The sequence below is a fragment of the Vipera ursinii genome (genome assembly GCF_947247035.1).
Source record: "Vipera ursinii genome assembly, chromosome: 2".
NCBI lineage: Eukaryota > Metazoa > Chordata > Lepidosauria > Squamata > Viperidae > Vipera > Vipera ursinii.
This window is the reverse complement of record NC_139513.1, coordinates 230561367-230705545: the sequence shown is the minus strand read 5'-3', so window position 1 is coordinate 230705545 and position 144179 is coordinate 230561367. Positions and strand designations below refer to the sequence as shown.

The 144179-nt window shown below is 38.5% G+C and overlaps 1 protein-coding gene across 5 annotated transcripts; it reads left to right on the top strand.

Annotated features, from left to right (window-relative positions):
• The first annotated feature begins 30641 nt into the window (after nucleotides 1-30641).
• Nucleotides 30642-105772, top strand: LOC310633964 (transducin-like enhancer protein 1). 5 transcript variants are annotated; one of them, XM_083351978.1, is made up of 22 exons: nucleotides 30642-31095; nucleotides 31181-31934; nucleotides 32833-32933; nucleotides 34588-34651; nucleotides 35020-35064; nucleotides 52270-52332; nucleotides 53411-53485; nucleotides 65453-65527; nucleotides 66755-66959; nucleotides 67739-67755; nucleotides 78953-79069; nucleotides 80618-80671; nucleotides 81697-81849; nucleotides 83675-83819; nucleotides 84632-84822; nucleotides 85266-85342; nucleotides 96145-96394; nucleotides 96876-97123; nucleotides 102769-102916; nucleotides 103547-103697; nucleotides 104863-104939; nucleotides 105211-105772. In XM_083351978.1, exons 2-22 carry the CDS (start codon nucleotides 31911-31913, stop codon nucleotides 105316-105318), a joined length of 2388 nt encoding a protein of 795 aa, XP_083208104.1. In that variant the 5' UTR covers nucleotides 30642-31095; nucleotides 31181-31910; the 3' UTR covers nucleotides 105319-105772. The 5 variants fall into 5 exon arrangements, with proteins under 5 accessions (XP_083208104.1, XP_083208103.1, XP_083208105.1 ...); XM_083351977.1 differs by having other exon boundaries at nucleotides 53411-53515; XM_083351979.1 differs by lacking the exon at nucleotides 65453-65527 and having other exon boundaries at nucleotides 53411-53515.
• The last annotated feature ends 38407 nt before the right edge of the window (nucleotides 105773-144179 follow it).

Below are 144179 nucleotides of genomic sequence, written 5' to 3'. Positions count from 1 at the left end.
ACAAGACGGAGCTACAAGCCTTCTTGGGGCTCCTCAATTTTTACCATGCCTTCCTTCTCCAGAAGGCAACCATCACAGAGCCCCTACATAGGTTGCTCGACAAAGGAGCCCCTTGGCAGTGGACCCAGGTCCACAACGACAGTTTCCAGAAATTAAAACAACTCCTATCCAGCAAGTCCACCGTCACCCATTACAGGGAAAAAATACCCCTGTGTATAGCTTGCGACGCCTCTCCTTATAGAATAGGGGCAGTTCTGAGCCACTTACACATGGACAGGACTCAATCTCCTGTCACGTACTATTCTAGGACTCTTTCCAGGGCAGAGCGGAATTACGCTCAAATTGACAAAGAAGCCCTAGCAATCGTAGGAAGCGTGAAAAAATTTCATGACTATCTATACGGCCACCCCTTTACGATCTTCACAGATCACAAACCCTTGCTAGGGCTCTAGACGTGGGACAGGCTAACACCCCAAATCCTATCCCCAAGAATGCTGCGCTGGACCACATTCTTGGCAGCATATTCTTTCAGGCTTGAACACAAGCCCGGAAAGCAAATGGGCCATGCAGACGGGCTAAGCAGGCTGCCCCTGCCCACCCTGGACTCAAACCCAGCACCAGCCGGCCACATCCTGGCAATCCAAGAATTGACAGACTGCCCCCTGTCAGCTAAAGACATTGCCTCAGCGACTAGCAAGGACAAGGTCCTGGGCAGAGTACATACCTGGGTCATGACAGGTTGGCAATCCAGCTGTCCCGGGCCAGAATTCCAAGCTTTCTATGTCAGACGGCATGAACTGTTTGCACACCTGGGCTGCGTCCTTTGGGGTAGTCGGGTCATCATTCCGGACCACCACAGATCCCAAGCACTGCACTCGCTCCATGACGGCCACCCTGGTGTCATTAAAATGAAGGCACTTGCCCGCAGCTACGTCTGGTGGATGGGCCTGGATAAGGACATTGAGAAACATGTAGCCAGCTGCTACATGTGCCAACAAATGAGACCCCCCCCTGCCACAGGCCCCCGTCCATAAGTGGGAGGTGACTAGAAACCCCTGGTCCAGGGTACACATCGACTATGCCGGGCCCTTTCAGGGGCAGAATTTCCTTATCATAGTCGACAGTTTTTCTAAATGGCTGGAGGTCATCCCCGTCTCCAGCACAACCTCTGCTGCTACAATCAGGGGTTTGAGGAGGGTTTTTGCCACTCACGGGTTACCCAACGTCTTAGTCTCCGACAATGGGCCCCAATTTACCTCTTGTGACTTCCAGATTTTCACCAGGCACAACTCAATTAGGCACACCACGTCTGCTCCCTTCCATCCATCCTCGAACGGCCTTGCAGAAGTTATGGTGAAGGCCACCAAGGACTCCCTAAGAAAAATAATCTCCGGAGACTGGCACTGCTGGCTGGCCCAATTTCTCCTGGCTCAACATTCCACCCCTTGCTCCACCACAGGAAAATCACCAGCCGAACTCTGCTGGGGCCACCGACTGGTTACAAAGCTGGACAGACTACACCTGGACAGGGCAGCTGCAGAAGCCAAACACCACTTTCAGCCAAAGACCTTCCCTCATGGGCAACTCATCTGGGCCAGGAACTATGGGACAGGGGAAAAATGGCTTCAAGGCGTTGTGTTGGAGAAAACAGGCCCTGTATCCTACTTGATTGACTTGGGGGGAGGAATGCACATCAGACGTCATGCAGACCAGCTAAGGACCAGTGGCCCCCAAAATCTTCCCTTTCACCCACCCCCAACTCCACTACAAAGCCAGACACCAGCGCAGCAGAGTCCGAGCCCACCGGCTCTCAGCCACACACCCTCTGATAACCTCGAAGCTCCAGACCCTCCACTTCTCCCCGATGGGGGAAAGGGGGACCAGCCCGAAGGAAACCTCTGCCACTCCACCAGACCGAAAAAAGCTCCTGCGTACCTGGCTGACTACAAATGGGCATGGAACAGGTCAAAAGACAAGCAGGGAGGAACCGCCGAGATCCAGCAGAGCCAAAATGTTACAAACCAAGCAAGGGGGGGAAGGGGTGTTGTGTATTAAACAGTTACTGTTGTGTGCTTAAACAAGTTCCCATCTCTCACAAGTTTTTGAGGAGAAAACGTGGCAGCCGCTGACAGCTGTCAAACGGGCTGCCGCTCACCACCACGCAGGCGCGGCGACCAGCTGACTATGACCGCTGTCAAAGCGGCCGCGCAGGCACAGCTCAATGACAGCTGTCAGGTTACCAGGGGCTGCGCATGCACAGTAGCAACCAAGCTGTCAAATGTTACCAGCTGGTCGAAGGCGCAGCTCGTTGACAGCTCGCGGCTCTCAACAGCTAGCCGTGCCTGATTGGCAGCTGCCACGCGGTGGGAGAACGGCGCACTGTTATTGGATATCGCTTGTACAAGTTTGTGTATAAATAGCAGGGAGTCCCGGCGGTGTTTTTAAGCCAGTGCTTCCCCTTAATAAACATCTGAGAACTGTGCCTGCTGTCTCCTGGTCTTGCCTCACGCTAATTCATCTCCCATTTAACTTTCCTAACCATCATTCTCATTATCTGCTCACAGCTACTTCTGCCAGTCTACCTATTAAATAGTGTAACTGACAACAGTACAATAGGGGTGAGTCATTGCCTTCTGGATGCTTATTTCTGACTTCCTAATCCAGTTTACAGCCCTCAGATTTCCTAGTAGTCTCTTTTTTCAAATTCAGTTAAGGTTAGCTGGATGATTTTAGTCTCACACTGGCATTTGTTCAATCATCTCAGCACCTGCAGTGAAGGCTGTTAGGCACCAAAAGGATCATGAGAAAAAACTTCAACCATAAAGTAAAAACATATACAATATATTTTATCTGACTAGGTTAAACAAGCTTTGAGGTTCTTCTTTATTCAAGGATTCCCCCCATTTTATACAAATTAATGAAACTCTGTGAAATTATAATCAGAAATCAAGGGAACAATCCATGTGAGGTATTCTTGAAGTGGGTTGTAGTTTATATGTGGCCTCATAAAGTCTGTGACAATTCCACAGAATTAATTAGAAAGAAGGATGTATTTTCTACTGTATTTTTCATCATCACATATTTGTTGATTTTTTTAAATACCACAACCTCATAAGAAGAATATTGGAATGTATATTATAACCAAATTGTAAACTTGGCTTTCAGATTCTTAGCTACTTAAAATATACATTTTATAAACATTGCTCTATAGCATATGTTAACTCATAACAAAATCATAAACTCATTGAAGACACTTCCTGATGATCAAGCTAAATTACTGTCCTCCAGTCCTTAAACTACCAGATTACTCAATTTACAAATGTGTTGCTCCCATTGGTGAGCCCTATCCTGCTATGGGCAAGATGCTGGAAATTTGTATTATAATTGTTATTGTTATTTTGTTACTGTTACTGTTACTGTTATTTTTTATTTTTAGAGATGGACTCTAAAAATATCTTGGTTCCAACTAGAACTCCATAATAAAAGTTGAAATTACAGCTTTTGATATCAACATTGTTACAATGTAAGATAGGAAGAAGAAGAAGAAGAAGAAGAAGAAGAAGAAGAAGAAGAAGAAGAAGAAGAAGAAGAAGAAGAAAAAGAAGAAGAAGAAGAAGAAGAAGAAGAAGAAGAAGAAGAAGAAGAAGAAGAAGAAGAAGAAGAAGAAGAAGAAGAAGAAGAAGAAGAACCTTTCTAGTCAGACACACCAAATGATTGCCGAGGCATAACATTTTGTAAGTTTCATAAAACTGTCTCTAGACTGTTTGCTTACCAGCACAACGTCTGATTGACACTAGCCTGAGCATCTCCTCATAAATGGGAAGATTGTAACAGGCATGAGGTGTTATCCAGGGACATCTCAAAAGAACATCTGAGAATGACTCAACCTCTATGTCTAAACATAGGCAGAAGTATTCTTGATAATGAATTCTGTAAAATCTCCATCACCTTCAGGGATAGGCTATCAAATCACAACTAAGTGAATGTCCTTTGGTGTGTGGTTGACAAAGTATTGTAAGGATATCTGGTAATAACATAAGGAGCACTTATAAGGGTGTGATAGCGATGAAATGATGGTTTGGCCCTAACATTTCAAAAACAATAAAATAATTTTGCTTATTTTACCTGCAGATTTTCTAAACACAGCACGAGTAAGTCATGGATGGAGAGTCTACAACAGACATGTCAAACCTGCAACATCACGTGACATCGTGCAATGTATTGGAGCTTTTTCCCCATTGCCAGCAATGGGGTGGGTGCAGTTTCGTTGTGACGTGTCCAGCCCATGGGCCGGCAGTTTGACACCCCTGGTCTACAATATTTGTGTTTTTTTTCCAGTTAGGGTGAACTGACCTAGGAACTTGCCTTCAAATATTTGTTTTAGCCAGTATTTCAGCCATCTGTCTGCTTCAGGTATCTAGCAAAATATTAGCCAAAGAGAGGGAGTAATGCTGAATTTTAGAAATTTCAACAATTCTACTGAAGCTGGGTCCTTGTAGGTAAAAAGAGAAAGTCATTACATTACCTTTGCATAAATTATGGGGAATGATGGATTCTCCAAGCATTATTTTCTCCCTCCCTTCTCCACCTCCAAATATCAGCCAATAATCCCCTGTTTAAGATCAAGTGGCATTGAGACTGAGGAAAGAAAAAGATGAGTTTTGGTGGATGGCTGGATCAGCAGGTTTAGCTATTTGACAAAATATACTTTGATTTGACAGAGGTATGCTGCAGAGCTGCATGAAAGAGAGACTGTCAGCTGATAATTCAGCTGCTTTGCAACACAGGTTAATATTATTCTGAAAGAGGACTAGACCTGGAAATCGCTTCTGAACTTTGTGCCTGGGGTGGGAAAAAAATGAAACTTTGATTTTGGGTTTTGCTGATTATATAAGTTTGTTGTTATAGAAATGGCTAGCATATATTACTATGTAAAAGTAAAAAGTTGAAGTTGTGTGTTATTATCTTATTCTACTGTGCTCAGAAGATTGGAAGTCAATTCTTCCCCCTACACTTTTTCCTCTTCTTTTCTTTGTCCCCTAGATCCATGGACAGCTCAAAAGGCAGTTGACAGGCCGAAGGAAAATTATACTGTGAAGAAGCAAAAGAGAGGTTTTCCTCTCTCCTGCTTTGCAGTGTGGACCCATCCATTTTTCCCTGCTGAGATATGGCTGGTGTTAAATGATGAGTGCACATACCCGTGTTTCCCCAAAAATAAGACCAGGGTTGTTGTTTTTTTTGTCTCCAAAAGAGGCTCCAGGTCTTATTTTCAGCATGGTGTCTTTTATACTCACCTCCGGCACCAACAGCCCCACCCAGCCGGTCCACTTCTTCTGCGACTGAAGGAGTAGCTTCATTCTGCAGCTGCATTCTGGTCTGCATTTTGCAGTCAGGCCTTTCCGGAAAGGCCCGTGACTGAGAAATGCAGGCCTGGCTGCCAAAGACATTGCAGAAGTGGGCCAGCGAGGAGGGCCTGGCTGCAAGTGGGTGCGGGGTGCATGGGGCAGCTCCACACCGACACCCCCGCCCTAGCTTGTGTGCCTCGCCCCAAAACTAGAGCTTATTTTGGGGGTAGGACTTATATTAGGCCCACCCCAAAAAATCAAGCTAGGGCTTATTTTCGGAGTATGCCTTACTTTCAGGCAAACACGGTAGTGTTTCTTCTACAATTAGTATATTCCCCTAGCAAAAAACAAAAACAAACTTCCATTGCTTCTATCAGAGTTTTCTTTAAAGTTTCTTTCCCATCTAACAATGTAAATAACAGTCAGTATGGACTGCCCCTCCCTGTTAATTTAATGAACATAAGGTATAGAATATGGGACAAGGTACTTCATAATAAAATGCAATTGTTTCCTAGGGTTGGAACACGTGAAATAGTTTTTTCTACAGATTAAGCTTGACACAAAAGAGGTTTTCATTTTTTTGTATATTTTATTTATTTATTTTATTTTATTAAATTTATATACCGCCCTATTCCCGGAGGACTCAGTGCGGTGTACAGGGAAGATTAAAACAAACATACAAAAATTAAAATCAGATTAAAACAATTACTTAAATAAAGTCCCCGAAATTTAAAACTAAAGCCTAGTAAAAATTAAAACCCCTCAGCCTGGGCCAGACAGCTCAAAGAGCCAAGTTTTCAGGTCCCTGCGGAATGAGCGAAGGTCGGGGGCAGTCCTAAGTTCCATGGGCAGATGGTTCCATAGGGCCGGCGCGCCCACAGAGAACGCTCTTCCCCTGGGAATAACCCGCCGGCATTCCCTAACCGGCGGTATCCTGAGAAGGCCCTCCCTGTGGGAGCGCACGGGACGAAGGGAGTTTGATGCCGGCAGCAGGTGTTCCCTCAGATAACCCGGACCCAAGCCATTTAGGGCTTTATAGGTCATCACCAGCATATTTTATTCTGTTGGACTTTAATAAAGTTACTTCAGCTGAAAAATAAGGCTTACTTCAATTTCTTCCTTTTCTTTCATTAGAAAAAATATTTCCTAATTAACAGGGGCAAATTACAAGAAAAGAACTGCTTAGCTTCCTCATTATGTTTCTCAGGTATGAATTCTAACCCACTCATTTTTTTCAAAGTGGGCCACTGCCTAAATTCATAGACTGCATAAAATGCAAATAAAAATGAGCTTGTATTTACTTTTTGAAGCACAAACAAAAAAGTGTCTTTATAGTTTTATTGTTAAAATTCAGATGATACTTCAGTGATAATTAATTCCAAAAACCTGACCTAGAAGTGAACTCTACTGAATTCAATATGACTTCTTTAAGAATAGATACTGTAGATATAAGATTACACAAATAAACCTATATAGGACTCATATTTCTAATGTATTCAGAAACTACCTGTAACTTTTTAAATTAAAAGTACTGTATGGTTGGTATGTCTTTCAAATCCAATGGCTCAGTGGGTTAGGACGCTGAGCTTGTTGATCAGAAGGTCGGCAGTTTGGCGGGTTGAATCCCGAGTGCCGCGTAACAGAGTGAGTGCCTGTTACTCGTCCCAGCTTCTGCCAACCTAGCAGTTTGAAAGCACGTAAAAATTCAAGTAGAAAAATAGGGACCACTACGGTGGGAAGGTAACAGTGTTCCGTGCGCCTTTGGCGTGTAGTCATGCCGGCCACATGACCACGGAGACGACCTCGGACAAGCGCTGGCTCTTCGGCTTTGAAACGGAGATGAATACCAGCCCCTAGAGTTGGAAACGACTAGCACGCATGTGCGGGGGAACCTTTACCTTTACCTTTACCTTAAGATTTATTTTATTTAATTTTATTTTAATCCCATTTATATCCCGCCCTTCTCCGAAGACTCAGGGCGGCTTACAATCTAAAGCACAACTCAATGTGCTTAGCAATAGCCTTCATCCTATGTATATGCCTGCTTATTAGGGCTTTTGTCCCCCCCCCAAGCGGCATTATTACAAAGTCAGCTTATTGCCCCCAACAATCTGTAATAAATGCAACACTTCATTAAGGATCTGAGTGCACACACCAGTAACTAACATTGTAAATGGAGAAAATGTAGCATCTCAGGAAAGTCATGTGACTTTTCTTAAATATTGCATACTTATATTGGTAGCCTTCATTTAGCATCTGCCTCGTTTAGTGTCTATCTACAGTTGCAATGGTGATAAAAAATACCTTTGTGACAAATTTTCACATTTATGTTTGCAGGTCTATAAAGCAAAGGAAAGCTGAAGTAAGATCATAAGCACAATTGGGGTTTAACTTAGTGACTTAACAACTGAGTTGACAGTCACAGTTGTAGTCACTGAAAGGGGATTATCTGTATAATGTTGCAGTTGTAGATCCCAATTGCTACCATATTTGGTTTATTTAAAGTCAGCTGTCTCTTAATGTTTAGGTCTTTTTAAAAGAAGGATAAATCATTAGTTTTCTGCCAGAAATTCATCCATTTAAAACCATTTGAATAAGTAACAGCTATAATGCGACATTTGAATTAGTAATGCAGAAGACCAGTGGTGGTCCACCAGAGCCATCATAAAAGGAGTCTGGGAAATACAGAATATTGAAGGAAAATGCAATATATGCCATATGTAGTTTCTGAGTATGTCAGAGATCATAATTATGGGATAAAATGCTTGTGCAAATTAGCTTGTTTTAAGCAGCAGCCTGATTAGAGGGGACAGATGAAAGCAGAATTAATGCTTGAATAGGGCAGATTAGTTGATCCAAATCTGATGGAAGTAATATTTTAACTCTGTTTCGGTTAGCAAAATTACTTGGCAGGCCAGGGCTGTTGGCCTATCTCATGCAGTACAGTATTAATACTACAATTGTGTCATTTACCATTACATTTTAAATTCAATTGACTCGTTCTGGATTTAGCCTAGCTTAAAGTCTTCATAATGAAACCGGCTCCAAAATGTTATTTCTAGCCAAACATTATTTCATGAAACAGGTACATATACACACGTATATGTATGAAAATTTTGCCATTAGTGTGTATTTATGTGGAACATAAATTGTGTGGAAAATAAATACCGTATGTCTATGGAACACCCTATCAGGGCAGTTCTAATACCAATTGCACTTAGACTTATATACTGTTCCATAGTGGTTTACAAATGAAACCACTGAATGGTTTACAAATGTCAGCCTATTGCCCCCAATCTGCATCCTCATTTTACCGACCTCGGAAGGATGGAAGGCTGAGTCAACCTTGAGCTGGTCAGGATTGAACTCCCGGCTGAGGGCAAAGTTAGCCTGTAATACTGCATTCTAACCACGGCTCCCTACTGTGCCACCACAGAAGGCTAATGATCTAAAATATGAATGCAGGTAGTCCTCAACACATGACCACAATTGGGACCAGAATTTCCTTTACTAAGCAAGGTGGTTGTTAAGTGAGATGCAATCAATTTTACAAGCTTTTTTGCTTTGATTGTTAAGTGAATTACTCCAGTTAAGTGAATTGTGTGGTCACTAAGCAAATTTGGCTTCTCCCATTGACTTTGCTTATTGGAAGTTGCCTGGGTTTAAAAAAAAAGGTTTCTGCTTTGTGGAAACCCCTTAGTAAAGTCCTACATAAAAATAGATTCTATCGGCCTAATGGATCTTACTCCCATGTGAGTGTATTTTGAATTACAGCTTGAACCTAATTTTCAAAAGTGGTGTTTTTTTATCAAGAAGAACATGTAACATTACTAGCAAGAAAAAAAGCGCTTTCCATTAGATCAGGGGTCCCCAACCCCTGGTCCGCGGACTGGTACCGGTTGGCGGTATGCCAGCAACCAGTCCACACAAACAAGCAAAGCCCCATCTGTGAGATGCAGGCAACATGGTTCGTGGAAAAACCTCTCTCCATGGAACCGGTCCCTGGTGCCCAAAAGGTTGGGTACCTGTGTATTAGATCATGCATTGGTTTTGGGATTTATCAAAAAAAATCAATGCCGTAACTTCTCATTTCTATTTCATATTGTTCCCATGCAGCTTAAAATTAAAACTAAACATAGAAGGCTTGCATGTTTCACATGCCTGTCTAATATCACTGAGACAAAAGTGAGCATCTAACACAGTTAGAGTAACACAACATATATTTTTTCTATGCTCTTTCTATAGACATTTCCGCTTCGAAAGGAGTAGGTGAATGATGGCAATCTAGGAACCACTGCCAGTATGAGTCAACAGGCTATACCAGGTCAGATGGATGCGTTTCTTTGGAAAGACAATTTCTATGTTCTAAGATAATGGTTTTAAAATACGTAAATAATGGGTTTTTTTAAAATGATCTTTCCCATAACCTTAGGCCTTTTGATCTCTAGACCTACCTGGTGGTGGCTGAATTGGTTCATCTAACACATGTTTGTGATTCATTTTCTAAATTTGCTTCATAAAAGATGTGTGCTGACATCTGCAATGAGAGGCAGTAAATGAAAATTTCAATCTTCTTTTGATGTGTACTATTCAGATTCTTGGGCCACACCCATGGTAATTATATGTTGAGCACTCCTCAGCAGCATATTAAAGTGTGACAACTTCTTCTCCATAAAGTAAACGTGCATGTAGATAGTTGAAAGCATTATTGTACATTTTGTTTGTGTATAAAAGCATTACATTAATCTACCCAGGTAGTAACCAAGATATGTGAAATGTAGATGGTAATTGCCTTCTTCATTATTAAAAGCAGCATCTATAACCCTGGGCTTTAATATCTCAAGGTTCTACACCACGAAAAAAGATTCAGGAATGTGAGAAGAGAATATGAGAAAAAATTAAGTTCTGTTCAGACTTGGGCAACTGTGCACATAGATGACCTTATTTGGCTGATGGACTATGAGGAGAAGGTTAGGGATGAGGGAGGGAATCTTTTGTCACATTTAACTTTCAAACATGACAAACAGGATGTATCAATTTAGGGTAATGAGTGGCAAAGGATTTCCTCCCTCACCACTGTTTGATCCTGTAATTCCTGAGGAAGTGGGCAGAATTCTCTTTACTATTAGTCCAGCCACCTGTTTATTAGACTGAAACAGGAGAAATTTCCTGACAGTTAGAACAATGAATCAGTGGAACAACCTGCCTCCAGAAACTGTGAATGCTCCAACACAGGACGTTTTTAAGAAGAGACTGGACAGCCATTTGTCTGAAATGGTATAGGGTTTCCTGCCTTAGCAGGGGTTGGACTAGATGACCTCCAAGGTGCCTTCCAACTTTTTAATAATAATAATAACAACAGCAATAACAACAACAACAACAACAACAACAACAACAACAACAACAACAATAATAATAATAATAATAATAATAATAATAATAATAATAATAATAATAAGTTAGGGCCACTTGAAATTAACATGTGGTTGGATGAACGAGATAGTGAAGTCATCCATGGAGAGTGGGTAATTCTATCTGTTCAAGAAGTCATCATTAATATAATGATTATGGACATATTTATCCAATATTTCACTTTATCTTTTTGGGTGAGATTGTAAAGAAGATTGTCTAGAAAGACAATCTGGAGAAAATGGATTGACCCACTTCAGTCATGTTTTAGGCTGAGACACACTATGGAGACAGCACTGATCATATTTGTTAATGTCTCTGGTAGAGTCAAGAGGGTGTGGTGTGGCTATCCTGGTTCTTTTTTATCTCTGCAGATTTGGCTGGTTTATGCAGCCCGGGAGAAGACACAAGGCTGGTTCCAGGCAGTAATAATTGCTTCTTTGAGCAAGGGTGTTTTCCCTTCTGCCTTGAAAGAGGCAGTGGTGAGGCCCCTCCTCAAGAAGCCCACCCTGGACTCAGCGATTTTGAATAACTATCGTCCAGTCTCCAACCTTCGCTTTTTGGCAAAGGTTGTTGAGAGTGTGGTAGCACATCAGCTCCCTCTGTTCCTGGAGGAAACTGATTATCTTGACCCGTACCAATTGGGTTTCAGACCTGGGCATAGCACAGAGACGGCATTGGTCGCACTGGTGAATGATCTCTGGTGGGCTTGGGACAGGGGTTGTTCCTCTGTCCTGGTCCTATTAGACCTTTCAGCAGCTTTTGATACCACCGACCATGGTATCCTAGTGCGGCGTCTCAGGGGGCTGGGAGTGGGAGGCACTGTTTTACAGTGGTTCTCCTCCTACCTCCTGGGCCGCTCACAGTCAGTGTTGATGGGAGGACAGAGGTCCACCCCGAGATCTCTCGTTTGTGGAGTCCCTCAGGGGTCAGTCCTCTCTCCCCTCCTGTTCAACATCTACATGAATCCACTGGGTGAGCTCATTTGTGGTTTTGGGGTGGGGTATCACCAGTACACTGATGATACCCAACTTTTTCTTTCCACCCCAACCCAACCCAGTGATGCCCTCACCATGATGTCCCATTGCCTGGAGGCTGTCCGGGTTTGGATGGGGAGAAACAGGCTTCGTCTCAATCCTGACAAGACTGAGTGGCTGTTCATACTGGCATCTCGGGCTGACCAGCCTTCTCCATCATTAACAATAGGGGATGAGGTATTACCCCCCGTTGATAGGGCTCACAACTTGGGCATCCTCCTGGATTCACGGCTCCGTTTGGAAGATCATATAGAAGCCGTGACCAGGGGGGCTTTTGCCCAGATTTGCCTGGTGCGCCAGTTGCGTCCCTATCTGGACTGAGATGCTCTACGTACAGTCACTCATGCGCTCGTGACCTCCCGGTTAGACTACTGCAATGCCCTCTACATGAGGCTGCTCTTGAGGACCACCCAAAGGCTTCAACTGGTGCAGAATTCAGCCGCGCGAGTTTTGATGGGAGCTTCCCGATACTCCCGTGTAACACCTCTTCTCCGTGAGCTACATTGGCTTCCGGTTGCCCTCCGGGTGAGATTCAAGGTGCTGGTAATGACCTATAAAGCCCTAAATGGCTTGGGTCCGGACTATCTAAGGGAACACCTGCTGCCGGCATGATCTTCCAATCGTCCTGTGCGCCCCCACAGGGAGGGCCTTCTCAGAGTACCGCCGGTTAATGAATGCCGGCAGGTTATTCCCAGGGCAAGGGCGTTCTCTGTGGGTGCGCCTGCCCTATGGAACCAACTACCCACAGAACTTAGGACTGCCCCCAACCTTTGCTCATTTCGCCGGGACCTGAAAACCTGGCTCGTCGATCTGTTTGGTCCAGACTGTGGGGTTGTTAATTTAACTGGGTTTTAGATTTACTCTTGGGGCTTGAATTTAATTTAATTGTTTTAATTGTTTTTTAATTTTTTGTATTCATGGTTTTAACTGCCCTGTAAACTGCCCTGAGTCCTACGGGAATAGGGCGGTATACAAATCCAATAAAATAAAATAAAATAAATAAATAAATAAAATATAATTGAACATGGTATTTTTCTGGACCGTGGGAAGCATGGTTATCTCCTTTCTGCATAGCCTATTTCAATCAATGTTGACAGGTGAGAAAGAGTTGAAGCCAAAGCTCCTGGCTTGCAGGATGCCTCAGAACTTGATGGGCTTGCTTCTCCTGTTTAAAATCTACTGAAACTACTGGATGAGGTCATTCTTTGACATTGGGTCAGATACAGTAATGATACTCAGCTGTATTTCTGGATCTCTAGTTGACAAGTGATATTGCTGAGGTCACGTTCCACTGCCTGGAGGCTGTTCAGATCCAGATGGAAGGAACAGACTTAAACCTGACAAAATTGAGTGACCATAGGTTCATGGTTTTTCTGGTCTTGGTGATTTTCCATGATTGATGTGTCACTTTCCTAGGTAGAACTGGTGAACAGTTTAGGGGTAATAATACTGATCTCAAAGCTCCTGTTAGGAAGGAGGTGGCAGCTGGGCCAGGATGGTCTTTACTCAGATTCATCTAGTGTGGGAAATGATCCCTTTCTTGGATCAAGTCTTACTCGTGGTCACCTTATATATGGACTATTGAAATGTACCTGAATGAAATTATTCCTAAGGATATTTGGAAGTTCGAGAAGTTTGGGGCTGAGCTCAGTACCTTTGCTACCCAAATTGCACTGGTTATCCATGAGCTTCCAGGTTGAAGATGCAGGTTATCACCAATTACACAACGGCTTCCCCTAAGATCAGAAAAAAGCAGGCATATTTTAGATCCCTTGTTATGAACTGGATGGAGATATTGCACCCCACTTGGTCTTTTTAGGTCTTGCAGGAGACTTTGATTCATCTGACCATGGTATCCTTTTGGACCACTGATGAGGGTTGGAGACTAGAATAACTGTTTTGCAATGGTTCTGCTCTTTCCTTAGTGGTTGTAGGACAAGATGGGTCAGTCCTGTGATAGCAGTTGATTCTCTCCCCAGTGTTAAACTTTTGGATGAAGTCATTGTCGTCGCTTGTCTGTTGACTTTGGATATAATGCTATCAGTATATTGATGACACTCAATGCTAGCCTGGGTCATACAAGATGTTTTATTCTAGTGCAGCAGTCCTCAACCATGAGAGTGGCAGGCCGGCACACACTATTACTGTTAGGAGGAGGATCATCATCACATTTATGTATTATTTTGTGTTCTGCGCTCCAGTGAGTTAAACAACAGGTGTTGACCTTCTTCTATTTGATTTTTTTTCATGTATTTGAAAGATGCTATTTATATGCTTCTCAGTTTTTTCTATTCAAGGCTGAACACTCCCAAATCCTTCAATTTTTTTTTCTTCATGGAAATTAATTTCAAACTCAACAGTCATTCATAGAGTTTCCTGAACTTGTTCCAGGTTATTTGAATTTTACTTAAAGTGTGGAACCCTGAACTATTGTTTTGATAGACTGGTTCCTCTCCAGTCTATATTTGTATTTATGTGTATACACACATAGATACACACAGACACAATTTTCCAGAAAAAAACCCAACCAGGATTAAAAACTAATACTAAGTAATATAAAGTAAGAGAAGAAAAAGAAATATTAAAGAGAAAGCAAAAAGTGCAAAAAAGTAAAAAAAAAGTAAAAGAAAAATAGAAAACAAAGAAAAAAGATGCAAAGAAATAACATCCAATATTTATGGCAGTTGTAAGTACGATTATAAAATTACCTTTTACTCTATAGTTATCACACAATCTTCTTTCTATAATCTATCCTGTCTACTGCAAAAAATAATACATTTTTTTTTGTTTTCTGCAGGTTGTTCTAGGGATCCCTTCCTTCACTTTACTATTTTTTTGCTTTTGTTTTTCTGGTGGTTGCCATTACAATATCATAATTCAAAAATAAAAAAATCTGAACAAGATAAAGAGGAAAGGCAAGCTTCCTCCCTTTTCAGTTTCATCTTCCTGTGCCCTTAATACTTTCATCTTAAATGGCATTCCATAGTTACAGTCAGCACCACAGTCAGTATCATTCTAGCTCAAATTACCTTTATCTTTTGTTTTGTAAAATCCATCAAATGTCTGCACACTTTAATGTAAACCATTTCCATGAAGTCCTGGTTCATTATCTATTTTAATTCCAATTTGTTCAAAAGCTTTCCCCCCCAAAATAATAAACTTTCTTGCATTAGCTCCATATTAAGTATTTACCAAAAGTTTTTAAATCTTTAAAACCTTTTCTTTCTTTTGTAATCAAGAAGAGAATGTTAACTCTTCAAGTGGAATATTCTTATGCTGTTGCTCAAAAAATTGCTTTAGCTGTACATTACTTACATTTCAATGTGCTTAAGAAATGAGGTTCTCATGAACCTTATGTCTATATAAGCTGGATTATGACTGTGAGCTTGATTGAAATCCCTCAACTTCCAGCAGTTCAATTTATGAACCTACTGCAAAAACCTCCGGTTCCTGCAATCTATTCATAAATAATAGCTGTGTGGAGTAAAGTGGGCAATCTCACAATCTCTCCTTTTCACAGAGAGATTGCACAGGCCAGAATTCGCTGTCTGGTGGCTAATCTCCACTGCAATGCCATCCACACTGTTTCATCTAATTCACCATGAATCATCAGAAAAAGCCAAGTTTCTCTCCAATCTTAAATCAATTACTACTATTAATATAGGCTATATTGCTAAATCAAGTATATCTCACATTCTTCATTCTGATATTGTTAGATCAATTTTATTTTGTTTTTTATTTACAAAATGTATATGGCACCCATCTAACTATCCAAAGTGACTCTTTTTATTTTCATTTTTGTCATTTTTTCTAATAATCTATCAAGACTGTTCTTAATTTCATGTCTGTCTTTCAGGATATTACTATCCCATTCATTTTGTTTACTTTTAAATAATACTAAATAATGTTAAACATATTGAGTAATAATGTACATACTTTCCAATTGTGCAGATGTTTATCCAGGCTGGATATTAGGCATAAAATCAGAATTAAAAAGGGGAAAAAATAGAACAAATGGTGGCATAGAAAAGTAAATGTTGCTTGTTTGACATGAATAGACAGCCACTGGGGGAAAAAATCCTGTATTGACAGGTGCCCTTTGTTATTACAAGTGATTTATCAAGTCAAGCAGCCTAGACATGGCACAATAAAAGGTTATCAGTTTAATGCCACAGGGTATAAAACAATCTCTTTTACAAAATTATTCTGTCAACTTTCCCAGTTTAATTTCATGTTCAAGCATTAAAACTTGCTTTATTACAGCAAACGTCTGTGTGGTATGAGGCACTCTGAAAATAGTTACACCAACTTCATTTCCAGATTCTCTGTAAACCTCAGTTTTTTTCTTCGATCTGTAAAATCACTTCCAATAATAAATGCTTTTCTCTTTTAAGTACTCTGCAAAGGTACTGAAGTTTTAAAAGAGCTCATTTAATTAGAAGCACTACTGTGATGAATTCAAGTGCACTAATTTATCTTAAATGACTTCTCCATCTGTCTCTGAAGTATGCTCCAAAAATTATTGAGAATGTGATAATATTATGGTTCAAAGTTTACCGTATTTGCCACAATTTTTTTTGCCATGCAAGGAGCATGTTAGCTTTTTATATTTTTGCTAAAAAGGCTCTCTTTCTCTCTCGGTATGTGTGGTCTAAATTTATTTTCACTTCAACCTATTAGGATCAAGTATTAATCCCTGTAAGCAAAGGAAGATTGGAAAACATTTGCCCAGTAACAGAAAGGAAAGCAACATCTCAGGCATTACAACTTCTTCCTTGAATCCTTGAATATAAGTTGCTCACTAGCATGGAGGGCTTCCACTTGCCTAATTAGCAACTCCTCGCAAACATTTTTTGTATTAGCTAATGATCCAGATACACTTGTAAGTAAACAACAGCAACATACCTAATCAATGCAAAGAGAAAAGGAGAAAGGGGGGGAGCTAAAAAGGGAAAAAAGAAAGAAAGAAACCCCCAACAGAATGCCTATTAAACATCTGGATGCAATTTTCCAGTTTGGCTTAGAACAAAATGAAAACATATGCAGGTTCTTTTGATCTATGCCTCAACAAAGAAATTATTGGTATATATATGTGTGTGTGTGTGTGTGTGTGTATGTATGTGTGTGTATGTATATGTATGTGTGTGTATGTATATGTATATGTATGTGTATATGTATGTCTTCCTAAAACCTGGTCATTTTTCTTCAGTTTAATTTCAGTTTTGTTCTCAGTTTAATTCAGCTAGTTTCCTGAAATCTTTAATTTATCTCTATTGTGTGAAACCAGAAGACATTCTTTGGAATCAATATTATTTATGTTTTAAATACTCACCAGTTCTGCTACTGATTTTTGTTTGTTCTTTCCCATTTAAAACATTGGACTGCATTTAGAAAGCATTTTCCCCAGTGGATGATCTAACACAGTACTTTATAATAGGAATGGAGAAAGATTCTTAAGGAATGCTACCATTTGGCTTTCTAAAACAGTTATTTCTAGGGACTGTGTAGCATTATGTATTCCTCCTTCATCTTGGTCTGCTTTTCAGAATAGCCAAGAGCACAACAGAATCTAGAACTATTATATATGGTTAAAACAAAAAATCAAGCAGATAAACAAGTAATACATTACCACCACCTATGGTGTTCTGGAACTGGGTTGCACTGACTTGCCAGAGTAGATTGTTAAATTTTCTAGAAGTTTGAAAACTGTAGCAATGGAGCTAGCAGAGCCGGTTTTTAAACATTTAGCAGCAACCACTGACCACTATCAATATCACAAAGCCTAAACAAATATCCTAGAATTAGTCATACATTCCTATGAACAAGGCCAGCTTTTATTAAGCTGTTTGGTTTAGTAGTTGATTATCTATCCATTCAATCTTAGTATTAAATATTAGTGGATAGGAACTTCAGAGCTGAGAGTGTTTTTTTAAAAAAAATATTCCTAGAACTCCAATTTTTGAAATGTAGGCAGTTCTTATGATCACAATTGGGACCAGGACTTTCATTGCTAAATGAGGCAGTTTTTAAGTGAATCATGTCCAATTTTAAGACTTTTTTTGCCACGGTTGTTCAGTGAATCACATGATCACTAAGTAAATCCAACTTTTGACTTTGCTGGGGGTGAGGTTGGGGGAGCCAGTTAGGAAGATTGCAAATGGAAATGACATGACCCCAGGATGCTGAAACTGTCATAAATATATGTCAAGCACCCAAATTTTGATCATGTGTCTGTGGGGATGCTGCAACGATTATGTGAGGACCAACTGTCACTTTTTTCAATACCATCTTAACATTGAACAGTTGCTAAACAACCATTTGTTTAGCAACTATTTAATGTTGAGACAGTAATGAAAAAAGTGACAGTCAGTCCTCACATAACTGTTGTTAAGTCAAGGAATATACTTGTATATTATAGCATACTCCATAGGCTGCCATCTAATCTGAGATAAAGTGGTGCAAGACTCAGATACCTAGAGTCATATTGATGTTTTGCATAGGGACTTGCAAATGTGGATGCACAGGGCTGATGACTACCTGAAAGTGGTTGGATAATGCTGGGCAGTCTAATCTACTTTACAGATTAGTGTAAGGATAAAATGGAAGGGAAATTAATAATATGGATGAATGGAAGATTTTAGGTAAGGCCCTGAAGAAAACCATCAAAAGTACCACTGGGCTTGCAGGTATGATGATGTTGTGAAGCACTATATTAAAACCGGTAACTTAAAACTCACATTATATTCTTTATTAGCTTACATCCAAGCACCACAAAATCATCAGGAGCGAGATTATAGTTTTGTCACTGTAAATTTTGTATGCAATAATACTAGTAACTTTTAATTTATGCTTAAAAGGTCACTCTAGATCAGGAGTGTCTAACCTTTGCAATTTTAAGACTTGTAGACTTCAATTCCTAGAATTTCCCAGCCAGCATGGCTGGTTGAGGAATTCTGGGAGTTGAAGTTCACAGGTCTTAAAGTTACCAAAGTTGGAAGTAGTTGACCAACATCAAAAAGCAAGCAGTTTTACTTGAACATAAAAGAATCTACATAAAGGATTTTTTTTGCTTATTTATGAATACAGGGCTTTTTCAATAAAAAAAATTGCATGTGAGACCCTAAAAATAGGATTTTATTCATAATGAATTAATGGATATATATTTTTCTATTGCTGGAAACAAATAACGACTAAAGATTCTTAGAGAAACTTTGAACCAGGATTAAAAATTACATCTTACTGCAATAAGAATTATACAAAATAGATGATTGCTTAAAAAAGTTGGTACTACGGTATATTTGCATTCTCACAAGGTAGCATTTTTTTCTGAAATATTTCCAAAGACTGCATGACTCATTTGCCCATATATCTATGCCACATGTTTTGCTATTAGTCAAATACTTTATATACTTTAAAGTCTAAATTACTCTATTTGAATATAAACTTTTCATGGCCCTTTTAATTAGTAAGAAAGCTTAGTAACAATAAGGCACTAAATGCATTTTAAGTGGAAAATACTGATGAAAATATGTTAATTAATTAAATATAGATTAAATGGATTGCTCCTATAGAAATGTAGCTATAAATTTCAGCATATGGAAAACATGTAAACCTCATATAGTATTCAAAACTGTTAACATATAGTGCTGTCCTTTGAAGATATACCTATGAATATTTTTTCTTTTGCTTAATGAAACTCACTTCTTATTGGGCCTACTTGTCATTATTAATATTGTAGTATAAATAGATGATGTAATGAATTATATTGTTACAATGGTGGCAATTTCTGGTCATGCATACTTCAAGATCTTAATTATGCTAATTCAATGCTAATCATTGATTTGCTCACAAAAAGCTCATCTTCATTGTCATAGTCTTATTTCCATAATATCAAAGACAATATTAATTTAAGCTTTAATATTAGTTGCTGTCATAATTGTTCAACCTACATGACAATGTTTGTTGGGGATGGAAATACAAACCAGCAAGATGGCAGGCACAGCTTTATCATGAAAACCTCACTCCTTTTTTACATACATAAAAAAGATATGGGCCTCTGAACATGACTCTGTTCCTCCACCTGGAAAATCTTATGGACATCTTATGGACATCTTAGAACCTGCAAATTTATACAGTATGTAACTGCTAAACTGTTGAAAATATTTCAGTTGTTCTCCTATGCCTACCCCTCCCCAGTTAGAAAGCAATAGAATTCTTCTAGAAGTGGGGTGTGACTGGGCTTAGTTTGAAATAGACTCCATGGTCAGATGTATGTGGAATAATATGAACAGTCTAGTTCCACAAGTTGTTCCACATTTGCATGTAGGAAAATTGCAAGCCACACAGAAAATTATTTAAATCTTCTCAGAAGGAATACTTTTTAAAAGGTCTCCAGTACACGTATTTAAGCAATTGCAAAGATGAACTCTTCAATTTAAGTTGTAAATCAGCATACCAAAGAATAGATTTTTATCAACCAACCATCAAATGAAAAAAAATAATTGTTAAATATGGAAATATGCCAGCAGTTTTTTTTGCCTTAAATAGTATTTACCAGCATCATTTCAAAAGCAGAGATTAGGGGGAAAATGTTTCCTGGTATCAAAAGTAAAATCTCAGCTGGCTTAATGATAATTGCTTGTTCAGTAAAATATAAATAACAAAGTGTACCTTCAGCATATGTCAAAGCATGCTTTCAAAAAATTAAATTTGATCAATGTTCTGAGCATGGGTAAGTGTCTATAGCAGGAAAGCAACAAAGCTCTTGCTTATTTTACAAAATATACGGCTTCAGTTCGATTGAGCTATATTACCAGTTTCTATCAGTGTGTAAATCATAAAGTTTAACCTGGAGTTTCATAACTCCAATGGTTCTAGTATCATGTATAGATACTTATACATGTCCTCTTAGAAGTAAGTCTCATTGACATCTACGATCTCAGATAGCCCTAGAGAAACCTTCTCTAATCTAACATCATGCTCGTGTATTTGGACAGCACCTCTTACAATCCTCAGGCAGATTGGAAATACGTAGCACTGCTGCTCAGAGCTGTGGGTTGAAGTGAAATAGAGAAAAAAAAAATCTATATGTTGTAGAGTTCCAGCCAAAGTGTATTTTCCACCAAGAAAGAACATCAGCTACTTCCACTTTGGCTAGAATGTGATTGATTAGCACGATCACTTTCTGATACTTTAGCAGTTTCTAATTCTTTCATTCTTCATATCTTTTACCATAAGCAATGGTTTATTTAAGGCAGAATTGGGGAACTATGGCCTCTTTTATGACTTGTGGACTTCAACTCCCAGAATTCTAAATATATTTTTTTTAAAAAGGGAAAGACATCTATAAAACAATTACATCTTACCACAAACTCTTATAAAAAAAATAAGATTGCCAACTAAGATGTATTCTGATATATATACATATACACTTAGCTTGGTTTTGGATTTTTGGATTTCTTAAAACAATTAGAAGCAGGTAGGAACAGCTGAAACTGAATTCCAACAAAATAGTTTAATGTTGTCAGATGTTGCAAAGGACAATTGCTTGCTGAGATTTATGGAATTGATATTAACACTTCTTGTGTGGGTTTTTTTGTAAACATTTTATTAATTTTCTAATTTTACAATCATAAATACTTAATAATGTGTTGTCTGGTTCTATTGGTAATTTAGTGGTACATATTAATTTTCTCAGTCTACTTCCAATACTAAACCATACAGTGTTTCTTTGATCCTCTCTTCTTATAGTGGTATGCATTTTTCCACACTGGGAAAATACAATTCTTGTTGCTGTTAATACATATACAATGAAATAGATACATCTACATCACATTTTTCTGGTATTATACATAATATTAATAATGTCAGTTTATAATATCTTTTCTAACCAAAACATATCTCAATTGCATTTGCACTTAAAATCCATTTGTTCCATTTGTTCTTCCCGATTTTTTTAAAAAAATTTCCCATCAATGTTCAAAATATCTCTATTGCTTATAATTTTCTCATAATATATTATATTTGGGTAACCAAAAGCTTCCCTTATTCAAACCCTTTTAGAATTTTCATATTTTCCATCTCATAACAAAATATAATATTCTAGTTAAAAATCCTATCCTTCTAGTTACAATAATACTTTTATTTCTAACAGTTATCTATTTTCTTAACCGCATTCAAGCATCTGTTTAATAATATATTATCCCAGCTCTATAGTTTTCTTGTGGTAAATTATACTTGGGTAACCAAAAGTTTCCCTTATTCAGACCCTCTCGGCATTTTCAGATTTTCCTTCTCATACCAAAATATAGTATTCTAGTTGCATATCCTATCTTTCTAGTTATAGTAATACTTTTATTTCTAACAATTATCTATTCTCTTAACCATGTTCAAACTTCTATTTAATAACATAATGTCCCATCTAATGGGTCAAAACCTCTATTTTCTTCAGTCTTACTCTGGCTTTCTTCCTTTGCCAACTAACTTTCCAAGTCAATGCATTTGAGTCCTCAAATAGTTCATCCCATATTTTTGTGTATATTGTTTGAATTAAAAAAGACAATTTGATTAAAGTACTTTTGGAAGAACAGCCAGCCCATTATATTAAACAGCTTCCCTCCCTCTCCAATTTTCCACAATTCTCCTGACAGCTTTATCTTCCATTCAATCAGCTCTTCTTCCTTATCCTCAAATGTATTCTGAGATCTTGACAAGTAAGATGTCCTTTCCATTTCTGGTACTATCGCTGCATCTTCTAATTCTTCATTTGTCTGAGTCTGTCTGTTAATTCCTTCCTTTAGGTCCTCCATCTTTGGATCTGCTTCCTCTATTTTTTTTTATTTTCTAGCTTACTGGTTCCTTCTTTGTAGTCATTTTCTGAATTTGTAAGTTTAGATTAGAAAGTTGTTCTTTTATCTCCTTTGCATTATTTCTAGTCTCATCATGAGCTAAGACAATTGTCTCTTCTATTGATTTCAACATAGAATTTCTTTCTGAGATTCATCAACATTTTCTTGTTGACATGTGAAGCTGGGGGTTTTGGAGACAAATGTTAGAGATGTTTTTTTACCATTTAAGATTAAGTGTGGAACATCCATTTTGTTTTTGTATGTGGTCTTTATAGCCCAATCTATTTTGAGATTTAAAATGTTTCAGTCAATTGTCATTTGAATTCCAAATTATCCAACCAGTCTGTCAGTCCACCCTTAGGCCTCCTCTAAACAAATATAAGCAAAGTCCAGGTTTTTCTGTCCAATGAAAAACATATCCTTTCTGTCCCGTTGCCTGGAGGCGGTTCGGGTCTGGATGGGGAGGAACAGACTTCAGCTCAACCCTGACAAGACTGAGTGGCTGTGCATTCCGGCATCCCGGGACATTCAAAATGTTCCACCTCTTTCTATGGGGGGTGAGCTCTTACCCCCCGTGGATAGGGCTCGCAACTTGGGAGTCCTCCTAGATTCACGGCTTACCCTAGAAGATCATGTAGTGGCCGTGACTAGGGGGGCTTTTGCCCAGGTTCGCCTGGTGCGCCAGTTGCGGCCCTATCTGGACCGGGATGCCCTGTGCACGGTCACTCATGCGCTCGTGACCTCTCGCCTTGACTACTGTAATGCTCTCTACATGGGGCTTCCCTTGAAGACCACTCGGAGGCTCCAACTGGTACAGAATGCGGCCGCGAGAGTTGTCTTGGGAGTTTCCCGGTACTCCCATGTTACACCTTTGCTCCGCGAGCTGCATTGGTTACCAGTTGTCTTCCGGGTGAGGTTCAAGGTCTTAGTTATGATCTTTAAGTCCCTACATGGCATGGGTCCGGGGTACCTCGGGGACCACCTGCTGCCGGCTTCAACTCCCCTCCGCCCTGTGCGTTCCCACAGAGAGGGCCTCCTCAGGGTGCCTCCGGTCAGGGAATGCCGACTGGCGGCCCCCAGGGGGAGAGCCTTCTCTGTGGGTGCCCCGGCTTTGTGGAACCAACTGCCGGTGGAGCTCCGGACGGCATCGGACCTCCGAACTTTCCGTCGTGGTCTGAAGACCCATTTGTTTGAATTGGCCGGTCTGGCCTGATGGGGGAGTTGGGTTTTAAATTGTCTTTTTAGATTGTATTATTGTTTTTAATTGGGCACTGATTTAATCTTTGTTTTAACTTTTGTATAGTATTGTATTTTTATTTATATGCCCTGTGAACCGCCCTGAGTCCCCAGGGAGAAGGGCGGTATATAAATTAAATAAAACAAACAAATAAAACAAACAAACAAACAGTGAGAAAAGAAACAAAAGTTATTCAGCAATCAAAAGTTTATAATCCAAAGTGTTCCATCATCTTGATCAGTCATGCCTGTTTCTTCTACAGGTGAATAGTGCCACAATTGGTATTTATATTCATAATCCAAGCAGGCCAATTTCAAAATAGTTTATCATCTCTGCCACATAGATAAGTAGCCCAAGAATTTTTTTTTCCTTTTTCAACTGCAGTCTTCAAAAGTGAAAGTTTCCAAGGACACCCAAAGTCTTAGCTGAGTCTGGGCTTCAGGCCAAATTTCCTTTAAGCATAATAAATTGTAGTGCCATGGTTCACCACTAGATGTCGTTAACACATTCTTCCAGCTTCAAACTTATATCGCAAGCTTTTCAAGCCTTGTTTCTAAAAAAAATATCTCAAAATCACTTTGTCTCCAAATTTCAAGGCTATATATTTATATTGATTCTAGATTAATCTTATAATTTTCTCTGTTTCCCCCCAAGCAGTTAGTTCATTGTTGTTGTTGTTTTCCTGAGGGAATGGGGCAGAAATTCCCTTTCCCTCCCTCATTGGGGAGGATCTTTGCTTTGAGAGGTTTTTTCCAGGAAAAACGTTGCTCAAAAGTTGCTTGTTAGTGCTTCTTTTCTTCGGTTGTCAGCAGCTTCTGACTGGCTACACAAATGTAGCCAGTCTTTCCCCACCAGTTTGGAGGGCTTCCTTAGATCAAACAGAAGGGCCGCCACCATTCCGTTTGATCTAAGGAGGGGGACCCTTGTGATCAACAAGGGTCCCCCTCCTTTGTCACCTCTCCGGGGCGACTTTCGATCCTTTTTAGGGTCCCCAGTGGAGCGAAATCAAATGCAGAAGACGGAGTCCCACCTTCCAACATCCAATACGCTACAACGTCAAACCAGAACTGAACTTCTTGTGTGTTTTAACAAGACACAGCATAACTATTGGGTCCTTAAGGCCATTCTGGAGACAGCAAGTTCCAAATTCACCTGGTTGGTAGAATTTGGCTATTGTTTTTTAACAGCTAACATTAATCCATAGAACTTTCTCTCCAGTGCTGTCACTAACAAGATGTTAGTTAATAAGGTGTCTTATTAAAAGTTGTTACCATTCCCATCCCTGCTTCTCCCACATTGTAAATGGAAGTCAACATCTAAGCAAAAATGTATGAAAAGATTTCATTCAAGATCTTTGCCTACACTATACAGAATCTCTAGTCTTCAGAACACAGTCCCATTTAAAGTAAACTAATTGTATCTCAAAGCAATAAAACCTTGGGTTCCACAGATATAATGTCCAAAATGCCCCCCAACAGGGTTAAGGATTGCTAACATCTCATTATCAAACACTGTCACTATTGAAAGTGCTTTTTCTATATTAAACAAGGTTCAAAATTTCAGTCCAGCATATTTTATGCTCCTGAAAAGAACTCCCCCCCCCCTTTTGCTAACATGATGTTTCACTGCAGTTCTCACCCATTCTTCTGAAGAAAGAGTCTATTATGGTAATTTCTGACTCTAAATGGGGCAGAGTCAGAAGTGGCTAATTGGGATAAATCAGTGCCATCAGCTGAAGGATGAATGTAGGCTCTGGCCTTACTCAGCAGACCTATTAGGGGGTGCAATGAATTTTATTCAGAACGGCTCTGTCTTACTTTCTCCTTCTCAGGGTCTTGTACTGATTGTTCTCTCTACTATTAGAGGTTGAGGATGAGCTTCTGGAACTTGGGTGCCTGCCATTCTGAGTGAAAGGAAATCAATGGGGTGGCATCTATGTAGGCAAATCCCCTATGTGGATGAATGCCAGCCAGAGATCCAGTTACATTTTCTATGCCTGTTGCTAGTATTTCTCTGAGATACCAACTTGGTTCTTTAACTGCTGAATGCAGGTGGCTTCCTGATAACTTGTCAAATTTATGCTGACCTGCCAAAAATATAGCTATCATTGGAGTCATCTAAACAGCATCCTTGAAGTTGCAGCTCATTTTTTGCAGATTCGGCACTTTGCCTATTTTGATCTTTGGCTATTTAGGTTTCTCCTAACAAAGCTGCCCACCTGTGCTTTTCTGAAATAAGATCACCACTCTATTGCTTCTTCCATGGCTCTACCTCCAACATACTTTTTCCTATTCTTGTAATTATTTTTTTTTACATTTCTCTCATTTTCTTTACATTTCTTCACCTATTTCCTCTTACCTTTCAGTTCTTTGTACTTGACATGTAACAAATCTCTAGAGTCTGCTAGAGCACTCTGAGGTATCTATGAGATACTGTTTGTTTTCATTCTTACCAAGCTTAAAATTCGTTAGAGGTTTGAATATAGTGTTCTTTTGCAGTGGTTATAGCATCAGAGTGATCCCAGGGACAGTTTCCTTGTTTTATTACAAATTTCTCAAGTTTGGGAAGTCTGTCCTTTGGTTTTGAAGTAGATTCAGTTTAAACAATTTCAGAAAATGTTTCTGTTCTTTTGAAAGAAGAAAGTTAACTTTAACTTTCAGTTCAAAAATGAAGCCTCGTTTTAGTGGATTTTGATACAATGGGCTTTGCCTACAGTGGACCCAATTTCTATTGCAATTTGAATCATTGTAGAAATATTGTCATAAAAATGCAATTTACTTCAATTTGTTATTTGTAGATATTATCTAAGCACAGTATGCAAATCCCCTCCCCAATATCCTATTCTCTGGTTCAAAGGATTTTTGTCAATAACACACACCTCCACACCCCCCCACACCCCAATCAGCCTGTTAAGAATTGGTTTCGAAGTGCTTAGCATTACTATCTTATCACCAGTAGAAAAGCTAGGTTTACTCAAAACAAATATGAGGGATGAAACAGGAACTCTTTTGCCTCTCGCCAGATTTATTTGGAAAGCGGGGAAAGAGAGACAGACAGTGAAAGTAATAACAAAAGTTATCTCTTCTTGATAAATGAAGTATAAATTCACATGGAATGCACATGCACAGACAAAACAAACATTGGATTTCCCCCCCCCCCAAGGACACCGACAAAGGAACAATATCAACAACTGAAAATACACTGTGAAGAATGAGATGTATTAGTACTGTTTTTCCTGTGCAACACCCAAATGCCACTTAAACCAAAACGATGTCCTGCTGGTCTGCTTTAAAGCAAGCAAAACTGAGCAGCAAAGCAGAAAAATCCTAAGGTTGCTTTCTCAGTTTGCTTCTTCCAAAAACAGGTAAGGGGAAGAGTGCTGCTCAGGAGGCCCACTGACAATCTGAGGGCAAGCTTCTATGCAGCCACAATGTTCCAGATTCTTTATACTCGGAGATGCCCAATATGGTTTAACAGCGAAGCCAGAACTTTGGAAGCCATCTGTGGGGGTCAAAAAGGACATTTCACGCTACTACTTTCCAACTCAAATCCAGGGATACTAAACTAACCCTAGATGCAGATTCCTGCCCTGGAATAACCTTTTAATGCTACCCAGTGCAGTTCAATTAACATCAGAGTAACAGAAAGGGAGGAAGTGAGCAATGCTCTCAGAAGGGAATAGCTTACCAAATTTCCCAAAGCCCATAAGAGTGAGGAAGGGGAAGGTGTGTTGCTTAAGGCTGCTTACCTTGTTTCTAGATAAACCCTTTTGTGCCTCTTCGATCTCAACCCCCCACCTAATTAACCCGCTTTGGTGCTTCTGATAATATAGGGGCACTTAAGCTCCGATTTCAAAATTGACAAAGGGCTCCGATAAAAGACCTTCTCCTCTCCCTATGTAACCAAGGTGAGACCAAGGGGCACTTTGTCCAGCTGTTAATCCGACACAACTATGGTAAATTTGTCTAGTGCAGCTTAAGTGAATCTCAGGAAAGTCAGAGGTGAGATAAAAGCAGGCATTGTGTTCAGGGAATGCTGACCGTATTTTCCATTAAGCAAATAGCAAGCATTGGAGCATTCTCTGTCAAACAAAATAAACAACTTCCCAACTGCCCTGTTAGCCTCAAGTACAAAAATCACATTCAGGAATATTTTCAATAATCAACACTTCAATCTCTCCCCACCAAGAGCACAAACAATGAGACAAGAGCATCACAGAACATACACAGCAAACTTGCAAAGAACAAAAGAAAGTGGGAGATATTGATTTTCCAGAGCTACTCAGGTTTAACGACACAGGTTTACCTTGATTTTTTTGAGATGTCTGCCTGGCATTCCCCATCAGTCTGTAAATACTTTCATTTACCAGCATGGATGCTCACTATGTATAATATATGTAAATTAAGCCCACATATAAAGTATCTTGTGGCTTGGTGAACCCTGATAAAAGCCTAAAGCCCAAAAAAAAAAAGTAGAAAAAACCACCCATGAACTTCAGAAAAAATAAAATAAATTCAGGGGGATTAGATCTGAACATAAACTGAGAATGTTTCTAAATCAGGGGATTTAGAATCATACAATAAGCATAAAGAGTAGGATTTGTAAGTTTGATTGAGGAATATGGGGAAAAGGAAGCCTAGCAACTAATCTAATCCCAGAAATGGAAACAACTCATACAAGAAGGAGTTAAAAGACCTGTCAGCTGCAAACTTTAAAGAGAGTATGCAGAGGTTAGTTTCATAGTGAAAATTTAAGAAAAAAGTGAAAGCAATTAGATGTTAGATGGTTCAGGGAACACAATGAAGAATGTACAAAAGTAAACTTGTCCTTGTCTGCTGGCTTGGGTGCACTAGAGGATTGGATTGGCCAAGCTTCTTCTGAAGAAACGGCAGCAGGAGTCCTTGTTCTCAGTGGCGTAGTGTGGGTTGTCAGCACCCGGGGCAATTTGCGCCCCCTAACCCGGTGACGTCATGGCACCGCCGAAAAGACGCGCCCCGCAGCGGCGTAGACTTTCCAAGAAGAGTCGCGCGCATGTGGGATGCTTCCGGGTCCCTCTCGAGCGCGGCTGGGCGGGGCTCCGACCTGCAAGAGCCGCTGCATTCAAGCTCGCACGTGAGCCCCGCTAAATAAAGCCACGCATGCGCACGAAGCTAGGCCAGCCGGCCGGCGGGTCCGTCTTCGCTCGGCCAAGCCTGCCGGGGCACCTGCGGGGCGCTTGCGGTTGGCCTGAGCCTGGGCGGAGAGTTGGGCGCTTCTATTTATTTTATTCAGTTTATGTGGCCGCCCATCTCACCTGCCGGACTCGTTTCGCTTTGCAAGAAAGAGCAGCTCGAGAGCGGAGCCAAGCCGACTCTGTGCAGCCCTTGGGGCTCCCTGAGCAGCTCAGTGCGAGCGCGCCCCCCCAGATGTTGCGCCCGGTGCGGCCGGCCCCCCCTGCACCCCCCACGCTACGCCACTGCTTGTTCTGCTCCCCATTTTGAACCAATGAGGGTCTTTTCAAGCCTTTACCAGGAAATTTAGCAAAGTAAAAGAAAACAAAATCCTCACTTCAGGATGTCCCAAGTAGACTTGAGGAACCATCAAAATAAGGTATCAGAAAGAAAGTATTCTGCTTCTTCTTTCTCCTTCCTCAACTGAAGGGACAGGAATGAATAAGGACATTCCTTAGCATGATAATCATGGGTTGAAACCCTAAAAAAAAAAAAGACAATAGAGCCCACCAAAGATGTTTGCAAAAGCTCAAGTACTTTGCCGGGGACCTGCCTTGCCAAAGTTTCAGTAATGGAGGGATTTCTTTGCCAAACTGGAATGGAGCCTCAGCCTCTTGTTACGGGCTATCTTTAACAAAACACGCTAGAGTTTCCTAAGAGGAGTTATCACAATAGCTGTCACTCGGAAACTTTCAAAGAACTGGGCATCAGCCTGAGTTGAAATAGCAGTTTAAAATCACCCGATAAGAAGACCTCCAACAGGCCGTAGGAAACAAGCCGGCCACTTCACATCTGCGATATTTGCTGAATATATTTAAATCTATGGAATTACCAACCTGCCTCCTAGTCTTTATGGCTACCTGGGGCACTTCAGCCTACACTCTCCCCGATCTGACAAAATTACAAGAGAAAACTGTTGTGAGAAGAGGCTACATTTCCGGAAGCACTACAGAAGACTTGTTCCTAGGAAACTTTGATACAGATCGCTGTGAACACTTCATCCTCCAAGGCGACACCGTGGCCCCCTCCCAACCTCCCATTAGCTTAAAACAGGGAAGCATCCATCTGACTGTAGGTACTGCCCGTCCCGAATGAGGAATGCATTATTTATCTCTCTACGTTATTTTCACAGATTTCTGGAAAGAGTGGGGCAAGATAAAGGAAGAATAAAAGACAGAGAGGGGGGGGGAGGAAGCGAGCGCCTAGCAGTCATTTCTTTCTCTCTCTCTCTCTCTCTCTCTTTCGCATATTCTACCCCACGTTACTTTGATTGACAGCCCAGCCTTTCCACTCTCCTTCTCCCCGACCTTCCCATTCTCCCTGCCTGCCTGAACGTTCCGCTGCCTCCCATTGGCTCGCTCAGAGGGGTCCTGCAGCTCAACTAGAAAGGCTTCCTAGGAAAGGGGGAGCGAGGCAGAAGGGGAGGCGACGCTCGGCCAGAGCCAGCTGCCATTGGCCTGATGTCATTGCCCCACGTTGGTTCCCAAGCAGACGATTGGCCCGACGCGGAGGCGGAGCCAAGAGGCTGGTTAGCTCGAGGAGTGTGAAACCGCGTGTTAATGTAACCAGCGCGGGCGGATACATTGTGTCCCGTTTATTGAGATCCTGCCGCCGCCGCCGCCGCCGAGCCGAGCCGGGCTGTGTATCCTGCGGAGTTTTCTTATTACGTGCCGGTCTCGCCTCCATGGAAGAAAAAGCCTTACGATAATTTTGGGGAGGGGGGAGGAGAAGGTCTCGCCTTCTCCCCACCCCCGCCTGGATGGTTCCTCGAGGGATCTTCTCGCAAAGAAGAACTTTGGCCCGGGATTGAGCAAGAGAGAAAGAAAAGCAGCGGAAGGGAAAGCGGAGGCCGCCTCAAGAAGAAGTCTGCCCGGGATGCTTCTGCTCCAAATAGGAGGTTTCGTTTCGGGTTTCTAACGCGTGTGAGGATCCTCGGTCGTCGATGCGCTGCGGGGCACGACTCCGTGGGGGAAGCGGTTCTTGAGTTGGAGACCGACTGCGCTGGGAAGAGTGGGTACCAGGAAGGAGAAGAAGGGGGGGTGGGGTGGTTTTTTTTCCCCCCGTGTAACTCAGGACTCTCTTTTTTTTCCCCCAGTCCGGCTCCTGCCCTCGTAAGCCTCCCTCTTCTCCTTCCCCTCCCTCCCCTTTCGATTTTCTTCCTCGCGTCCCGCGCCCGATCTGGCCTTGACTCGATCTCCCGAGGCGGGTAAGAAGAAGAGCGCGGCCTTTCGGCAGGGGGTGACTTCCGCGGCTCTAGCCCCGCAGCCGACCGTCGGAAAAGAGCCCTTGACTTGTTTGGATTTTCTCCTCCGCTCGACTCGAAAGCCATCGATCTTTCGGGCGGTTGTTTTGTTGGTTGGGTCTTTTCTAAGTGCGTTTGGCGGCCGAGGAAAGGAAGGCTGTTTCCTGGAGGGAAAAAAAGAAAAGAAAAGAAAAGAAAAAGACGGGGGAAAGAAACAGAAAAACCCAAGAAACGACAGCGGCAGCGACAAGAAGAAGAACGGCGCGGCGAGGAAGGAGGACCCATCCCGGACTGTCCATCGCTTGTGCTTGCTCGGGCAGATCCCCGGCGACTTTTTTTTTTCCCCTTCCCTCGCTCTCTCCAGCTAACAACAAAGGAAGCGGCTGGGCTGGGGCTGGAGGGAAGCCGCGTGTGTGTGTGTGTCGGGGGGAGAGGATGAGCCTGCAGCTGAGCCAAGAAGCGGAGTAGCGCCCTCCCCGCTTGCCTCCCACCTGGCGTTTGCTCTGGAGCTTCCGCGGAATCGCAAAGTTCAGGGGTCGAGGCGAGGCCAGACCTGCGAAAGAGGAAAGCGGCGGCCAGAGCCATGTTTCCTCAGAGCCGGCATCCCGTAAGTGAGCCCTTGGCTTCCTCACCCTCCCCAACAACAAAACCCCCCTTCCCACGACCCCTTTTCCCGGGCACACACACACACACACACAAAAGTAACGCGCGGTGGGTTCTGGGGCTAACGCAGGAGTCGGAAAGTGGAAGCGGCTGCTTCTGTCGACCGTCTGCCTGACTCTTCCGGGGCCGGAAAAAAACAACACAACAACAACACACGAGCTTTGGGGGGAAGCGGGGGTGTGGGCGGGCGAGGGAAAGGCCTGGGAAACTTCTGCCTCGTCAGCTGGCCTGGCCGAGGCTGGTTTGAAAAGCCTCCCGTTGGCTTTTGGGGAGCGACGGGCGGGGAAAGGGAGGGGAAGAAGTGTGTGTGTGTGTGTGTGTTGGGGGGGGAGGGACGCGTGCGGCTTCCCCTTTTGTTTACTCGCGGCCGTCTAAACCGGGCCGGGCCGCTTGGGTTGCCTTTCCTTGTTCTCAGGACCCAGCCTGTGAGGCGGAGAGCCTCACCCTCCCCTCCCTCCCTCCCCCCCACCCAGACCGAATGCGAGACACCGCTGCTTCCATTTCCTGGAAGGGCAAGGACGGAGGGAGCGCTCTCTTTGCACGCCAGTGGCGTTTGCGGTGGTTTTTAAATGAATAATAGCGAGTCCTAGATGGGGCATCCCTTGTAAATGCGGTTTCGTGGGGATTTTGCCTTTGCTTGCCACGTGCTCTTTCTGGACCAGGTGGCATTGTTCCCTCAGCTACAACTTTGCCTGTTATCTTAACAGTTCTCTCACAACTCCCTTTTCCTCCTTTTCTTTCCTTCCTTCCTTCCTTCCTTCCTTCCTTCCTTCCTTCCTTCCTTCCTTCCTTCCTTCCTTCCTTCCTTCCTTCCTTCCTTCCTTCCCTTCTGTCCCCTTCAGACGCCACACCAAGCTGCAGGACAGCCCTTTAAGTTCACCATCCCAGAGTCTCTAGACCGAATCAAAGAAGAGTTCCAGTTTCTCCAAGCTCAGTATCACAGGTGAGAATGGCTCAGGTCAGCTTTGAAACATCATCGCTTTTTTTCCCCTCCCCCCCCCCTGCTCATGGGAAGGAAGACTTTTCTTCTGGGCTGAGAATTTCAAGGCGCTCCATAATGTGCCCCTTAGTACGTAGGGTGTGTTTTGCTTCTTCCAAATGTATTTAGTAGTTATGCCCAGGTGGTGGCGTGAGGAGGCAGGGAAAAGTCTTGTCACTCACACACTGAAGGTGTGAGTGTGCAGCAGGCTGGTGGACCCAGCTATTGTTTTTATTTGTGTAAGTTAATACAGTTTAGGTGTATGAGCTGCTCTCTTGCTACCTCCATCTCCCTATGTGCTTTCAGAGCTTTACAAGAACTGTCAATATTTTTGCTCTGGAAAGTTTTAAGAGACTTGAGATGACATTTGGTCAACCAGGGTTCCTCTCCTCATATTCCAGCAATCCATCATTAAATAAAATAATAAAAAGCCTATTTAACAGCTCCCAAGAGAATAGAAATTATTTGCATGCTAAGTGAAAGGGTTTTAAAAAAACATTTTTACAAACAAAAATAGTGTTTGCATGCTTATTTTGGCCATTATTTGATTCTGTGTGTGTCTGCCTAGAATTATGTTTTTTGAAAAATATTCCAAAGATAGCATGCCTAAAAGTTCTCAAATGCGTAATTTGCAAACAAGAAATAAAGTTAGGATGATTTATTGAAACATTAACGTGTATGTACATGTAAGTAAAATACACGTCTAATAAAAATCTGAGCAATACATCTTTAAAGTAAACATGTTCCAGGGCCAGACGGTTAGTATATTATCTTGATTTGGTTTGTACAAACAAACATATATAAAATTGAGCTCAGCTGTTCTATAGCTCAAGCACACTGTGTACACAGTCATAACTGCAAAGATCAAGCCTGTTCAAATAAGTAGTATTCAAACAGTAGAATTTTTACAATATTGTGAGAGTCTGGGGAATTAATGCTACACACCTACAAATACCCTTTAATCATAGCAGCCAAACTGAAAAGCTTTAATTATCTAAAGGATTTGGCTTGATGACCTTCAGGCTTTTATATTGAATTAATAGAATTACAACCCCAATCCTAGAAGTAAATTTCCATTGGAGATAATTTGTAAATGAATTTGAAGCTTGGCAGCTTGATTTAAGTTATTTTACTTCAACTGAAAGCCATAAATAATTTATGTTTGGGTCTAATTAAAAGTATATGTGTGCTGCCATAAATTACAGTTTTCATTATTACTGAGTAGGGCCATGATGGGCCAGAGCCTTTAGTTTGGTTATATTTGACAAATTGATTTTGTGAAAAGACAAACTGAAGTGTTATTTGTTAATAATTCACATGGATTTCTATAGAAATGTCCTTCCTGAATCTTTCATAGGAATGCTGGAATTCTATGTTGGTACCTTTTAAACAACATACTTTCCCACTATATTAAATTATTTCTACATGTTAGGAATCCTTTATCTGTTCTGATCTCCTGTTCAAATGTCCTCATCTATTAAAGTGGGTTGCTAAACATCTCTGTTTTTTTACTTTGAGATCCCAGGACAGTTTCCATAACTAGCATCTTTTCAGAATGGAAATAAAAGCATATCTTAAATTCATATATTTAAAACAAATATAAACTTTATCTTTATAGCCTTAAGTTGGAATGTGAGAAGTTGGCAAGTGAAAAGACAGAAATGCAAAGGCACTATGTTATGGTAAGTACAATCTTGTTTATCTATATGCTTTATTAAAATGTAAAATCAGAATTGGAAGAAACCAGGGAGAATAGTCTAACCTGTTAAGAGCAGGATACACTCCAGTGTCCCTGACAGATGGTAGTCCAGCTTCTGTTTAACTTCCTCCAGTAAAAGACTCAGGATCTCCCTTAGCAGCTTGCTCCACTGCTGAATACACTTTAGGACATACCCTGTTGTTCATTAAAATCAGCTTTACCGCAGTTTTAATGTGTTGGTTTACTTCTGCTTGTTTGGAACAAGAGAAAATGAAATTCTGGACATGACAGAACTGCTGTTTGTGTGTTTGTATCTGTGTTTAATTAAACTTTTCTCTGCTTTATTCACAGTACTATGAAATGTCATATGGATTAAATATCGAAATGCACAAACAGGTAAGAAATTGTTATTATTGAATTCTGTGTTGTTCAAAATGCAAGCAATTTTGCTATATTACATTAGACAAATATCTAAAAGGTTGGAGAAATATAGGAAAAATTTTCCTATCAATTTCCATTTAGTTTTATAAATACTATCTTGGCCTTCACCGTTATATATGAGAGATGCTTAAAATTAAATATTTTCAAGGAAATAGTTTTCTAGAAGGATATTTGGGGTGGCACATCCTTGAATCTGCCTAACCAGTATTTTATGTCTAGGCAGCATATGTTGATGGTTGCTCAAATCCAAGCCATTTAAAAGCATCAAAAGATTAGTGTCTTGGAAAGCATTCCTTATGACTGAGTTTGCAAGTTCCCATAAAATTCACACTTATGGCTACTATAATGGTGAATAAAAAGAGTATTGAACTGGAACAAGGCACTAAGGACCTCATAAGAGAAAGAAAGCTAAATGATTGCTCAGCCCAAAGGACCTTCAATTGAGTAGTTATTGTCTGCCAGAGAAAGCATTAATGGCAGGGTGTAAATATTCTATAGATATGCTGACATCCACTTTTTCATCAAGATGCTGGTACAATAAGTCTTTCAGAAATCGATGGCCTCTTAAAAAAATTATCATTAGATGAAGTTGCACAGTTGGATACATTTCAAAGTGCAACAATACAATTCTTTCTTGATGTATATGGGCTATTTCATCTGAAACTCTTGTTTCATTAAATTAAGGAGCATGGCTGACCAGCTAAGGCAAAGTGAAGAAATTGATTCGTTCAGGTTTCACATCTTCAGTGTATTCAAAGGCTCCCATTAAGCAAGTGTGCTTGAATGCTGAATTCTGCTTTTGTAGTTCTGAACTCTTTTATTTGGGGGGAGTATGTGTAAAATCCATCAGATGCAAGAACATTTGGTAATCCAGAATTATGATTCTCTCAAAAATGGATGCTTTTTAGATATAGGTAGTTTATTTGAAATTTACATATTAAACATTTGGTCACATAAATAATGGCAGCTTTCAGGCCTTAACTAAATTGTTGAAATTTAGCTATTGAGAATTCTCATTTTTCCTTTCATAATTTTCTTTATTTGCTTTGAAAATTGTATTATTACATTGTACTAAATACTAATGTTTTTCCCAAAAAAACCCACCCCAAAATGTGTAGGCTGCCATTTGCTTAAAACTTACTAATAGCTTGTTACAGATCACAGGTTTTATGAGCTTAATTGGTCATACTTTCATCTAATATTGTGACTAGCTTTAAAAATTTCTTCTTTAACAGGAAACCAAATGTGCAAATTGGAAACTAGAATTGAAAACTGGATTTATTTAAAGATTAAACAAAGAAAACAGAAAGAGCTTTGGAACTGGGAATGTTATTTTAGCCTGTGCATTACTGTACCAAATTTTATTTAGTCTGAATATGAAATTTATAAATAACATTTTCAGATACAACAAGCATGGCCTATATTATTTCTGTAAAAAGGAAATTGCCAAAATAATATATTTGGTAGAGGTTTGCCATGGTTTTTATAGTATGCAACAGAGGTAGTATTGATTTTGCCATATACTTTTCATGTACGACAGAGTTAACTATTTCTCTATCTTAACCATCTTGTTGAAAAAAAGAAAATGAATTCATCCTGGAAAAGAGGATGCGTGTATGTGAGAATTTCATGATTTAAACATGAACAGTATGTTCTTAGGCATTTGCTGGAGAGTAATCATAATTCTTATTAAAACTGTTGATGTGTATCCCCTAGGGAGTAGCTAGGCTCCAATTGATGCTTTTTGCTGGCTGATCACTAGCCTGGCCTAAGTGCTCATTATGTTGTAGAGAGGGCCTTCAGAGCTCTCATTACATTTGACAGGAATTCTCTCTAGGGGGAAACTGGGCATTAGCTAGACTCCTGACAGGCTGAAAATTATTCCTGTTTTATGGCTTATAACCAAATGCTTAGCAAGGCACCATCAGGAGAAATAAAAGAAGTCACAACTGACAACATTTTTTAAATACAAAATGTAGTGATGGGAATTTTTTTCCCATCGATTGAAATGTTACCGATGTATGCATCTAATGTTATAAACGTGAATAGATGCCTTCAGAGATCTATGTCCCTGAACTCCAAACTTTAGGAAAGGAAATTGCAGTAGCATGGCAAAACAACAACCACAGAAAGTCATGTTAATCTTGAGGATTATTTTGTGTGTCCTTGTTTCCATAGCTGTTATTTCATGTTGGCAGTATTTTCCAAAAGTGAAAATTAACATTGCTTGAACAGGCTTCTACCTGCATGGTAGGAACATAATTTGATGTAGGCAAGCTTTTTCTATTCCCTCTTTGCATGTCTTTTGCCTTTAAGCAAAGTGGATGGTATCCAGGAAACTGTTTCAGATTCTGGCCATCTTTTGTAAATTAAGATTATTTTCCACTCATATTACTCACTTATTTAATATGCCATTACTTATTTCCATTTATATGGTGTAATGGACTGGGCAAGACCCCACTCAACCTCAAAGTTAGTGGATAGCTTTGAATCAATCATTGTCATGTCACCTGCCTCAAAGGATTGTTGTGGGCATAAAATAAGCTGGATGTCCAAGTTAGCAGGATTTCCAGAAACATTGTGATTTTTTTTGTATTTAGACTTGTTATGAGAGCAATGAGCTAAGGGCCAACATAATAACTCAGACAAAAACCTGGTACTTGTAAACGAGTTTCTACTGATTACAGTTATTTATTGGGCTGACTAATGCACGGTTTTCTTTGGCCTTTGATACATGGTAGAAATTTTGTTTGCAGGATCCATCAAGGAGAAGAGCAAATTTCAGTGATCTTCTATTGTAGTTAGTCTTATGTGTGGGAAATGTTCTTCTCCAACCTTTTGGAATGGATTATTTAGGGCATGAGACAAATGCACCTAAACAGGTGTCAACATGTAACTACCTTTATCTGATTTCAACCTAAACAGGGTCAGCCCTGGTTAGTACTTGGATAAGCGAGTGGTGTAATTCCAAATCTCTTTGAATACATTGGGAAGTTAAAATAAAATAATGGAAGAGAGTGCCTATAGCTCAGGGTTGAGCTATGGAGTCCTTGATGCTCTCACGGTTCTTAAAAACTCATTCCACTTGCAAACCACTTCTGTACTGTGTGAATATAGCCATCAAGAGTTGAGTGCCATGCAAGGATACCTTTGCTTTGGTAAGACTATGGAAGCAGGCAAAAATTCCTCTATCCTCCTCATCACAGTGGATGGCCATGGGAATTCTTTACTGCTTGTGGGATCTCTGGATCCACGTTTCCTTTTATTCAGGACAAAAGTAGAACAGGGGAATAGTGCAGGAAATGAAGTTTTGCTTTAATTTAACCAGTAGTAAGCTTCATCCTTGATCTGACACAGAGTTGCAGCATGTGTTTTTCCCCTTTAGATTGCATGTTTTGCTTATGTATATATGATTTTAAACCATGCCAGTTTATAGTAGTACTTTCTTGCTTTCTTTTGCTTCTCTATTAGCATTTCAGAAACTATGCTGGTAGTCAGTCTAGGGCTGATATGGATCTTTCTAGGGAATTGCTTAAAGGTTGTGAGTTTCATTTTTTTTAAAAAAATACTCATTATGGCAGTTGGGGTTAGCAATGATTACTGTGGTAAATTTGCTGCCAAGATACAGGGTTTCTTGGATATATTAGTAGCTGCCTGGGAAATGTTTTCTCTGTGTCATTCTCATCATTCCTGTCTGATGGCCTTCAGAGTAAACCAGAAAGTAAACCTTCTTATGTGTTAAAACCTCAATTGTTTAGGGGTAAGGTTAGCCTTAGTTCAGTGGCAGTCAGCCAAATAAAGATTGATCACTACTGAACCCACAGACAGACTATATAAACTACTATACAGTGTTTGAGTTCCTGTCATTCTGAAAGTGACAGGTGGGCCTTTGTCTCCTCTGAGGGGACAGCACTGATCTCTCTGACCTGCCTTCAGGCAAGCTTGTCACTCTGCCCTGCTGAGGTTTTCTGTTTGGCTTGCTGCCTTCTCACTTCCAAATAATTATAACTTCGAAAATGGAGCATAGTGGTGCTAACAGTGCCAGTCTTTTCTTTTAAGGAGCCACTCACAAAGCTGTCTGTGTTCAACAGCCGTATCTCCTGATGGTTGCTCTTGACATCATAGGTAGTAAATGATGCTTAGAGGTTTTCTTGATTTCACACAGTTCTTTGAATAGGAATGGTCACAATGTTGGACTAGTCTTCATCCATGTACATTCATTAATTTAGATTGCAAACAGGAACCCAAATGAATTTGTGAAACTAATAACTTCTTTATAGCAAGTTAATGTCAGGCACATATTAATTTTAAATATTGCCTTTTTAATGAATGGAAATAGTTTTGTGTGGAGTAGCATAAATCAAGGTATCTTTCTGAATTGTGATGTAATATATTCTCAGACCCAGAATAAGCATCTCAGCAAAAGATTGGCTTTCTAAAAAACAGATTTCCTTTTGCTTGGCTGCTTGCATTTCAGTTATTGACATGACTTGCTTTCTGACTTTTCTTGGTATCTTGATTTTCTGTCATCAAGATATTTGGTGAACACATTTGAGCACTAATGAATCTTGTCATTTTTCCACACCCCAAAGGTCATATCAGAAGCCTAGTGTTGGAGAACAGGTTGCAGTAAATACAATTTCACCTCTTCAGTTCTAGTTTTTCTTCGCATTTTGATCTTAAACTCCTGTTTTTTAGATGTTTAATTCTTTATAGTATTTTGTGTAATTTTTAGCAAATAAGACAACCCTTTGCACTATTAATTCATCACTGGCATTTGTTATATTCATAGCAGAGGTTTCTATCAGTACCCCTTAACAAAAGTTTAAATAAACGTCTAAATGAAATGAACCACATCTTTGTTTGAAAAGAGGAAATTTTTGTAGTTCGCTATGCTTCTTGAAACCACAGTTTGGAATGCAGTTATTACATACTGGTCAGTATGTTTACAGCATAGTTATCTTAGTCTTATCTTGGTTAATCAGAATAGCTCCCAAATTAAACTGATTAAAAGCGATTCCAGTTAGGATATGCCTGATCTCTTGTGTAGCATGCTCCTTTTGGACTGGTGACAGAAATTGTTGGACAGAAAATCAAGGAAAATCCCCTGCCTTGTTTTCAGTCTTTTGTTATCTCAGGTAAACAATTGGTCAAAGTAGCTTATGGAATAAGGTGACCAGTCAGTGTATTGACAAGAACATACACAATAGGAAGAAAACTGCATTAAGAGACAAGCCATTGGGATTTGGAGTAAATATATTACTGAACACAAGTGAATTGCCAATACTGCTTGTTTAGCAGTTTGCAAGGGCAATGGCAGTATGGATTTTTGCATTAGAAGGGAAGGACTGTTCTTTCTCTGTGCTGGAACATCTAGTGGGTGGTTAAGAAGAGAAAATGGATTTAAAGAACATACTGCTGCAGCTTCTGTTTTGAGCCATTTTAAAACTTCTGTGGATTACTGAATGAAAACAAAAGGTAGATTTCCATTTTGTGGAAGAACAGAGCAAAAAGGATTTTGTTTGCTGTCTGGCTAGGATGCTAAGCTTAAAAATGTATGAAGACTATCCCCAATCTATTATAAGGCATTCTTTGGATTATTCTACTTAGATTAAATAGAGCTAGCCTAAATTAACAAATTCATTTTCACTTTGTGTTAAGAAAATCTACATAAACAAATCAAAGCTGCACATGATATTGCCCCTTCCCTCCCCCCTGCCCTTTCAACCTGGTCATGTGTGTGTGTTTTCTCAAAACCTAAGTTAATTGAGTTCCTATTTAACACTTGATAAAAAATACTTAAGGTCCTTTCATAGATCTATATTTAATATTTGAAATCTTACAGCATAAAAGGTATGGTTCATATATAGCCATAAAATGACTTGGCAGTAAATGTGCTTTATTAGAATTCAATATAGAATTATCACTATCACTTTTGTGCAGCCAAAATAACATGACCTGCAAATCACCTTTGTAGTTTTCAAACTTGTTTACACATGTAGGAAATGGATGTCCCTAACAAGATGATGGTGATGATTTATTCAATTTTGATATTCTAACCAACTCTGTAACTAATATTACAATTGGCTTAATTGAAAACCAGAGCTATTACCCATGGTTGTGGCACATCAGTTTAGGATTAAGCTATAATATACTTGATGTAGTGTCATTCTAAATTTGGATTCCCCACTTAACTGGTTTTCAAACCACAGTGATAACTTTCAAGCAACTCCGCCTTTGCTGTTAATGGGAGGAGACAGATGTTGTACATGGGGTGAGTTCCCCATTTAATCATTTCATTCTTAGAAGCTTGTGCAATCAAAGCCAAAGAGATAGTCTCATGCTGCTTTTATTAATCTCAAGTGCTGCACCTTTAAGGGGGTGAGGCAGTTCACACATTCTGCTCTAAAAATGGGGGATAAAATATTTTATATTTAAATATGTAATCAGACTCTGCATGAAACAATAGTGGTTATTTGTTTATGCAAAAGTTTATATATTGGCCTACTTTCAAGAATGATATCAGTAGAGCAAAATGCTTAACAATTCAGTAGGTTTTTTTCCATTAAAAATTGTTGTAAAGCTGTGTGTACACACACACGCGCACACACAAACACTCCAGAAAACAGAAGTAGCAACCCATTTCAATATACTTCCATGGATTTGCTCATGTAGTCATCTGCAGTTGATCTGAACTGAAGAGTATATTTAATTACATGCATAATATAATTAATTTTAATTATATGCATAATACTTTGAAATAGATGAACTCATAGAATGGATCTGGGTAGAAAACCCATTATAGTTGTCTTTAACAGCAGTAGCAATATCTCATATAAAACGTGTATGAAGTTGCTTAGTAAAAGATTGGAAAAGATACTACGTACCATATGCTAAGAATAGAGAAACTAGTTCTCTTAATTGTTTCCCATGCTTGTCAAGAAAAGACATGCCAGCATATATGCAGTTATTTATAATATATACGGAAATATATATGATTTCCCCCCCCAAAAAAAAATTCCCATGTTCCTCTTACTTTAAGGATTTGGAAGGCATTGGCATGTGACTTGACCCACAATTCACTGAATCAGTGAAGCTGTTCTGATAAAGAACAGAATGTGCAGAACTCATAGTATGGTATGAAGTAAAAAGGTATCAATTAACAGTCAAATTACATGTCAACTTCTTTTGAATTCAAAATATGAATGAATTACTCAAAGATGTGGATGGCTTTTTGAATTTAGTACTCACTTGCATTGGTGCTGCCCAGAACATGTAGGTTTTCTTTCTGACATATCAAGATCTGTATTGTATGCATATTTGATTTTGTTTTAACATGGAGTCATGATATATAATTACAGCGCAGCAACCATTTTTAAAGTGCATGCACAGTTCTATTGGATATAAGATTGCTGAAGTGATGCACCATTTTTCTAATATTTGTAGACAGTCATTGATCAAACTCATCTAGTTTATGTGTACACACACATCTCTATCTGAATTTAATCTGTTTGATTATGGCTTCACAACTTTTTCTGTTGATTGCAATATTAATGGTGACAATACTGATAACATGAAATATACTGGGAGGCCACTTTCACAACTTCTTTGTGTAATGGTTAATATGGCTGTAAATAGGAGATGAATGTGGCTACTTTTTAAAGTCTATTACTCAGGAGGCCTGTAAACATGATTGGCTGTTACAATTCTAGCAGAATCATTCGATTTGAGAGCAATAGAGAGATAAGGTATCCAATTACCCAAATGATTTGCAGGGCTAGCCGGTGTTGCCATGGAGATGTGAGTTGGAACAAATTAAATTTTAAGCAATAAAAATAATCTTAAAGCACGTCTGGGAACAAGAACATTTGGCAATGGCACTTACCTGAATTGAATCTTAGCTTGACATGCTGTTGCTTGACATTGATATACTGTGGGGGCTTAAACCTCCAGATATGGCATGGAGCCTCTTAATACGTTGCTCTCATGGCCAAAATAAGAAAATAATACTGCCTTTTTCCAACTGGCACCTTCCAGAGGTGAAGGATTTCCGTTCCCATCATCCTAGCCAGCATATTAGCTTTAAAAATAAGGTGGTTAATAAAGGCACCGTGAGGTAGGTAATACAGCAATAGTTGTGCAGGTAGTCCTCAATCTGTGACCACAGTTGAGCCCAAAATTCCTGATGCTAAGCAAGACAGTTGTTAAGTGAGTTTTGCTCTATTTTATGACCTTTCTTGCCACAGTTATTAGTAACACAGTTGCTGCAGTTGTGAAGTTACTGGTTGTTATGTGAATCATTGCTTCCCCCATTGGCTTTGCTTGTCAGAAAGTCTCAAGAGGTGATCCCATGACCTTGGGATGCTGCAACTGTCATAAATATGAGCCACTTGTCAAACATCCAAATTTTGATCACATGACTATGGGGATACTGCAATAAGTGAAAAATAGTCGTAAGTCACCTTTTTCATTGCCATTGTAACTTTGAATGGTCACTAAATGAATGGTTGTAAGTCGAAGACTATCTGTATATCTTTGAATAAGTGAAATTGCAGTGACTTTGTATGCCTGGTGACTATTGAACATCTCAATTTTAAATGTATGACAACTTTTCTTGCAGCTCTTTAAAGGCAAACAAGTTATGATGGCCATTACCCTGATCATGTCCTTTGGACTGGGTTTATGTTGGCTCTTTCAGGTTATCCTGAAAACCATTTTTTTCCCCCAGAGCAAATGAAACCTTTTTTTTTTTAAAAAAAGTTTTTATGTTGTACAAAAGCAACTTCCACTGTCGGTTCCGCTTACTGTCTTTCTGGAAGACTCTTTTGTCCTGCAAGTCAGTCTTGTGGAAGGCTGCAAATTGGATGCTTTCTGCCCTTCCTGGCAAAGTGAAGGTATCTCTAAGCCATTTTAGTAACTTCTGAGAGGAGGGCATACTTCATGTGATAAAGAATAACAATCTAAATGTGTTTCTGTGTCAGAGAAGCCTACTTTCCCCCTTATTAACGCTGTATCAAGCCGATTCATGCCTTACAACGTGGATTTAAAAAGAACCCTGCAGAAGGCTTTCATCCTCATATCGGTTAGACAGATGGAGACAAAAATTGGACTGAGGTCAAGCCATTTGCAGCATACTCACAGCCTTCGATTTTCCTTACCACAGATCATCTCAAATGATTCGGTAATGACCAAAAGGGCAGCCTTGACCTTTTATTCCCTGGTGGATTACTGTTACACTGTATAAATGGCAAGAACATTTTGCTCATTCAGATGGAGTTTTCAGCTCTATTTTGTTGAAATCTCTATAGCACCAGTGCAGGGAGCAGTTGGCTGCTTGTTTTGTGGAAAAGATAAATATATAGTTTCAGTTTCAGTTAGGTGATCATACTGTTCTGAAAGGGTTTTTTTTTCCCCCTGCCTTGGGACTTTGAGTCATGATCCTTTTTCAAAAAACTGTTTGTTTTTTTTTTAAAAATGCTGATAGTAAATAAAGTTGGCAGAAGTTTGTATTTTAATTCTTACTACTAATGCTTTAAATATTTCCTTTCTTATGTTTGTGTCATGTATGTATGTGCCTGCCCTAATATGTATGTGCCTGCCCTAATAAGCAGGCATATACATAGAATGAAGGCTACTGCTAAGCTTGTAAGCCGCCCTGAGTCTTCGGAGAAGGGCGGGATATAAATGGAATTAAAATAAATAAATAAAAATTAATTTTTCCGTAAAGTTTTTCTTCCCTTATTTTGGCAAACGGTTTGCTATGGATTTTTTTTTTAAAAAAATATCCTTTATGACATATCATGTTTCAAGATTATAATGCATAGATTATTAGAGATTAAAGGATGTTCATTATTTGGTAATCTAGGTTGTAGGGTGATCTTTTTAAAAAAATAAGAATGTTACGTTCACTGTGAATAATAGTGAGCTGGATAACTAGCTAAGCTCAATAGATTGTTTTTGGCCAATTTATATAATAAATGAGAGCTAATAGTTGCTCATCATAAATAAGAACAACTATAAGGCCAGAATAGATTACAATTGCATCTATGGTTGAAATTCTATTGCTCTGATAGCCAGAAAAAAGATTGTAAAAAGAGTCTAGGTTTGCTTTGAATTTGAATGATACAGGAAATAGAAGTAATGTAGATATGATTTGTTTTTTCCTCTCTGTGGTTGCTTTTCCACAGTTTCCATACCATACAAAAATCCACTCAAACAATGCAGTATATTGTATAGGAATTATTCAACCTAGGGTTGGTCAGTACAAAATGTACTTTGTTTCTAGAATCAGAATTGTAATACTCTGTTGAAAAATTACAAGTTGTCTGTTATTCCATTGGAGCAAAATTATTCAATGTGTTGAGTATTCTACCATTACCACTTGAGGACAGCTGTTGCTGCTTTGCTCTTCTACTCCAGTTGCAGGGGCTACGTGGTGCTTGTTCATGATCAATGCTATCTGCCATTTGGATTGCAGGAAGCTAAAGATACTATTTTTTAAACCATTTTGAACACATCAATATAATGAAAAAGAGAGAGAACACAGTTGAAATACAAAATATATTGGAAAAAATAAATGCAAGTTAGTGTGTTAAAGAAAAAAACAAATCCTTCCTACAAGGACAGGTATTTTTCCCCCCACTGTTTATCTTAATAAGCCTCTTCTGTCCTTTCGCCATGGGAAATTGAGATCAGCTAATTTCTGATGAAGAGTTTTGATGAGCGCCAGTTTGGTGTAGTGATTAGGGCATCAAGATGGAAACTGGGAGACCAACTTCTAGTCCCATCTGAGGCACAAATGCAGCTGGGCTTCTCATTCTCGTGTCTCTCAGACCTTGGAAGAAGGCAGTGGCAAACCACTTCAGAAAAACCTTGTCAAGAAAATTGCAGGGACTTGTCTGGGCCTTCTCTAACAACTGGACATGATTGAAGAGGAGGAAAAATAATTCCGATGTGCCTTAAATTATCTCAGTTTTTTCTTTAGGCACTGTTACTTGTTTTTGTAGCTTTCTACTTGCTAGCTGTTGGCCAAACAAAAAAAAATCTTCATTGTTCTTTCTGTAAATTTTTGCCTGCACATAGGGGTGGAAGCTATGGAAAAAAGGCCTGCTGATATTGCTTAATTGTGTGAATATTATTAGCCAGTTTAAGGCACAAAGCTAGAAACCAGGCGACTGAGTTCTAGTCCTGCCTTAGACATGAAAGCCTGCTGGGTGACTTTGGGCTAATCATTGTCTCCCAGCTGAACTCATCTCACAGGGTTGCTGTTGTGGGGAAAACAGGAACATTAGGCATGTGTGGCACCTTGAACTATAAAAATAATGAAGGGTGAAAAAATTAAAATAAAAATCATTACTGTAAGACATAAGAACATATATGTAGGGTGAACACATACACAAAAGTTCAATCAGCTTACCAAATCCTCCTTGCACTAATAATCTACATTTATACAACCTCAGCAACATTTATATGTGAAGCAAAGTAATGTGTGCACAAAATGTGCATGATATTTTACATTACTTGCTTGTAAAAAAAAACAAGCAAAACAAGTGCACAGCACAACATTTGGAGAGCCCATACAACCACCCACTTGAATTTTTAACTTCTCCCTAGCATTAGGGGAAAAAAGCAATAATTTACTAGGCAGTCAAGCAGCTACAAGCAGTTTTCTCCTGTCTGACCATGTGTTTAATTGCTTTTCTCCATTCAACACTCCACTCCCACATCACCTTATTCAATCTAAAGCAGTAGCGGCAAAGATATGACTGGTCCCTGCTGTGGTATTGGCTATGCTGGAAGAAAGAAAGTAGTCACAAAACAACAGTCCAATTACGGTGCTATGAGCAACTGGAACATTCAAAACTATGCATCTCAAAACAGCCAAGCTTATTATTATGCAAATGTTGCTATTTGCGTAAAATAATATGGGGGATGGAAAATGCATGCTTTGTTTCATGATTAGACCTTGCTTTCCTACCCATACATTCCTAAAGTGGCAAACAATTAAAAAATGTGGGAGTGCTGTTGATTTTAATCCAAGGCACACTGAGTTTTCCCCTGGGGTTTCATGTCTAGGATACACAGTTCATGCCACTTCTAGACTGGCTTTTCTGGAAATGGCATGATAATGACAAGCATGTCATAAGGCTGTCAGGATTTTTCAGGGCTCTGTAATCCAAATAGGTACAGGAGCCACTTCAGCTTAAGAGGACCTTAAGAATTACATTAATCATAAAAAGGGTGCTGTCAGATTGAACTAAGTACACGTTCTAACAATGGACATATTAGAGCTGCATTGAATTTTCATGAGCTTCCTTATTTTTCTGTGAAAGCTGTCATTTTGGTAGGCGTAACAAAGTTTGCATGCCTTTCCGTCCTCACTGTCCCCTATTTATGTACGGGCTGTGGGGGTGTTCTTGTTTCCTCAATTTGCTGCCACTTGGAGATGGTGGAAGATAGTTCTTGACAGCAGGAGATATATATTCCTTTCCTGTGGGAGCTGCTGTCTATGCACAGAGTGAGATGTTTTGGGATGACATCTCTGGCTGACTGAGTTCATGTGGATTCTTTGAATAGCATCATTGTCAGTAGGAGACACTTGGGAACATCGGTCTTGTTTGTTTCAACAGTGAGGGTATAGTCCCACTTCCTTGATAGTTGTTGTTCTGCAAGCATTTTTTGTCAAAGGTGAAAACTACCAAATGTTTGTAAATATTTTTTCTGTATATAACAGAACTTAATTTAACAGAGTGTGTGTGTGTATGTATATGTGTGTATGTATATGTGTGTGTGTATGTGTGTGTGTATATATATATATATATATATATAATATATATATATATATATATATATATATATATATATATATATATATATATATATATATATGTTTTCGTAGATTCTCGCGGGTGTCTGTATGTGTAGATCTAGAGAAGAAACCCGAGACTCTAGATCTACATATATATATATATATATATATATATATATATATATATATATATATATATATATATATAAAAAATTTATTTTAATTCCATTTATATCCCGCCCTTCTCCGAAGACTCAGGGCGGCTTACAAGCTTAGCAGTAGCCTTCATTCTATGTATATGCCTGCTTATTAGGGCTTTCACACACACCCCAAGCGGCATTATTACAAAGTCAGCTTAATTGCCCCCAACAATCTGGGTCCTCATTTTACCTACCTCGGAAGGATGGAAGGCTGAGTCAACCTTGAGCCTGGTGGGATGCGAACCTGCACTAATTGCAGGCAGCTGGTGTTACTTAAGGAGGCATTAGCCCACTGCTCCACCAAGGCTCCAAATATATATATGTTAAATGCTTGTTAACTATTTAGATTACCTTGCTAGGCCCCAAACATGGGACAAATCTTTATTCCCTGTTTCGGCCTAACCGAAGGCCATCCACAGGTTAAAACAACTGCCTAATGTGCAGTCAGCTCAGGTTCGAATCTCAGAAGGGTATGGCTGACTGATGAAAACAAATAAGTTTGAAATGCATATCAGTCTCCCTTTAATTCTTTGTTAGCAATCTAAAAATAAAAAATAAAAAACTTACACACACACACACACACACACATATACATATACATACATACATACATACATACTTACATATATATATATATATATATATATATATATATATATATATATATATATATATGAGAAAATGGAGACACAAAAGCATCAAATATTTGGTATATTGTTCAGTAGGCAATAAGAGAAGGGAATGATGGATGTTATACATCATAATAAAAATAATTGCTTTATAATGTATTTGTCACCTGACTCACAGGAACTCTACACATCTTTAGTTTAGTGAAGTTACAGATGTCATTTGTAATTATGCATGAAGAAAGCTTTTTAATTTATTCTGAGATGCATTAGAAATTAATATTACAGACTACTTCCACATAAGAATTTCTTTTATAAGAACTAATTGGTGAGATGAATTTTTGAGGATTTGAATGGAGTATTTAGTTTAATTTCTCCCATCTAACCCAGAACAATGATGATGGTGCCTTTTGAAGTCAGGAAACTGGATTGCCTTTCATATAATAAAACATTGCTTCTCACAAAAAAGTAGCTGAAAGTAAAAGGTTTCCATGATACCCTATTTCATTAACATGATGAAATTGCATCTAGATTTTTATACATCTCTAATTTGTATTTGAGTTGTGAGAAGCACTTATTCCTTTTCTTCTACCACAAAATGTTATTTTAATCACATCATGGATAATCCCTGAAAAGGTTTGGTGTTCTTCTGCCTGAAGTGTAGCAACACCTTTTTATCATATAGCATCTACAGTTGTTGAAATTACAATGGCAGTTTGGTGATTGTGACAGGAAAAGATAATTCACATAAGTAAAAATAGGTTACAGACAAATAGGGAAAGACTGGTTCATATATTTTATCCTGGATTTATTGTTTTTATTAATACGCCATAGTAAACAGATTTGGAGTGAATACTAACAGCTGTAATCCCCGTTTCAGAAATTATTAAAGATGATTGAAGTCCTTGCAACTTTCCAGTTCTAAATAGACTAAATCCAACTGTTTTAACATAGAGTGGAATTTTGAATATTCCTGTGTAGAAATATGGGAGAAAGTTGGCCTAATTCTATTTTCAAGTAGTTAAAAAATAAGATTGAAAACAGTACCTTTTTTTTATCTTCCTGATGTTGTCTGGGTTTTTTTTGGTTGATCTGAAGCAAAAGGGCAAGCTTATTGTTCCTTTTTGGCTAATTTCATACATTTGTCAAGCCAGGAACTAGATGGCACAGTGGGAGTTACTGGGGATGGATATTTTTTAAAAAGGTGTAAAATAATTCATTCTTAGCACTATGGTCCTTATGCTTGGAAAAAATTGGCCTAATTTGTGCATGTGGTAGGGGAATCTGGTGCTTCCCTGCTCCATCTTTTTTTTATAACATTTTTGCTAATGGAGAACTCAGAAGCATTCACACCTTTTTTGGTCATTCTAACAAAGGCATCACTCAAGGATAGGTTTGGAAACTTGTTAACTTTCTGTGCTAAAAGACTGAGCAAACATTTCCTGCTCTAGGTCACGGTGTCTGATGATTATTGGTTACACTGGCTCTCAGTAGTGTGATTATTTATCTAAGCTTCCAGTTTATACAAGGAAATACCTTAACTTTAATGTTGCTTTTAAATTTTGAATGAGAATTCACTTTTAATGGGAAAAATGACCCATGGAAACTGCTGAATTAGGAAACAATGTATATTATATTCTTCTGGGGAGGTGGGGGGGGGAAGCTCAAGTATCATATATTTTAATCTTGGTTAAATATGTCCTGTTTCCTTCAGTAGAAAGCAGAGAAAAAGAAAAAAAGAAAATCTCTGATCAAACATTTACAGAATTTGAAGCAGGCATTTTTGAAACTGTTTAAGCACCTGCCTCTTCCCCCCTTAATCACTCAGTTCAGTATGAAATGTTGACAAAATGACAAATAACAACACTTGAAGCTGACTGTGTTTCAGATCAAAACACTTTAAGTTAGAAAAAAAAATAATACGCATACCTCCCACAGAATGCAAACAATTTCAGTCTCAACTTTATCTTGAATAGGAGGGCACTGATTGACTCTGGAGCCCCAGCAAGCTTGTCATTTGCAAATAAATCAAAAGCTCATCATTGCCATAGCAAAGGACTAATGACTGGGGTTGCTGTTGTGCTCTTTGATAGGCCCCACACTCAACCTGCTATTAAAAATGAATGCATTCAAGAGGCCTTAACATTAAGAACATAAACAATTACGGGTACTTGAGCGGCTTTCACATGAGGCACCAGCCCTGCAGATCTGCTTTGGTGGTGAGCAAAGAGAATATGGGCAATTAGTGTTGATGTATCTGCTGTCTGCAAGGGATGGTTTCTTTTATCCCACATTGTTTTAACTGTCCTCTGTATTTGGAGATCAGAAATCTAGCGATAAGCTGTGTCAAGCCAGCTACCGACAGCTCAGAATTCATGAATATTACATGAAACTGAGGGCTTGTGTCAGGCATTTCAGAGATTTAATGCCATCTATATTGCATATTCCTAAAGCATAGCTTATATTTTTGATTGATTGACTGGTCTGGGGCTATTCATCCCCCAACCATCTTTTTAAAGGTTGGATTCTGGCCTCGTGAGTATTTCTTTGGAATTTTTTTTTAAATGCTGCAAGCTTGTCCTCATTTAATTTCTGGAGCTCTCATTGCTAGGTATAGAACATTTGAAAATAGATTGAGTTCTTAGTCAAAAAAAAAAAGGATAGGATGTCATAAATTAAAGTTGAGTGTAAATTTTTCTGGCTCACACGTGGTTTGAACAAGAGACTTTGCATCAGTGCCACACAATCATACATAGTAAAAAGTGGACAAATACAGATAGTCTCTGAGTTACATTTAGTGACCAAAGTTACAACAGCACCAAAAAAGTGACCTATGACTGTTTTTCACACTTAAAACTGTTGCAGCATCTCCATGGTCACATCATCAAAGTTCAGATGCTTGACAGCTGGTTGATATCTATGATGTCCTAGGGGCATGTGATCACCTTTTGTGACCTTCTGACAAGCAAAATCAATGGGGAAACCAGATTCATTTAACAACAGTGTTACTAGCTTAAAACTGCAGTGATTCACTTAACAACTCTACTAAAAAGGTAGCAAAATGGGGCAAAATTCTCTTTAAAATATCTCACTTATGTATGGCAGTGATATAGGATGCCCTTATCAGCTTGTGTTAACACAAGAACTAAGCATAGATTGTTATAAAGTACCTACTTGGGTATCAGTTTGTGAGGATATCCACTGCAACTTATTTCTCCTTTTTTGGGACTTGGAAGACTTCAAATAATTAAAAAAGAGGGAGGAACAATGGATTTACTGCTCTCATGCTAGATTTGAACTGATTATTAATGACTATGTAGTAAGAATACATTTGTTTGAATACATGTGGAGTTGTAGCAGAGTTGTTCTTCAGTAAGCTGAACTCTTATCAGCTTAACTACGTATTCTAGGTATTTGAGATAATATTGGGGTACTTCACATTTTTATAACATTTGTCTTTCACATGATCTTGTAAACTAAAATATAATGTGTGTGTTTTAATCCAAATATTTACTTTTCTCTATAGACTGAAATTGCCAAGAGATTGAATACAATCTGTGCACAAGTCATCCCATTTTTGTCTCAAGAAGTAAGTACAAATGTTCAGCTGTTTAAAGTGAAATTATGTTGCATCTTTGTAAATTAGTTTTTAAAATGTTAATTTTATAAAAATGCAGAAGAATGAGGAACATCTGTTGTAGTTGAAGTATGCGCGGGCCCCCTGTTAATTTAGTCTAGCAGAGGAGATGAGATACACCAACTGTATAACTGGTGAAATAGCTCAACCACAAAATTATTCTTTCCAACACAGGAGGAGGCAGTCTAAAAAGATTATCAAGATTTTTTTTAATGCTAGCATTAGCTTAGCAGCTGCTAGTCTAGCCATTTGTTAAATCCTCTGTAAATACAAATGATAGTGCTCAATAGCACACTAAACTTTTTGAGTGGCATTTGCAAAAGCATTTTTAAAAAACTTCTAAGAATTGGTTGAAATTCTGAAAACATTTTTATGTTTCATTTGAAACATTAAAGTCTAAGAAAGCAGAAGTCTTAACAAAAGTCTAAGTCTAAGAAAAAGGCCTGAGTTGTAATCTGTGCTAAATTTCTTGACAAACATTTATGAGCATTTATGTAGCAACTTCTATAGGATTGTGCCGTGACACACAGTAAAGCACAGGTGTGAATTTTGGGGAGTAGGAAAACCAGGTTACTGGCATAGATGTATTTATTATGTATGGAAAAACCTGGTGACTAAATTTATATACCAGGGCATTGGGGGAATGCCTATTAACACAACATGAGTGGCCCAGACAACCTGCCCTAAGGCCTTCTCACACACACTTTCCTAGCTCACACATGGCACCCAAGGGTGCTTTGAATGATCAGATAGTATTAAGGCAAGGACTGAGATTGTGACCAACATCAGGCAATAGTATGGTTTAGCACAGTATGCACAACAGAAGCGTTACTTATCAGCTTTGGAAGAAGGTTAACTTGCGAATAAACTATAATAAAAACTATATATTTATGCATTTGAAAGGAAGTTGCATCTCAGTTTGCTACTTTGAAATATAGTTACTATTTGTTTTTGTTTTTGTTTTTAAAAATGCCTTTTTCTCTTGCAAGCAGTGGTTGCTCTGATAATAGATATTTATTTGTCCTTCCAGCATCAACAACAAGTAGCTCAAGCAGTGGAACGTGCCAAACAAGTGACCATGGCTGAGCTGAATGCCATCATCGGGGTACGTGGCCTTCCAGGTCTACCTCCTACAGTGTGTATAACCAGCTTTCCTTTCTTATTGCTTTTGGCAGTTTTGATGTTTTAATGTTTGACATGTAAATAATATCTTTGATCATTAATGGCTACATTTTAAGTATTCATTTTCTTGGCACCTATGCATTTTAAACTGGTAGCATTCCTAAAAGCTTAATTTATCAAAAGATATTGCTTTATCCTATATATCAGGGATGTCCAACCTTGGCAACTTAAAGACTTATGGACTTCAATTCCCAGAGGTCACCAGCCAACCATGGCTGACAGGTGAATTCTGGGTGTTGAAGTCCACAAGTCTTAAAGTTCTCAAGGTTGGACATCCCTGATATATATCAAAGACCAGTTTTATGTGTGGAATGATTATGAATTGTAAATTAATATTTGGAGTGAGTTGAAAAAAGAAACCAAACTGATTAGGACTGATATATTTTGTAGGGATTAACAGACTTTTGTGGTATCTTGAGTCATTTGATAATCTGAATATCTACATTTAAAAATAATAATTTTGAATGTTGTAAAAGTAATTTTGTTCACATTTATAAGTGAAAAAATGACTGGGTGAAAAGATTAAGAAATGTTTATTTCTGCTTTTGCTTAACTATGGTGTGCTGTATCATCCCAATTAATATACTATGGTAATACTAATGTCATAGTTATGCCCCAAAATAACACAACAAGTTATATTTAAATAAAAGTAGAAATAGTTATCTAAACTCTTCCTCCTGACATTATAGGGAAAAAATGAGAAAAGATAGGAGACAATCTGTAGATTTGCCAGAATTTGTGTACCTGTCATGTTTATACAAAGTTTAGCTTCATGGGAAAATCATCTGCTAATATATGAAAACAAGTAGATAACTTGCTTTACATTTATGAGCATCATGCACCAGACATTTTGCTTGTCATATACATTTTATAATGCTGAAGAAATATCACTTGTATTTCCCTCCTGTTGCTTCTGTAGTAGGCAAAAGAACTTGGAAACAAGTCCTATTCCTTCTGATATTTATTCATGTGCAAGTACTATGAGAAATTCAAATTATTCATTTACTAGTTTATGTTAATTGCTTGTGAGAAGATGCCCTGCTGGTCTTTATAGTTCCCAGAGACACTTTGTAATGATAATTAGACATGCTGCTGTATGGATTAACAGTGCAATAGTCTAGTGACGTGTTCAAACAATGGCACCGGTTAATCCATCTGTGCTTAAAATTACATCCCAATTGGAGATGGGGGAACTCCCCCCATCCCCACAAGACCTAAGGAGGATTAAAAGATGATCCTCTACTTGAAAACTCTGTTTTAATCAATTTCTGAATTGTAGATCTCTGGTAAACTATTGGTAGTCAATTAGGTGAAATAAAGTGAGAGAATGACCTTCATTTCCTTTTAGTAGCCATTCCTCCCTGCAAGTGTCACTATATTTTCAACTTAAATTTTATTCAGGCAGTTTTATTATATCCCACAGATTAGCTTTGCATAAACACACCTCCCCCTTTAAACTAGGTCCTTGTTCCTCCTGTTTTCCCCATCCAGTCAACTACTTTTTTCCCCTAAAGTCTTTGTCTTCATGACCCCCTAACTTGTCCCTATGATGTCTCTACTTGGAATTTAGTTCAGAAGTTCAACTGGGTATTTTCTATGTGTGTAAGTGTGTTTAGCTAACGCAGCTCAAAATAGCTTTTAAAATAAATTGGAAATGTTTATATTGGACAATGAATATTTTGTGAAGCATCTGGCTTATATCTTTTTATACCTTTTCCTTAAGAGCGCCCAGCAGCCAAGAGAACAATACTGATTCATTTGCAGATTACCTCCAGTTGAATGCCTGCCTGTTAGACGTTCAGTGCAAACCCTGCTTTTTTATTTTGTGTGTGTGTATTTTTAAAGGATCAAGACTACCATCCATTTATTTAATATGCTGATTTCATTTCAAGTGAAACAGCAGCAATTTTTTTGCCTCATGTGCGATGAATTCCTCCTGAAAAATAATTGCAAGTATAATAGCAAGAAAATGAGATTCGCACTGCCAGATTGGATCAATTTAGTCCAGCATTTTATCAATGTGATAAAATGCTGGACTAAATCAAAGTAGGGTGATCACAGACATGAGACTGAAGTTTGCCTCTTTCTTGCAGTTGCTTCCCTGGAAGCCAATGTTATTTGGAGGCATGCTGCTTTAAATCCTAAGGTAACATTCCATCTTCAGGTCTAATAGTTTTTGGTAAATCACTCCTTGGTGGATGTATCTACCCCCATCATATCTTGTGGAATGAATTCAATGGGTTAGTTCTGACTAACTTCCAGCTTGTGAAGATGGACTTCTATATAATTTGTTTTAAATCTCTTTCCATTGGACAATTCCTGGAAATTTGTGAACAGGAAATAAACCTCTTTCCGGTCTATTTTCTGCAAGCTATTCATGACTTTAGGCATTTCAGCCATGGCCCCCTCGATGGCATGTATGCATAGGATATTAGCCCTGTAATAAACTGAGGCATTAATATGTTATGGTCAACCAAAATATATCTTATTTTTCACTATTTCAAAGCATTATATTTTTTTATCATACCGTCCAGCCTTTTCTTTCAATCTAAGTGCCTTGCACAGCTGATCTAAAAGTTGTATTTATAATCCAAGAAGTGTTGTGCAACTGCAGTCTCATTTTACACATAGATATTGGTCCAGTAAGAGATGATCTCTTCCACTGCAGATTTGTATACACAAATAATTATCCCGTGCTGCACAATAAGTTTCATGCTCTGACATATGCTTGATTTCTTTTAAAGGGATTGGGTGCACTCTGGAAAATTGGAGTAGCATAAAATTGGGTTGACAATTCACTGGCCCTTTGCTCCTCTTCATTGAACATTCACTGTGTCAGCCTGTGTCCCTAGAGGGGAGGAAGCATCAGGAGTCGGTCTGTTCGTACAAGCAGCAGCTGCACTAAAGTAAACGCCAGCTCAGTTTAATAGCAGCTGTCGGTATTGTTCAGAGACCCAACTTAGTATAAAGAACAATAGTGGAGGCCATGCTCTTAAACTGCAGTGTCTTTCAGGCTAATAAAAGAAATAGTAATTTAACGGTTTAGACATCTATTGTGAGCCTGAAACATCATGAGAGAGTCTTTTCAAAATGCAAGTCGGCTGCTGAATTCTCCAACATTAAACACAAATGGCAATGAAAGCTGGACCATAAGAAAGGCTGAGCGCCAAAGAATTGAAGCCTTTGAACTATGGTGCTGGAGAAGACTCCTGCGAGTCCCTTGGACTGCAAGGCGATCAAACCGGTCACTCCTAGAGGAGATCAACCCTGACTGCTCTTTAGAAGGCCAGATCCTGAAGCTAAAACTCAAATACTTTGGCCACCTAATGAGAAGGAAGGACTCACTGGAGAAGAGCCTAATGCTGGGAAAGAGAAGAAGGGGACGACAGAGAATGAGGTGGCTGGATGGAGTCACTGAAGCAGTAGGCGTGAGCCTAAATGGACTCCAGAAGATGGTAGAGGACAGGAAGCCCTGGAGGAACATTGTCCATAGGGTCACGATGGGTCGGACACGACTTCGCAACTAACAACAACAAAAAACACAAATCAAGGAGCCAGTGGCTAAGCGAGGCCCAAGAAATTTGAGTTGCATGAAAGTAAAAGACGCAGTAGAGAGGCAACAAATTGAGGGAAAAGTATATTCCTAAGAAGTGTATGGGAATAGTTAAGATTTGTGTGTTTAGTAAGGCTTAATGAGATTTGGTTGTTTTTTTTTTTAAAGAGCTTCATTGCTTGACACGGGAAATAATTGCTTCTAAATGGTGCCCTTACTTCTTTGTTGGGAATGACCTACTGGAAGTCTAGATCTGTATTCCATTTGACACAAGAATTAAGGCACAGGTTGTGTGAGAAAGGTGTGTTGGGAAACATTCCGTTAAGAAAAAGTTTTTTGGGGGGAAAGGTTTGTTCTCATAAAAAATCTGTGAAGCAGATCTGGAGCTGTGTGTTTTTAATCCTGATAGAACAAATTCTAACAACCCCACAATCACCCCTCCCCCGGGTGTAATGCTCTTGAAAAGCATCCATGTTCCTTTTTCAGGAGTCTGGTCCAGTATGGTGGATGCACACCTTCAACGTCATGCAGTTGGGTAGTTCAGATTGTATAGTGCTTATCTGAACATACGGCAAAACGCTCATAGGCAGAATACCTTCACACACGCTTGTTTTGAAGGATAATGAAACTGAAATGTCCAGTTTTAAATGTTACAGTGTGAACTCACAAATTGGCAAGTAAAGCAATCCTTCTCTTCCTATTTCAATGTTCAAGTGCGGTGTCAAATGTTTTCTTGGAGTGGACATTTAAATAGATTTCTTAGTAAAGTTTCAAGAGATTAGAGTAAGAGGAAAAGATAAACAGCAGTTAGGAAAATTAAAGGAAGTTAGTATTAGAATCATAATTAGGTCACACTGATAGATAATTAGATGACTTTCAAAGATTGATAGAGATTTGCAGATTTTTTTTGAATGAACTGTAGAAATACATCTTTAAGAGTATCTTTTGGATCCACAAGAGTTGAGGTGAAAAAGAATTTAGTACTTTAATGATAGAAGGGGTTTCCTCTTACCCTTTTGAGGTGTGCTGTTCGTGCTTCTGTGAAATGTATCAGTTGGATTGATGGTATTGGTGAGACAGATTGAGTTGTTGGCATCTAAAGGGCTTTGTGTCATTGCATGAGGTGATTGACTAAAGGATTAGCAAACCACTGGATTATTTTTCCTTTCCTTGGCTGTGGTATCTCTGAGACGGTACTGTGTGAAGCTTAAGAGGATGAGGTTAACCTCTTGAGGGTTTATTATGAGTCTGTAGTTAATCTTCTGACTGCCTATAAATTACTAGAATATATCTTTTCCTGTAAAATAGAAATATGGAGACAAAAATTTGCTGCTGCAGCTTTTTATTGCAGAAGTTTTGGAATCATCATCTGCAATTCTGACTTAGAGTTGATGGGGAGAAGGGGCCACCACAGAGATAAAATGTCAAAAGTCTTTTAAAAAACATTGGAAAAAAGTGTTTTCCCCAGCCTGATGTCCAAATGCTTTAGGCTACAATTTACCTAATCACAACCCACTAAACCTCTAGTTGTTAAAATTAGAGTTATCTGGGGGTGAAGTGGTGGGGGAAAAAAGATGATGGGTGGAGCATTGGGGATACATAAGTCATCCCTTCTGCACATGTGCACAAATTCCAGCTGCCATTTGCCCCTCCCCCCACCGCTACTGGTTAATACTGATTGAAGATTACAAGAATTTTTTTTTTCATCTGAGGAATATACTGCAGATTTAAACTCAAAAAAAGATGCTGAACAAATAGAAGGATTTATCTATTTAGGGGGATTTAAATTACAAAGTATGCTAAAAACCAGAGTCTGGTATGTATGTCTTAAAATTCTGCTTTCTCCCTATGTGTGCCTTGCATATTACATTTTAAATACTAACCTATGCTTTTGGAATAAGATGCATGCTTGCTGTTTGACAATGGGTGGTATGAATTTAGAAATAGAAATAAGTGCTAAAGAGCCATAAAGGTCAGATATAGGAGCATGCAGAGACATAAAATAAAATTTATTCAGATTACTGTAAAATCTGTTATCTGTCTATTCCAGAATTTCCATTTTTTAGTTTGAGGTTTTTCTGTTCTTGTTTAAACTCATGCTATTGTGCTTTATTCCCTGTGCTAATAATTATTTCAGAAGTGCAAGTTGAAGTGTACTATACATGATTAATTTTGATCATAGTTTTGAGGAGCTTTGGTGGCACAGTAGTTAGAATGCAATATTGCAAGCTAACTCTGCCGACTGCCACGTGTTTGATTCTGATGGAGCTCAGGGTTGACTCAGCCTTCCATCCTTCCAAGATCCTAGATTCTTGGGGGCAATATGTGACATTTGTAAATCATTTAGTGCTGTAAAACACTATGGAGCAGTATAAAAGTCTAAGTGCTATTTCTCTGTTATTTTCTAGAATTACTTCACTGTATATGTGAGGGTCAGATTGCAATTTTGAGTTTATTTTTTTTCTTTCCCTTTCCCATTGAACGAAGATTTGATGTAAACTAGAAAATATTCCAAAGCATAAAACCAAACATGAAATTACTCAATTATAATGATATAACTGTGCTACAACTTTTAAATTCCTGTCGAAAGAACTAAGCCTCTTGAGACAGCATATTTTTTCTCCTTTATTTACATTTGTTGCTGCATTTCACTAGTCATCCTGGCTAAACAAATATTTGGTTAATAGTGATGCTACTCTGAAGTGGGATTTAAAGGTCACTTAGCTGAATTAATTGCAAGTATAATAATAAAATAATATCTTATTAAATTGTACAATTTAATTTGAATATTATTTTCTCCTTTTGCAGTAAATATGCTACTTTCTTGATTTAGAATATGGTTTTAAATTAATTAAATTAGTTACAATAAAGTTTTAGAACACCAATATCATGATGTACCGTGTTTCCCTGAAAGTAAGACCCGGCCTTATGTTATTTTTGCCTCCAAAAGAGTCTTATTTTCAGGCAGTGTCTTATATTTTTTGTGACACCTGCCTTGCCTTGCGGTGGCAGCACCAACAGCTCCATCCACTAGGAGCCCGCATGGCTGCTGGCCTACTTCTGCTGTGGCAGCTCGTAGCAAGAGGCTGTGTTGCGCAACTGCTGCCACGACACGAGGCAGGTGGGGGAGGGGTTGGAGCTTTTTTTATTCACAAGAAGTTGGAAGCTCTGACTGAATTTTGTTTAGTCCCATGAACTCCGTTTCAGCAGGAGAGAAATGCTCCAGAGCTGGAAAGCAGGTTAGTGTTGAAATTTTTTGCTTTCGGGAGAAGAAACGGCAGGAAACGAGAATGGCCATTTCGAGAATGGAGAATGAAGACTCAGGGCGATACAGGATGGCAAGCAAGTGCTTTTCTCTGCTCTGCATCACTGCACAGAGCTGCTCTGCTTACCATTCTCTGTTCTCTACAGTGGTGGCAACAGAGGGCTGACAGAGGGAGACGGCAGGGGAGGCTTGTGCTGCCCGGTCATGGCGCAAGCCATGGGAGAGATGGCAGAGGAGAAGGAGGTGGCGGCTGCCACTGGACAGGTGATCTGTGGGGCAGAACATGAAGAAAGCCCCAGCAGCGGCGCACAGCAGCAGTGAAACCTTTTGCCATCACTCCCCCCCAGCTCTAAAACGGCAGAGAGGACCAGGCCTACCCCACCCATCCTCTGTAGGGTAGCATGGCAGTCCAGGTTGGGAGGGGAGTGAGAGGGAGCAAGGAATGGCCTGGATGGGGGGGGCTGAAGGAAGTGGGTGGACACGTGGGACAGCTCTACCCCCTCCCCCACCTGCCTCGCCTCGTAGTGGCAGTGGTGCGATGTGCCACATGGCCTCCTGCCCCATTGCGGCACCCAGGTGGGACGGATGGGGTGGGGTCTCAATTAGAGCTTATTTTTGTAGTAGGGCTTATATTAGACTCAAAACCCCCCCCAAATCAGGGTAGGTCTTTTTTCAGGGTGGGGTTTATTTTGGGGGAAACACGGTATTTAAACTAGTTCAAAGTTATTCAAGGAAGCAAAGGAGAGCTTTTCCAGTTGCATCCAGTTTCCTGGTTTTTATACGTTGTAAGCATCAATCAACCTCCTCTTTATTGGTGTACTAACTGCAAATCCAGCATATTGTCAGATGTACAATGATATTTTTGAATTCAAGATTGGAGAAGACCATCGCCTAGTAACACCTTACATGCACTTTTCTTGGAGCAGGAAAGGATACAAGTCATTGAGCCACATGCTTTGTATGCAGTAGACTTTAACTTAAGTGATATCAGTTTTAAAAAATTGACTAGGTTATAGGGGGAAAATAGTCCTCCATTTACAGTCTGGATAGGAATTGCCAGTTGGAGTGAACAGTACTACAATAAGTTGGAAAAAATAAATACTGAACTAGTATAAAACAACTTATACATATCCTCAATGTCATCAAATACCAGGCTCTTTCTATCATATGTGGTGGACGTGTGTAGAAGCTAAAACCTATTGGAATATAATTAGAACATGGATAGAAAAGATGATAAAACAGCGTATAGAACTAAGACCAGAAATATGCCTGTTGGGTATTTTACCAGAGAAATATAGTAAAGAGAACACATATTTGATTATTCATATAACCACTGCAGCTAGGATTGTGTTTGGACAAAACTGGAAGGCACTGAAAGCTCCTCCAGAAGAAGAGGTGATCGGGAAAATAATGGAATGTGCGGAAATGAACGGATTAACAATGATAATTAAAGTTAAGACAGAGTCAGAGTATTATGAAATCTGGGGAAAATTTTATGAGTGGGCGAAAAAGAGAATATGCCTAAAAGATGGCTAATACTAATTTAGATGGAAGAAAAAGGAGGAGATAAGGAAGGAGACCCAGGCGACACAGTATTGCATAACCGGAGGTAGTATAAAATTTATAGAAGTAAATACTGAGAAGGCCAGATGTATAGAAATATTGATGTAATAGAAAATTAATGTTATCCTACCTAATATAGATATTGAAAATCTAAGGAGAGGAGCTGCTCGGACTTTACCCTTGAATTGTATCTGAAGAGGAATGGGAGGGAAGAAAGGAGAGGAGAGAGGGAAGAGAGTAGAGGAGGGGGAAGGAAGTAGGAAGGTTAGAGGAAAAGAGGAGGAGAAGTGGGGAGAAACGGGAGGGGAGTGGTGAAGGAAAGAGGAGAGGAGAGGAAGAAGAGGGAAGTAGGAAAGAAAGGAGAAAGGGAAAAAGAAAGTAGAGAAGAGGAAAGAGAGAGAAGGAGGGTGGATACAGTGAAAGGGGAAATGGGCGGGCAGCACCCAAACTTACGAGTATGTATTTATGTATTGCGGTATATGTGTTGACTTGTTTGTGTAAGAAATGGAAAAAATAAAAATAAATAAATATAAAATGCCGAATAAACTTATACATATCCTCATAAAGAGTTTTTTTTAAAAAAACACAAAAGTCTACAAATAGAAATTTCTGTAATGAACCTTGCTAAAGGTAAGGCTTAGGAATGTTACTGACATTCCTTTAAATATTTGAAACTGATATTAAGTTAGTTTGACTACTTCACCTTTCTGTCTTTGGAGCAGAGAATAAAAGTGGTTTAAAACACATTTGCTGTAAATATAGTGGTTTGCTTCACATGATTGAAACTAAAGAACTCCTTTAACCATTTAAGTAAATATATAAGATTTTGTGTACCACGTTCATCATTTAATGGGGCACATGACTGATCTCACATCCATTTCTTCATATCTGAATTAATGATGCTATTGTAATTCTGTCACCCCAAATCAGTGATACTAGCATATAATGTTTTCACATTGAATCATTGCCCAATTTGACTTGTGAATATGAGTTTTAGGAGACTAAAAAAGTAAGTAACTGTTACTCTGATGTATGAAAGATTTATAATACCATATAGCTTCTGTCTATGTACCAAACTCTCAGATACATATTGTTTCTGGCAAAGACATCAGGAAGTCTTCCAAAATTAACTCTACTTTGCATTTTTTTCTGAATTAGAAAACTGAGTTTGACAGTTTTGGAATCGTCTAGGGTTAAAAATATTCAAGTCATGGTCCAATATACTAAGTTGTGCTTAGCATAGTTTCCTGGTTCATATGAGATTGCAACTCTAGTTGATTGGAAATATATTCTTACTCTGATAATCTAAACATAATCTCTCCAGCTGAGATGAGATCATCTAAATTCAGCTTTTGTATCAAGTAAAACTTATTTATTGAAATATTGTTTTATTCTGTATATGCAAGCATCAGAATGCCAATTCTACTGACACTGCACTTCACAGCAAGCAGAAAAACAACACTTTTTAAAAAAGCCTTCTCCAATATACAGTATTCAATAATGTTTTACTACCGTGTTGTAATGTTGAATTGTTGTTTAATTACATACTCCTATTCTTTTTATAATGCAAGTTAACAACCAAGCCTGGACTTTTCTGTTGGCAAAATATTGTTTATTTTATAAACATAATTTGAGCATTTGAGCATTTAATTTTATCATTTCTACGAGTTGAAAGTTGGATGCTATTGTAAAGATAACATTGTAAGCATTAATAAACACCTAAAATCACATTATACTTTCAACACATTTTTGTGCAGTGTTTAAAGTACCTAAATTCAAGTTTGTAATTAAAAATTATGAGTGATGTAAAAAGAAGAGAAAAGGAGGGAATGAATTATCATTTATTGCAAGCTGGCTTGATAATTCATGCAGAATCTGCATGAATCTGGTTCAGTTTGCACAATAATATCTCAAGTTTACTAAATAAAGACAAAATCAGTCTTACTTGTTCATTATTACTCTAGTAAGTCAACACTTTTTCCAAATGATTATACTTCTTCCAAACCACCTGATGAAACATGCAGCTTTTTGTGCTACACTGAATTGAGTTCTCAGCATTGTTTAATCCTTCAATCATAATATCTTGTTTCTTTGAATCCACAACAACAACAACAAAACTTCAAATGGAAATTCCTTTTAAAAAAGTAGAAAATGAGTATTTTCAGCTTCGCTCAACAATGAATGACAAGGATGTATGCAGCAGCCATTGTATCCCATTTTCCACACTTGATACTAAGGGAGAGTTACTACATGCATCTTGATCAGCAGAAAGTTCCTTCACACATTATATGTGTGTAGAACCCCCTCACATATTTTGGTGACAGCTAGGAAGTGGAATGTGTGCATACTGTGGGAAATCCTTTCATACACTCTTTCAACATATGCATTTGTGAACCGATTAGTGGTGAAATAATTGAAGTGACATAAAAATAATCATTATGGAAATATCTTGAGTTCTCATTTCCATGTAGAGCATTACAAATAAGTATTACACAAGGTTAGTGCTCCACCTTAAAATGCTAGATTCCCTTGCCCTTTTAGGATCTGTATATTGATAAGAGATAGGTAATGGGAGAAAGAGGGATTTCTTAATTTTTTTAAACCCACCTGTGTTAATAGAAGGTGGTAAATTACTATGTTTAAAGCTATTTCGATGAGGGGGAAGGTAATTTCTGTTTTTTCTTTTCTGCACTTCTTTTTCTTTGCATTAGTTTTTATATTTTTAATTGTATATTTTTAATAAAATTACTTTTTTTTAAAAAAACCCATGCCCCCCCTTTTTTGGACGTGTTCCTTGGAAGCTCTAAATATAAACAGTTGTATAAAACAGTGTTTGAGATTTTTTGATCTTGAATTCAAGGTGGCATGGCAGAGTTCACAGTTGTAACCATTTTAATTTTTTTGTTTAATTATGGAAAAATAGAATCCCTGGGTTTATTTGCTACATGCCAATTTATTTATAAAAGTATATCATACCTAAACTCGAAGAGATGCTTCTCTTGTGAAAAGAGCATAAATTGTGCTGTGCTTTGTTTGGCATGTCCTTTGCTAGAATGCACAGAGTACATTTAGACATGGTAAAAATTGGTAAAAATATATACTTTAATTTTTATAATATGAAAGTGTTTTGTAATACATGATCTCACAATGACTGTATGGATTGGGTCAGCTTTATGATGATAGGAAGCACTGCTAAAAAGATTAAATAGCCCAAAGCTTTCTAATGAACATATTTGACACAGATTTTAAATGTGTCTTCTCTGGTTGCTACACAAAATTTAACTGAAAACAATATGAATAACTCAGAAAAGCAGGTGTTTCGCTTTCTTGTTCTAAGATACAAATGAAACACGTACTTTCCTTTAAGTGCCTCTTAACATTTTGTTAAATATTGTTATTTATAAGCACAGTAGTAATGATTATTTTTCTTTTTTTAAAAAAATCAGTAAGTACTACCCTATTGAGGTGATAAATGTAATTGATATGATTGTACCATGTGTCAAACACAGGACCTGGTAATGCTATCAGCTCTTGAGAGTTGCAGCTTGGCTGAAGTCATATTGCAGAGACCCTTGCTTACAAATGTAAGCACTTTGAACAATTCTTTCAAAATTGGAAAGGGCTAAGTAGACTTTTTGGCTGCTAAGATACAAGGTGTGGGTTGCAGTTCTATGCACTAACCTTCTCCAACCTGGCACTAACTATACTGGGAATTCTAGAATCCCAGTCTCAGTCTATCTGGAGAGAGTGCTAAGTTGGGGAAGGCTGTAATACATGCTTATCTGAAAATACGTGTCATTGTTCATAGAGGGGCTTATTTTTGAGAAGATAAATAGTAACTTGAAGCCTTGCAGCTTAAGTCAATCTCTTGCCTTCTGTTTGGACTCAATCAAATTGATTATGTTATCCCTAGTGTTAACATTCAAACTGAGGTAGAAGGGAAGGGAAAAACATATATTTGCTATGTATATATAACTGCATCTTCTCCAAACAAGGCACCTTCCAGAACCATGAGCTTCAGTCCCAGAATTTTCAGCTGTGATCTGGGGAATTCTGAGACATGAAGTCTGAACATCTGGAGGGCATTGAGGTTGGGAAAGGCTAGCATATATTGTGATCTGGCAAAGATCATTCTGGTCTTCAGCTGAATTTGGGAATAGGTACATAGATTTGAAATTGTTGAAGTAAATCTCATAGTGCCCTGAGGGGAAGACTAATCAGATCAATACTCTGTTTGGATTCTGTCAGTCTTAATGTCAAGCATACATCTACAACAAGAATGAAGTGAAAAGAACATTTGCTTGGTCACTTTTCCAATTGGTGATTCAAGTATTGGAACTGTTCCTAGTAGAAGCTGTAACAGAGACTTATTTTAGGTAGGGCCCTTTCAAGTTGTTGGTTTTCATCTTTATTCGAAGCAGTTGTGAAAACAAGCATTTGGAGACAGGAAGGTGAGAGCAATGATATCTCTGTCAGCACTAATTCTTTTAATACGGAGATGGATTTGAAAGGTGCCAGCTGTCTACCAGAGTCTAGACTACACAAATCTGTTAGTTGGGCTGTAGATTAAATTGCATGGCTTAGTTCTGTAGTGAAAAAAAGAATCAGTATCCAAGGCAGTATTCTTAGAATTGTGAACTTAGCGCAGGGTGGGTTACCTTAGCCAGGCTGAAGTAGGGTACAGGTTGAGACAAGAAATGGTGTTATGTTCATTGGCTAACCAGTCCTCCTTTTCTTCTTTGCTTCCTTCCTTTTTTCCTTCCTCCCAATTGCCTGCTCGTTCTATCTGGAAATACCACAATAAATAACAGCAACAGCAGTTGCAGGCTCAGCATCTCTCTCATGGCCACGGACCTCCAGTGCCTCTTACTCCACACCCATCAGGACTTCAGCCTCCTGGGATCCCTCCACTTGGAAGCAGTGCTGGCCTTCTTGCCCTCTCAAGCGCTCTGGGTGGGCAGTCTCACTTGGCAATAAAAGATGACAAGAAGCATCACGATGCAGACCACCACAGAGGTGAGAGGCATGGGAAGCCTGATTAGGACATTTCAAATAAGTGTTCGCACGTTGCTGAAAATGGTGGGCATCTCTAAAGAATCCTAAGGAGCTATTTAGAATGAAAGCCAAGAACAATTATAATGCCAAACATTTAAGAATAAATTGTTCTGCATTTATACCACTGAAGCAAAATTTAGCTTGAAGTACTTATTTTTTGAGCCTGGAGTACACTAGGGTTCTCTGCTTTGATGAAATGCAGGGCATTTTAACATCCCTACAGATGCTTAGTTGTAACCTCAGTGGCCAGCACAATATTGTGGATGATCCTTACACCAGAATAAGTGGGCAATATTTTTGTTTCTTTTTTTTTAATTAAAGAAATCTTTAATGGAAAGGGGGCAAGAGGTGAAAGAGTGGGCAAATGAAGAATAAAAAAAATGAGTTGAATGAGTTGAAATGAAAGATTTTAAGCCTTGCTCCTTTTTTTTGTAGTTTTGTTTAGGACACCTTTGAATATTGGGCGAATTGCACTTGAATAATTTTTGAAGAATAAAAATTAATTTATTCTGTCATGGAAAGAACTAGGCCTTGTGTATGGTTAAACTGTAAATCATGTTTACAAAATGTAATTTTCAGGAAATCACTGTATTAGGAATGTGCAATGACTTATATAAATAAAAGCCATTTTAAAACTGTTTGCGGCTTCTGTTCTAATTTCTTCCCCCTTTTTTATTTCTGTTCTTGCCTCTGTGTCTGAACGGGCATGTCTGTGCATTTCTTGGTTACTACGGGAACAGACAGGGATCCAGGCACTGTAAGTACCAATATTCCTGCTAATGTTAACATTTTCATAATTATGGTAGTTGATAGGCTAGATACTCACCTTTTCTTCCCTATAAACTTACTTTCTGCTTCTCTCTCCTAGTTTAGATAATGATCACAGTTTCTCCTATTTGGATACCTAAGTGCTGTGTTGGGAGAACTTAAAAAAAAATACTATTTATTTTTAATAGCCCCTGTGGCTATGGGGATAAAATCCCTGCAAATTAATCTGGTTTCAGGACACAGCTTTTTTCTAATTCTATAACTAATATGTGCTTGGAAAACAATACCAGCTATTATATGATAGTCAACACGAATGAGAACATTTTGATAATTTTATCTTCACAAACCTGACTCTTAAGGGTGTGATCAGATATTACACATCTAATCAGAGTTAGCTATGTTGATTCAAAATGTATCATTAATTAAAAAAAATAAATGTTATGTATATTTTGTAATATCTTTTTGAAGAGTCCTACTGTTTTAAAATATATTTAAAAACAATATACGTTATTCACATATATAAAATTCCTTAGCAATATAGAACAATGCTATTCAAGGCACATCAGAAGTCATCCTCTTTTTTAAAAAAATTGGCCTTATGGAGATAACGTGTGGTAGTTACACCCTCTGGACAATTATTATATTGAGTAACACATTATATAGTTTTTAAAATTTGATTTTCTTATACCCTTTGCAAAGGGATTTCTCAGAGCTTTTATTCTGGTTTGAAAGTGGTTTGTGAGAGACAAAATTAATGTGCTCCTCTGTCTTCACATACTTTTTTCAGAGTAGAAGCTGAATGCTGAATTTTAAAGTGTGGGATTTTAAAAAGTGAATCAGTCTTTTATGAGTATACATGCTATTAAAGCTGCTCTATAAGGTTTTCCTCCATCATCGTCTTCAAGGCCACTCTGATTCCATGGTGACACTGGGCGGCTTACCAATAAAAATTAAAACAAAAGATAGAAGAAGAAAAATAAGATACCTGTAAATGTTAGTAGACATTATGTAGGTTTCCTAAAGAGGTAACAAGATGAGGTAGGCCAAAAAAGGGTTCTGCCTATTATCCTGCATGGGTAGGTGGGCTTCTCAGTCTAATCATACAGTTTGGAATTCTGAGTTTGCTCCTGATAGAGAAGTGAAGGTGGCAAATTCTACTGAATTTCCTCTTCTTTTGCACCCTCTTGTGTTTTAGTGCTGTTGTAAGTTTGAAGGTTCACTGAATGAATGGTTGTAACTGGAGGACCACCAGTATAAGTATCCCTCAATTTACGACTGATTGACCCTGCGATTACAGTCATAGAGTTAGAAAAGAATATTTGTAGCTCAGGACTGTGGGGTCCTTGGTGGTCTCTGAGCTAGTTTTCTTGCAGACGTTTCATTACCAAACTAGGTAACATCAGTGCACCAACTACCCTACAGTCATAAATTGTGATGGTCATTAAGCAGGTCATAATGTGATCAATTGCTGAGTGCCCAAAATGTGGTCATGTGACCTTGAAGGGCTGTCATAACTTTGAATTTGAGTCATAAGTACCTTGGGGGGGGGAATCCATTGTAATTTTGAATGGTTGCTAAGTGACCAATCATAAATCAGGGACTGACTATATTTGGTTTCCTTCCATCTTATCTTAATCTTACCTGTTTTAATGTCTACTATCATGTTAGCAAGAGTCATTTTGATATAGTGGTTAAGTCACTAGTCTAGAAACTAGTTCTAGTCCTGTTTTAGATATGAATCCAGCCGGGTGACTTTGGGCCAGTCACTCTCTCTCAGCCCTAAGAAAGAAGCAATGGCAAAATACTTCTGAAACCTTGCCAAGAAAACTGTGAATTTGTCCAGGCAGTCACCAGGAGTCAAAACTGCCTAGGAGGCACCTAAAAAGTTATTTGTAACCAGATTGCAGCAGAAGATAATACATAGTTATATAAAGTTAGAATAGTAAAGGATGACAGCTAAGAAATAAATCCCCATTTCGTATTCTCATATATACTTTCCTTCTATATAAAAGTGGGTTTGTTAAGAAAAAAAATGACAATTGTAGAACTGCAACTTTTCTTTTACTTACCAAAATAATAGTCAGTTGAAAAGACACTTGGAATAGAGCGGTGGTGTTTTATCAATATTATAGCACACTGAGAGCAAAATTGATAAAGTATATTTGGATATTCCCTCCTTACGGCAGTATTTATGAAATGTGACAAAATGAGCCTGTCTGATCCTTTCTAAGGTGTTGGATAATAGCTTCCCACTGGTCATGCTAGCTGGACATTCTGGCAAGTACTAGCTTGGGGAACGCTGATGTGGAGAAAATGTTCTAAATGGTCTGTAATAAAGAGATAATGTTATATGCGGTAAAAAATATCATCGAGCTGTGTATTCCCTAATGAACCTGTATTATTTTGATAGCTTGTGTAAAAGCCACCTATCCTTTCCTTCTCTGGTGAACACTCAGGACAGTTAACCAAACTTAAAAACAAAAATTATATAAAAATACTGATTAAGATGAACAGTAAATATTAAAATCATCCAGTCAAACTTGGTGAAAGAGGTGCTTTTTAAATCCTTTCTTAAACTCTAATAGTATAACTCCAAGAGAATGCATTCCACAACCTGGGAAGAACTAAGCAGAAAGCCTTCCAGAAAGATGAAATTTTAATAGCAGGACCATATAGTGGCTGTTCCCATTGATTTAACCCACAAGACAGATTTATAACAGGAGAAGTGCCCATTAGGTAATCAGGCCTTAAACCATTAAACACTATAAATATTACACTGCTGACAACCAGTATAGGAACCATATGATCTCTGTTTCTTGTATAGATCAGCAGCCCCTAGCAATTACATTTTCATTTATTAGAGGTTTTTTTAATGGTAGCTCCGTGAAGAGTACATTGTAGCAGCCAAGACAGAAGTATTCTAGGGCAATCAACATCTAGGTATGGTCAATACCAAATCTGGTCAGTTAGGGAGAATGACCGGAACACTAGATGTAATTGTTTGAAGGTATGCCTGGCCACACCTATCTTTTCTGGATTTAATTTCAACTTGTTCTTTAGCAACTAATTATATGGTGAATCCATGGAGTTGCCAAGTCTCTCCCTTTTTCTTTTTCTGTCTACTTATTTCTTCCTCTTGCCTCATCCCCATCCTTAATCATCCTCATCTGAAAGGTAGGACAACAGTATTCTCATATGTTGTATATATGTGAAGATGACTAATATATATAACTTTGACTTTCATAAAGTTGTTTCCTTATTTATAGACAATTTGAACAGGTATTAATTTAGTTAATATGTGTAATTCACTTAACAAATGTGGCAAGAAAAGTTGTAAAATGGAGCAAAATTTACTTAATAAATTTCTCACTTAATAACATAAAATTTGGGCTCATCCTAAGTGGAGGACTACCTGCATTTTTTTTAATTTACAAGTGGATTCCCCCCCCCAGAACAATATTCTAATTTTTAAATGAGCTTTTAGATTTAAAGTGTATGTTGCTTCATCACATAAGTCATAACATATTGACTTGAATCAGTTTCACACACCTTGACAATTTTCAGATATAGTGGATTTCACTTTCCATTATGGAATTTCACCATATCTGAAGGAACACAGGCAAGCAAGGTTTATATAGTTAAGCTTAAACAACTGCATGAAACCAGTGGTTCAAAGTTTGCCTGTCTTGATGTAAAACAATCAACTTCAGGAAATAGATTGAATCCCGGAGAACATTATCAATATTATGTCTTTATATTTGGACTTTCCATTTCTGTCAGGATGTCTGCCAAGGCATTAGTTGTTAAGATTTCTTGACTGAGAAAACTGCATTTATATCTACCAGTGTTTAGAGATCTTATCAGAGCTGTGTCCCTAAGGAAAGTACTTGTGGCTGTTATAAAAATGATGGGATTGTTCCAACACATAATTTCCTCTTTGACTGAGGAAAAATAATAATTGAATTGAAATATAGTCTACAACTTCTGTGGATGATTTTGTACTGTGGAATACAATTTCTGATGCAGGAGTAGAAAAAATAACTCCCACAGATAAAGTCAGGGCAGTCAGTCTGCACAAATGAAGATGTTGCAGAAACTTCTAGAATGCAGTAGATTAATGCATTAAGTCATCCCATGGGGAACCTTGTATCCCTCAAATCTCACTTTCGATTCCTCACTGTCAGAACATAATAGATAATGCAGAATGGAAAGTATATCTTTCTTAGATCATGAAGTCTGGTCTTATAGGAAGAGGCATTTGAGGACAAAATAAGTTGACCCAAACTGTGGATTTTAATATGAAGTCAGCAACTAATTGAGCTTAGAGCCAGTTATCAGTAATTGCATATGTCTGTGTAAATGTGAGGGAAACGGTTATCTCAGTATATTTGGGTAATGTGACTACTATTGCAACCCTAAACAAATAGGATGTATTAGCAATAATAAGTTATCTTGAGGTAAGAGGGGTGGCCTATAAGTTTTATAAACAAACAAAACATGAGAATGCTAGTTCTGCCTATATGAATGTTGTGATACTTCAGGAACAAAGACACAATTCTGCGAGTGAATAAATGAGATTAAGTTGCAGTGTTGTTGCTTATGGTGCTTGATATTTCTGTGGAATTTTTTTAAATGTTTTTTTTTAAAAAATAGCTTCAAATCTTCATTCCTGAAAATAATTTGTGATGCCAGTGAATTAAAAGGTGAAGGGGATGAATGGACATAAAGTGTGTATGTGTTGGAGGCAGGGTCTTAGTTGCATGAAATGAAGCCAATGAGGGTTGTTGTTTTTTTCATAATAGTGAACAGCAGGTAGGTAGACCTAAAGCAAACGGCTGGATGCAAATTCATGCCAGTATATTGCAACTATAGCTTATAAGCAACTTCAGATGGACATTACATATGGAGTGACGATTTTTAAAGAGATAAGCAGAAATGTTAAATGCAATCCATGGTGAAATATCAAATTTCTTACTTAAAATAGGTGTAGCTGTGGTTAGAATGCAGTATTGCAGGCTAACTCTCCCCAAAGCCAGGAGTTCAGCCTTAATGGGCTCAAGTTGACTCAATCTTTCATCTTTCTGGGGGTCAATAAAATGAGGACCCAGCAATATGCTGACTCTGTAAGTCTTAAGTACTATTCTATAGCTTTTAACATTTTCCTGGCATACATTCAATATGGGTCATGGGCAATGCAGTGCCATGGAATAGGATAATTACCTCTGCTCCTTTTCTATAGTGAATGTAGAGAATCCACACATCCCTGTTAAAATACTAGGTTTTTGAGATCTAAAATATCAGACCAAGATAAATCAGATTTTTTCCACCTTTAATATAACATAAAAGCTGTACAATTCAATTGAAAACAAACACATCTTTTTTGGGGGGAATATGAATAAAAAACGTACAATAACTTAGTTGCATAAAAGTGCAAGCTCCTAAACCAGGGGTCTTTAAACTTGGCCCTTTTATGACTTGTGGACTTCAACTCCCAGAATTCCTCAGCCAGGCACACTGGCTGAGGAATTCTGGGAGTTGAAGTCCATAAGTCATAAAAGGGCCAGGTTTGAAGACTCCTGCCCTAAACTAATCCTTTGTTGAAACACCTTTTTATTTTATGACAGCATGCAGTCTTTTGGGGTAGAGCCTGTCAGCATGGCACATCTTGACTTGAGAATCTTTGCCCACTTTCCCTTGCAAGGTGCTCTAAATCTGTCAATGTGGAGAGAATTATCTCCTGCACTAAACAATTTGGGTTTTTTAAAAATTGAATTGAATACACTCACAAACACAGGAGCAGTTTTTTTCTGTTATCCTGCCCATTGTGACTAGGTTTTATAAATTTCCATTTTACTGTCCTTCTGTTTTCATTAATTCTATGTGATCAAACTCATTTTCCTAATTTACCTGCTTACATTATAGTATTCTATCTCTTGGGCCCTGGAATTCAAAACTTTTGGAAAGATTTGTTCTTTGTCAAAACTACAATAAAACAGGAGTCACACTTTTTAAGATCAATGGGTGTACTGAAATTTTGAGTACATTTTGACTACCATTACTATGTGTCCAACCATAATACATACATTTACAAAAAGACAAAATGGGTGTTTGTAAAACAGCAGGGGGACAGCTGTGGTCCAATGGCCTTTGCCAACTCAATCTAAAGGTACCAATTTCACCCTTCCTGAATTGGGAGGCCCTTCAGTCACTCCTGCCCTAGTCATATCACAGCTTGACTACTTCAGTGAACCATACCCTAGGCTGCTCTTGAAAACCAATTGGATGTTTTAGTGGATCCAGAATGTAGCAGTGCAGGCAGGGAAAGTCATGCCTTGCTATGTCCATATGGCACCTCTGCTTCATGAGCTGTGCTGATTGTCAGTATGCTTCAGTGTGCTGCTTGTCATCTATACAGCCCCAAATGGCATGGAATCAGGTTATTTGAGGAACTGCATACCTCCCATGGTTTCTGCCATGATGGTATGTGCTGGCAGAATTGGCACATTCCAGGTTTCCTTCAAATTAATACTGCCATTTATCAGGACCCAGGAAGTATGTCATAAAGGGTAAGGAAGAAGACCTTAATAGACACAGGCAAGATCTATTACCAAAGCAACAAGGGAAAGAAATATATAGTCAATCACAAAAAGCAGAAAATACAGGGAAGAAGCTCAAACAGACACCTTCCTAATTCATCTGAGTATAAGAAGGGGAAAAGGTACAGTACAATCAGTCTTACGAGATTCTGTTACTACAAACACCATAGAAATAGTTTTAACTTTCCAATGGAGTTGTTTTTCTGGTCCAGTCTACCTAGTGGGGCTGAAAATTTCTGCACCTTCCTTCTGGACCAAGATGCTTCCAGAAATCTATATGGTTCCCATCTTGATGGTATTCTGGAAAGCTTTAAAGACCTGTCTGCTCTCCCAGATTGGATGTTCCTCCTTACTGTGTTTTTCTTTTATGTCACTATACAGAGCCGTCAGATCCAATCTGATGCTTTGCATTGTATTTTTGTTCCTTATTCTATTGTGCGCCACTCAGAGTTTCTTTGGAACCAGACAGCACTTAAATACCGGTATGAATAAATAAACAAATAGCAAACAAATCCCTATGTAATTATTCTGCTCTCCCTTTTGCTGTATTGCTATGCTTTTGCATGCATACACTGAAAAATACAGGACAGATTGCATTAGTTCCATACTGGACAGAAGAGGAATAGAGGCTTAAAAGTTCTGAGCAGTTGCCCAACTGCCTGTCCCCATGGATCATTGAGGCAATCTCTGGCCTCATATGGGCCATTTTTGAACATCATCTTTCTTTTTCTGGATTTTCCCATTGAAGCAGATTTGGTTCCATTCACTTTACCTTTTGAAGAATTAGTCTTTGACAGATAGAAAGTGACATTGTTAAACACTTTCTTTCCAAGATTTCATTAGTTGGAAATAATACAAACATTTCTAAAAAGTTCTGAAATGGTCAAGAGCTTTGAACCCTAGAGACGGAAGAAGATTTGGCTTTTCTTGCTGCTGATAAAACAATACTAATCATTCTGGTCAGAAAAGATATCATGAATTGCTAAGCACATTGATTTGTGCTTAGATTGTAAGCCGCCCTGAGACTTTGGAGAAGGGCGGGATATAAATGGGATTTTAAAAAAAAACTATGGTCCTGTTGTCAATAATTGACATTTCCATTTACCCACCCAAAGTTGAGCTTAATTCATTACATAAAGATCCCAGGCTCAACAACATTGGACTTGTCCCAGTAGGTCACAGAAACCCAAGTCTGTAGCTTAGAGAGATATTTTTCTAAATTCCAGATTGTGCATAGGACAATTCTTCTAAAATGGCAATGAACAGTATCCAAGCATTTGGGTGATTTAAATTCATACAATGCCTTGACAAATCAATCCACATTTTTTGCCTGCCATAATGAAACAACTATATCAAGGCTAATATCATGAATATACAGCATTTATTCTGTTGTTATTTGTATATAGAAGCAGTTTGGTCTAGTGGTTAAGGCACCAGACTAGAAAGCTGGAGGCCGTGAGTTCTGGGGAAAATAGGAAGGTATGTTGGATTTGTTTGCTGCCTTGAATTATTTGTAAAAATAATAAAAATGTAATACAAATAAATATAAATGATTTAATTAAAGCAATTAAAATTAATAAAAACATCCCTCTTCCCAGATACACAGCTGATATACTTCATTTTCACCCTTCCCTTGAGGTCATTAATATGATTATTTATACTTCTGGTGCAGTTTACTGCAACAACACCAAAATATTTTTACATCTTAATTGTTCTTAGGTTTTATCTTTCTGCCAGAATTATAATACTGGCTGGATATGCATACATGCAAAGCAAGGCTTCTTTTAAAAACAAAACAGAACAAAACATGGTTTGTAGAATAAGCTACAGCAACCCAGTTAGCACATCCTACTAAACCCAACCAAGTTAATTTATAGGTTAGTGCAATATGACCACTCAACCCCTTTTTCATATACTGCTAACTTCCTGTAAAGTATTTTCATGTTTATGTTAGTAGTGAAAAACATTTTCAAATCTGAAATAGTATTTGTTCTCATTTTTCCCCTGCTGCTTTTGATTTGTCTTGGTCCATCAAGAGATTTAAAAGGGGTGGAATCCAAACTCACATCTCAGATTAATGAGTTCAGTGACCCAGCAAAACCACCTTTTCAATCAAGAAACATTGCTGCTTTTCAGCTACTTTCAGAAGGCCCCTTTGAAAAAGCCATACATGTGCCTTGAGGTTGAGGAAGCAGAAATAAAGGAGTTTGCAGTTTGCCTTCAAAATGCAATATATGGTGCCATAATAAATGCTTCACATTACTTTAGGCAGTATGGGTCCACGATTTCCTTTTATTATAGGATACAGCTAAGATGTCCATAATTCTTTAACATAGTTGATCCTCATGATTTGACTGGGGAGGGCAGCTCTTTAGCTGAATTCTGCTTTTGATTTTGCTTCTTAAGTACTTGAATGTATACAAATGTATTCCCTGGAGTAAGGTGGTGAGGCATCTTGCGATTTTTGTGTAAATTCCAGAAAGTGCGTTGGCATGATGCGCTCTTATGCAAGCGGCTTTTAGAAAAGTTTGTCAGGCCTTTGTGAAAAGAGCGATCTTCCACTCTATCCTACCGCTCAGCCCTGCATTCAGCACTGTTCATGGCATTAACACACCACTGAACAAATTGCCCTTCTTGCATATGCTAATCCTGAATTTAAAAGAACCCATTGTGACATGTTTAATGCTTTAGCTGGAGGGAAGATGAGAATTGGAGGCATGTCAAATTATCATGTGACCCAGAAATATCTAAAATGCCTTTTTTCCCCTTTGGGTCAACAGTTTGTACTTAACATTATCTAAAGAAAGTAGCCTGCAGATTGTGGCACGATTAGTCCTTGCTCTTGTTTTTTGGCCTTTCTTTCAGATTAAGAGTTGGATGTTGGGATTTAAGGGGGGGGAGGCATTAGCAGTAAATTAGGAGAAGCCAACAAACCCCAGATAAAGTAATAGAGGTCACTTTTTATTTAGGCTTCATTTTATTCTAGTTAAATAGATGCAAATGAACGCTTATGTTTATTTTCTTACAATCCAATATACTGGGCAATTTCTGACACTAAGAAATGTCACTTTGAATAATAAGAGATTCAAACAAATTAAATTTGTATTGATCCCAAACCACTCCAGTAGTTCAACAGATTCCTAAACAGACAAATACAATGATATAAAACTCAGGACTTCAGAAATCATTTTTCTCACATTGTTGCACTAATATGGCCCACTAATATTTTATCTAAATTATCTAAATATAAAAGATGATGCTTTCCCTTCAGTCCAAGCTACAATGGACATAGCTTCCAAGTTACTTGGAGCTGTTTGAGTTTCAAAAATATATTTTCCCAACATGGATATAATCTGGAGTGTTTCATTGACAGTGGTGGTGGTGGGAACAGGAACTAGGATCTACCCAGGTCTCTTAGCCACTTTGGGCTCCAGTACTGTAGGTATTCATGTGGATCAGGGGTCTTCAAACTTGGCAACTTTAAGACTTGTGGACTTCAACTCCCAGAATTCCTCAGCCAGCCAGGCTGAGGAATTCTAAGAGTTGAAGTCCACAAGTCTTAATGTTGCCAAGTTTGAAGACCTCTGCTGTGGATTTTGGGCAATGCACTTCTTGGCAATATGGGTTTAAGCTGCAGGAGAGACTGGACATCTGGCTTCCACAGAAGTATTTGCCACCATAATGCCTGATTCGCATGCCTTGAACTACATGTTAGATCTTTCATATGCATGGGTTGCTTTGAAAGTGATTCAGGTGTACTTTTTAAAAAATAAAATAAAACTGGTGTTCTCTTGTGAGTAACATAATCCTGTCATACACAAAAAGTTGATTTATTCTGTCCCCTGTGAATGCACTACAGAGTTTCTGTTCTGCTGACAAGAGTTTCTGCATAACCATTTTATTTTTTAAAAAAAAAATATACTTGAGAGGGCATTTTCTGATGACGCCTCGGCTGGAGGATAGCATGCTTATGTAGCTGAAAGGGAATGCCTTCAAAGTCTTTTCTCCCTTTACTTTATGTTTAAAATGAATATTATTAATGGGTTAATAGAGACTCAGTTTGGTGTAATGAATCTAGAAACCAGGATGCTGTGATTTTTAGTTCCACTTTTGCCATAAAAGCAGCTGGGTAACTTTGGACCAGTCATTCTGTCTCAGGCTTAGAAAGCAAACAATGCCAAACGACCAGGAAAAAATGGTAAGGACTTGAGCTTGTAGTTATCAGGATTCAATACTGACCCAAAGATACACTTACCCATCCAAAGCATGTTAATAATCAGTAAAAGAAGATAAAAGCTAAACTATGTTTTCAATAGTTTTCATATAGAAAGAGATCAATGTTTTCATGAACAAATGGTCTTGTTCCCACCCTTACTTTGTTCCCTAGAAGCCCTATGAAGAAAACTGTATAAAGTAGATTGCCTTAGGTAGTATCCTTTATGTAGCAGGTCTGAAACAAGTTTCTTGCAAAACAACACTTGCAGTCTGTTTTTAGCATTTGTGTTGTGAATTTAAAAGACAACAACTTGTGCTTGTTGGAAATATCCATATAAAAGGATTCTAAACATGATGATCTTTATGTATTTGCAGAGTAATTCACTCTTGGTTCCAGAGAGTCTGAGGAACACCGATAAACGAAGGAATGGACCGGAGTATTCCAATGACATGAAGAAAAGAAAAGTGGATGATAAGGACTCAAGCCATTATGTAAGAAGCTGTAGCCAGTTTCACAATAGTCATCACCCCTTTCAAGGCACTTTCTTTGGGTTGCTATATATTTAACCTTCCATGATCTTACCTATAAGATTATTCATCATCTTATTACCAATCTAACGTAACTGCTGATTTCCTAGCTGTTTTTTTTTCTTTTCACAAGAAGCTGAGGAATGGGGAGAGGGTGATGAAAGATACGGTATTTATGTGTTAATTAATTTGCCATCTGCTGATAGCAAAATAGAAACAGTTATTTATAAATCATCTAATAGGAACATCATTGTCAAACTAGCATTTGGAGTTACATATGTTTGCTTGTATGGCATTATGTTTTAAAATCTTAGTTTTTAATTAAATATCATGAAATAGGAGGCATTCCTGCTGAGAAAAAGGAAGGAATATAATTTTTACTGGAAAATATCTTCAGTATTGATCTTTATGTTCCTTTAACACCAGCACAAACATGTCTATTTTTAAATGCCACGTCTTCATGACATTACCTTTACCTCATTCTCAGCCCATGAGTCAACATTAGATGTTCCATTTTGAAGCAATACCTCCTTCCTCCTAACACAATTGACTATGGACACACTTTAGGATGTTTTAATAATAGGTTGGTGACATGGTCAGAGACTAAATTCTGCCCAGTTCCTATTAGCCACTTTAGCCTGCAGTGGACATGTCCCCCTCTGTGGTGGCTGAGCACTATTCTCTGTGAGGTTTGGGCTTGGTCTACAGGAAAGACTGGACCTTCCTGTCACAGAGTCATCTTAACATACATTATTTTTATTTTTTTTTATTTTTTAATTCCATTTATATCCCGCCCTTCTCCGAAGACTCAGGGCAGCTTACAAGCTTAGCAGTAGCCTTCATTCTATGTATATGCCTGCTTATTAGGGCTTTCACACCCTCCCCAAGCGGCATTATTACAAAGTCAGCTTATTGCCCCCAACAATCTGGGTCCTCATTTTACCTACCTCGGAAGGATGGAAGGCTGAGTCAACCTTGAGCCTGGTGGGACAGGTTTAGCACTCTTTAAAAACACACTAGACTTGTATTCAAAAAGTAAGTCTATAACTGTCTTGAGCTATATAAGCAAACGAGAGAGAGAGAGAGAGAGAGCAATAAAGGGCATGTGAACATGAAACTGGTAGAATGAGTATGTGAAATGGCAAGGAACAGAGTAAAAAGGAGTGAACATATGCAAGCAGGGCAAAAGGGCCACTACCCAGGAGGGCTTTTTCTCACTATATGTTGTATGCCTTCTCTGCACCTATGACCTATCAGTTTGGCTATTTTTGGACAGTGCTGTTCTGACAGTCCCAGACATGAAGAACATCCTGACCTGCAATTTGTCATTCAGTCAATCCAAATGTTGGTGAAACTCTGCCATGGGTACCCACTTACATATACTCTGCTGAAGGTAGTATATTAAAGGAGTTATGAGTGGGTGCCCTTGATTTTTGTTTTGTTGTTGGTTACAGTGAGTAGACTATTAAAGTCTAAAACACTAACTGAACTAAGCATTGTTTTTAAATTTAGGACAGCGATGGAGACAAAAGTGATGACAACTTAGTTGTGGATGTATCTAATGAGGTAACTTGCTTAAATGTTTCTTTTACTGTAGCTGAAGCTGAAAGGAATATAAATATTTTAGACTATAGGGTGAATTTTTCATTAGAAATATGCATCTTTGTTAATTTTAATGTTAATATTTAACATTTTAGTACTTTAGTGTTTCATATTGTTTTTATTGTGCTGTAAGCTGCTTAGAGTCACCCGATGGTAGAATGGGTGACATATAAATTTAACAAATAAACATGCAATTAGTAATATTTTTTCATTGCAGAAGCCAATGAAAAATGTTGGGAGGAGTTACAATATTATTAAATTCATATTTATTACAGACTCTAGAAGCCAATGCATTTCTCCCATGGCTCATGGATGTTTAGGAGTCCTTGATCTCTGTGTTTATTCTGTCAGTATTGATTTGAGAGTGGAACTGAGGAGACTAAACACATGGGAAGGAAAAAATATCATAGAAATTATTACCAGTATTTTTGTGGCTCTGCAAATGGTACAATGATGCTATTTGCTTACTGTTCTTACTGTGCATATGATCAACAATAAATGAACAATGTTTATTCTGGATATATTAAAGGAGGAAATATGCTGGAAAGGAAGGAAGCCCTTTAAAGAACAATTCTGATCTTTTCGGTGTGATGTGAAAGCAGAAAATAATGCTTATTTATAATCAGTAGAAAGCTAAATTTAATACAGTACTTTTGCTTTTCCCCCCTCACTACTTATGCCTTTTTAGGAGGCTGTAATAATACGCAAAATTATATATCCTGCTTACTGCCTCCTTTTGTTTCCAGGAAATTGATCTGAAATGCACCAAACGTTCTTAATGGTTTGAAATAATGCTGTTCATCATTTAAAGCATAGATAATTTTTCCACATGGTAGATGCATATAAGTGTTGTAAAATAAATTACAATACAGTCATATATTTAACATAATATACATTAAATGCCAAAGCTTTCCAACTGTGGGTACACATTTACTGCACGTAAATTAATAACTTACTGTATGTCTTTGTTACTACCCTGGTCCATCAAGGACCCTTCGTCTCCCCGGGCAAGTCCTGCTCATTCCCCACGAGAGAATGGCATAGATAAAACCCGTATCTTGAAGAAAGATGCCTCAAGTAGCCCAGCATCTACTGCCTCTTCTGGAAGTTCTGCTTCCATGAAATCCAAAGAAATAGGTTTGGTAAGTATTCTTCTCATTTGTATTATATTTTGACAACTAATCATTATTTATTATTGCATTGTGTGTAAACTTCGTGACTTGACCATAGTTTTCATAGTGATACAGATCAGAACTGTAGTAGCAGTTCATTATTAACAGAAAAACTTATCTCCTCATTAATTATTGGACAATGTTCCCCTTTTTTCCATTTTTGATGCACTGTCCACATCATGAAATCTGATCATAAAACCAATGTTGGGATTTCAGTTGGGATTTGATTTGTGGGTTTCTGCAGCTTTTTCACATTCCACACAAAATAGCCCAAATGTGGATTAAAATATGTGATCTGTATTTGGCTTTGGTTGTGGCATGAAAAGTTGTTGCTTAATTTTGATAGAAGAGAAGCATAACATAGAACAATTGTATTGTGCATTTAATTAAAGTAATTTTAACTGAGTTCATTTTACTAAAATTACAAATGTATTCATTTTTAGTGTGTAGCTGTTTGACATTCTGTTCTAAAGTTTGGTTAATAGAAAGTAGTATTTCCCTATTTAAAAACTGGACAACAGGTGAAGAAGTAGAATCCCATTAGCATCTATCAGTTTCATATTGTCCTATAAATCACCCTATAATTTAACTCCTCTGCTAGCTATTTTTCTATTGTTTCTAAGTCTTGTATTCCTACAAAGCATAGATAGTTGCCTTCATAAATTATATCAGCTGTCAGTATACTTTATGTGTCTTACTGGAAATGGCATGGAATTCTTTCCTTAGAAGAATTGCAAACTAGGCAGAAGGATGCTGTAGTGTCAAAAACACTTTGTATTTAAAAATCAAGTCTGATTGAGAAATCAAATTAATGTTGAAGCCATTGATGGAGTATAATTCTAACCATGGACTTGTGTGACATACAAATTTATATTTCTCTTTAAAATATTAAACATAATAATAAACTTATTATAATGAGGGTAAACTGAAGAATGGGCTCCAGCTTTCGATCTCACATCATTACCATGGGACACACATATTTCCCTTCATTTGTGTAGGTAAACTGTTAAAAATTATTTGGAAATCCCTGTTAATCATTTATTCTGGCTGATCATTTTTATCATAATGGTTGCCTTTGTTAATTAGTTATTATTGATTTCCTTTTAAAAATAATCAAATATGATGAAAGTATTTTACATGTAGTGTTAATCTAATATTCTATTAAACTTACAGTATTCAGTTTAACACAGGTTGTATATCTGTTTTTAATTTCTGTTTTATTCATTTCTCTAGTTTCTAAGTTGTATATCTGTTAAAATAAAAATAAAAGGTTGAAAATTGCTCACTCTGTATCCATTCTTAATGAGGTCATAAGGATAATTTATTTTCTTCTAATCTGGAACAATTTTTTGAATCCTTTCTTCCTCAAGTGAAGTTTATGGCAGAGAGAATAGGTCTTCTGTAATAAATCACCATCCTTTTGAGTTCTAGTTGAAGCATAACATTTGCGTTTTGTCTCTTTTTTCAACTGGTTTGTTAAATATATCTTTGTGATCAGACTTACTCTTCATTTACCTCCTTCAAAGTCCTATATTTGAATTAAAATACTTGAAGACTTTAAAATTACAATTAACTAGTAAGTTTCACATCTTGCCAATAATATATACAACTAAAGAATGTTGCATATCATTCTTTTTTAAAAGCAGAAATAGAGAGGGCAGACACTACTAATATTGAATTATAGGAGATTGTCCAAATAAATTTAATTTCAAAATTCAACATGGTGTTGAAATTAAATACTCAAGAATTGCCTGGATTACTAACAGTACTTATTTGATTTGTTTAATGATGCCAGCATGAAAAGGCTAGCACACCAGTCCTTAAATCCAGCACACCAACTCCACGAAGTGATGTCCCAACTCCAGGAACTAGTGCTACACCAGGTCTTCGTCCAGGTCTTGCTAAACCTCCAACTATGGACCCTTTGGTCAACCAAGCTGGTAAAATAATAAAAAAAAACTTCTAACATGCACTGAATTATTACTACTAATATAATTTGATGTGGTTGTGATGTATCTGAGGATTATAATTCTCTCTCCCCACCCCGCTGGTGAGGGAGCATAGATGTGGGAGGCATAAAAGGGAATAGATAGTGGAAGATAGGTGAGTTGAAGAGGAGGTAGTCCCTTATCTTAGTGAGGCTTGGAAGTGGGAGGGACCAATCCAGAAATGGCTTAGATTGGGGTGTATTCTTGCCAAATGAAGGGTGGCATTCAGTTAACAATGGAAATGTGGAGTGCTGAGATTGCCATCACTAAGCGATGTAGCTATGAGATATCATGCTACAGCCACATCACTTAGTGTCACAAACTCCAGTCCTTGTTACTGTTGTAATTGGAGGACTAACTGTATAAGGAGTCTAGAAAAGGGTTTTAAGGAAAGGATTGTGCATGGTGACTAATACTTTTCATTTGCATTTTGGCCACATTTATTAACATAATAAACATAGTGATAATGTTAAAAATTATCAGATTCCAGACTGGCTAAATGAATTTATTATAGCCATTTGTACACTTGTATAATAGCAAACTGCAAATATAATTGATTGGAATAATTTAAAAAAAGGATGGTTGTGAGGTCAAATGTGGATAAATGCTTGTCAGTGTTATCTTGGAAGGGCTGAATTTCTCACTCTGCATTTCTCAACAAGAGGTTGCTAAATTGAAAAACTTATTTTTCTGTGCAGGTTGATTAATATGAAAAAAATGAGCTGTATAAAATAATATACAGATATTGTCTCCTTTTCCTGCAGCTGCTGGCTTGAGAACACCTCTGGCTGTACCAGGTCCCTACCCTGCTCCATTTGGAATGGTACCTCATGCTGGCATGAATGGAGAGCTGACTAGTCCAGGAGCTGCCTATGCTAGTCTCCACAACATGTCCCCCCAAATGAGTGCTGCTGCAGCAGCAGCTGCAGTAGTTGCCTATGGACGCTCCCCTATGGTAGGTTTGCAGTCTTGTTGAATGGGGATATAATATTAACACATGTCTTTAAGCATTAAAGAATATTTAATGCAGTTTTAGAGATGGGATTTTTGTCCCCTACTATGTTACATGTTCCTACACAAAATATTATTTCCCCTTATTTGAAAAATAATGTCTCCGTTCCTTCATTTTTAAAATGTTACCATTAGTTAACATACAAAAAGCTCATAGCTGTATTGAATATTTCTTTCCTTAAATGGACAGACTTTCTCCCTCCATTTAAAGATGAGGCAGGAAGTATATATTATGATGGTGGATTTATTATGAGGGCATGCTTATCCATCAAATGGATGACTATCTAATTTTGGTAAACCTGTATTTTGTGAAATCTACTATGTTCAAAGTCAGTAGTCTTGTACTTTTTCTAACTGATTGGCCTATTTCTTTGTTCATTTTATCAGGTTGGGTTTGATCCTCCCCCTCATATGAGAGTACCTGGAATCCCTCCTAATCTGGCTGGGATCCCTGGTGGAAAACCGTGAGTAATTTCTGACAATCATCTTGAAATTTATATTAGCCAGAGCACAATGTTTATAGTAAGAGATGAGCACCCCAAGATGCAAGTATGATATGTTTTCCCAGAAAGGCTACCATCTTCTACTAAAAAGAGGCCTTGGCTTACAACAGACATGTCAAACTCACGATGTCACATGACATCGCACGATGTATCGGCAATGGGGTGGGCGCGGTTTCCTTGTGACGCATCTGGCCCATGGGCCGACAGTTTGACACCCCTGACTTACAACAATTCATTCAGTTACATCATCACTAAAAAAAGTTACTTATGACCATTTTTCACACTTATGATCACTGCAGTATCCCCTTGGTCACGTGATCAAAATTCAGATATTTGGCAACTGACTCATATGTATGACGGTTGCAGTGTCCTGGGGTCATGTGATCAACTTTTGCCATCTTCTGACAAGCAAAATCAATGGGGAAGCCAGATTCACTGAATAACCATATTACTGACTTAACAGCTGCAGAGATTCACTTAACAATTGTAGCAAGAAAAGTTGTAAAATAGGGGAAAAAATCACTTAACAATTGTGTCACTTAGTAGCAGAAATTTGAGGCTCAGTTGTCATAATTCAAGGACTACCTGTACTATATTTTTACCATTCTTGCAAAGAGCACTTTATACTGGGTTTTATGCCAGTTAGTTGGCAGAAGATATTGGCAAGATATGTTCTCTCTTTTTCAGAATTTTTCATCACCACAAGGTTGAAGGAAAGTGGATGTTAATACTGGCTGATAAATAAAACATACTGTTTTAATTTGCATTTAAGCTAAGACGTATGTGCTAAAAAAACCACTTCTAAGTTTAGTATGACTTAAAAGATAATTTCATTTTAAAGTTTCAAATAATTTTAGAATATTTGAATACATTATTTACTCATTTGTCCCTATGTTACAAGATAGTGGAATAGGAATGCAAGGCAAATATTCCATTTCAGAGTTCAAAAACAAAATCTGTCAGTCACATTTCAATTCTTTACAAAATGTTTGCTTTGCATGTTTCATTCCTAATGTACATATTCTGAAGCAAAATCCAAATGCCACATTTGAAAAGTAGTTCTGCAACCTAGGTAGTTCTCTGCAAAATAAAGTGTGCTTATTAGAGCTATGCCAAGCTTCAAGAATTTTCATTGTGAAGGACTAATGCTAATTTACCAGTCAAAGAGAGTACTTGCTTGAAACTTTTGGTTTTGAAATGTTTTGTGGTCTTTCACAACATTTTTCAGAATTAATGGCTTTTCTGATGCTTACAGGGTATTATGGAAAGTGTGTAATGTTGCAACTTGAGTGAAAGGGAGGGTTAGGGTTGATTGAGCGGCTGTGATGAGCTCTCTGACAGATTTGAGTGGCTGCCCTTTGAGTTTTATTGTCACTCACACTCACATTACTGCACACTCTGTAAGAACTTGTGAGGTTAATAGCAATTGGGTGCCATTTACTCTATCAGCTCTCAGCTTCTTTGCTCAGGTTAATCAGAAAAGAAGACCAGTCAGTTCAATAAGCAATTTGGATCAAACTATACTTTTAAATGCTGCCTGAAATAGCTTAAATCTCTCAAAAATGAATGAATAAATACTAGACTAACACAAAGGTTGGCTTAAATGTTAGCTACCCTTAAGAACAAGTTGTGGCAGGGCCAGATCATCTTGAGTAGCCTTCTTTATCTATGCTCTGCCTGTCTCTGTAACCGATTGTGCTAGCCTGGCTTTGCTGCTTCTCTAATTAATATAAAGTAATAACAGCACACACAATCCTAACACAACTGAGTCCTACGTCTAGAGAAGAGAGTTATCTAGGAGAGTCCCAGTTTGCAAAGTACCTGTGTCTGGGGGAAGAGCAGTCTCCTTGACAAAATTGCAGGCACCTGTGCTACCTTCCTTGTGTCCCATCTGAGCCTTTTCCCCAGCTGCAGGACAGCAGAGTTGCCAATAAAGCTGCAACTTTGACACAGGTGTGGGAGAGAACAGGGAAATTGTGAGCCTTAGAGTTCTGCAGCCACAAGTAATTAGAGTACACAGCCAAATGAAAGGAGGTGTTTTTCCTTCAGAGGGAGTGGATGGTCTACAGAAAAAGTATAGAGCAGACATGTCAATCTCACGATGTCATGTGACATCGCACGACGTATCGGAGCTTTTTCTCCATTGCTGGCAATGGGGTGGGTGCGGTTTCCTGATGACACGTCTGGCCTGTGGGCCAGCAGTTTAACACCCCTAGTAGAGAGGCACAGCAAGAGAAAGAACAACTTGGAAAGGTGCAAGGGCTCTACATGCTGGCCATTAAAAACCAACAATAAAGAAGAAAGAAAAGTAGAAAAAGTCCCAGAGAATTAAGATAGAACTAGCTCTGTAAGAAGAAAACAGAGAGCTATATAATAGGTAGAACACAAAGCAAACATTGTTATAGTAATAGAATAAAGGACAGAGGTAATAGGAAGTGTATGTTTGCATATATCTTATGCATGACTTTTATAAAACACTCTTGCAAAATAAAAGTTTCTTTATTCTTTCCTTATAGGGAGATATAATGGAAACCCACTAATGTAGGATCCAGTGCTTTTGTGTCTCTCCTAGGTCTGAGTCAATGTAATGACTGAGTGTGGTTTAAAAAGAACTCCTGACAGTATTGCCACACACAAAGAAAAGGGAACTCAGAAGCAGCTGTCTCAGTCAGTATTATTCTTCTGTTCCCTGCCTAGACGAGCTCAGGTTTTTCCTGTAAAAGTCAACAGCGAGGGAACTCTTTGCTTGAGTCTCTCTCTTCCCCCCTCTCCCCCACCCCCAAGGAATCTCTCCAAACATCCTTGGATATGTAGCCTAGACCAGAGGTCACCAACCTTTGTCGGTTGGCGGACCAGAGGAAAAGGGAGGGGTAAGCATTTTACATGTGTGTGCATGTGCATGGGTTGGGGCTAGCGCCCGCGTGATACTAACTCTTAACATTCTTGCATAGTGCAGCACATTCTTTCTGTGCCCTGCAACGTGGCAGCGGCCCATTTTTGTGCCCCGTGGCATGGCATCCTGTTTTTGCACCCCACAGCTACGGCGCTAGCACAAGTGAGAGGATGTGTGCACACGCGCACAGTGGCCAGGAGGCCACGGCCCATTACCCATCCACAGGTTGGCCTAAACTCTGAGATATAATTTCAGGGCTACTTTGCTAAATTCTTGTTCTTGGTGATCTCAGCTTTAGAAAAAATGAGGGATTATTTATTTATTATTTTTTAAAAAAACAACTTCCTGCGAAACCCTATAAAATGTTCAACAAAAGTTAGGCAGGATCAATATTCTCTAAAGAACCTTATCATCCTTATCTTTTAAAAACCCCTTTTGCCAAAAAAATAAATAATAATAAACAGCTGTGGGTATTTATCTGCCTTTCCTTTATAGCCTATGGATGATTTCTTTCCCAAATCAAATCACAAAGTGTCTTGAATCAGACCACCAAATCATATCAAAACTAATTTGCAAAGGCCTGTTATTTACATCTTGTTAGTTATTTGATGCAGTATGGTTTTAGTATCCCTGGAGACCCGCAGACATAAAAGAACTGAAGTCCTATTTTGTAGGATCTTTTTTGAGATTTGATCTGGGCTTACCCTGTAAATGTGGAACATATGCATCCTATCAGTTCTCAGTTACCGACAATAAGCATACACACCCAAATCATTATAACATAATTCTGTTTTGTTTTCTTCAATTGCGTGTCTCTCTCATCAGAAGGCAAGTTTCTATATACTATGTATTAAGTACATATTCTGGATTTTGATAGCATTTTTTTTATTTTATTTAAAATCCTAATGTTCAGACCTTTGACGGGGGATTTCCTTTTTTGACAGTGTGGTTGCAAAATATTCAATTAAGTTGAAAAGTAAAAAAAACCTTCATGAATCCGGAGCTGAGAACTTTAGGGTCATAAAAGCCCCAGTTCTCCTGGCTATTATTCCCCAATCTTGTTTCTTTGATTGAACTAAAAAAAAATACTACCTGATTCCTTTCTTTCTGTCTCCTACAAATATATACCCAATGTATATTCTTTCTGCCTTAAAAAAATCTGCTTCTTTCTTAGCCTTTGTGTACTATATAAATAGACAAGATAACTTTGAAAATCCTGGGTGCTGAGTTGATCTCCTTTCATTATTTGCTTTTGAAACCAAACTGACGCTATGCCTGATCACCCCAAGGCAGCAGGATGTCTTCAGTTACCCATAGCAACTTTCTGATGGCATAGCCTTATCTGTGATAGATAAGTCTATTGAAAATTTCTGGTGTAGGAGTTAAGATAATGCCCTGTCTACTGCAAATTTATATTGACAGCAGGAGAGCTTTCAGCTTGAGTTTGAAAACTAGTTCCTTTCAAACACACAAATCAGGATGTCACATTGAATTTATTTGGCAAATGAAATGCAGGATCCTTGCTACTGTATGTCTCTTCTTGACTGAAGGAGCTTCGCCACTTTCTTTCATAGTTCAAGAAGTCAATAGGGTGGAGTGTGTGTACATGGGTGTGAATTTGTTTGACAAGATTCTAAGAGAAACTAAGGCACATGACTGTTGCTGCTATTATACTCCTCCTCCTCCTCCCCCAATTTGTGGGCTTCCAGAGCTACTTAATTTCAACTATCATTTTTTTCATTTATTTTTACTTATTTATTACATTTATATGCCCCCCCCACACACACACACACTGACAAATGACTCTGGATAGCTTACAAACATATTCCTGACCACTGACTATGCTGGGACAAGGGCTGATAAAAATTGGAATCCAACAACATGTAGAACTGCAGAAATTCCATCACCATATAACTTGTAGCTGCTAATTTATACTAATACACTTTTTTGTATTCCATTTAAATTGTAATCTTAAAATGTTCTTGTATGCATTTCATTGGATGAAGGAAGCGGCATGTGGTAGTGGTGATATTTTAGGATGAAGGATAGTGTTTTAGACTAAACATAATATCTAATATGGTTTGAAGTTCTTGGATTGAGAATGTATTTTATCGCTCTTTGCTCCATTATTGTCCATTCCTTGCTCATGTCACATTTTGATATTTCAGTTAAGATTGATTAAACACTTTTCACATGCACAAAGAAGTTGGCTTAATTTATGTTTATAAACTAGAATGTACAATCAGGATCATATCCTGGTTCCTAAGCATATAAAAGACAACAATTTCCCAGTTGCTTTAATGATACATTTTGATTGTATTAGTGCTGAAAAATTGTATTATAGTCATGTGGTAAGATCATGAATAATGTTCAGATCTTGGTAAGATCATGAATAATGTTCAGATCTTATGTCTGAAAAGGGCCAATGTTTCATGCTTGATCAACCGATTAAAAATCTGCAAAATCTTTAGACATATGTCTGGAAGGAAATTTATTTTTATTTATATGTTGAAGATGATAGTTATATGGTTCTCTTTGTTATGATTTTCAAATGGACTTCCAGTTTTGCGTCATGGTGAGACGGATGCAGGAAGGCAGGGCTCCACCTTCCATGCCCGATTTTGCCCTGCTGGGGACCCTGAAAGGACCTAAAATCGCTCCAAAGAAGTGATGAAGAAGGAGGTTTGCCTCTTCGATCATGGAGAGATGGCGGTCTTTCTGTTTGATCTGAGGAAAACCCTCCAAACTGGCAGGGGAAAGACTGCCACATTCCTGTGGTCAGCCATTAGCTGCTGACAACCAAAGAAGAAAAGCACTAATTAGCATTGTAAACAGCATTCTTGGAACTGGGTGAAAATATTGATCCTTTCTTCACTATTTTACAACTGAATTTCCTGGGAAAGGCTCACAAGAAGGTAAAACCTCCAAACGTGAATGGAAGTGGCTTTTTAATTTCTTTTATGGGGGACAGAAATACATAATACTGAAGTGGAAAGTAACATAAAGCTACAGTTTTGACAAATTTGAGAACTGAGATAATTGTTAAGATTTTCTGTTTTTTAAAAAAACATTGGGGTGAAATATAACAAATCAATCCTTTGTCTTAAGAGTGGGAAATGGATTTTGAATGACATCTAGTGGTGGAGCAGTGGGCAAATGCCTCCTTAAGTAACACCAGCTGCCTGCAATTAGTGCAGGTTTGCATCCCACCAGGCTCAAGGTTGACTCAGCCTTCCATCCTTCTGAGGTAGGTAAAATGAGGACCCAGATTGTTGGGGGCAATTAAGCTGACTTTGTAATAATGCCGCTTGGGGGGGGTGTGTGAAAGCCCTAATAAGCAGGCATATGCATAGAATGAAGGCTACTGCTAAGCTTGTAAGCCGCCCTGAGTCTTCGGAGAAGGGCGGGATATAAATAAAAATAAAATTTGAGTATAGCACTACAACTAGCTTCCTGGCTGCTTGGTGACTCCTACCTTAATGGAGAACAGCTGGTAATAAAGGAAAATATTTTGGCATATGTATCATCCTGACCTTCTTGGACTATAAACACCTACTGAGCTTGGACTTTTAATCTCAATAACTATTGGGAGAAGAAGAAAAAATTGACTTTTGACTAAGTCTGGCTGGGAGAGACTTTTGAGCTGCTTTCAGGGTGGTTGAACATTTTGAACACTTTGAACATGTGGATTACAACCTTGCCTGACAGACAATTTTTGGACACCTGAAACAAAGGATCACTACAAAATATTGCTTTTAGGACTGGACCCATATTCTGGAACCTATTGGGTTATAAAGGCTGCACATAAAGACCAGAAAACTAGATGAAACTTTGTTCTACTCTTATTAAGATTGCTGATACTAGAGGATCTCCAAGAATGATGCTTCAAGAAAAAATAAACACCTTTCAGAAAGAAATATACTCTACGCTAAACTAATTCACCAAACAATTGTCGCACACAAAGAGGACAAAATAGAAACCATAATGAGACTAAAAAATAATTTAGATAATGTAAATGAGCAAAACTCCAAATTAAATCTACAACTAGAAAATTCCTAGACAACGACTACAAAGTATGAACAAATAAACCAGAAATCAGAAGATGAAGCAGAGGAAATGGATTTAGAAGTGGAAGAGATGAAGGGAAATATAAACTACCATATACAGTACATATAAAATACTGCAAGACTTAGCCATAACAGTGAAAATGGAAAAGATGTTTTACCCCTTAGGTATACAAAATACACCTGATGATAAGGAAGAAGATTTTTAAAAAATGGAATATAGAGCTTTCAGGGAAAACGTCACAACTTGGGAGACAAAAAATGAAAAGAGAAATTGAGGGAGAAGGAAAGTGGGAGTTCCTTAAGGAATATAAATGGACACAATTTGCCCCCCAAAAATATGCTTCCTAAATTGTCTTCTACAAAAATAGAAAATTTCTCGGTAATTTAATTGTCCTGGTTTGGAAAGCTACTTGGCAAAGAAAGAAAGAAAGAAAGTTAGATTTAAAAAAAAACCATAAGATTTGACTTATTAGAGGGGGCATTATATTTTTAAATATTTGTTTGAATGTGATTAAAAGAACAGATGATCCTTAGATATAACTAGACATTTATAATGAAAGATATGATTTAGAATTAAAATAGCATTCTTTTTTCTTTTTTGATATGGGAGATATAAAAATAAGAGAATGGCTGGTATGAATAAAACGTTTAGCTACCGGTATATAACTGTAATTAATATTGAGAGAACCATAACTGATGAAGATATTTCAAATATTGAAGGGAAATCAAACCTTAACAAGACTGTGAAAAATAGGATATTGATTTATGAATTGATATTGTTATTGTATAATATTAGTAAAATGTGCTGATGTTTATATCTAACTTTGTATACATCAATAGTAGCAAGAATTGTAACTCTGTAATAAGGGGAAAATGGAAAAAAAATATGGGGAAGAAAGGAGGATCAGGGGAAAAATACTGGATTGTGCAGTACTGAACAGATGTATATTGAAGAAGTTAATATTAAATATGTGAAACCAGACATGTTTACTACTAGCACGCATGTGCGGGGGAACCTTTACCTTTACCTTTAAAGATTGTAACTTTTAAAAATCAATAAAACATTTTTAAAAAGCTAGTGGTAAATGAAACTATAATATGGATGGATGGATGGATGTTTGTAGGTAGGTAGGTAGGTAGGTAGGTAGGTAGGTAGGTAGGTAGATAGATAGATAGATAGATAGATAGATAGATAGATAGATAGATTGTTGTTGTTAGCTGCAAAGTCGTGTCCGACCCATCGCGACCCTATGGACAACGTTCCTCCGGGCCTTCCTGTCCTCTACCATCTTCTGGAGTCCATTTAAGCTCATGCCTACTGCTTCAGTGACTTCATCCAGCCACCTCATTCTCTGTCGTCCCCTTCTTCTATTGCCCTCAATCTTTCCCAGCATTAGGCTCTTCTCCAGTGAGTCCTTCCTTCTTATTAGGTGGCCAAAGTATTTGAGTTTTAGCTTCAGGATCTGGCCTTCTAAAGAGCAGTCAGGGTTAATCTCCTCTAGGACTGACCGGTTTGATCGCCTTGCAGTCCAAGGGACTCGCAGGAGTCTTCTCCAGCACCATAGTTCAAAGGCCTCAATTCTTTGGCGCTCAGCCTTTCTTATGGTCCAACTTTCAGTGCCATACATTGCAACTGGGAAGACCATAGCCTTGACTATACGCACTTTTGTTGACAGGGTGATGTCTCTGCTTTTTAGTGTGTTGTCTAGATTTGCCATGGCTTTCCTCCCCAGGAGCAAGTGTCTTTTAATTTCTTGGCTACAGTCCCCATCTGCAGTGATCTTGGAGCCCAGGAAAATAAAAACTGTCACTAGCTCAATTTCTTCCCCATCTCTTTGCCAGGAATTGAGAGGGCCGGATGCCATGATCTTGATTTTCTTATTGTTAAGTTTCAATCCAAGTTTTACACTCTCCTTCTTCACCCCCAACACGAGGCTCTTTAGTTCTTCTTCACTTTCTGCCATTAGAGTAGTATCATCTGCATATCTTAGGTTGTTGATATTTCTTCTGGCAATCTTAATTCCAACTTTTGATTCATCTAGCCCTGCCTTTCTCATGATGTGCTCTGCATATAAGTTAAATAGGCAGGGTGACAGTATACAGCCTTGCCGGACTCCTTTCCCAATTTTGAACCAGTCAGTGGTTCCATGTCCTGTTGTCACTGTTGCTTTTTGGCCCACATATAGGTTTCTCAAGAGTATGCCCATCTCTTTAAGAACTTGCCACAGTTTGTTATGATCCACACAATCAAAGGCTTTAGCATAGTCAATGAAGCAAAAGTAGATGTTTTTCTGGAACTCTCTAACATTCTCCATGATCCAACGTATGTTGGCAATTTGATCTCTAGTTCCTCTGCCTCTTCGAAATCTTGCCTGTACGTCTGGTAGTTCTCGATCCACATACTGCTGGAGTCTAGCTTGTAGGATTTTAAGCATAACTTTACTAGTATGAGAAATTAGTGCAATGGTACGATAGTTTGAACATTCTTTGGCACTGCCTTTCTTTGGAATTGGAATGTAAACTGATCTTTTCCAATCCTGTGGCCACTGTTGAGTTTTCCAAATTTGCTGGCAAATTGAGTGTAGCACTATTACTGCATTGTCTTTTAAGATTTTGAATAGCTCAGCTGGAATACTGTCACCTCCACTAGCTTTGTTGTTGCTCACCTTTTCTAAGTCCCACTTCACTTCACATTCTAGGATGTCTGGCTCGAGGTCAGTGACCACCTCATTGTGATTATCAGGGAAGTTAAGCTCATTCTTGTATAGTTGTTCTGTGTAATTTTGCCATCTCTTCTTAATCTCTTCTGCCTCTGTTAGGTCCCTGCCATTTTGGTCCTTTATCATGCCCATTTTTGCATGAAACGTATATCTATATCTATTTCAAGCTTCTTTGCTCTCGTCAGCCAGCCACACCCTTCTGAGATTCAAACCTGGGCAGTTTGCATGTTAGGCAGTTGTTTTAACTTCTAGGCCACAGGCCTTTGTCAACTGCATCAGGGAGAGAAGAGACTAGGGAAGGAAATATGTCATGTGTGTGTGTGTGTGTGTGTGTGTGTGTGTGTGTATAATATATCAGAACTCTTAGAATTAGGATAAGATCAAATTTCAGTGATGTTCATTGAAAAATGCAGGCAGTCATTCCCTGAATAAATACATTCTATTCTATGTATTTAGCATCTAGGAACTGGTTAATGAAACTATAAAACTGAGGACAGGGGAGGAAAATTATTGGAACTGAAAAAGCACATCAGCTCAGAATTCACCTGAGATAACTGCAGCTACTCCCGAGTAGTGTCACTGTGAAAAATAACACTGTTATCTCTTCTGTGCTATTGGTTGCCTTTGTTCAGATGGAAACAGCTATAAGTAATCCTTGACTTAAAACCACAACTGAGACCAGAACTTCTGTCACTAAGTGATGTGGTCATTAAGTGAGTCATGCCCAATGATCTTTATTGTGGTGGTTGTTGACTGTGTCAGAAGCCCTCTGGGAAAGTTGTAAATGCCAATCACCTGAGTCCCCAGAGTGTTACAACTATCATAAATGCATACCAGCTGCCAAGTGCCTGATTTTTGATCACAGGACCCCAGGGACTCTGCAATGATCGCAAACGTGAGGACCAATTGTAATTCACTTTTCAGTGCCACCATAATTTTGAATAGTTAAGTGATAAGTTGAGGAGTACCTGTACTCCATAGCATGTTGCAGATAGACTTATACTCACAGTCTGAAATGTGTCAATGATTTGACCACTGTTTTTCTTCCCCTATTGCCTGCCCCTTTCTTCTCTTCTCTACCAGAGCATATTCGTTTCATGTTACCGCAGATGGCCAAATGCAGCCAGTTCCTTTCCCTCCAGATGCTCTCATTGGACCGGGAATACCTCGCCATGCTCGCCAGATCAATACTTTGAACCATGGGGAAGTGGTGTGTGCTGTTACCATAAGCAATCCAACAAGACATGTGTATACTGGTGGAAAAGGGTGCGTCAAAGTCTGGGATATCAGCCAACCTGGCAATAAGAGCCCTGTTTCTCAACTGGACTGTCTGGTAAGAGATTTCAAATAAGATGGTTTCACTGAAGTCAAGTACTAAAATCTCAGCTCAGATGAATTTAGTTTAGTCTTTATTTCTGGATCTATCACTCCTCTCTCTCTCTCTCTATATATATATATAAGTAAATGAACAACTCAGCAACAAAAATCCAATGCATCTGCCCCAGAGAAGAAAAATCGTATTGCCGCTTCTGGAATTGTTTATAGCACTGTATTTCCTAGCTGCTACTCAAGTTTTGTTATTCTAATGCGTTTTAAAAGTGAAAATGTTGACAATTGTTTTAGTTTATAGATTGGAATCTATAATAACCCCTTACTTTTCCCACTCTGTTTTATTTTTGGATTATTAAACTGTAGAAGAGAGCCCCTATAACCTCTTAACAAATGCCATCTTTCTTGAAGTGGTTTTCAATAAGAAAAGTGTCAATAGCCCATTAGTGCAGTATATATTTTTGAGGCCATGTGTTTTTCTCCAGAATAGAGATAACTACATTCGGTCTTGTAAGCTACTCCCCGATGGATGCACCCTGATCGTCGGTGGGGAAGCCAGCACGTTATCCATTTGGGACCTGGCGGCGCCCACCCCACGTATAAAAGCAGAGTTGACATCCTCAGCTCCTGCCTGCTATGCTCTAGCAATCAGCCCCGATTCCAAGGTGTGCTTCTCCTGCTGTAGCGATGGGAACATTGCAGTATGGGACCTGCACAATCAGACCCTGGTCAGGTTAGTTGCTGTACTTTTATCCATTTCGAACTGCTCTGAAAGCTACTTTTATGTAGACGTGTCCTCTTCCACTGATTTTTCAGAATGAAAAGTTTGAGTACATCGAAAGTTGAGTCTGCCTCATTTTTCAAACCTGTCTTTTCAGGATTGTGTGTGTGTTTCAGTTTCACAAGAAAATCTACAGCATTCAATTGTCTGCATGTTTTAATACGAGTGGGGTACGATACGAGTGGGAAGCTGTATTTTTGTTGATAATGTCTTCTGAAATCTCAAAAGCCAATGAGATGATTGCAAAAAATTTTTTTCCCAACTATCAGGAACGTGGTTGATATTTTCTAATGCTATCAAAATAATTATAAGCAGTATGAAAAGGGAGTTGTATGATTGACACAATTTTGTTTGAAACTGACAAATCATATTGTTGTAACGTCAAATTGAACTGTAAAGCCAGAAGTACAATGTCCTACTCCTTCCTGTTTCTTTTTTTCAAAAAAAAATGGAACATTTGAGAAGGTAAATCATTAGCTTCTTGTATATAGTTTATTTACAGCCTTAGTTATCTTACATAGAATGGAAACTAATACAAATTCTCAATTTCTGCACTTGCTTTGAGCAAAGATTAATTTTTTGGTGATTGTTGTACTTGTCTGACCAAGGCAGGGAATGGGTTTTATTTTAGAGAGTGTTTATTTGTCACCATTTGTAAATAAGTGACATTCCTGTCTTAAAAAAAGAAAGCAGGCTGTTAGCCATCTTGTTCTCCAGAAACATCACAGGTGTGTTCTGCAAACACCTGAAAATGCTGAGTGCTAAGAATATTAATAGTTTATTTTCAGGTTATCTAGTTATCTTCGATTGCACAAGGCATACCTTGTATCAAGGAAAAGTACAGGTAGTTCTTGACCTACGACCCTTCGTTTAACAACAGTTCAAAGTTATGATGGCCTCAAGAAAAAGTACAATAGTCAGACCAATGTGATCACAATTAGGGCTCTTGGCAACTAGCCCACATCTGCAACATTTGTGGTCATGTGATCACGATTTGTGGCCTTCACATCTGGCTTCTGACAAGCAAAGTCAGTTGGGGACTCTGGATTTGCTTAATGACTGTATCATTTACTGTTGTGATTTGCTTAACCGCCACGCTAAAATGCCCATAAAATTGGATCTGGACTCACTTAACAACTGAATCCCTTAGCAACCAAAATTCTAGTCCCCAGTGTGGTTGTAAGTCGAGGAGTACCTGTATAAAATACAACAAAAATCTATTGGTATGTAAGTAAAAATAATCAATGACTGAAGGATTTCCCATTCAATTAGCCTCCACCAGGGATAGCTGATAACATTAAGAGTGAAATGATGGCAAACTTGTTACATAATTAGCCTCTTTTATAATGTGCCTGATCAAGAGTGGATCCTCTGTTGACATTCTTCATCCATTTTTCCATCATACTTTAATAGCTTTTCATTCTCTAGTGGGCTCTTTTAATTTGAGTTTCTACTCCACCTGACCTCTTAATTCCTCAATCATCATTCTTAATTCAGATACGTGTGGGCTTTCTGCTTATTTTGAACTTACTGATGCTGGCTTCAGGCCATTCTGCAGCTTTGTTTGTTGACATATGCTATTCCTGATTACACATTCTTAAGAACAATACGTAATCCATTTGATTGATTCATCTATATTTTTATATTAGTGTCAACAAAAATTGAAACTAAATTAAAACCACAAGAGCTTGGGTCTCTTAGTTTCAGCTGTCAACTCTTTATCACATCTTCTACCTCTTTTACCAACCTCTGCCAGAAAGAAGGGGGGAGGGTCTATCTTTTTCCTGATTGGGTCTCCTTTTTCTCTTTAGTGACTGCTGAAATAATAATGGCAGCTGCTATATTTTCCATTTATAACCTTGGTGTCTGAGGCCATCAGGAAATTGCTAACCTGAATTACCCCTATTTTCCTCACCACTATCTGGGGATGACAACTCTCCAAATCTTATGCCCAAGCCTCATGCTTCAATTTTGTGACCATGAATCTCCAATAACACATCCACCATTCACCACAGTTTGGCCTCATCTTTTGTCAACAACTTCTCATAACATTTAACATTACTCATTCTCTCATATGCTTTTCTCCCTGCCCCCCACCCCATTCCTACAAATCCTCCCTGAAAATTAGGCTGGATGCGTAATTCAACCCTAACCCGCTTGCTAGCTAAAAGGTGATTAAAAACTAAACCAAAACTTCATTTTACCTACACTGTATTCTGGCACCACTCTCATTGTTTTGCCTGCCCTATTTAATGAAGTTTATTGAAATTTTAAAATTATATTTTTAGACCCGACATGTCAAACTCGTGACATCACGCGATGTATCGTGACTTTTTCCCCATTGCTGGCAATGCAGTGGGCACGGTTTCAGAGTGATGCATCCGGCCCATGGGCCAGCAGTTTGAAATGCCTGCTTTAGACTTGTCAGAACTCACTTTCTGTTGCCTTAGTGTGAAATCAGCAACCTTTTTGTCATGATGCTTTGAATGCTAGTTGGATACTATCTAATCTTGGTGGTCTAGGAGCTTTAGTCTCCTGGCATTAAATACTGTGTATTGTGGTAGGCCAATCTCTCTCTCTCCCCCCCCTTCAGTTTGTTATATTAAATTTAAGACTATCCTCAAATAATTGCAACTTAAGTGTAAATGAATGGAACGACTATTAAACCATTCGCTTACCCAAAGAATAAATAAAAATAAAAATTAGCTCATATAATTTTCTGCTTTTCTTAGTGCCTTTGTTGGTTTCTAGTCAGGGGTTTCTCCCTGTTCCCTCTTCTAGGTTATGCGGTTTCTTTTTGCAGACAACATCTAAAATTTCCAAGCTTGCAAGGCCTGGTGTGTAATTAGCATAATGCTCACATAAGTAATTTCCTTTCAGGCCTTCAAGATTAAAGAAAAGAATGTTTTGGTACACCTTGGTGGGAATGCTTTGGCAAGGTAGCAACTTTTAACAGTTGAAAATAGTTTTGTAATATGAGTGTTTGGTGGACCACAAAACCAACTATTCATATATCACAAAAAAAACTGGCAGTGATGCACAATAAATCTCAGCAAGCACAGCTGACATTTGCACCTGCCTTCATAATGAGAGGCTATTTAAAGTATCGGCATTTGGCCACTTAAGCATCTCTGGACACTTACAGACTGAATGAGTCATCTTAATTACAAGCAGGACTGTGAACCCTACAGTGATGGGCCAAAAATCAAATTAATTTAAGTTCTGCCGCTTGTGTGTGTTTTTTTTTAAAGAAAATGGACAGCTCTATATTTAATTTATACTTTTTTCTGCCTATAAAGTAGAAGAACAAAAAGTAAAGATGTTGAAAACTCAGTCCCTTACTTCAATTTCTCTCTTTCTCTCGCTCTTCCCACCCCCGCCTTTGGTTCCTGGATGATACCCATATTTATAAAGTTATTTGATAGTATTGATGCTATTAGCCAATGCTATGCATTTCTACTTTTGCAATGCCAAATTTTCAGACACATACAGTATATGATACTTGTGTGCAGGCTAATTTATAAGCTATAGCATCAATAGTTGTCTTTACATGGCACTGTGATTTATACAGGGACATTTTGGGCAATATTTCAAGCGGAAATTATTATTTGTATCTCCCTTTATCTTTTGTCTCTCTTTTTCCCTTCATCTATAATTACAAATGGGTTTGGGCTTTACTTATGCAAGTGCTAATTACACAGTAGATCAGATCCTTTGAAAATGGAGTGTGGTACTGAGAAATAAGATGTGTATATTGGAAAAAAGACAAAACAGCAATAAGAGATTTTTCAAATTCTGTCATGGCTCTCCTTTTTGGATAATTGTTACTTTCCTTCCATAGCCTTGGAACTTTTTCATTACATTAGAAAAACAATCTGATTTAGCATTGACATCCGTAACTTGATTGTTTTATTTTTAAAATGCAACTAAGAACAATATCTGACATGGCCTCAAGTGTTGGCTTTAATGTTCACCCTGCTTGGAATGCCAATTTTTTAGTATATTTTTAACCATGCTCTTAATAAAGCGACACAGGTGCTCTCACATTGTGTGTAGGATGAGGGAAGCCAACACTTATACAATAGTAGCACAAAACGTATGAAGCTTTTTCATGTTGGCGTTTACTACAAATAGTTGTCAATTATATGACTAAGGCAGTTGAGTGAATGGGTACAAGAGGAATGAACCTAAAAATCATTTTGTCATGAAGTTAACTCAAAACATGACTCCAAAGTACAAGCAATTAATAGTTGGATATGACTCTATTTAAATGATATATATTCTACATGTATGAAGTTTGGGGGAAAAATACTTCTATTTTAATTTATGTGTCCAACAGAAAAATAAAGTTAAATCCCCAGAATGAGCTTCTTTAGCAAAGGTTTCTGCTCACTTCATATAACATATTTGAGTTGTGCTTTGGGAGTAATTTGGATAATTATTTTGAAATACAAACATAGCATTGCCTTCAGCCTTTTAAAGCAACTGCATCTTTTTTCAGAATCATACAGCTGCACTTTTTCCAAATTATTTCTAAAGGGCTATTCAACCCAATTGTTGAACACCAGAGTTCTAGCCAGGTTTTCTGAACATAAATATTGGTTGAACTTGTTGTGATTCATTCAGCCTTACCGGCAGTCAGTACAAGTTGTAGAAAATGAAAGGAGTACACTGATAATCCCATTCACTTTCAGAGGGAGAGCCTCTAGGGCAGGCATGTCAAACTCATGACGTCATGTTATGTATCACGACTTTTAACCCATTGCCGGCAATGGGGAGGGCGCAGTTTTGTAGTGATGAATCCGGCCCACGGGCCGGCAGTTTGACATGCCTGCTCTAGGGCCTATCAAGCTGATTTATAGCTTATCCCAGGATAGTAGTTCTTCTTCAGCTGCTGTTATGACAATGGAACTAAAGCTAAAATTGCTGATGAAAAAAAGGCAAGCCCTTTAAACATTCAAGCTTAGGGTTTAATATATACTTGAATAAGTTTTTATTACTGAGAACAGGGATTTCACATATAAAATTTATATTAAAATTATAACTGTTTAAAATGTAAAAGGTTGAATAATGATGACAGGCTTAGGTCAGAGTTTTGCAAGGCTTAGTCAGGCTGTGTTTCTGGATAGCTTCCTCCTTGTGTTTATGTAGCCAAATCTTTTAAGCATTTTTAAAAAATGTCCTTGATTCGCAGCTCGACAAAGCCTATAAATAACTGGCTCTCTCTGTGAGCCAATTTGCCTTTTGTATATTGAGTTTAGCTTGGTAATCTGTTCTATTTTATTTCCAGGTGTTGCAGTAGTGAATTACAGCTTTTGAAAGAGTCTTCCACCTTTTACAGATCAATGCACACATATGTTTGGTTCTTGTTATCCAAATTCGTGGTTCATTCCATGTGCTTTGGCACTTGCAAGAAAAAAAAAGCTTGCATACAGGGAGCTAATTTCACAGTAGGGAAGGGTGCAAGTTTGCTCCTTCATGCACATTAGCTAATGCAGAGAAGATGATACTCAGGCAGAATCCAAAACTAACAGCACAACAGTGTTTACCTTGAGTTCTGGCAGGAAATCATTATTCAATCTGGTTTGTTTTATCAGGCAATTCCAAGGCCACACAGATGGAGCCAGCTGTATTGACATTTCTAATGATGGTACCAAGCTCTGGACAGGAGGCTTGGACAACACTGTCAGATCCTGGGACTTGAGAGAAGGAAGGCAGCTCCAGCAGCATGACTTCACATCCCAGGTGTCTTTTATTTTCTTAAAGCATTTCTAAGACAGTGAATAATGCACATTTCAAATCCTTCGTATACTGGGTACATTTAGTAACTCTGAGAGGAGACCAAACATTTGTCTCAGAAGTACTGCTTAACTGTGTTCACAATTTAATCTTGTTATCTATATAGGTTGTCATAGCCTCAAGCTACTATTAGGGAAGCCATTTATTAGGGGGAAAAATCACTTCTAACAAGGATGTATTTAGGAATTTATACCACCTGTCTGTAACAATTACTTTGACAAAAAAAGAGTATTTCCTATAGAATCATTAAAACTGTGAGTGCCTATACAAATCTTATTTGGCATTTTCACTTAGGCTAGAGAGATAAAATCAAAGGAGGATAAAATGCAGCAATGCCTTCATAGGTAACAAGCCTGTTTATCCCTAGTCCACATATTCTGGGATTCATATATACATATTATAAATGTATATTGGCCCTGATTTCCAGCTCTAAATCATCCTATGTTTCAGAATATATGTAAAACAGTTTCTATTTCTCTCTCCCTCTTCCCCATCTCTCTCTCTCTCTCTCTCTCCCCTCTCTCTGTTTACTCTTTTTGCTGGGATTGTAAATAGCTTTCTCTTTTTATTTTAAAGATATTTTCCCTTGGCTATTGTCCCACTGGTGAATGGCTGGCTGTGGGAATGGAAAGCAGCAACGTGGAAGTACTGCATGTAAATAAGCCAGACAAATACCAGCTTCATCTACATGAAAGCTGTGTGCTATCGCTCAAGTTTGCATACTGTGGTAAGTTAGAGGAATAATGTCTAACAGCCATCAACATTTGTATAAATTAGCCTCAGCTGCCCTTAGAAGAAGGCAAGGCCCTTGAATATTTTCATTCCACTTTGCTTTAAGAAGTAGAAAATAAATGTAGCTCTCTTCTTGGTGGTTCTTCCAGCAAGGATGTGAGAAGACTTATAAAATAATAATGTAGTGGATAGGGTCGCCATATGGTATTCTTAACCGCCTGCAGGAAGTCTACCAATTTGGAGTACTCTTTGACTTGCAATTCCTGCTGGATCAGTACGTGGAATCTTTTGCCAATGTTAGCTGGCGTGCCAGTTACAGCCTTGCTTGGAATAGATGGCATGGCTACCGTGGTTCATGTCCTTATAACCAGCTAAAGTGCCACAAGTACTCAACTTGGAGCCCCTTTTTTCCCCAGTGATGTTGCTGGCCATCTGGGAGGACTACTTGTTGTTGTTGTTAGTTGCGAAGTCGTGTCCGATCCATCGCAACCCTATGGACAATGTTCCTCCAGGCCTTCCTGTCCTCTACCATCTTCTGGAGTCCATTTAAGCTCACGCCTACTGCTTCAGTGACCCCATCCAGCCACCTCATTCTCTGTCGTCCCCTTCTTCTATTGCCCTCAATCTTTCCCAGCATTAGGCTCTTCTCCAGTGAGTCCTTCCTTCTCATTAGGTGGCCAAAGTATTTGAGTTTTAGCTTCAGGATCTGGCCTTCTAAAGAGCAGTCAGGGTTGATCTCCTCTAGGACTGACCGGTTTGATCGCCTTGCAGTCCAAGGGACTCGAAGGAGTCTTCTCCAGCACCACAGTTCAAAGGCCTCAATTCTTTGGCGCTCAGCCTTTCTTATGGTCCAGCTTTCACTGCCATACATTGCAACTTGTAGAGTTTGTATTTAACATTGTCCTTTTCAGACACTCCATGGGTTACTTATGCCAGCAAGCATTTGTCAAAATGAAAAGTTGTAGTATGTTTTGTGGAGTATTCTTTGACGCTTTTTCATACTTTCAGTTCCCCTTTTCCTCTCCTCTCCCTTGTGATGTTTGAGTCACAGGGATGCTCGTATTAAGTAAACCTGGAACCAATTCAGAAGAGAGCTTTTATGAATACAGTGTATGCCTATGTAGTATGTCTAACAATTCTCATTAATGATCATTTTCCAGGCAAATGGTTTGTAAGTACCGGGAAAGATAATCTCCTAAATGCCTGGAGGACCCCATATGGAGCCAGTATATTCCAGGTAAGAACTATAATTTGTGTATGAAATAAATTTTAAAATGGAATTCTTTGAGGTGGGGTGTTAGTAGTTCCAGTATCTCTTCTGCTATGCCAGAAGGTTCAAGGAACTGAGCATGGGTTGGCTTTATTTCAACTTTAAAAAAATAATATGTTACACTCACATTAGAATTTAAACCCAAAACTTGATACATTGTGGATAGGAGCAAGGGAAGGTGTGTGCATAGGTGTGTGTTCACAAATAGACCCTTATACTTCTCTTTCTTCTCTCCTAGTCCAAAGAGTCATCTTCTGTGCTCAGCTGTGATATCTCCGTTGATGATAAATACATAGTTACTGGGTCTGGAGACAAGAAGGCTACTGTCTATGAAGTTATCTACTGAGAAATTGTGTTGGAAACTTAAAAGAGTTGAACTGGGCCAAAATGATTTTAAACTGTAGATGTAGAAAGACTCTACTTTTTAAAATGATGAAACGAAGAACTTGGTTCCCACATCTTCCCGTGATGCTTCTCAACATCTAGCGAGAAGGACTTGTGTAGCGTAGCTTTAATGGATTTTCACAGCAGAGCCTGCTGAAGATTATTGCAGCCTTTTGGGCCCTTCCTTTATGGCATCGTAGAATCATGCTCATTGCTTGACGATGTGGGATGACGTTTCAGCACTTGCGATTCCACCTGCATCCTGTCTTGTGTAGAACAGTGGTATCTTGGATAAACTTGTTTCCTGGTTTTGCCTCTTGGGATATGGGTTTTTGTATGTTTTGTTGAAGATCAAACATTTGTACAAATTGTAAATATATTTGGTTTATTACAGTAAAGGCTTTAGTATCAATAAACAGTCTCCTTTCTTTCCCCCACCGATGCTCCTTAAATAATTTAAAAGAAAAAAAACAACAACAATATGGTTTAAAACTTATAAGCTAGGCTAAAACTGGGAACCATAGGTTTTCTATTTTGAGCACCTGTAAAGTTTATTTAGGGATTTTGTATAAGAATTCATAGTTCATATTGACAACGAACGAAAATAGTACAGATCTGTTCAGAAACATATTTGTAAAGTATGGTACTATTACTGATGGAAAATAGTGGTTCACCATGCTGCAGCAGAAAAGCAGTACAGGGAGTTCTTAACTTACAACAAAATCGTACCCAAAATTTACCTTACTAAGCAAGGCTATAAAGAAGTAAATATTCCAAGCTAGTTCTTTTTCTCCTTTTCCCCACTATTTACTGCTTTTGAACTGATGGCCACTTTTTTTCAGTGTGTTTGTACATACACTGTACTTAAAACCTTAAAAGAGTTTATGGTTTTTATTTTATTTTTATGTTGGGAGTGTTGGTTCTTCGGATGAACAAATATGAAGATGATATCCACTGACTTAGGCAGCTTAAATCAGCATGTAACTGTTCTGCTTGCGGAATTTTTTTTTTAGTTGCAGAAATGGAGTTGTAGATTTGCTTGTTTTTGCAGTTATTTTTTCTCTAATGGACTGAGGTCCCTAAAAATACTACTAAAAGGTTAGCATAATATGCAACAATGGGGCAAATGGTCTTCTGTAGGTAATGTTACAGAATACAACCCAATTTGGAGGGGAGAGGAGTAGATGGAGTCACTCAGGTGGGATGGGCAGCATAGAAATGTGATAAATATAAAAATAAGTAAACAAACTTACTGTTTACTTATTAAAAGGATATAAAATACTGCTTCCTTAATGAAAATAAGTAAATAAACAAATGGAAACAAAACAAAGGAGGGAGATGATGCCCAAATTCCCTCTGAAATTCAAGGTTCTTACCAAAGATTTGTTATGTGATCATCAAAGTGTGGGACAATAGAACTCCAATATGCAGATAGAAGGATAGATACCAATCAGAGGTCCCTGTGCAGACTAGCTTAGTGGTGCGCCCATTCTTATCTTTTACCTATAGTTGTCTGGTTCTATCACAACTATTCCTGAACAGCCACTTACTAGCAGTAGAAAGGGCCCCATTGTTTCTGCCACTCCCCGTTTCTGCTACCAGAAAGTAGCAGAACATAGCAGCGGGAGACTTATCCCATGTAAAGCATATACATAACTACGTTGATTTCAGATATCCAGTATGTACTTCTGCTGATGCTAGTAGCAATGTCTTCTTCTCACTCACACTCAAACTTCTAGTCAACATTCTTTAATTTGGGGAGGTAGACCAACAATTGACATTTCTGGAGCAAATAAGGCTGATTTGAATGTTCTCCAATTTAGCTAAGTTTTATCTCTTTAACTTACATGTGAACTGTCATACTTATGTACTGTAGTTCTCAGAAGCATTTTTGTACAATGCCACTTGACTTTCCTGAACCAGATTAGTTGACTTAAGGAGGCAAGTCTTCCTTTCTAATGTTCAGAGTAAACATCAGACTTTTCCTGTTTTTCTCTTCTATAAAGGCTATATATAGTCTTTTGTGTTGTGTTGAGATCTGCTTAAATCAGATGCTGGTCTTGTGCTGTAAAGCTCTAACTCAGGGGTGTCCAACCTTGAAAACCTTTAAGATTTGTGGACCTCAGCTCCCAGAATTCCCCAGCCAGCACTTCTCTAAGTGATTTAGAATCAGATTGTGAGATTCTGTCAATCTAAGTACAATTACGTGGTTTCTTGATGATAAGGTATTGGTACACATGAACATTTAATGTGGCAATACCTAAAGTTTGGAAGAGACTTTCTGTAATTATAGCATTTAATTTGGTATTCTTTGTCCTTCTGTGGTTTGTAGTTTAAATTTATTGATTACTGATTTTTAATAGAAACTTGCACTAATAAGAAAAGAATGGAGTAGAAAGACTGGTGCTCGTTAAAGTTACTAAATAAAACATTTTTTGTGATCTCTGCCACCTCTTAAAGAAACTGTATTCCATGCATTCTTTACACTTATGATCATTATACAAATAAAATTATTATTATTATTATTACGAAATTTTTAGAAAATACCAGTGGAAATTCTATTCCCTGGTTTGCAGGAAGCATCACAAAGCAACAGACATGTTAATTTTTAGATAATACAGTATTGATCCAACTTCATATGAGGATTTGATAGTCATAAACCCATTGCCCTTGTTAGATGTCTGGTGTGATCATAGTTAGCTCTACTTTTTTTGTCTTGAATACATGAGGATGAAAACCAGTACCACCATGCAATGGCTGAATTCACTGCCTGTTCATGTTTCAGGGTGCTTTAGGGGCCAGTTCACACAAGATGGATTATCTACTCACAAATCAAATCCCACGCAGGAAATTATGCAATTTAGCAAATGAGAACCAGCTCAGGCACATTCATTTTGCTGTAGGTAAAGTTTATCTTGTATGAAGTAGTCCTTGTAGACCTGAAAGCTGAAGATGAGAGTTTTAGAACTGAATATAATAAAGCCCTCATCTTCTTTCAATGATTGTGCTTAATGTCAAGAAAAAAAATTACCAAGCAGCATGAGAAGGTCACAGTGGGAAGTTAACCCATAACATGGAAAACTACAAAATCACTTGTTACATCCCAGGGAGTGAGCTTAATTTGTTTAAAATCAAATCCATCTGTTCATTTCACACGCTTTGTTCCACTTCCTTGCAGCAATCCACAGCGGAGTACTCTGTTACTTTAAAATTGGCTGCAATTATGATAAGCTAATAACTCTTTATTTTGTGGTTAACTGCATCAAGATATTTGGATCACTTCCAAGCTTTCAGCTCATTCTTCAGAATTATCCAAATCATCTATTGGGCCAAGTGTTCACTGAAAAACTAGGTTTAAAATTAATGCCCAATTTTAATATTTATAAATTCTATATTAATGCTGTCATTCAGTTACTTGCTCCTAATTAATCAGCCATGTATTTCCTCTTAATGTGAGCATAACCTTAATATCAGACTGGTGTTTGGAAATGTCGTTCATGTATTACTGGAGAAAATTGCACATTAAGATTTTACTCATCCGGTTCAAACACATCTCACTCTTTAAACATCAATTTCTTGTATTGTGCCCCTTCCTCCTGCAAAGTTAGTTCTCGCCAGCGTTGTGCCTGTGGAAATTTATTTAGTTAAATGTATTTACGGAAAGCTAAAAAAATTATTTCTCTTACCACTGCAAGGCACTCTATATGGGATGCCCCTTGAAGACTACCAGGAAACCTCAACTGGTCCAGAATGCAGCAGCAGGCACAGTAATGGGGCCCATTGTTTCTATTCAGGTGCAATTCAAGATGCTGGTTATCTTTATCACCTTTAAAGTCCTATAGGGCAGCGTTTCCCAACCTTAGGAACTTGAAGATGCGTGGACTTCAACTCCCAGAATTCCCCAGCCAGCTATGCTGGCTGGGGAATTCTGGGAGTTGAAGTCCACGCATCTTCAAGTTCCTAAGGTTGGGAAACGCTGCTCTAGGGCATAGGCTCAGTTTATCTGCCCAATCATCTTTCCCTAATGACCTCTACCCATCCCACCAGGTCAGATAGAATGGGCCTGCTCCTACAGTAGTCCCTTTCCCTAAATATTGCCACCCAATGGGAGCTAGAAGGGGTGTCTTTTCCATAGCAGTCTCTGCCCTATGGGTCACTCTGCCCCCTGAAGCTCGGCAGCCCCCCACCCTCCTAGTGTTCCCTAAAGCTTTGAAAAGACCTGGCTCCCCACCACCGAGTGCTGGGATCCGATTGGAGTACTGCACATTAGATGTTTGACTTGGAGCCAGGTTTTTGTTCTTTTTAACATTTTCATGTGTTTAGTTCTATAGTTTTAATATGGTTTTACATGCTGTTTTAACTGTTGATTGGGAGCCCAGCCCCAAGAGTTGTTAGAATAGGGGTTGGCATACAAATGTTTTAAATAAATAAATCCAACACTTAGTGGACTTGATGGGGAACCTAGCATGTGAAGATTTAACTCTTTGATCCACTGTGTCCCCAATAGCACTTAGACTTATATACTGCTCCATACTGCTTTACCACACTCTGTGTGCTGTTTAAAAAGTCAACATTATTTGTATATTGCCCCCTCATTTTACCTACCTCAGAAGGATGGAAGGATAGGTCAACCTCAAACTCAAACTCTGTCAGGATCAAACTCCAGACTCTGCTTCCAATACTGTGCCTTGAGGGCTCTTGGTTCTTAAGAGTTTTACTTGAAGTGTACAGAAGTGAGGGTGTGATTAGTTGTCCTAATACTGCCACTACTTTGAACTAAGGGCATTGCTGTGCCCCTGGGGGTGGGTGGGTGGGTGGGGGGTTACAGCTATATTGGAACTACTCTAGGAAAGTTGCTGTATTCTCCATCATGTTTAACAGGGATGCTTCAAGACTTGTTAATGTGAAGGACTTCCAGCTGCAGGTGAGCCAAAATGCAAATTACTCCAGATGTTTATTCCATTAACCATGATCATTTCATTTCATTTCAGCTCCCAACTCAAGTTTCCTATAGGCTTCTCTGCAAGTGCAGCTGTTTGTGTGTTTTTTAATAATTGCATTTAGAATGGTAATTATAGATTGCCTCTTAATGGTGTTCGAGTGCAAGTCACTAACTTTTCCATGCTTTGAAGGAACAGCACTTCATTAAAAAAAAACTCCATCCAAATACAAAACAGGATATTAAATGCTGCATGATTTAAAACAGAAGAACTGGTATGAAAGGGTTTTTTGATGTCTTCATTATAACTTTGTATTTTTCATTGGTGAAGTAATTAGGCTCCTAAAGATAAAATGTGGTGTAATTTTGTGTTTTTCGTTCTCAATAGGAAATATTTATTCTGTGGAAAAAAAACTTACTTTGGCTCATTTCCTTTGTCTGAAGATCTGAGTAATAGATTCTCATGCTTCTATTCAATTTACAAGCCCTGTTTTCTGCCCCAAAGAAGTATGCTCTACTATATGCTTCCTTCCTCTTAAGCATGCATAGAATTGAACTTTAACATAAATTCATATTAAAAAGTTAATATAAATACTTCTTTTGCAGATATTTACTAAACTGATTTAATGATATAAATGCTGAAAACTAATATTCATGCTAAAGTCATAGGCTTTTATAGGGCAGGATTCACTATGAAATACATAGGCTGTTTCTCTGAATTACCAGTCACGTGTTCACACTGAACAGAAAGGGGAAATAATAATGCTAGCAGTAAAAATAGAAAGCTTTCCACACCATCCAGGAAATGTTTCCAGTTTTTAACTTGGAATCCACATAGGCTCAATGAAATTGTGCAATTGTTTCCTGATAAAATTGATTGATGTTCAGCCATTTCATACCATGGTCTTCCCAGCCCACAGAACATCCTTTGCTCTTGAACATCATCAATACTAATTCCATAACTGACTTCAATTTTCTTTTGTTTTTTTTAATATTTGGGACTTTTGGATATGGGTAGTCCTCAGCTTAGGATCACAACTGAGCCCAAAACTTCGGTTGCTAAGCGAGACATTTGTTAAGTGAATTTTCCCCATTTTATGATCTTTCTTGCCACAGTTGTTAAGTGAATCACTGCAGTTAGTAATACAGTTGCTAAATTAATCTGGCTTCCCCCTTGACTTTGCTTGTCAGAATGTTGCAAAAGGTGAGGTTGTGAAGGTTCGTTCTCCAAGCTTGTGGGTTGGTTTCTGAGCATTTCCTAACCAGGCTAGGTAACATCTTCAGTGGAGTTTAGGGGATGTCAGTGTCAGTGTTCTTCTGTTTATAAGGGCTTCAGGTGTGGGTGTGTCAAGTGAGGGTCTGTGATGGGTCTTGTGAAGGGGAGGTTACATAAGGTCAAGGTCATTGGAAGGTGAACTGGTGTGGGGAGGGGGCTCGTGTGGGTTGGTTGAGGGTTGGTGCTGTCTCTGGTTGGCAGTGTGGTTGATTTAGTTTCTGAGGGGTTCGTAGGCTGGTTGTAGGTCAATGTGTCTGTCAATGGAATTGTTTGTGGAGCGTCAGGCTTCAATGAACTCATGAGCATGGTGGGTGGTAGCATGACCAATGATTTTTGTGCTGCTCCAATCGAATGGGTGCTTCTTTGGGGTTGGTCTGAGTAGAGATTAAGGATTTGGGATTGTGGCGTTTGACTGCCAGCTGGTGTTTATGGATCCTGGCTTTTAATTGACGTGATGTTTGTCCGCGTAGAATTGGTGGGACAAACCAATTTGAACCTTCAGCTAAAGATATTTGCCACTGTTGCAAAAGGTGTTCCCATGATCCTGGGACACTCAACTGTCATAAATATGAGCCAGTTGCCAAACATCTGAATTTTGATCACCTGATTGTGGGGTTGCTGCAAGTGTGAAAAGTGTGAAAAGTGGTCAGCCACTTTTCTCATTGCCACTGTAACTTCAAACGGTCTCTAAACAAACTGGTGTAAGTCGAGGACTACCTGTTATTTTATCTAATCCAAGAAAACAGATAATTATATGTATTTAGGAATTAATGCAATCCAGATTCTGAACAACATAAATTCTGTCTTGTCAGATAACTCTGTTCTTCTGTGCTCCTACACAACTCTATTCTACATAGCTCCCCATCTTTTTGCCTGTGCCATAAGTCTTTAAAAATTCAGCTTTCGCCATTAAATGACAATACAATTAATTTTGATGGTGGTTGTAAATCCCCTCAGGGAATGACTTGCTGCCTCTTCAGAAAACCAATAGGACAATATGACTATGATATCTGAATGTCCAGACTCTGCATTTCCCTATTTTGAATCTGAACAATGTCTAGGAAGCTATTTGAAAGGCCGTTAAACCACTAATCGCATGCAATCTATTTTGTAACTGTGGGTGATATGTGGTGACGGCAAATTCAGATGGAAGGAGAATATGAAATTCAGATAGCAGCTTGAGTGATTTGGTGTTAGCATGGGGCCCAATAACACTACAAAGCTATAAACTCTGTCGATCTAGATTGCCCAGTTAGGTGGCAGAGATGCAATTTGTCTCTTCTGAAGCCGCCTGCTGCTTGCTAGCTCCATCTCCTGTCACAGCCTATTAGCTCCCCAAGAAAATTGGTGGGAAATTGCCTGCAGATTGTAGGAAATTGCATCTCCAGGCCCTGGAAAAAAAAAAGTAGGATAGCACAACAGTGACCCTCCCAGAGCAGCTATTAATACAGCAAAAGCTGACCTTTGGCTTGGTGTGAAACGGCTTTGCTATTTATTGAATAAAGGCTGTATTATGTGTGGTTGCAGGAAGGTACAAATTATTATCCCCACTACGTGGGTAGCCATCCTGCTTTGCTGAGCTTTTAAGTGTTCCTCTTCTTTGGATCTTGGAAATGGCAGAAAAGAACTGTTTAGGGCCTGGAGCATAAAACCTCTCGAAAGGCAGGCTGGAAGAATTCTTGGGTTTATTGTAACTTTTAAAAATTCAAAATTGTATACGTATATGTCAGGGCACCCGCTTAGTGAAGACTGATCCCTCTCTGCTTTTTCCTCCTTTCTCCTGTGATTTGAATGTTAAAACAAACTCGCTACAGCTGCTTCCTTCACCATTCTACTTCCTTCACCATTGCCAGGGAAGGCCCTGGCTGATTGATTGATACTACTAGAACTAAGACATTCTTAAGGACTACTTAAGACTGAGTAGTCTACATTCCTAATGACTACATTCTTAAGGACTACTAGTAGATATTACTAGAATGTGGACATTCTTAAGGACAGATTTTATGGGATTTTTAAAAGGTTTATTATATCAAATATTCTTCCTTTGGAAAATAATAGTCTGTAATCCCTCTCCATGTAACTGAAAATAAGCCTAAGCATACTAAACAGAAGTTAATTTTTAATACATTGGGATAAAAAAAACACATTTACTTATCTCTGCAGATGGAAAATGCCAGATAACTTAGTGGTTTTTGTAGATCCCTTCAGTGTCTTAGTATATAATGAGCTGCTTCATCCTCACATTCTTTATAATAAGAAACTGACTGGCAATATTAAGGCTAGGTAGGCACACAGGAAGAGACACCTGTCCAGAGCAGTGACATGGAGAATCTAATGCATGCTTCTCATTTCCCTCAGTTGGATGGATAATTACTTCCTAGTTACCTAAACACTCAATACATAGTAAATAAAATAATACTTTGGTTGATTGACAATTACAATTTTAATCTACCATTTCTTCTCTTTCCCTTCCCCAATGTTAGGACCTCCAATGATGTCCAATAAAAATTTCTTTGCACCGAATATACACTTGTAACATATCTGATCATTCTGAAACCTGATGTGTTTCAGGGGGAAATGAGTATTGATTGGCATCTATAGGTTTTACAGTTATTGCTATGCTACCTAAACCTGACATGCTTAAGTGCTATTTATAAAATTATGCATGAGTGCCCTCAATTTGAGATGTATAACCTTATCCATTTTTATCCTCAAATACTTCTGAGATAGGTTGGGTTCATACCTCTTTGGTATCCCATGGGCCTATGGGTAGAACCAAAAAATATTGTTCTATATAGCTAGGCATTTTGTATGTTTTATTCTAAAAGAACATCTGCTTCAAGATCACTAGTGGAATCCATATAAAGTCAACTTGGATTTGTTTCTTCCATGTTGTCACATTGGCTAAGTTAACACCACAGTCTCACATATATTAACTTGGGCTTGTTAAATATGCCATAGTGGCAAGGTTCACATGTCATGCTAACCAAAAAAAATGTTTTAAGAAACACAATAGCTATGTTCACACAGAACACAAAGTGAAAACCAAACAAAAGCTGACATATATGTTGAATGCCTATTAAGTATGTAATCCATATGTCAGGAGTGCTTTCTTCTATAGCAAATGTCTTCAGAACATTCAGTTTGAAAAAATCTTCCTAGTCTAAGCAGAAAAATAATGCATCTAACTGTTGTGTAGTGAGTTCTTTGGAGGCAGGAAGCAAGACGAGACGTTTCAAACAGGAACATTTCTTTATTGAGGCAAACAAGAACAGAACTGAATCAGAGGCTTCTGCGCAGCTACTTATATGGTTGGCCACTAGGTGGCAGCCAATAGGTTTAAAGGAACTCATTCCCACCCCAAATCATCCAATGATCTTTTTGGAGACTGCATGTCTGGCTAGTCAGCGACCATTACACAGACACCTCATTTGAGCAACCTTAAGCAGCATTCAAAAGACACATGAACACAGTTCAAGTAAAATCCCAATTCATTACACTAACGATACTCAACTGTCCGTTCTTTCATTCTTAGTGGAAAAGAGAGAATGTTTTGAATCTTGATAAATCAGAATCCATGCCAATCCATGAAGAATAGATGGAAATTACTGACATTAAAGTCTAGGCATCAGTTATATTATTAAAATAAGTAATTTTAAAACATATACAAGGATCCCTATGAGGATATATATTTAGGACCAATCTAATTTACTGTAATCCTGTGAACATAATTTCAGTCATGTGGAGATTCCAGATAATTACTTGCTGTGATTATCCATAATTGCTTTGCTGAGCATGATCCTTAATATCAAGATAACCTCAACTTCCTACACCAACAAAGTTGGAACAAAATGGAGAAAGGATCATGATTCCCTTCCTGGCAGGACCAGGACAGTTATAGTGAGAAGTCATTAGGATCATTCAGCAAATCTTAGCTAGTAGTTATTGAATTATTGAACAAGAGAATGAATTATTAAATATCCCTGAAGTATCAGTGCAACTTATATTAGGATGGCTTCAGTATGAATGGAAGGAAAATAGATGCTTCTGCTATCCCAGTGCAGCAAAATGTAACCAGATTTGTATTAATGAAGTTTTAATTTTATCATCAGAAGTACACCTCTTTGAATAAATAACTGCAGAAATGTTTCTTGATGTTCAATATTCATTGGCTGCTGCATATTCAGTTTTCTCGCCTCCTGAAGTGTTGGTCATGATGACTACACTTATTCAGAGCACAATAAAAGAATGAACAAGTAAAGACAAAGAAGAACAGACAGTGAAGAGTCAGTTTAAAATGTCAAATGTTACAGTGAGTCCATCAGAAGAGTCTGGCAATGGAGGCTAAAAAGACATCCCATGAACATCTCAAAGGACAATATTAGAAGTCCCAGGAAAAGCTTTCTTGACAATGTTCATCAGATTTTAATAAGCAGAGAGGTTGGTATGGAGAAAATATAAAATAATTTAGACTTTCATTCAGCCATGATGAGTTCATAGGGCTATTGTGAAGACTAGCCTGGAGGAAAGATATCTAAACAAAAAACAAAAACAAACAAATTTAAAAAAAACCCAGATCCTGATAGGATTGCACATTCAAAATAGACAGTAAATCTTAATCAGCTAGGATCTCAATGTCAAAATGTTATACAAAATTCTACCACAATAATTTTGTTGCAGAAATCTAAATGCCTTACATGAATAGTTTTAGATTTCTATATTTAATAAACATGAACTAAAATTTTAGTATGTTAAAATAACTACAAATGCTTCATTACTTTCATTCCAGTGAAATCCTCTGAATCTCAAATGACTCATTAGAAGAAGATGGTTGTGATGGCTATGACTACTAAGTATGGTTTCCATTCACAACCAATAGATCCTCCTCTGTTTACACAATTCTCAGTCAGGGCATTTTCCTGTCCTGCATGCCATTTTCAAATACTTGCTATATCTTTATAGCTTTCCAGATGAGAAAAGCAGATGTTTCTGGTTCTCCTGCCTTCCCCTACAACTGATAGAAAATTGTATAGAATTAAATGTCCTTTTTCATGGAAAGGCAATGCACATTTAATGGCAGAGTTACCTGTGCCATCTCATTGCCCCATCTCCAGAATAGGCAAGCCACTGTTTTTGGAGGGCAGAAATGATCAACATAGCTCTTTATTAATTCCCACTCACCTTCAGAGTTGCTTCAGGGTAAGTTTCTCTGTCTGCTTATGAAGAACACTTTCTGCCCATTTGGAACAGAGTGCTTAAATCTGTTGCAGACTAACCACAGTAAAGTCTACTGACTATTCTGAAGAAGGACTACCCTTTCAACCGAGCCATTGGTTACCCTACACATTTACTTTGTGATTTTAGCAAAGCCAGCAAAATTTCTTCTAGCCACAATCAGAAACGTCTATGGAGATTCTCAGTCATCCAGGTCATAGTTATCCCAAAGATGCTTTTTCATGAGGAAACTGGACTTTCTTGTTTTTCTTTGAAGACGTTTTGCTTCTCATCCAAGAAGCTTCTTTAGCTCTTCTTCAGAGCTGAAGTGAAGAAGTGAAACGAGAAAGTCCAGTTGCCTCATGAAAAAGCATCTTTGGGACACAATCAGAAACCAACTCTACAAGTTCTAAAACAAGTGAATCTTTGAATCTCTGGAATTATTCTTTAATTCAGATTTATATACAAGCAGAAACTGTCGTTATCCTGCCACTCCCAGTTGCCATCTCCTACTAATAGGTAAAGGTAAAGGTAAAGGTTCCCCTGCACATGTGTGCTAGTCGTTTCCAACTCTAGGGGCCGGTGCTCATCTCTGTTTCAAAGCCAAAGACCCAGCATTTGTCCAAGGATATCTCCATGGTCATGTGGCTGGCATGACTAGACGCCAAAAGGCGCACGGAACGCTGTTACCTTCCCACCATAGTGGTCCCTATTTTTCTACTTGCATTTTTACGTGCTTTCGGACTGCTAGGTTGGCAGAAGCTGGGACGAGTAACAGGCGCTCAACTCTGTTACGCGTCACTCGGGATTCGACCCGCCAAACTGCCGATCTTCTGATCGACAAGCTCAGCATCCTAACCCACTGAGCCACCGCGTCCCTCTCCTACTTATATCAAACATTAAAATACATTCTCACTACTGTTCCTTATTGTTTATTTGGGGCTATTGCTTCAATGACTCAAAAAATAACAGTTCTTTTCCTTTTCCATTGTTATTCATCAAATGATTTATGAAATAATCTAATGCCTGTTTCAAAGACTTTGCCCAGCTCTGGTGATTTTTAAAGCATCTCAAGTGTCCAGCTACAACAGAAAGAGCCAACCTTGAAGACCAAAGGTCAGTTTGACTGCAGTTATGAGACTGCTGGCCCAGAGTAGTACTTTTTAATAGGCTAGCCCAGGGAAATTACAAAATTCATAAGTGCGAGTACTAGATCTTTCTAGCAGAACAAGCACTAGTGGCAACTGTGCCTCCTGGCCAAAGTTTGAACATTTTCACTCATTACATCCTGCAGGGAGGGGAAAACCCCCAAAACATGAACTCTGTTTTACCCACAGCAGAAATACTGCATTTTAAAGCTGTTATTTTCAGATTTCTAGAACAGTTTTCACAGTTTTTGGAATACGGTCTGATCCTTGAATCACCATGGGCGGAGATTCTAGTCTACCATCAGCTTGAAAGAAGCCTGAAAATAAGCCTATGGAATATTTCAATTCAGATGAAATCTGATATTTTTGCCCTGCTTCTACTCACAACTTTTTGGAGTGTACCCTCCCCAGTGGTCAGGTGGAGCCCTCAAGTGTAGAAAAAGTTATGAATCTTGATTTATGGTACCTGAAAACAAGCATATTCTGGGAGAGAGTGTCCTCTCAGCAAGAAACCATAGCCAGTCACGGACCTCTGGAAGTATCATATTTGTCTCACCTTGCATCCTGTATTCAATTTAGGTGTACATTTCAAAGATCTTTGCTATTCATTACCAATATAATGTGTGCAGTAAGTATTCTGCGATCAACCTTGGGAGCCTTTCCTTTTGCCTAGAATTTACAGTTCATATAGGACCAAATGAGAAATGACCTAATTGGGTCAGGGGGAAGTAAGAGAGGCTTTGAACTTTTAAGGTTGTAATGTTGTTTTTTTTTTAAAAAAAAAAAACCAACCATATATATATTGCCGTGGGAGGCCCAGACAAAGCTGCTGGCTTTAATTTCTGCTTTCTTTCAATTTTGCTTTTCATAACACGGGTTTCTTCAGACTAGTGTAGCCGGAAGCTGCCCCCTAAGGAGCTGGAGACACAGTCAATAACTGGCATGTTTGATTTTTGATTGCATGTCTTTGCTTGAGGCATCTTTTCAAGGCTTTGCACGAAAAATGTGGGAAATTGCTATGGATAAACCTCGAGATTTTAAAGTAGGAGCACAGTGAGAAATCCTTGTTATAAACACAGACTGTAGCACATTGCAGAAACAAAATAGCAGAAAATGATTTTCTTGGAGCCAGGAGGCCATCACATGCCCATTTAGGCAGTCAAATATTCACAGTGTTAAAAAAAGAAAAGAAAAGAAATGTCCCCCAATGAATGCATCAGGTACAACCAAACTACCACTAATTTTTATGTTTCTTGTGTGTTTGTGGTTTTTAAATGCTACTCTCCAAATAGTTATTGCTTACATAAGGAAAATGTGAAAATCAAGCAGGTTCAGTTGCTCAGATCTTCCTGTTGAGTGGACAGTACTGGAATTCCCCATAATTATTGATTTGGCATCCATTCCCCATAATCCTTTCCCGAGTATTCCCTGTTATAATAAAGCAACCGATAACCTTTCTGTTCCTTAATCCCACAAGTGGTGCTTGGGAATATTTGGCAGGGCAGATTCCTGGAAGCTTATATTGTTCTCTCTTGATTTTTCTACTGGATTCCAGTTTAATCATTCAGTGATTTAGTTAAGCCTAGGAATGCACATAAAATCCAGCCTAAATAAGGCACAGATCTACAGTTCAAACCACTCTGAACACCAATTATGAATTTAATTTTTAATGATTTAAGAAATGCCACATTGCATGCACACATATTCCCCTTATGTGGGAAGGGTCAAAGGAAAAATGAAAAGAAATCAAACTCTATTTAAAAGGATCAAAGATCAAGATTGTTAAAAAGGAAAAGGAAAAGGAAAAAAAACGTAAAGTTTTACATGATCAAGGTTAAAATAGACACGTTGTTATTCCTAGTATTCCTTAATGGACTTTTGTTGATCCAAATGAAATTATTTTTATTTTATTTATTTTAATTCCATTTATATCCCGTCCTTCTCCGAAGACTCAGGGCGGCTTACAAGCTTAGCAGTAGCCTTCATTCTATGTATATGCCTGCTTATTAGGGCTTTCACACACACACCCAAGCGGCATTATTACAAAGTCAGCTTAATTGCCCCCAACAATCTGGGTCCTCATTTTACCTACCTCGGAAGGATGGAAGGCTGAGTCAACCTTGAGCCTGGTGGGATGCGAACCTGCACTAATTGCAGGCAGCTGGTGTTACTTAAGGAGGCATTAGCCCACTGCTCCACCAAGGCTCTTATTATGAGGTTTTTAAGGTTTTGTTCATAGATAAGAGATGGGACATGGGAAGATCATTTATTGTATTTTAAGAAAAGGTGATCATTTTATCATTCATCATCATTTTTAGCCATTGTCTATCCACTGCAGGATGAAGACATCTTCTGCATGTTTCCAACCAATACGGTCCTGAGCTTTCTTCTGCCAATTGGGCCTGCAATACTTGCTGATGTCATTGATCCAACTTGTTTTAGGTCTCTTTCATGGATGCTTTTTATCAAGTGGCATCCATTCTATGACTGCCTTGCTCCACCGGCCATCAGTTCTTCTTGCTCTGTGACCAGCTCATTTCCATTTTAATTCTTTTACTCTCTTGATGAGACTGTATACTTTTGTTTGTTCTCTAATCCATGTGCAGTTCTTTCTATTTGTCTTGTGAGGCTGAGCATGTATCCATGGCTCTTTGCACCACTAATAGCTTTCCTATCAATTGTATTAGTGTCCATGTTTCGCTAGCATATGTTAGTGTAGGTAGCACAGACTGATCAAAAACATTTCTCTTCAGGCATAGGGGGAGGTTGTTCTTGACAATTATGCTTAGCTTGCCAAATGCCTGCCAACCACATTTAACACATCTTTCAATTTCCTTTATTGCAGGGGTCCCCAACTTGTCAGCCATGGCCTGGTAGTGGGCCATGGCCTACTGGCCACTAGGCTGTGGGACAGGCTGGTCAATGTGTGCATGTGTGCATGCACCTCCCCACTCGTGCTAGTCCTATGGTCGTGGGGTGCAAAAACAAGACACTGCACCTTGGGATGCAAAAATGAGCTGTTGCCACTGCACCTCAGGGCTGAGAAAACAAGCTGCCACTGCATTGTGGGGTGCAAAAACAGGATGCTGCTGCACCGTGGGGCACAAAAATGGGCCACCACCATACTTCAGAGTGCAAAAACAGGATGACAATGCACTGCATGGTGCGGAAACGGGGCACTGTGCCACGCAAGAACAGGGCAGGGCTAGTGAGTATCATGCAGGCACCAGCCCTGCCCTGTTTGCATCACATGTGTACTCACAGCCCTGTGCTCGCACACATGAGCATGTGTAAAATGCTTCCCCCTCCTTTTCCCTCCAGTCCACCAACCAAGAAAGGTTGGTGACCTCTGCTTTATTGTATCACCTTCCATTGAGATGTGTTGGCCAAGGTCTATGTAGTGGTTTACTACATTTAGTTCTTCTCCAGATATAAAAATGTTACTTTCTTTGGTGAATTTATTAAACATAACCTGGCTCTTTTTCAGGTTTATTTTTAAGCCAAATGGTTTCCTTGCTTTGTGTATGTGTCTTTGTAGCTCTTCTGGGTCTTGTGAAAAAAGAACATCATCTGCAAATTTTAAGTGACTTAAATAGGCGCCATTGATTTTTATTCCATCTTTTGCTCAGTCTAGTTTGTAAAAGAGGTGATAATTTACTAAAATTGTTTTTACTTGTTATGAATAAAGATGCCATTTCATTGTCTCTGTGTGTATGTGTGTGTGTATGTGAAACTTAAAAAGTTTTCTTAGTCAATTGGCAACCTATTTTTTTTTTAAATAAAGCTGCTTTGCATATTATGAATTAACCACATCATTTATCTGCTTCTTCTCTTGGTGTTCAGTGCAACAATTACAGACCTAATACAATAAGGTAAAGTGCCTTTATCCTTTATTTGCCACATTGGTATTCAGGTCTTCTGTCATGTAATTCAAAGCAGAATTTCAGCCTTGCAACTTCTCTATAATATAAGCTAAGCTGCAGGAATAAGGAATTTGTCCAAGGCCACCCAGTAGACTTTTAGTTAAGTGAGGATTTGGTTCCCCACATTCAAGCTCCTTTTAGCATCTACTCTATAATGATGTAAACCGTAAATGTAATGAAAAGTCCACAGTGAGGTCTGAATTGCCATTAAGAAATCCCTGGACTTGGCAAAGCAGGAGGCAACTGACGAGAGCCCATCTCTGTGCTGACTGTGCCTTGGGCACTCTATAGAAGATCCATTAATATGCTCAGTCATAATGGATTGCAGAGATTGTGCAGGGCCATTAAAATGAAGTGATTTAGGACCCATGCTGCTGAGGACTTCATAAGTAGTGCATTCATCAACAAAGAATGGACTATGTGTTCCTGACTCTCTACTTCGATGTAGCATTGACTTTTGTAAGCATTCTATTGTGGTCTAACACAGTTAAACTACAGGAGTTATCAGTCCTTTTCTGAAAGTGTGTGTGTGGGAGAGAGAGAGAGAGGGAGAGAGATGGAGACAGAGAGACAGAGAGACAGAGAGTCAGAGAGAGAGAGAGAGAGAGAGACAGAGACAGAGACAGAGACAGAGACAGAGACAGAGAGTCAGAGAGAGAGAGAGAGAGAGAGAGAGAGAGAGAGAGAGAGAGAGAGAGAGGCTCTATTAAAAAGTATGGCTCTTGCCAGAAAGTTGAAAATATGGCCAAAGAGGGAACACAGCACATCATTTTATTTGTAGATACAGCTGAACAAACTGCTCTAAGAGTGTCAAGGGCAGCTATACTATAAACAAAAAGAAGCGATGACCTGCCATGTGCACTTTAGACAAAATAGATATATATTTTTTCCTGCTGTTGTTTGCTTTCTGCTGAATCAGGTCTCTATCAAGGCGGAGAGGGATTTGTGCTGACAAAATCAACCTTTTGGGTTTGTTTTGTTTTATATGTACATTTTCCAGACTAGGGTTTGAAATGTTTCAACTTCAGCTGTCCCCCCCCCCCCGCAAAAAAGCCAACAACTATTAATTGTACATTATGCCAGGAATCCCACATTTTGGGAGAGGTGGTGGCACATTTGGGATTTTGGAAAGCTCCTGTGGGTCCTTTTTAAAATGGGGGAATCCCCCACACAATAGTTGTGACGAGAAACAGAATCAGTTCTGAAGCATTGACTTTGCAGCATAAAGTCTGCCATCTTCGTTTCTCATCCCATTCAACTTTTTTTTCTAGTCTTGCTTTCTTGTCTTTTCGAGACAAATGGGCATGCTTCCAAACAAAGTGCTGCCCATCATCTTGATTTTCTAAAAGAAGACAGAGCATTACGAACTCATTCATTCCTTCATACACTCATTCATTCCTTCATACACTCATTTATTCCCTCATAACCCACCTTTCTTATTTTTAGAAATAACTCAAGGTGGAGAACATATCCAACATACCTTCCTCCTCCTATTTTCCTCATAACAACAAACCTGTGAGGTGAATTGATCTGAGACAGAGCAACTGGCCCAAGGTCACCTATTAATGGCTAAGGCAGAACTCGAACTCACATTCTCTTGCTTTCTAACCTGGTTCCTTAACCACTAGGTCAGGGGACTCCAACCTTGGCAACTTTAAGACTTGTGGATTTCAACTCCCCAAAGTCCTCACTCAGCCAGTCATGCTGGCTGGGGAATTCTGGGAGTTGAAGTTCACAAAGTTGTCAGGTTTGAAGACCCCTGAACTGGACCAAACTGGACCAAACTCAATCAGAAAAAGCTGGATGTACAAACTCCTTCTGCTACAGTCACTGTACACTCCACCATCCGCTTCCACTTTCATTTTGGAGCCAACTGAATACACAGAAAAAAGCAACCAGAATTGTGCATTCATCACATTTCCCTAACTCCAGTGCTTATTCTGAAATGTTGCAAGGTGGTTGTTTGTTTGTTTTTTGTCAAGTGTGTTACTTACCATTTTCATACATATTGCTAATAAATAAATCAATAAATACAACCCAGGGAGAGAGGTTGAGAAAGCTAGCTGTTTTTTCTTCACTTGCAAATAATTTGGAGATTCCCTCTTCAAGGAAAAAAAATCTGCTACAGTATATATCTGAAATGTTGTGAAAGCCATTTCCATGCTGCTGGAATTTTCATAACAATTGCTCACAAACTGATAGAGAAAAACTTAACCACCATCACCACCCCTAAACTCCAAACTCTGAAACTTGTCCAACTTGATCTTCTTAGAAGGAGAAAACAAGGCTGTAATTTCACTTTTTTTAAAAAAAAATGAAATGTAAGTCTCCTAGAGCATCAAAGCAAAACCAAACCAAAAAACCAAAACCCTTCTTTAACTATTTGTCTGAATGTTGTCATTGCACCTGAAACTTTCTCTTATTCTGCCAAGGAGAAATCACTTGTTGATTTTTGGTGCTAAACAATAGGAAAGAATAAAGTTTTAGACAGAGCATTCGAAGACTTCCAAATCATATTAGCTTTCAAGCATGAGATCAGAATCTAAAAACCACTGCTATGAAACCGGAAGGTGCCATATGTTTCAATTCGATAATAATACCTTCATAAACTCACTTTATGATCTTGCACTTTGCTCATTTAACACATATCAATACTATATATCTGATCTTTGTGACAAGGTGTCATAGCTACATGCATTTATTCTGCTGATCATCAAAAGTTTTGTTTATGGCCTATGTTGAGAAGGTAAAAGTTTAAAAATCTGCTTAGATGTTGCATATAGAACATTTTTCCACTGTTGCCTTTATTGCTATGGATCATAATGTGTAGGAAGAACTTTTGAATGGTTCACTTATTTTTTTTATAATATAGATCTATTTGTAGGAAATAGGTACTGAAAGCATGGCGGCAGGGTTGTCAAAGAGCCTATAATTAAGTGAATGCCTTTATAAGAAGGGAGCAGCTGAAATTCTTTTTGGATGATCTGATGTCAAGTTTTTAATATTTATTTGTGCTCACCACACAAATCAATCAAGTTTGTTTTACTTGGGAGAAGCATAACAAGTATTCTGAAGTAGGTTATCCTAGGTTAATACGGTTTTAAATATGCTGGAATTAATTCATCTTTACTTGGACTGGTAATTTCCAAATTTTTGGTACTGCCATAAATGGACCAGAGCTGTTAAAACCTGACACATATGGTACCATTTTAGGCGTACTTCAAAATGCAAATGGTTTCCAGTAAATTCATTAGAGCCACATTGTGGATTTTCTCCCTCTAATGCAATATTAATGTATAGCTCAAACTCTTGAATGTCAACCTATATCTTTTATACATACATGCATACATACATGCACCCTGCACACACACACACACACACACACACACACACACACACACACACATCAGGTGCTTAAGATTAGGCAGGTCAAAGCCACCTATTTTTAAAGATTATTTTTCTATATTAAATCCAGATCTGGATATCTATGGAACAACTGTATGCAACTTTTGACAGTAAAATACTAGTGTATAATAAGTGCAATATGGCTACTGACAGGGATAATTATAGTCTTGACTGGTAGGAGGAGAATACAGTCATTTGCCTCTGAATAGTACCTTTCCATAGAAGCAAATAGGATTCATGTGGATTTATTAACCACAAAAAGAAATATTGAATTTAAAGGATTCTTTCTAGCAGATGAGGGTAATAAGTAGGAAATGATAATATTGGATGCTGAGTTTGTCTGTCTCCATAACAAACATCCCTGGAGGCTGATCCAAGATTGCAGTATTCTTATTTTCTAATTCATTGAATATATCTGGGCTTCCTATAAAATAAGCAAATTCCCCAAAAGATTGGGAAGGAATTCCCACAGCTGTCTTTTTCAGCAGCAAGAAGTTGACACTGTATGGAAGGCAACCTAATTGAGTGAATACATGCTGATTGGTTAGGATCATTAATGTCACCAGCATAAACAATGCTACTTTCAGCTTGGGTTTTCTTTTCCTAAGGCTAATAGCTCTGGGACTCTTCCTGCTACATTATCTCCTATTCTCTAAATTCAGTTGATAAGGAAAGGAAAACAATGGGATGAGGAAGTTTTGGTGAACTGTAAAAAGGTTAAGAAAAGTGCTTAGGGGTTAGGTCAAGACTAATGCAAATAAAATGAGTATTAGCCTAGCTAAACTAGTTACTTATTGCCTCCTTGAATCCCCCCCTCCTTTCTATTCAATCATGACTGATTCTTAGAAACTGCCTGGACAGGTTCCTGCAGGTTTTTTGGCAAGGTTTTTCAGAGTCACTTTGCCACTTCCTCCTTTCTAGGGCTGAAATAAAGTGACTGGCCCAAGGTCACCCAGCTGTCTTGGTGCCTAAAGCTGGCACCCTAGCCTGATGCCTTAATCACTGCACCAAACTTGCTCTTACTTCCCTTGAATATGCTCTTTTATTTCACCCTGTGTTTGGGGTTCATTGTAGTGGTCTCTCTTTCCCTTTCTCTCCTTAGACAACCCGGAAGGAATGAAAATCCAGCTTCTCTTACTCTGCTGGATTAAGCAAAACTCTTCCATCTTGAAGCCCATGGATTTATCAGAAAATTACCCATTGGCTGAGCTCAACTTGTTAATGACTTCGTGGTTGAATGGTAAAGATGCTTACTACTTTTGACCAGCTGTGCCATTATATGAAAAGGAAAGGCTTGGGCAGGGATGGAGGGGGCAGCAGAACAAAAGGTGATTTCTGTCTATTCAGACCTCTCAGCATGAGGTCAGCCAATGAGATGCTTTAGGCAGCTCTCTCTATTACTACATCAGCAATAAGGCAGTTGTCAAAAATTATTTTTTTAAAAAGAAGTTCTGTAGCATCCAGACAATTTAGCAAATGGGTAAGGGCAGCAAATAAAATATTCCTGAAAACAACAATGTCTAGAATATTGTTGATTCTAGTGATCTTTACATTTAAAAATGTTTATGCAGGTTGTTAGTGATAATATATCATTATAACAGGAGGATGCTGTCATGTGATAGAAACTGCTTGGTGATGTCCCTGATTGATTTAGAAGAAGGCTTGGATGTCACTTCCAAGGCTGATTTGAACCCAAATCTGATGTTCCCTGGAATTATGCTATATTGTGACATAGTGTTGCTCCTAATGAATTATTGGAGAGAATGCGTGGGGAATCCATGCTAATTCATCTAAATTCCAAAACTTGTTGAATGAGCTTATTATATCACTTCAATTTCTGATACAGCACTCTGATTTGTAAAGCTTGTTTGAGACAATTGACTTGCAACACTTTATTTTTCTTGATCCACAATGTTTTAAGAGTGAAATATTATTTGCATTGCTCAAAAGTTTGAATTTTGAGTAGGGGAGAGCTGCTGTTTTGAACATGTATAAACTGGTTAACAATATTTGGATACAGTTGACATAAATTACAATTTTTCAGGGATCAACAAAGAAAGGATTACAATCTGAGAAAGGAGCTGCTTTTTCATGGTTGTCAAAATTCGTTGACAGCAAGTTGTTGGTTATACCCTTTGTGTAGTACAAGGGCATGCTAGGCCAAACAGGTTCCTCTTGGTTGAGTCTACGAACTGTTCCATACGTATGCAATCAGACAAACCTAAGTGAAGCTAGGTTGGGATGGTATAATTCAGCAAATACATCTAGCCTGTCATGGCCTTTGACTTTTTAAGTGTTGTTTTGACAGAAGACAGACAGAAACCAAACACAAAAGTTGAACCCTACACTGGAAGGCATATGGTCAGCATCTTAATGACAGATGAAACAATGAGTGGAGGCAAAGTTCAGTGATGTTTAGAAATAAGAGTAACCAGTCATAGATGGATGGATTTGTTAATGGGAGACCACAGGCTTTCACAGACAGTTGGAATGATGGAGGGTATATCTCTGTCATTCTCTCTGTCTTTGTAATCCTGTTCACATCACCCAGTATAGGTATCTATAGGCACCACTGTAGATTACTGAGAAGGATGTTCCCTTTTGATAGCAAGTTATTACAGTGACTGTGACAAGGGTACTGCAAGGAACACACAATTCTGGGAGGGGAGATTACTACACCCCAACCAGTCATAGAGTGTTCCTCATTCCTATTAATGTCTACAAGTATGCAGAGTTTCAAAGGGGCCATATGATTTAATGGAACTTGGTCCAAGCACATCCTTTGAAACTGAGCCTCAAGTGGAAATGTGCTCTGCTTTAAAGCACAACATGCCACCTGCTTAAAAGGGCTTTTTACAGAGAGACTGGAATTCCCATTCACTGGAAAAAAGCCACCAGACCAACGATACCCTTTGAAACTTCTATTCATGGCATCTAGGTGGAATGACTCAGGCTTCAGAATTGACAAGCTGATTGTGATTTGAATTAAGGCAATTTTTTTATAACATAATCAATAGATCATGAGTTTATTTCTAGTCTTGGCAAACATTATTATTATTATTATTATTATTATTATTATTATTATTATTATTATTATTATTATTATTATTATTAATTTTATTTGTATACCGCCCTTCTCCCGAAGGACTCAGGGCAGTGAACAGGGCAATACATATTAAAAAACAAGATACAAAATTAAAAATGATTAAACAAATGCCCATGAATAAGTTAAAACACATTAAAACATCTTTTGTTTTCACATCAAATTCCTTCTAGGCCACACTTCTTGCTTAGACCAGAGATCCCCAACTTTTGGGCACCAGGAACTGGTTCTGTGGAGAGAGGTATTTCTGCAGACTGAAGGGGATATGGTTTCATGTACTATCTGCATCCCACGGATGGGGCTTTGCTTGTTTGCATGGACTGGTTTCTGGCATGCCGTGGCCCGTGCCAGTCCACGGACCGTGAGTTGGGGACCCCTGCCTTAGACCATATCAGAAAAAATTAAGGTGGTACCTTTCAGCAAAATGATATCATTTTAATAAATTTTACCCAAGCAACACTTATAAAAATAAGCTGTTTTAAAATGTATCTATGTTCATCCACCCTTCTATAACTATGAATTATGAGCCCTATTTGAACCTGCTGTTAGACCTCAATATTTTCCAACTGATCTAAAGTCCCATATTGTGATCATGAATCAAGGATCTGACCTCAGCTAACTGCCTCCCAATGATATGACAAAGTAATCAAATGATAACCATAATATCCATAATGCTCCATAGCTTCTGTATTCATTTTTTTAGGAGAGGAGGGGAGATTCTTTGAGTCAGTGTTGATTCCAAGTGACTGCCTGGGCTAGTCCTGCAGTTTTCTTAGGAAAATTTGGGAAGTACTTTTCATTTCCTCCTCCTTAAGGCTGAGAGAAAATGACTGTTCTAAAGTCACCTAGCTAGCTTTGTGCCTAAGGAACTTATGGTTTCCCACTTTCTAGCCTGGTGCTTTAATCACTTTGAGTAGTTCTTGGTTAATGATAATACATAAATGACCTTTATTGTCATTTTTTATTGTGGGCATACTGGCACACATTAAAAATGAAATTCTGTTAGCTGTTCTCCAAAGTGTACACATACACAACACACATATAAACATGCTATATACATACATATGTATATACCTACACCCTTACATATAAATACATATAAACATTAATTACTGTCCATCTTGAATACATAGTGGAAAGAGGAAGCTTGAGCATCCACAAGATTGATACTGTATGGAACAAATCTGTGACTGAATCTGGATGGTAATTGGGACTGGAATTTCTGCCACTAAGCAGTGAGATTGTAAAGTGAAACATCAAGTGACTGCACTGCTTAGTGATCACAATCTTGGTAGACCTCCATTGTCATTACACAAGAATCTCATGTGACCATAACACCTATCTAAAGCAGTTCCCTCACCTGCACTCCATAATGCTTGCCCAGCTATGCCTATACCAGGATGAAGCACCACACCCGGCCCTTGTCACACTGCACCTCAGCACTCCCTAACCTGGCCAAAATCAGCAACCCCGCCCACCCACATTTATCCCACTCACCATTCTTAGGACTCACCCACCTGTCAGTCTACTTGTGAGCCACCTATGACCAGGGCTTACAACTTCCTGATGGCTTTCCTTGCGGGAGGCTGGCATGAAAGATTGCAAATGGCAATCATGTGATTGTGGGAACTATGATAAATGCAAGCTAATTGCCAAGTGCCCAAAGCCAGATCATATGACTATGGAGGGGGGTGTTGCAAAAGCTGCAACTTTGAAGATACTGTAGGTCATAAGTACCACTCATTCGGTACTGTCATCACTTCAGACAGTCACTGAATGAGTGGTTGTTATCCAAGGACTACTTAGACACCAAACTGGCTCTCTCTTAGCTTGAAATTGAGATGAAAATAAATTGTACCTGTCAGCATCTTTTTTTTCCTCCTGCAGATACTACCTCAATCTAAAATATTCACCATTCTGTCAAAGACTGTCCAGTACTGAATTGATTTGTGGGATCCTCTCTTGTGGAAATCTCCCTGCAATACGTGATTCAGGTTTGAACTGGGACAATAACTCTGTCATCTGTGCCTGATAAATGCCATCTTTCCCTTGAACCATTGGTCTGTTTTTGGTCAATGAAATTAGATGTGGATAGAATGCCAAAAAAGTTCTAGCTTTAAATCCGGCTCCATAACTATTTGAACTCATTGCTGGCATTCCCCCAGATAGCAGTCTGTTTAGAGGTTAAGGAGAAATTTAGCAAATGGTCACTGACAAGTCAGGATGGTTTCTGAAGAAAAGGGTAGATGTTACACAGCAGGAAAATTTACTTCTAACTATTGCTGCTTACTCAATATACAGAAATATGATTGGAATGATAAATAAAATGCATGGCTGCTTTTTTAAAAACAGTAGAAAAGCAACCCCATCAAAAACAAGATCTTTTTCTGTTTCTTTTCCTTTCTTCACAGTTCTTAATATTGGCTGCCTCTGTTGAGAAAGGCCAAATGTATTCAGTATTTGCTCTGTACACATACACATATTAGGAAATATTCTAGTATTTCCAAACCACAGGACGAATCTCTTTCTAACCTAGAAACCCAGAAAAATCTAAGATAAACTGCTTGTCAGCCAAATCATTTCAGACACTCTTTACTTATGCTGGTTGCATAAAATTTCAACATTTTTTAAAAAAAGAAAAGCTAGCAAAATTGCATGCTTTATTTCAGCCTTTTCCAATTGAGATGAGTGAACATCAACATTCAGTATTCTCAGCAATGGCCCTCTAGGCTGAAGAATTTTGGGAGCTGAAGTCCAGACATCTGGAAAGCACCAAATGGCTGTGGAGGATGCCTTATTTATTTTTACATTTTAAAAAATACATTTATACTCTACTTTTCCTCTAGGCATTTAAGGGACCCCCTTTTTTGTTGTTCTCCCAACCACAAAACTACGTGGTAGTTCAGTAGAGATCTAGTGGTTGGTTCAAAGTCACACACACACACACACACACACACACACACACACACACACACACACAGAGAGAGACCTCTTCTAAATGAAAGCATCTAGCAGAGGACCCAAGCTAGCACAACTATATCTGCATTGCAAGCAGAAAGTGAAAAGTCTCTTGCCAATTATTTATTTATTTCAAATAATTCTTCCTGGTATGATATGTTTAGTTCTTCAGCTGGCCTGAGCAGATAGGAAGATTTGTAGAGAGCTATAGAAGGTGTTAACAAGCAGCAGCTGAGCAAAGGTTAAGCATGCTGCCTGCCAAAAGGTTGGCAATGACCACTACAACTGGCATTTTCCACTTCAAGGCCTTCATTGTTTCTCATTCAAATTCTCTTGTCGGCAGAAGGAGGGAACCATGTAAAAAGTGAGGCTTTAGGACATTTGAACCCTTCTCTGTTAATAAAATCCAAACTCTACAGTCTAATTTTTTTTATTTCCAGTCTCTCTGCTATTTCAAATAAAAGGGATCCATCAATATCTGGCCTCCACTCTCTGGAATATTCTCCCATCAGAGGTGAGATCCACCCCCCCCCACTCCTGGCTTTCTGGAAGAGCCTAAAAACGTGGCCTTATTGCCTGGCCTGGGGCAACTATAGAGGCCTGCTACATTAGGGGTGGGACAGAGAAGATTCTCACCTCCAGGCAGCTCATCATCTTGGTTTTTAATTTTAATCTTGACTTTCTATTCAAATTATTTTTGTGCTTTCTAACTTTTATTATATTGCAAGCTGCCCTGAGTCACTGTATTAGTGACATGAGTGGCATAGAAATCCAATGAATGAATGAATGAATGAATGAATGAATGAATGAATGAATGAATGAATGAATGAGTGAGTGAGTGAATCAATGTCCCAAAGGTGCTTTTTTTTCAAGAGGCAACTAGACTTTATTTGTTTTTCCTTGAAGATGTTTCACTTCTCATCCAAGAAGCTTCTTTAGTTCTAAACTAAACTTGAGAACTGAAGAATTTTCTTGGATGAGAAGTGAAACATCTTCAAAGAAAAACAAAGAAAGTCCAGTTGCCTCTTGAAAAAAAGCACCTTTGGGATAACCATGACCTGGATAACTGAGAATCCCTATAGATAGATAGATGAATGAATGAATGAATGAATGAATGAACGAACAAACATCTGGATCCAATGAGCTCATACTACATACAGCTACATATAGATAAGGGTCCCCATGTAAAAATTATCTCTCTGTGTGTAATATATATTTACATGTATTAAAAAAATCTCATATAAAAATCTCATTGACTGGAATTTCCCACACCGTCTGCTCTCCCCATTTTTAGTGCCAATCCTTCAAGGTTAAGTGAGGTAAAAATGAGTCTCCTTTACATTTGTCTTCCTGAATGGCAGCCAACTCCTGTTGAATCTTTCAACATATATTTTGTGGAATGAATAAACAGATCCCACAAGCCTTAGAACAGATGAGTGAAGGAAAGTGTTTGCTTGTATTTGATTTCTGCTGAGTCATCATCTATTTTATTTGTGGTTACAGGATATGTTATATCTTTGGATTACTAACTGGAGTCAAAAACCTGCACCGGGTGCCCTGAATTAAGGTGAACATTTCTTCTGAGTGTTTCATAATTTCAAGCATTTCAAAAACAATTTTGCTTTGTTGGGATTTTGACAAATTCCAGCTATTATTAAAATTGAAGATTGTTTTCCTGGTGTCTGTTTAATGGTATTGAAGTTTGAAAGATACTGGCTTCCATTAGTTATGTGATCTAGACTCGTCTAGACTACTGCAATGCTCTTTACATGGGGCTGCCCTTGAGATCCACTCAGAAGCTTCAGCTGGTACAGAGTGCAGCTGCGCGAGTTCTTTTGGGGGGTCTCCCGATACTCCCATATTACACCTCTGCTCCGTGAGCTGCATTGGCTTCCAGTTGCCTTCCGGGTGAAATTCAAGGTGCTGGTGATGACATACAAAGCCCTACATGGCATGGGTCCGGATTACCTACGGGAGCACCTACTGCCGGCGTCATCCTCCCTCTGTCCTGTACGTTCCCACAGAGAGGGCCTCCTCAGGGTACCACCCGTCAGAGAATGTCAGCTGGTGACCCCCAGGGGGAGAGCATTCTCGGTGGGTGCACCAATCCTTTGGAACCGCTTATCGGCTGAACTCCGGATGGCCCCCGACCTTCGCTCCTTCCGGCGTGATCTAAAAACTTATATATTCGAACAAGCCAGCCTGGCCTGATGGGTTTGGGTTTTAACATTATTTTAACTAACCTACTACATTGGGCACAATCATTTAACTTTAAATTTGTTATCCTGTATTCTTATTTTTGTTGCCCTGTACACCGCCCTGAGTCCTTTGGGAGAAGGGCGGTATATAAATCAAATAAATAAATAAATAAATAAATAAATAAATAAATAAATAAATAAATAAATAAATAAATAAAATATGCTTTATACACCCAGCTTGTCAAAAGTTTTTCCAAATAGAACAGCTCTTTCACAAGGAAGATATAAACTGAAGGAAGATATTGGCTGATATGATAAGAACCTAATGTCACTGGCATCTCATGTCATTTGTTGAGCAAAGAGGATTGCATGTATAAGTAAATACCAGTAAGAAAGAGGCCAAAAGGAAAAGGGTCATAAAATATTGCTTAAAAGCTAAATATAAACGCAATCAGAAGATACCTTATGAACATTTATGAGTTTCGTTGACTACCAACTCTATGACTTGCACAAACTCAGGATTGCAAGCCTGCAAGGAAGTGTGCTTGTATGTTTTAATACTGGCCTTGCAAGAATAACGTGGAGGGATACATTTATGTGGCGACTACTTAACCTGTTAGATTTGTTTCTACACAACACAAAAACGGTTAATTTTGTGTGGCTGGAGAGATACTTACTTTTAGGCAAACACAGTGCTAAGTGGGCAGGGTTGTACCATGTGCTATATATTAGTTAAGGCAGGATTTGGGATTGTTTCCCCTTTTTAATAGATGTGGATTTTATTTTTTGCTTTCTACATACGATAAGCCTCTTTTAGCCTTACTACATATGTATGCACTTTGTGATCCCAGCAGACAAGAAAATAGGAGATTAGTTTTTCAGCAATGGAAAATGGGAAGTTTGGAGGCCAGGAATGAGATTTGGTATTGTATAGCAGAAGACTTTTCACCCCTAATTTAAGGCAAAAAGCACGCAACATTTCCATTTCTGCTCCCTAATTGCTCACAAAGTAACTTGGACCTACAGTATTGCATTTCTGCTGACCTAGAACCCCTGAGAACTCCCAGGGATCACCATGAGCCAATCAGTGCTCACATTCAGTTGACCAATGGTAGGATGTTAAAAAAAAAGTAATCCAATCACTGTCCTGTCTCCATAACAATTATACACATGAGAGCAGCAAAAGTCCTCTCTCCCCACCCCAAACAATAGGGAAATCTTTTAAAAAAATAGTTTGTATTTTATAGATTGGCATGCATTTGGTAAATTAAAAAAAAATCTGCTGTTGTTATGAGGGGAAAAAATTATGATTGTGATAACAGCACTATAACTGACACAGAGGCAGTAGCTGGACAGGGGCCAGGAGGCAGAGAGAGAGAGAGAGAGAGAGCACCAATAAGAAAATGGCCACCTCACAGACTCAGCAGTTTCATGGCTGTAAAAGGGGAGAAAAAGTCTTTTTCTGCCATTCTAAATGCATTGCAGCAAAGCAAGAAATAAATTACCTCTGAAGCCAAATACCGATGAGGAGATTATACAGTGCAGAGTTGCTTCTGGCACTGGGCAAAGAGCCTATGCAGACATGTTCAAAGTGATGTTGAAATTTTAAAAAAACTCCCTGCATGACTGACGGTTCTGTCTGTAAAATCTTGCCCTGAACCCTTGAAGTACTTTTCTGTTTTGCTAAGGGTGTCAAGTTGGACTGAAGTGTGGTAATTCTACCCTTATGCTGGTTGTCAGCCTTGTAGACAAAGGTGTCGGTAGCCTTTGGATACTTGTGTTGACCCTTTGTGTGTGGGGTGTGTGTGTGTGTCAATGAATTATACCTGAGTTCAAAGTTCTTGCGCTCTGGATTCCTGCTCACAGGGTCTGGCTTTAGAACTACAATTGTGCAGCTACAAATATTGGGCTTTTAAAAAGCCCACTTTGGGATTGGTTAGACAAGTCTGTAAGGATGTGTGCTGTATGTGGGGTAGCCTTTGACAACAGTCTGAAAACTTCAATTAATTTAAAACGGAGCAGCTGAACTGCTAATAGGATGATATTATGTCACTATTCACCATCATTTCCAGGTCTAATTCAGAGTACTGATTTTGACCTTTGAAGCTCTTGAAGGTGGTTTAGGACCAGATTACCTAAAGCAATAGCTTCACTCAGATGGACATACCCCTCCTTAAGATCTTGAAATTAAATCTTCTTCAGGTCCTCCCACCAAACTTTAACCCCCCAACCCCAACCCCAAATCTAATTCTAACCCTAACCTGAAACCTAACCCCAATCTCATCCCAATCCCAATCCTACTCCCAACCGTGACCCTAACCCTAATGCTGGCCCTAACCCTAACCCTATTTTTGGAATGCCCCTCCTCTAAAGCTCAGTTGGTGCCCACATAAGCATCATTCCAGCACTAGTTAAACACCTTTATAGTTTCCCAAGCTCTGCAAGGGTATTTTAATTGTATTCTACTCCTGTTTTAATTCATATAATTTTAAATTTTGGTAACTGCCCTGATGCTGCCAAGTTTATTGTGCGTCTGATTTTATTTTAATGTATATGTTTTAATCTGAATTGCATTTTGCTTTGCTTTGCTTTCTTGATGTGTTATATTGAAGCATCCAGAAAACTATTATTATTAATAATAATAATAATAATAATAATAATAATAATAATAATAATAATAATTTTAATTAATTTTATTATTCAGGGCGGTGAACAGGGCAGTATATGTTAAAAGACAAAATACAAAAATTAGATAGTGTTCAAGCACTTACCATATTACCATATTCCTGGCTCATTATAAGTTAAATTTGCCTCCATTTAATAATGAGTCTAAACTTCAAAAAGTCATTGAACTTTCTTTGAGAACCAACATGAATATATTTATACAGTGATGGCAACTGGTCTTCTTTTAACTCTTTGCAACTACGGCATAATGGATGACCAAGTATGAGGGAATGTCAGCAATAGCAGGGGAAAGACAGCACATTCCAGAGAAGGGCCCAGAACAAGAGACTGCATAGTCCTGAGCTGGATAAGGGAGAGAGGAAGAGGTTCAGACTAGCCACAATCTAGAATCTCTCAGGGTATATCTATTTGATTAGAAGCTTATGTAGCTTTAGTCTGGCAAGATTCTGTCTATTAAAGGTAAAGGTAAAGTTTCCCCTGCACATGCGTGCTAGTTGTTTCCAACTCTAGGGGCCAGTGCTCATCTCCGTTTCAAAGCCGAAGAGCCAGCGTTTGTCCGAGGATGTCTTCGTGGTCATGTGGCCGGCATGACTAGATGCCAAAGGTGCACGGAACACTGTTACCTTCCCACCGTAGTGGTCCCTATTTTTCTACTTGCATTTTTACGTGCTTTCGAACTGCTATGTTGGCAGAAGCTGGGATGAGTAACAGGTGCTCACTCTGTTACGCTGCACTCGGGATTCGACCCACCAAACTGCCGATCTTCTGATCGACAAGCTCAGCGTCCTAACCCACTGAGCCACCGCATCCCTTTTTCTGTCTATTAGGTATAAGCAAATAAAGAACTGAACTCAATTGGTATCACAGCGTCGTCTTTGATATTGGGCTTGACATTAGACCAGTTTGCCTTTTTCTAGTATGCTTGGTTCCCCCACTTCTCCCTGCAGGTAAGCAGTATCACCTATGTCCCTTCTGGTTTCCTCTATTCACTCATCACCTACTTGCTCAGTTATTCAAACAAGGGTGTTTGAGCAAGGATTCTGATCTGGGCAATCTTTTCTCCATCAGCTGTCAGACCTTTCTCCTCTACATCTGCTTTTTGATGGGTTAGGAGTATTTCTGATTTCCCTATTATTCAAATAATGTAAAATGACAATTTGCTTACATGAGCCTTTGTTTGAAGTGGAGCTTTTCAAAACAATATTTTATTTCTACTTTTGAACTAGAGTACAGCTGAAGATAATACCTATTATTGGTTCACATGATGTGGGAAATATCTACATATCTTGAAATGGGAGAGGAAAATGTATTCACACAAATATCAGACTTATATCAAATTCAATATGGTAAAAATAATGCAGGCATGGTAGACTTTGATTTTTGAAATTAGGGAATGGAAAGCATGGCTATCCATATAATTCAAGAAATTGCACCCAGATGCATGCATATACACTATTGCTATTACAATATCCCTCTTAAAAGAGTTTACATTCTGAAATTTGAAACAAGAAATTGAAAGCTTTGTTATGCTGCATTTTTAAAATGTTATTCATTTAGCTATTACTAGGATTTTCCTATTATGAAGAAAGGTTAAGACATCAAAATATCAAGAAAGGTTAACATTTCAACATCAAGAAAACAAAGATAATGATGACTGCAGAGAACACACAGGTCAGAGTGTAGATCGACAATGAGACCATCAAAACAATAAAGGAAGTCAACTTCCTGGGCTCTAATGTCAGCCAACGTGGTGGCTGCAGCCTTGAGATCAGAAGATGTATAGCACTTGGAAGAATTACAGTGTCTGGCATGAATAATATCTGGAAGGGTAGAGTGGAAATTAACCAAATACAATATTAATGCAATATTTTTTTTCCTAATTGCTACTTATGACTGTGCAACTTGGATTCTGAAAAAGGCAGATAGGAGAAGGGGCGATGCCTTTGAATTGTGGTGCTGGAGACAACTATTACGATGCCATGGACTGCTAAAATCACAAAGAAATCCTAGACCAAAAATATCACTTGAAGCCAAGATGGTCAAACAAAGGATATCATGCATGGCTATGCCATGCATGTTGACTCACTTGAAAAGTCAATCATGCTGGGAGTGATCAGCAGACAAAGGAGAAGTATCTGCTCTAGTATCCATTGATGGCACTGGGATGACCATGGCGGATCAGAAAGAAGTAATGAAATCAGAGGGCAACTGAGAGTGGCCAAGGGTCCGACATTACTGAAAAGCTGATGATAATGACGATTAGGATTTCTCTGTTCCTCCTTCCAGCTGAGCAGTTTATATATATATAAAGGATGATGGATGAGATGATGGATGAAATACATATATATATATGTATATGTATACATATACGTATACGCATACGCATACGCATACACATACGTATATATGGATCTTTGGTCATTCGGGTTTTTTTCCCACGTAGAATTGACGGTGTAAGAGCAACGTTTCGATGAAATCTCATCCGTCATCCATATATATATATATATATATATATATATATATATATATATATATATATATATATGTGTGTGTGTGTGTGTGTGTGTGTGTGTGTGTGTGTGTGTGTGTGTGTGTGTGTGTTTTCTGAGGTTTTCGTGGGTGCCTGTATGTGGATCCTTGGTTTTTCGGGTTTTTCCCCGCGTTCCTCTAGGAACAAACAGCCACATGCTTCTCCCAGAAGAAGGAAGCTAAAGCCACCAGCCTGATGATGACGGATGGGATTCCGTCGAAACGTTGCGCCTACACATTTAGTTCTACGCGGGGAAAAACCCGAAAAACCAAGGATCCATATATATATATATATATATATATATATATATATATATATATATATATATATATATATATATATATACTTTTAATTGAAATGCATTAAAATAGTAGAAAAATCAAAAGAGAAAAGTAATACTGTAATAAAGCTTTCATCCCATGGACAAAGGCTTTACTAAATACCGAAGTTTTTGTAGGCTTGTCAAAATGGAGCAGGCAGATTGGTTTGGATGTATGAGCAAAAGTGGGGCCACCACTGAGAAGATCCTGACATATCTTTGTATATAGAAATAATCCTTGGCAATGAAACCTTCAAGAGGCCTTCTCTTCCTAACATCACTGGACAACTGGTTCGTTTGCTTCAGAGGTCATAACTAATATCTTCAAGTACATCTGGATGCTCAATGGTTGCCAGCACTTCTACTATGGCAGATGTGTTAGATGGCTGACTTTAGATATGTCCGTAACTATCTAAATAGCCCCATGCTGTTCCTGTTTTAACTTCAAGGACCTTCAAGGGCATTTCATCTATCACAAGTTGCAGTACTTCAGCTATGAATGATAAGGGCATGACTGATTGTACAGAAGGGCAGGATGTAACTGGTATAATAGGTGTAACTCTGTAAAGGCTCTAATGGGCACAGTTTCCACCTATTCTTTTCCCTGTTATCTGTTCTCACTGCATTTAATAATGTCAGCTCAAACCACGCATCTCACTTCCTCATTGGTACTTAATTTAGGAGGAAAAACTGATTTTTATTTCTCCAATACATGCTTTCCAAATATTATGGATTTTCTTTTCTTTTTTTTATGCCAAATATTTAGAATTTAAGCAGCAGATTATTCTTTACATGAAACAAGAGCCTTTAAATAGTCAGCCTTCTGTTTTATCTTTGATTTTTTTTAATCTCTTTTTAAGATTGTGGTTCTAGAAGTGGATGAAATATTTCTTTTAAAAGAAAAGTTTATGATTTGCATGAAGCCCTTCATAACGCTGCAGACGCTTAAATAACAAGTATCCAAAGAGCATCAGGCATTTGAAAAAGGAAATGTGATTCATACATGCCATTGCCATATTAACTTAGGGTAAATATTTTCTTTGCTTTTCTGGAGCTCGGTATCTTTTAAACACAGCAAGCAATAAACAAAGATTTACTGCATGACTCAGAGGATCTTTCTTCCCGTACAAAATATGCAGAGGGCGGTGAAAAGAAGATAGGTAACCTAGCATATTGCGTTGAGACATGCATATTTCATTTTATCCACCTATTTCATTTGTTAAATTAACATTTATTATTCTAGTAAAGAGATTTAATTGCTGCTCCTTGCAGTCAGTGCTTAAAATTCAGTAGGATTATGACATAATCCATTTAAGAACATGGACTAGATAAAATTGGTTAAACCACTTTCCCATTCACATGTTTACTTTGCAGTTAGAATACAGTACTTATAGTGTAAAGCCTGAACTTCAGAGCACACAACCATTGGATCGGCAGCCAAGGAAAAGTCTCAAGTTACACCCCCCTCACATACACTAGAATGCTGGTTAACCACGGAATCTTTATCATATTATTCCTCCTTTTTTAAGAATTAAAATGCTTAAAATAAAATACTTAAAATATAAAAAAACTTTAAAAAGTATTTTAAGAATACTTTTTAAGAATTAGTATTAGGGGACAGCTAGATGAGCATGTGTATACAGTAGTTCCATGTGTAAGACCACACTAGAAATACCACATCCAGTTCTGATCACCACAATACAAAAAAGATGTCTAGATTCTGGAAAGATTTCAAAGAAGATCAACAAAAACGATTAGGGGGCTGGAGGCTAAAATGTATGAAGAAGAGTTACAGGAGTTGGGTATGTCTAGTCTAATGAAAAAAAGGACTAGGAGGGACATGATAGCAGTGTTCCAATATTTTAGGGGCTCCTACAACAACAAGGGGCTCCTACTGTTTTCCAAAGCACCAAAAGGCAAGACAAGAAACTAACCAAGGAGAGAAGCAACCTCGAACTAAGGAGAAATTTCCTAATGGTAAGAGCAAGTGAGTAATGGAACAGTTTGTCTTCAGAAGTTGTGGGTGCTTCATCACTGAAGGTACTTCTGTACACATCCTTAATTGGTTCTGGAAGGCACAAAGCGTACCAAAAATGATGAGTACCAAACAATTTTTTCCCATAAGGACTAATGTAGTGAGTCACAAGGCAGCCGACACCAACTAATTCTATCTTGTGCATTGAGTATCAAACAAACAATGAGTACCGGGACAAAAATTTCATTCAAAATGCACTGAGTATCAAACCTGATGAGTTTCAAAAAAGTTGAGTACCACGATATCACTGTACTGTAGGAAATAAGTATGAGTACTATAATATGGGCTACTATACTACCAGAAATTTAATATGAAATCAGTTTGGGCTCTATAACTGGGGTCCCCAACCTGTGGGCTATGGCCCACTACCAGGCCATGGCCGCTTGGCCACCAGGCCGTGTGAAGAGATGGCCAGTGCATGCACACACATGCGTGCAGTCACCCCCACACACTCACGCTTGTGCCGCCCCGAGCATCCCACCAGTACTAGCACCACCCTGCTCTGAGCATCCCACCAGCACTAGTGCTGCTCCAAGCATCCTGCTGGTGCTAGCGCTGCCCCATTTGCAGCACTCCAGGCTGCACAGCCCCGTTTGCATGTGCACATGCGCTCGCATGTGGCCCATTTGTGTGCGCATGTGGGGCTCATTTTTGCATGTGCAGACACATAGCCCATTTGTGTGCATGCACACAGCAGTGCCTGCCTCCCTTTCTGGGCTGCCAGACCAAAAAAGTTGGAGACCTCTGCTCTATACTATCTGAGAATTGGTATAAGTCAGCATAAATACAATACTCGTAGAATTTTCTAGTTTGTCTCATCTAATGCCTTCTTTCAAACTGGGCACAAATTTATTGTATACTTTGTCTGGGAGATCCTTCTAATCTTTCCTCTTTGCTCTAGCCTCATGGCAATGATTATTTCAATTAATTGCAACCTTTTTGGCTGGGTTGGTGGAAAAAAAGTCTAACCTTTCATTATCCTTAACCTTGCTTGGCAGCTTGTGAAATTGTTATTTTTACAATTATAATTTCTCAAGTGTCAGTTCTCAAGAATTTACATTTGCTGAAGCTGCAAACTGTTCCGACAGGAATTTTCCAAGGATGACTGAAGTCAAAAGTTACATTCTTTTTATAGTAAGAATTGGACCGACATTCAATATCAGAGGTGAAAGATTCCTCACCTCTTGTTAATAATCACAGGAGAGGTGTCAAAGGAGCACTAATCGTATGGATTTGAACATCAGTTACTTGATTTTCTTTGTAATACTTGTAACAAAAACCATTATCGTCAGGCTTGAAACTCTGTGAAAGTTGGCAAATCTCTGTCTCCAACCTGTAATAGCAAATGTAATATAGGTACTTAATGGAAATACACTCATTGTGCACAAGGTTATCTGTGTGATGCTCAGGTGACAGACACATTGAGCTGCCGTATGCTTAGCCTCAATTAGGTATCACATAAACCATAAAGTATACTTCACAAGCCGTAATTGCTGACTGTTATATTGCTATTTTTAATGCAGAGTTATGCATGTCTAGCAAAAGTTGTGGAAGCTATTGATAACGATAATGATAACTTTATTGTCACTTTGAATGTACACCAATTGGCATACATCAAAATGAAATTTCGTTGCATACAGCTCTCAAAGGGTCACCAATATTGCTGTTGATGATTTTAGTTACATATGCTGCCTGTGATGCAAACAGTGGCTCTTCAGCTGTGCTAAAGCTAAAAACAAAAATTGAAATTTCAGAATTGAAATATAGTCGGGTATCTCATAAACACGAAGGCAGCTCAGCTTTTTGGTAACAAAGAAAGAGAGAGAAACAAGGACTACAAGGCAGAAAACTATTTTGTTCTATTTCAGTGTAATTTCAGGTATGTCAGATCTGAAAAAACAACAACACCACAGTGTCAGTATACTGCCAGGCAATAAAAAAAACCATTATCAGTCATCCAGGCCATAATTGTTTCAAAGTTGTTGTTGCTGTTTGAAAAGGCAACTCCACTGATTTTTTGAGGAGGAAGAAAAAAAAAAGATGTTTCGCTTCCCATCCCGGAAGCATCATCAGTTGTATTGGGGAGATGGAAGATACTGACAATTGAGATAGTGTGGGAGGTGGAATAGAAGGATAGGTTCTGATAGAATGGTGGGTGTGGGGGGGCAGGGGGGAAATGGAAGGATTGTGCTTCTTTGCACAATCATCTGTTCTTAACACTCTCTGAGAGCCATTGAGGCTACTTGGGGTTTTATCTGTGCCCTCAGGGGTCACCTGAATCAGTGTGTGGAATCTTGTAGGAACAGTCAAAAGATAGATAGATTGGTGACCTTTATTGTCATTTTTTCCCCAGTGGACACAATGGCACACATTAAAAATGAAATTTAGTTGCTTCCTCGCAAAGTGTACACATACATAACACATTTAAAACATACTATAGACAACATATGTATAGACCTACACCCTTACATATAAGCAACATGTAAATATTATTCACTGTCCATCTTGAATACATAACGGAAGGAGGAAGCTTTAGAGTTCACAAGGTTCACAAAGTTCACAAAAGGACTGCATTGTACACTGGAGATACTGGTAGGTGATGTTCAAATCTTCTCTCCTCCCCCCCCAACCCGTTGAGGGAGGGCTGTTCAGTTCTAACATACATGTACTCTTTTACCCTTCTTTCAAAACAATGGTCCTTTCTATCCAGAATGTGGACTTTGCTGTCCTCAAAAGAGTGTCCCAGTTTGATTCTGGATTCTTTACTTATTTTTTGTTCTGCAAATAGTGTTTGATAATAAAGCCTTGGTGGAGCAGTGGGCTGATGCCTCCTTAAGTAACACCAGCTGCCTGCAATTAGTGCAGGTTCGAGTCCCACCAGGCTCAAGGCTGACTCAGCCTTCCATCCTTCCGAGGTAGGTAAAATGAGGACCCAGATTGTTGGGGGCAATTAAGCTGACTTTGTAATAATGCCGCTTGGGGTGTGTGTGAAAGCCCTAATAAGCAGGCATATACATAGAATGAAGGCTACTGCTAAGCTTGTAAGCCGCCCTGAGTCTTCGGAGAAGGGCGGGATATAAATGGAATTAA

Bases quoted from the DNA above. Each gene is read 5' to 3' on its own strand.
- LOC310633964 (XM_083351977.1), top strand. From the start codon at position 31,911: ATGTTTCCTCAGAGCCGGCATCCC. The intron at 85,343-96,144 runs GTGAGTAATTTC...CTTCTCTACCAG, and splicing joins GGGATCCCTGGTGGAAAACC to AGCATATTCGTTTCATGTTA. The intron at 96,395-96,875 runs GTAAGAGATTTC...GTTTTTCTCCAG, and splicing joins TTTCTCAACTGGACTGTCTG to AATAGAGATAACTACATTCG.